The sequence below is a fragment of the Diadema setosum genome, chromosome 21 (assembly GCF_964275005.1).
Source record: "Diadema setosum chromosome 21, eeDiaSeto1, whole genome shotgun sequence".
Lineage (NCBI taxonomy): Eukaryota > Metazoa > Echinodermata > Echinoidea > Diadematoida > Diadematidae > Diadema > Diadema setosum.
The window spans coordinates 12,493,797-12,610,070 of NC_092705.1; the positions used below are offsets into that span (position 1 = coordinate 12,493,797).

General features: G+C 38.4%; 4 protein-coding genes across 5 annotated transcripts; 2 read left to right on the forward strand and 2 right to left on the reverse strand.

Annotated features, from left to right (window-relative positions):
* The first annotated feature begins 4,806 nt into the window (after positions 1–4,806).
* Positions 4,807–19,317, forward strand: LOC140244502 (renin receptor-like). The gene is made up of 9 exons (XM_072324130.1): positions 4,807–4,949; positions 7,676–7,806; positions 8,682–8,816; positions 9,473–9,574; positions 10,298–10,492; positions 11,235–11,384; positions 12,156–12,260; positions 15,076–15,165; positions 16,346–19,317. The coding sequence occupies exons 1-9, from the start codon at positions 4,889–4,891 to the stop codon at positions 16,559–16,561; spliced, it is 1,185 nt and encodes a 394-aa protein (XP_072180231.1). The 5' UTR covers positions 4,807–4,888; the 3' UTR covers positions 16,562–19,317.
* Positions 19,318–20,208: 891 nt separating this feature from the next.
* LOC140244295 (conserved oligomeric Golgi complex subunit 7-like) lies at positions 20,209–50,127 on the reverse strand. Its single transcript, XM_072323938.1, has 24 exons — positions 50,037–50,127; positions 46,525–46,617; positions 45,742–45,786; positions 44,659–44,799; positions 43,893–43,982; positions 42,996–43,064; positions 42,546–42,581; positions 41,744–41,864; positions 40,969–41,051; positions 39,334–39,444; positions 38,399–38,551; positions 36,908–36,959; positions 36,569–36,696; positions 35,735–35,809; positions 35,182–35,247; positions 34,074–34,242; positions 32,935–33,046; positions 27,191–27,291; positions 26,479–26,609; positions 25,092–25,169; positions 24,432–24,546; positions 23,256–23,393; positions 22,723–22,813; positions 20,209–22,182 (listed from the first exon to the last, which is right to left on the reverse strand). The coding sequence occupies exons 1-24, from the start codon at positions 50,037–50,039 to the stop codon at positions 22,104–22,106; spliced, it is 2,280 nt and encodes a 759-aa protein (XP_072180039.1). The 5' UTR covers positions 50,040–50,127; the 3' UTR covers positions 20,209–22,103.
* A 223-nt stretch (positions 50,128–50,350) lies between these two features.
* Positions 50,351–79,489, forward strand: LOC140244648 (uncharacterized). 2 transcript variants are annotated; one of them, XM_072324268.1, is made up of 8 exons: positions 50,351–50,856; positions 52,125–52,614; positions 52,967–53,157; positions 56,188–56,259; positions 57,707–57,826; positions 62,557–62,679; positions 65,721–65,841; positions 71,505–79,489. In XM_072324268.1, the coding sequence occupies exons 1-8, from the start codon at positions 50,414–50,416 to the stop codon at positions 76,260–76,262; spliced, it is 6,318 nt and encodes a 2,105-aa protein (XP_072180369.1). In that variant the 5' UTR covers positions 50,351–50,413; the 3' UTR covers positions 76,263–79,489. The 2 variants fall into 2 exon arrangements, with proteins under 2 accessions (XP_072180369.1, XP_072180370.1); XM_072324269.1 differs by having other exon boundaries at positions 71,508–79,489.
* Positions 79,490–99,420: 19,931 nt separating this feature from the next.
* Positions 99,421–100,365, reverse strand: LOC140244695 (uncharacterized). Its single transcript, XM_072324310.1, has one exon. It carries the CDS (start codon positions 100,249–100,251, stop codon positions 99,607–99,609), a length of 645 nt encoding a protein of 214 aa, XP_072180411.1. The 5' UTR covers positions 100,252–100,365; the 3' UTR covers positions 99,421–99,606.
* Between the last annotated feature and the right edge of the window lie 15,909 nt (positions 100,366–116,274).

A 116,274-nucleotide genomic window follows, 5' to 3' on the forward strand; every position in this document is an offset into this window, starting at 1 on the left:
GCGATTTTCAGCATGCATTAACATACGCATGGGTGGTAATCACTGCATGAGATATGGAAGAACAAGAAAACGATGGAAAATGAGGTGCTTGGCGGAGGTTTGCGCTCTCAGAGTGCTTCTCTAGTTGAAAATGATACGATTTGTATATAACTGAAAAAAAAATTCCTAGTGCATTTTTGAGTCCATCATTCAAAGTAAATTTGATAATGTTGAATTGGGTAGGCCCTCATTTACGAAAAACAGAGTCTGAGAAGTTGCACATTTATCTAAATAGAGTTTTGAAAATTGTCCTTTTGGTTCGGTTGAACAAACATATACTCGACTGCAATAAATGATCGGTTTGTCATAACTAGAGATACCTTGGAAAAAAAAGAAGACAAACATTTTTTCTAACTTTATGTTAAATAATGGAATGGCTCTCAGAATATGTACTGAAACATTTTTGGAAAAAAAAACAGCGATTTTTATAGAAACAGTATGAGGAAGATATTTGTTTTGTGTAACAGATTTCGGGAAAAGAACTCTCTCTCTTTTAGAGGCATCCAGAGTTGGAATCAGTTTAATAGCATGAATTGAAATGTATAGGCTCTCTCTCTCTATCCAGTTTCAAACGAGCTCTTGATATTTCTCTATTAAGCAAATGCCCGGGTATGACTGGTATTTTGTTCTTTTGTTTCTAATCTTGTTTAATGCTAAACCATATATTTTTCTTTTGTTTTCCCTTTTGGTTGTAGGTCCTATTTTTATTTTTTATTTTTTTGGCTAGTTTTGTCTTTGTTAGTTGAGTGATGTTACTTAACTCTATCATTGCATCCAATCTGTATAGTTATTTTGGTTTTTTTTTATGTTGTTGAAGAATATCAGCCTTGCTGAAACAAATTGCCTATAAATTGGGGGGGGGGGGGTCTCCCACGTCCCCCCGTGAATCACCGCCTGCTTGCGAGTGTATAGTAGAGTGTAGACATCACTTGTCTTTAAGAAGGGGAAGGCACTGTATCTCTTACATCAAATTGTTCGAAAATAATGTAACTATTTAGCAATGATGGTGGTAGGGCCCGTGGTAGGGTATTGTTGTTGAATCAGTAAGCCTCGATAAATTTATTATTCTAATCAATCCGTAAAGAGGAATAAACTTCTTATCTAATTTGCATGCACGTAATTAATACCACTGCTTGAAAGAAAAATCAAGGCAAGTTTCAAATTTTCCATCAGATTTCAACCTCTTTTGTCAGACTTCCTCAAAGCCTCCAGTAATAAAATCGATTCGTTTCATTTTATTTTTTTCTTTTGATTGTTTTGCTATAGGTCTGAACTTTCAAGCATTGAGTGTTGAACAATTCAATTCAATTCAATAGAACATCTATTTCCAGATCAATTCGTGTAACAACAGTAACAATTCAGGAATGACAAACTGGAGGTGACAACTCAGTAAGCACAGCTTGAAGTGAGTGCACCTTTAACATTTGAAAACGTAGTTGAATCTGATTGAAACATAGCTAAAAAGACATTGATATACATTAAAGACGAAATACAGATACACAAGAGACTAAAGCTAAGGATGCAGGAGGAAAACAGATAGGAAGAAGGAAAAAGAGAAAGAAAAGAAAGGAGAAGAAATTAAGAAAGAAAGAAAATACATTAAGTAGAGGTAAAGAGAACCCAAAAATATATACGCATGTAATACTAAAATGCATTTTAGTAAATCAAGAGAAATTTAGCAGCCCTCACTATAAACTATACCTTATATGGATGAATACAACTTTTTCTTGAGTGTTATCTCAAAACAATTTTGAGATGGTGCATTTCTTATGTCTTTAGATAAATACTGTAAATATTGTTCTATTTCTTGGGGCCCATAAAACGAATGTTATGTTGGTAAGACAAGGTTCTGGGTCTGGGCAAATGCATTAATGACGAGGAGCGTGTATTGTAATTATGCACATTCTGATTGATATCAAACAATTGAACAAAATGGTCAGGCATAAGTTTGTTGACACACTGATATACAAAAATACATTGCTGATAGGTGGTGATATTTTTCAAAGTAAGCAATTTTAGTTTTGAGTAAATAACGTGCCTGCTTTAGATTTCGGGTTCGCTCCATGTATAACTCTTACTATTTCATTTTGCTTTGAAGTCAATTTCTTTAGACTGGACTGAAAAGTAGTACTTCCCCACACCATGTTGCAATAAGACAAATAGGGCAAAACAAGAGTGGAGTATAACATCCGTAATACATCAGTAGGTAACATGTAGCTTAGTCTGGATATGATACCAATGTTCTTTGATATTTTTTTCTCTGTTTCTTGTATATGAGGCTTCAATTTTGAATCTAAAATAACACCAAGAAATTTTGTTTTCTCTATACCCTGGGAATTTGAACATCATTCAATTCCACTTTAACAAAATCAGTGTCATATGATTTGTTACGATTACTAAAAACAATAAAGTTACATTTGCGGGGGTTAACATATAATCGATTTGCCTGAAACCATGTACACAATTTTGAAAGGTTACAACTTACTTGATCTTGCAAAGAAGGAAGATCCTTACCACTGAACAATATATTAGTGTCATCAGCATATAATAATACGATGAGGTATCGGAATTAGAAACATTTACAATATCATTTATGTGTAATATAAACAACAGTGGTCCTAATAAGGACCCTATAGTGGAACTCCACATAATATTTTCTTTAAGTCTGATATACAACTGTTATATTTTGTACATTGATATCGATTGGAGAGGTAGCTTTTAAACCAACTGTTTATGCTACACCTCTAAAACCATAATGCTTTAATTTAGCTAACATAATGTTATGATTAATTGTGTCAAAGGCCTTTGACAAGTCAACAAAAACACCAATAAGAAAGGAATTTTCCTCAAACGTATCAACAATCTTATTCGCAATGTCAGTTAGGGCCATGGAAGTTGAATAATTGCTGCGAAAGCCGTACTGATAACTACCCACAATATTATTTTGATCAAGAAACTTAACGGCACGGTTGTAAACAATCCTTTCCAAAATTTTCGAAAAACAAGGAAGCACTGAAATTGGTCTGTAATTTGACAATTCACATTTGTCACCATTTTTAAACACAGGGGTTACACGAGCAATTTTCAATTTATCTGGAAAGACTCCTGATGATAAAGATAAATTGAATATATGACATAACGGTTTGCTAATTTCTTTTATTGTATGTTTGATTATACGAGGACTGAAATCATCACTTCCAGAGGCTGTATTATTCCGGAAAGAGTTGACAATGCTACATATTTCTGTTGCATGAAAATAAATGGTATTCAAACAAGGGTTCACTAGAAAACTCATAAAGTTAGAATTATTTTGTGGTATCAACTTATCAAGATTTGGACCAACCTGAGTAAAATATGAATTAAAAGCATTTGCAATTTTGTGAGAGTCAGTAGTTAGTTCACCATTACATTTCATTTGCATATCAGTAACACATTTACCACCTCTATTCAAGAGTGTATTTATGAGATTCCAAGTTGCTTTAATATTACTTCTATATACAACAAATTTCCTTTCAAAATATTGTTTCTTCACATTTCTTATTGTAGCATTCAGAGTATTCCTAAAGCGTTTATATCTTGACTCATTAAAGTTGCTTGGATTACGCATATATTTCTTATATAACAAATTATATTTGATAGAACGTAAAATACTGTCAGTCATCCAGGGATTAAGCTTTCTTGCACACCGACTTTTTTTCTTTAGGGGAAAGTGTTTATTATATAACCCTGACAGAACAGACTCAAAATAATCATAAGCTTCGTTAACATTTTCTATAGCATACAAATTATCCCAACAGTGTGAACCAAGTTCATTCCTGAAAGCGTCAATACTGTTGACTTTTGTTTACAGTTCTCACATAAATATCACTACTTGGTCTGTCACTTTTTATTTGATTTAGATCAGTAATATCACAATACAACAGTCCACTTAGAACAAGCTTATTGAACTGGTTGGTAATAATATTGTCCAACAGAGTCAGTAGTACCTAGTAGTGGCATTGGTATAATGCGTGTAGGCCTCGTTATAAGAGGGAGGCAATAATTACTAAAAAGTGTGTTAACAAAATCAGTTACATCATTATCTGTGCTATATTTTAATAAATCAATATTAAAATCACCCATGATATAAACCAATTTGTTTTCTTTCAGTATAGCGGTGAGATCTTTGAATCAAAAATAGCATTAAAGTTATGCGTATTTATACCTGGGGGCTTATACATAGTGCCTATCACAATATTTTTTCCTGCTGATTGACAAAATCTCAATAAAAACAGACTCACACATACCATCATCACTAACCAGCGGGTCTCTCAAAATAGGAGTATTCAAAGAGTCCTTTACAAACCGCTCCGCCACCTATATCATTATACAGTTTACTTGCAAATAAACCATCCAGTGTGAGCAATAGGGTAATTTTGAAGAGCCTGGTATGAAATTTCAAATGAAAGAGAAATAGGTTTGTGATATCGAAGGCCTAAAGAATGCAGTTCAAAACTCATAAATCCTATAAGTAGAAGACTGAATGAAAGTGAATCTGGATGATGCCAAATTCTTATGTAGAAAAGATCATCGGATGATCGTTGGGTCATTGTAGTTGGTCGTACGTGCGTGCACTACCCTAACGTCGCGCATCCGACTACGCACGCGTACTGTTCGCGCGCATATCTCGTGATCATCTACTAAATTAAGTAGTCACACATCACACAGTGCACACAGCTGACAAGTTGCGCTGAAGCCCCTCTCTCTCTGAGCTCTCTACCAATAGCACTGCACTATCGGCGACCGTGTCCGTACCATCCCAGTGCACAAGCAGTGCATTCGTGTGTATTCTGTATTTCAGTCGTGCAAGATGGCGACTTCCATGTCTTCACTCTTATCTCTGACTTTCTTATCAGTTTTGTACTCTTATGGTAAGTTTGTGATTTTTTTATTATTACTGAATTGTCATGGATAAGATAAATTGTTCTATGTGGAATTTTGTCTCGTCTTTTAGGAATGCATGCGAATGTTTGCCACTGACACCCACCGTCATAACGCGTCAGCTTAGACAGGCCGACTGATTCCAAAATGTCCATTTCATTCCTGCAAAGTTGTGTTGTGGAGTGTGGGGACGATGATCTGTAGATTTCTACAACCAACGAATACATTTTGGGGCTATAAAAATGGGGAATCCCTCTGTGCAGTGTTAGGTAGTTGATGTGTTGTCAGAAGTTGGAAAAGAAACATTGCCCGGACACAGAGGTTACATATTATCTGTAATGTGCAGTGCCAAGCGCAAGCCTCTGAAAATCTTATACCTGCTCCAGCTAGCTATGTAGCCTGAGGCTGAGTGTAAATACTTTTTGTCTGGGCACTGCTCTGTATAAAGTGAAAGCTGATCATATGATCTTGATTATCACTCATGACATGTGAATTGAAGCTCGTGCTGGTGTATTAAACAATAATTTAAATGTTGGGGGCTATATATTGTTGCCTTAGTATATTAAAAGGCAGGCTAATTAAGGTCACGGTCATGTTTGCTGTATTGTACAGAACTGGGTACCGGTACGACTATGGTCAATCTGATGGTAATCAAACATAATGTATAAATTTATCATTTCACATTAATTCAATTGATTTCATTTTAAAATACAAACACTCCTGAGTAAACATGTTACGAGAGTGGATCATATGACCTTTTTTTCGGTGGCTCTGAATTGACTGAATTCTGCACTCAGAGGATGAAGTTTTGGCCAAAAATAACACTAACATTAGTTAGAATCTAGCATTAACAAAGTCCTGAAAAATTACCAATTTTGCAAAATTATGTAAGTCATTCACTCCGATTCTGGGAAAATAGATTTCAAGTTAATTCCTCTTCAAAAAGTTATCTGTCAGCGCAGCGCAAAAATTGCATTAGATTATACAAATTGTAGTTCCAGACACGATTTTCGCAGTGGAATAATCGACGTCTTTCACATCTTGTTTATGCATTGGAATCTCATTCATAGAATCGTACCAACTGACGACAAAGAGAAAATACTATGTAGCAAGCAAAAATATTTGTGTGTCATTGTGTTTATAACCTCCCCCCCCCCCCCTTTCTGGTCATACAAAATGCACAAAAATATGCACACTACGAACATGTTCTCTTTTTACAGTATTTTCCCAATCAGGGAGGTGGATTTTGCTTTAAAAAAATAATCATAATAAAAAAGATTGGGTCATGGAGGTGTATCCAAAACAGGCAGTCCTAAAAAAATTGAAATATTAAATGAAATTGAAATCCTGGCACTAAATGCTAAAACTCAGTTTGTTGTCCATCCTGCAGACTTGTGATACTTGTAAGCAACCACTGAATACAGATCTACGATAATGTACAAGCACATCAGTATGCAAATACCAGAACTTATTCTCAAAACTAACCATGAAAGTTATTTTTCTTGACAGAAAATTGATTCATGGTTGTACCTTAAAGTATACGACTATAAAATCCACCATTAAAGAAAGAAAGAAAACAAGCATCATGGCTTTAGAGATGTTTTGATCCACTCAAAATTCTGTGATGGCATGCCATGTGCATTGTACTCATCGTAAACTTCCATTCAAAACCTGACCTATCTTGACTACTTACTAATATCCAGGTTCACCACTCATTCTGAAACCAAGCCACTTCCTGTATTAGGACAGTTCTTTGCCAGTGAACATGTGTCTATACATACACAATCATGTATTGTAGTGTGTGTCTGTGTCCTGTGTATCTGTTTGCAGCTGTTGTGTGGATTGTACCGTTCTGATGAATTATCGAAGAGAAACCAGAAATCCGTCATAACAGGAGGAAGTGACATAAAGCAAAAGATTGTTGCGTGGCTGTACTTCCTAAAATGAGCCACTCTTTAACCTGATAATTCTGTGATATTTTGGTTATGACACATTCATCATTACAAATGGCACATTTCGATTCCTCAGTACAAGTTCCATCCCTCCAATAATTCACTCTTTCATTCTGCAATTGAAAGGCTTGTTACTTACTAAATATTTTTGATTTACCTAACAACAGAGTTCAAGGTTATTGCATCCATGTTAAGTGAAATTCATGTGGTAGTTCTTTGACTGTTTTGTGCGTTATACATGTAACTCTTAGAATAAACTTGAGCATACTGTGATAAACAAATATGTACATATTTACATGAATTGATGTCATCATTTATGCATACTATTTTGAGATTAAACCCACTGAGAAACTATCCTTTATTTCATTGATACCTGGTACATATCCTTGTGGTTTTTCTTTTGTTCATATCATTATCTTGGGTTGCACATGTTTGAAGGAATGAAGTTCTTGAGTAAATTTGTAGGAAAGAAAAAAATGCATACAAATTAATTAATGAGATAATGAATTGTTTGGCAAGATACATGTACAGTGTAAACTCCATACAGAAATAGAAGGTTATGAAAAATGATTGTTTGAAATAAATGATATTGATACATGGTACAATTTAGGTAGATACAATGTATATGTACATGTACACAGTCATGTATGATTCCACAACTCATGTTTTGTGCATACATGTAGCCACTAATACAATTTGTACATGTTGGTGTACATGTACATATCTTATATATTGTGTCGATCTACCATATGATTTCTTCACAGTACTTGCTGATGGGAGATTTATGCTTGCCCATGTACCAGACTATGTGACAGTACACACAGATGTAGGGGCAATTGACGCCCATGAAATTCCAGATGTCTTTTCACTAGCGCTAGGATTTTCAAGTTCAAAGGTGAGTCCTTGCCTTGCCTAGTGTTGCACTTCCTTTACAGAGTAGCAATTGAAGATCTGTGTGATGATTTGGTGGCAGTGTACAATGTATTTTGTAAAATGAGATGACAGTGTTTGGTATTTACTTGTGTGTACATGATCCCTCTAACTTCTAAGTGTCAAAAATAATGAGCTTTGTCGATAGCTGTCCCTTGTCTAATCATCTTTGCACTCTGACTCTTGTTTATAAATTACATATGTACTTATACATGTCATAACTGTTCAGTTTTTGATACAGCTTTGCAATCATATGGATTGCCTGATGTAAATTCTTTTGCTACACTGTGTTGTCATGAGAAGATATAAACAGCAACTAATAGTTGACTGAGCAGCAGAGTGATTGTTCCACAGTTTTAGAATTTTTTTTTTTTTTTTTTGCGACAATATATTTTGATTTTAGGAAAGGATATCTCACATCGATAGTATTTAGAGCAAAATGACATAAAAGTGTAATGTTTCTCAGACAGAAAACTGTTGCAATCATTATTGCACATGGTAAATCTGATAAAAGTACTTGTAAGGTGTGGTTCACTTTGAACCAGTTATGTTTCATGACAATCATGAACAGTGTATGTATTAACCAACAAGCATGCAAGTGGTATGTTTACATGTGCACAGTAACTTTAATACAGTGTACATTCTTTTCAAAATATGTACAGATTGCATATTAGGTTGGCAAATCACACGCTGGAGATAATGAAGTGAAGCACGTAGTATGCCTTGTTTAGGACACACTTCCATAGTCAAATATCCAATGAGCTGAAAGAAAATCTGTTACATGTCAATGCTTTTTTACATGCCATATCAATTGTAACTTTGCATTTTCATTGGTTCCAGCCTGTGTCATGGCATGGCTTGACCAATGGTAATTTATTCAGGAGACCAAAGGCAGCTGTCTTGGTGACAATAGAAGAACTTGCAGGCAGCGATGCACTTGAGCCATCCTCACTCAAATCTGTTCCTGTGAAGCAGGTAACACATGAATCCTGTCTTTTACTGTGTATTGGATTTATGGTATTTTGCTATACAATTGAAGCCATCTCGTACCTGTGTATTTGGTTCCTGGGGTTGATGTGCTGCATTTGTGTACATAGTTGCTTTATCCTCCATGCTGTAGTATTAATGAAATGGAAAGATCAGGGGATTTGCTTGTTGAACAGTGAACATTTTGTGAATTCACTCTCTACTGTAAAGTGTTACGTGTTCAAGTTTCCATTTGAATCAGTTGTATGTTTTATGATGCATTGACTGAATGCTGCTCCTGTGACTGAGAGATGTAATAGCCAAGTATGATAATTTGTGAAGTGACTTCTTATGTGCAGTGTAATCTACACACCCAAATACTTTCTTTTGTTCTTGAATATGTTTTAGAATTAACACATTTCAGGTTGATTAGTTGCCATGTCTTGTCCCCCACATTTACCTTAACACTCAGACATTTATTGTGTATCAACATAGATGGATTCAAATATAGATACATGTAGATACAGATACAATTCATGAATATTTGAGTGAAGTTGTGAAGGAGAGCAGAGCCATCCTCATGATGGCAAATGGTTTTGTGATGATTTAGTTGGGGAAAATCTGTGAGAATGATTACCACACTGCTTTGATTGATTCTATGAAAGGTGAAGCCAGGCAGTCTCAATCTTGATGCAGTGAGGGATGCCATCAGCAGAACATACGGCAATGGCAAAAGAGTTGCTGTAGAGCTCAATGCAGGCATGGAGGTGAGAACCTGGGTTGTACCTTGTTTTCTTTGTACTGAGTGAAGGCACACATGATGCAAACGATGCCAGAAAGAAAAGTGTCTCTTTTAAGCATGACTGGCTCGACATGCCATTCCCATCAATAGCACCATATTTATAGCGATGGAACATGCATTTTTTTTCTGTTTCTTATTATTATTATATTTACATGTATATATATATATATTTTTTTTTTTTTTTGGGGGGGGGGGGATGGGTAGTTCAGAGGAGGTCTTGTGACAGTGCAGTGTTATTTTGGCTGCAAGAATTCTTTCACATGATTTCCTTGTTTCTGTGATTGAAAGTTAGAATAGTGTATCAGCTTTGTGTTGTTGGAGATATTCTGAGCCATTCTGCAATTAATTTCAAAGAATTCTATAGCATTCTTTGAAACTTTTGTACAGTTGATTAAAGGGAAAATCAATTACATTGCTTTGTATTGATGAAAACAGAAAATCAGAGAAGTAGATCAGTGAAAATTTAGCCCTGGGGAAAATTGGACACACACAAAAAAGTTATGAACTGAAAGTTTAGAGAGTAAAGCAAATTGGCAACTCTAGATCTGTGATGTAGTTGTTGAACAGCTCTCCATTTGTTCTGTACACAAAATTTCACTAATTTTCATTTTACTCCAATAATTTGACACAGACAGAAATTTTTATTAATGTTCTTCTTGTATGTGTGTGTATGTGTGTGTTCCCCTAGTTTGTCCAGTCACCAGAGGACTTCCCAGATCTCTTCCAGGGGCTTCCCCCTCTCAGGCTGGACAAGATGGTGCCCCTCCTGAAGGGCAGTACGTCAGTGACCCGCAACCTCTCACCCTACGCCCTCAACCTGACCCACCCGGCCGACCTCAGCTTCTTCAGCGAGCTGCAGGTCATGCAGGAGGTTCTCTTGAAGGTGAGGTTAAAGGGAAAACATAGTTCTTGTATACCTGCAGAACTTCTGATTATTGCTACAAAATTTTCTTGTATACATTAGAAATGTGTGAAATAACGCTGAAGTAACAAAATTTAAGTTGGGTAACAACGGAAAATGCGAAATATTAGCCAAAAAGGTTCACTAGAAGTTCTACAATCTCAGAGCTTACCTGATCATGGTAATGTGCTATGTAAATTTTCATAATTTATTTCTTACATCAGTTAACAGCAAATTGGGTTACAAGATTATCCCCCAATGTCCAGCACTAGAGTGAATCCCATGCAGCTTGTTTGGAAATATGACTGACTAGGACAGGATTGATCATCACATCCATGTAATGTTCTACCTATCCACAATGCTGAACAGAGAGGGCTTTTCCGGAATAAAAGTCATATGCATACAGGTAGAATTATTCTACACTCTTGATCTCAAAATTCTCCAGAACAACTCACCATCCTGTTCTTTATCAAGATAAAATGCAGATGAGAGATTCCCTTAGCTTCTCCAAATTATCATGGTCAGCATTAGAAGAAAAAAAAAAAAATCTTGAAATTGTTGTTGTTACAGTTGAGCATTACTGTCTATACACTGTGTGAACTTTCGACCTTTGAAAGCCCTGAGAAAGAATATCATTGACCTCATCAACAACTGTATTTCATGTTTCGTAGTGTTGGTTTCCCAGAAAATGTTTATGGGAATATTTTTTTTGGTGATCTTGCAGCTAAAAGAGAACCCCGCAGTTGTTGAGGACAATGTCCCAGATGTCTTCGCCTTTGAGCTGTCTGGCTTCAGGGCCCTGCAGAGCCAGTACGGAGCAGACTCTGCCCAAGTTATTGATGCACAGAACGTCCTCGCAGACTTCATCCAGAAGGTAAACGCAGCATGTGGAATGGACATGTATGGTATATATATTATGTGGGACTTAAACCCATTGAGGACGGGCTGACAGGCATTTCCCATAGACGCTTCTCCGAGTATACTCGGGGACTTCTTCAGCGGGTTAACATGTAGCTCACCACACTGCTTGATCACTTTGGCATACAATTTATCTCTCAGTGAATGGGCTTCAAGAATATGGCAGTGATGATGTATGTACAATGTATGTGGGTCTACATCCTTGAAAGAAGTGCACTTTCATGTGTATCAACAGCCTCAGGATAAGAATGAATCAAAAACAGGTACACTAGGTGCCTTCTGTTATGACAAAGTCCACGGGACTGGCAGTTTTCTTTTGTATATCCAAATTTTATTAGAGTGAAGAACAATAAAGTGTTTGAAAATATGAAGATGACAATTTTTGGGGCCTGAATTTTACCTCGTTGTGTCAAGATTTGCATTATAGTGTTCGCTATAACAGGAGTATACTGTAATTATCAATATTAAAGTAGTAGTTGTGAAATTTCCCTGAAATACATTCTCTTAACTTACATTTGATGTTACAAGATCAAGCAAGCTTTGTGATGTAAACTATGTTTGTTATCCAACATAAACCAGTGTGGAGGTCATGAGTATAACACGTGATTTTGGAGGAATGATGTAGGTGCGCAAATCTTCAAGAAATTGACATGCACCACAGAAATTTATATTCAGGTATTTCTAACTAGTCATATTTTAATTTTCTCCTTTTTTCACATGTCAACAGTGGGGTCAGGAAATGATTGATCTCTATGGAGGTGATTTGTTTATGGGTGTGGCCACGGTTCCCATGGAAGCATTCCTCCACAGGCAGGGACGCTCACTAATGCAGGTAAGGAGGAGAACAGTTGAATCAATTCCAATATTAATAATATGTGAGAGGTAAATTATATCAACACGTTCGTCTTACTGGATGGAGTTAAGTCTACCTTGTGTAGCAAGGCATTACATTTTGATAGCATAAGATCCTTGTTGGATGAGAAAGTGAAAAATTGACACCCTTGTGTTGCTTTAGACTGTAGATGTGAAGGAGAAGAAAAGGATGTGATAGAGGATCAATCATGTGAATCAAAATTGACAAAGAATTTTGAAATGTCTATGAAGAATAAACTTAAGAGGCTCATTGAAGATAGCATTTAAAGGATATGACCTGCCATTGCACACATTTACAGAAATGGTGTTACAATTAACTCGTTTTTCGAATGTGACTGAAATAAACAGGCTGAGCTCTTTTACCTAACCCTACCTATATTATAAGGTTTTTAATGCCATGGCCAGTCTCAAGGTTTTACAAATTCCAGAAAATGAAAGTTGGGTAAAGTTGTGTTGCTTATTGTGAGAATTTCCTGCAACTTGTTTCATCTATGTTCATGAAGGAACATGTAAATATGAGATCAGAATGTTATATTGAGTTTGACATTTATGTGACGGTGAAGAATATTTATTACTCTTACAGTACAAAAGAGGAATAAAAGCCACAGGTATTGTGGTCAGAATGTATTTGAAAATAACTGTTAAACAACTTTCAGCAAAACATTTTTATTGTCGTTTGGAGATTTAAAAGCAGAAACAAAACCCAGAACCTAAAAAATTGGATCTGTCAGTTCATTGCTTTGTTGAGATTGCCAAATTTATCATTCTGATACTAAGGTTGGATAGCTTTAAACTTCCTCCAGCTATTTCAATGTCTTTATGAAACTTTATGCATGTTGTGCAGTTAACTACAGATTCCAAGCATTCTCACAGTCACATTTATGCAGTAAAGTAATGCTGAAATGTATTCACCGCACATTCATTCACATTTTCGTGATATTTACATATGCTCATTTTTTAATCATGCCATATTCTAAAATGCATTTTTTTTTTTCCTGCCACAACCAGGACTCGCCTACAATGTCATTCCATACACATTGTAATTTTCAGTCAAAATATAAATCATTTTTATGTACATCACAGTTTGATGACCATTTTCTTCAGCATGTTTTCCATTTAGCATGGATTTTTTGGCGACTGCAGCAACAGATGTTCTCTTAACATTGTCTTGTTGATGCAGACATTCACTACCCATTCTCTCCTACGTTCAATATTATTGATTCCATCATAGTTACTTTCTTGCTCACATCATGCATTTCCAGCACTAAAATGTTTTAACAGAGAAAATGAAGACTGCTGCTGTGACATTTTGTTCCTTTTCACCTGATTTGTACCTCCTTATTATTACAGACAGAGACTCCAACTCTCCCATTTTCGACGGGAGATCTCCCGCCGAAAACCCATTTTTTGCAAAATCTCCCGTTCTCCCGCTTGAAATGTAATTTCTTCCGCCCTGGCTCTGTGTCTCCCGTTGGAAAGGATTTCTTACTTATTGCTATCGTATGTTGAAAAAATAAGCCTTAGATAGCACCAGAGAGCATCTAGAACCCTAGGAACTTCGCGCTTCGTACGCATCAACTTAGAGTCTCCCGTTTGCATGGGGTTTCGGGCAGGAGAATCTCCAGATCAGAAGGTGCTTGGGGTTGGAGTCTCTGTTACAGATTTAGCAAGGAGGAGTGATTTGTTGCTGACATGTTTTGTTGTGATTTTCATACTGCGATTTTCCCTTTGTCATGTGTACCCCACGGTGCAATCCATTTTTTATCAGTATGCATGATTTTATTGATATATAATCATAAATGTGTATGATCATGACTGCTTGCATGCCATGTTTATGCTTCTCTTTACCAGGCACACTATCTGACATTGACATTCTTATTGCTTACTTTGTTTGATTTGTGTTGGTTGAGTTTCCTGGCTCAATGCTGGCACCATTTCAGTGATACCATGACGGAAAATTGAGGACAGTGGTCGTCCTCATCCTCAAAGCTCTCTACATTACTGGCATGAGAAAAGACCATTGTGTCACAAGTATTTAATACACACCTCTTGCTAAAATGACAAGACAGTCCTGCAGATAAACAACCAGCTCTATGCTCACTGTGCTATATTTTCCAAACAGAGCATCTGCTGGCATATTCTTTTTGCCCATTGGCATAGAATCTGTAAACTCAACTATCAGTATTAAAAAGAATGGGAAATCTTGTAGATTTCATACTGTAATCTAGTAGGATAGTCTCCCCCTTCCACTCAATATGATTTACAAGTTTTCAGAGCCATAAAGCAAATGCCCCCACCCCCAAACTGCACCCCAAAACAACAGCAACAACAACGCAAAACAACAACAAGCAAACAAATGAGGAAAGGACAAAATAGAGAGATTGGTATTTTTATGGATATGTGCTCTAGCACATACATGTACAGGGTTAGCAAAACATGTCTATGTGAATCAATATTTCCATAGCATATTTCTATGTAACTAACAGGCTGACTTTTTTGTGTCATGCATTAATAACATTGATTACTCATATTTGATGCTGACACATCCTTTTTTTATGCATGATTTGCATATGTAATACTAAAAATAAAAAAAATCGGTGACAAAGAGCACTCCATCAACCAGAACACTATGCATGGAATTAACAGATGCATGTATAGCATGTCATTCTGCCCCTTTGCAAAAAAAAAAAGAAAAGAAAAAGAAAAAAAAAGTGTTTGGGGAGCAACTTTTTCTCGCCAAAATTTGCCATTGCCCATTGCCACTTTTGATACAGGCAACTGAACCCACAACTGAGTCTACTATGATGACCACCGGCGTTACAACAGTCGGCACAGAGGGCACTGTTACTGTTGTAACAAAATTAGTGAGTAAATTATTGGGGGCAATGTGGAGGCAAACGTATGCCTTTCCAGTAGAAATTGTGGTATTTCATGTGTAAATTATTGGAAATACATGCACGACCAGTTCTTCAAATGTTTTAGACAAACAAGCAAGCAAACAAACACAGGTCTACCCCACTGGAAACAATGTGGGGATTTCACATTATTGATGCATCAAAGATAAGGTTGATCGCACACTCTTGTGGTGTTTGTGTTTGTGCTTGTGTATACATACAAAGACCCCTACCTATAAAGACCGTATCTTCAGTCCCCTTCAGACAGTCTCATTGAAAAGGTTTTGCATTTCGTATATTCGTGATTTGAAAACATGAAGGAAAATGGATGTCAAGACATCCTACTATGTGTACCAATGATCTGCCAAGTACTATTACAATGTATGTGTACAGCATTGACATTGCTGCTCATTTAAGTCTCTTTGTTTTTGAAAGACTGTTTGTTCCATTTGAATACTTGTGGGGAAAAAATGAAGCAATGTCCCGTATTGCATGTACTAGTAGTTGTCAGGAAGTTGCGAAGTAAGAATAAATGAAAAATATATTTGTATGTTGGTTTGAGAAACAGATGAGGACTGTGTGATTGCATGGCTGGATAAATGAACAACATATTGCTGACCAGAAAGTATCAATTGGTTGCTCCCTCCCTTCCCCCCCCCCCCCCATGCATACTTACTCACTTCCTTTCATCCTTGTAGGTCACATACTATTTGTCTGTGTACATGTACATTATGCCATGTTGTTTTACAGGTCCTGTAACTGCAAGATGAGCAGAGTTACTGTTGAAATTATGATGTCTTTATTAATGCCTTTGAAATTTTTTTCACAGAAAAATACATTGAAGCAAAGAAATGTCAAATTCATGGATTATTAAGATGACGATGCTGTGAAATCTGAGTTCATTGTTATCTGATGAAGGGTCTTTAAAGCCATCATGATAAGTTCTTGATATTGCATAATTTCGTTGGAGATTTTGTAAACCCACCAAGCATTCTCCCAGAAGGTTTGTGAACCCTGCTGGTGTGATTACAACTAGCGGAGTTCACCCCAGAGTTTAGCGTCATCAAGAGAACAGCGTCATCGTCATGTCGACAGGTTGTGATCAAATATCTCCCTAACTCATCATTGTCTCCCGTATCTAATCCCGCAGACCCCGACAGAGGCGCCGTCATCAGAAGTGACCCCAGAGTCCCTGAACGTTGCGCCGTACTACGACGACACCTTCCCCGTCTTCTTCAACATCTTCCTCTGGCTGGGGATCGTCCTCGCCTTGGCGACCTTGGTCATTGCGTACATGCTCGGCAACATGGACCCCGGTGACTCCATCATCTATCGCATGACCAGCCAGCGAATCAAGATGGATTGAGGATTAATTTCATTTCAAATGGTGAAGCAGATCTGAGTATTTTTGTATACCGCAATTCATTGTCATTTAGGAGAATATCACAATGTGCTAAATGCCAACTTTGAGTCTGTCAGCTTCCAAAGTTGAGAGAGATGGGCATTGTTTTATGTACTATATTTCATATTGATTATGTCATTTTAGCAGTATATAGGGCAAAAGGTAAAACTGTCAGAAATATATAAGAATCTATCAGTAAAAAAAAAAAGTTCACAAAATGTACTTAGCTGCAACTATCGTCTTCTATGCATCATTGATGCATAGCTGTAATGAGTTTTTGACTCTGAATATTGACTAAAGACAAAAAGGTCATCCCGACAAAGTGGATGATTATCATGCACATACAGACAATCTAGCACTCATCCTCTGCCATCTGACTAGTGACATCATTTTAAAGCGTGACATTTTAAAAATTCCTCTCTTAGCTACAGTACATTTGTAATTGAATTTGTTCTAGGCACTGAATGAACATGAATGACACCTATAGAGCTTTCATAGAAGCCTGTCAACTGAGTATGCATTTTTCTCAGCACATACCATTCATGAGACCAAGTGTTGAAAAGGATTGAAGGTATGATTCATAACATTATAAACATCTACCTGCACTATGAAACTGATTTATCTTCACATTATGTGCAATTTTTCATACTACACACATAGTGATAATGTCTTTTAATTCATTTAGTGTTAGAATATTAGGTAGCATACTGTATGTGTAAATGTTTCATACATAGGAGGTTCGCTGTAAACATTTGTTTTGTTTACAGAGACTCTTCACTTTTTGTGTGCATGTCTTTGAGTATCGTCCTGAAAATGAAAAATGCTCAGATCTGCTTTTCTCTATTGTTATCATTTATATTTCAGCCAGGTCTTTGTGTATGTAAATTCCTTTCTTGTTATCATCGCATTTCGTCTATTGGTCATTCACAAGTTGGACTTCACAGTAACATGTCAATATAAATAACTGAATTTTTGTTTCTAGACACCTGTCAGCTTTCACAGATGCTTGCCTGTGAGTTTTTTTCTGACAAGTGTGCCAAATGTGATAGAAACATGAACTCATGTTTTCAGTTGTTTTGCAAAAACGGTGATTGTTATGTGAAATATTGTTTTGTTTTTGTGAATTCCATAAGTCATACTAAGTATTGATGTAATTCTATGTTGTTTAGGCTATGCATATTAAATCATTGTCCCCCCCCCCCCCCCCCCCCTTGAAATATGGTAATACTCTTTAGCTAAGTGGCACAGGCAGGTAATGTAAGCTATGGTTGACGATGTCGTCAGTTATCAATGAACTCTGCAAACTCTGCATTATTGGGCCTGATGATATTGTTCATTTGATAATGTGTATTCTTGCGCACATGCTTTTATCTGTTGTGAGTTCAGATGTCATTATGCAATTTACCATTCAACATTAATGTGTGTTATTCTGTCAGGGGCATGTAATTAGGTCTCAGTATCAGTCTGTTGTGAATATCTTTCAGCATATCATGCATCTTATCGTGATGACTGGGCGTGGGGTTTCTCGTTTTGAAGCCCGTCCACTTCTGATGTCCTTCACACACAGTTCCACTAATTATTAGTCACTTGTTGTATTATTAGCCATCACTAGCCATCAGTGACTGTAGATGTGCTGTTTTTGTTTACCTTCACATATCGCGGAAGAATAATTCGTTTGATTACAACTGCGCTCAAAGAATAAGTGCAGAAGAATTTGTTTGTATGTTTGTTTGTTTTTCATGTATCTATTCATTTTATTTTTTATTTTTTGTTCAATATTCATTTGTTAGTTATGTTGATATTCCTTTCTTCTTTATTCAGCATCTTTTGCAAGGAGAACTTTTGGTGAATGACTAGGTGATGTAGTACTCTAAAGACCTACATCTTAAAATCCTGTTTACGTTGTATGTGGGCATTTTGTCTACAGGACCGGAGGAGTTAATTAGTAGGGGTAGCTTTGAGGCGGTAAGACCCAAGGCATTTACGGGCAGAGTATCCACCAATGTGTTGTGTACATTAGGTGGACATTGAGCAAACCCAACCTCACATGTGCTTTTGCCTATTCAGCAAAATGAATATTTAGCTGTGCAAAGAATGCATCTGCATTGCACATGGTCAGTGTGTTTGCACCAGGTGTTAGAATATATTTGAAATGACAGTGTTTCCGGTGTGTTTTGTTTATATTTTTGTTGAGATATCTGTGAGGTACTATGTGTGTAGACATGTATCTAGAGAAATGGTCATCTATAGAAAGGTTATCTAGATGGAGTGGAAATGTATATCTATTTAGGATGAGACCCACATTGCCATCCCAGATTATTGAGATATCACATGTAAAGAAATCAGCAATATATTATGTGATGTCGCATTCCACATTCTGTCAGTGTTGTAGCTGTTAGTGGTCAAATGGTATGTAATTACAATGTGGTTGTAGTAGTCTGTTGTGCTTAATAGAACATCATAGAATTTTGTTGACAAAATGAAGTACTATATGTGAGTCGGTATTGATTTCTATTTAAAGTTATAAGGTGAATGAGGTTCATTGTAATTGATTTGTTCCTTTCAAATACTGCTTGTCACCATGCAGTTAAAATTATTATGAGAGCGATAAAAAAAAAAGAGAAATCTATACTGTGTATGTTTGTGAGGTATTATTGTATCATATTATGGAATAGTATATTAACTTGGTTTAAAAGAAAATGTGGAGATATATGACTCAATCATGTTATTTTGGGCTTTCCCTTCTTTTGTATCATGTTCTGTATTCTAACTACCTCTGGAGTGATGTGTGGTTGTCCAGGAGTGCATGTCAATGTAATAGCTGCATCCATCATGAAGACATACAGTAATTCTTACGAACAAAGACTCAATCCCCTCTCACTGGCATAACAATGATTGCTCTTTTTTTTTTTTTAAATCTCTTCTACATGTGTGGGGGAAGTGGGCAGGGTTGGCTCGTATGATGGGCAAATAATGTGTAATTGTATTTATAAATTCAAGACAGGTGAGTTATGAAATACAGTGTATGCCTTTATGATTTCATCTATCTCTAATAGAAGAATTTACTGTTTGATTTAGGTTTATACCATTTAGATTTTCACCCCTACTTTCCTCTCAACACACATACATACATACAGATACACAGACACACACACACACACACATACACACACTCATTTATTTTCTGCCTGCATGGACTGTGTTGGAAATTTGCTCTTTTACAATTAAAGTTTAATATCGAACACAAGTCTTGTTTACACACTTCATTCAGTTGTGCTGTGCAGGAGCTAAAATATTTGACCTTGTAACCACAGCAGGAGAACTCTTACCCTTTATCTATCTGTGTCAGTGCTGCATACAGTACTTCATCTTGAACATGTTACTACCTATGCAAAGGCATACAAATATGCCCTTGGTGAAAATAAAGACGGTACTTGCGGAAAATATAAAAATTAGGACGAAAGAGTGGGAATGTAAAGACAAGTTCCACAAGTACAGTTTAATTTTCCCTGGTAAGTTTTGCTGGTAACTTCTCAAGAAATTTGTGGTCCAACTGCCCAAACTACGCGAAGCAAAATACAAGGTAATGAAATCATGTGTGGTTCCGTGTAGTGTGACCATGCTCATCTTTCAAATCCTGCACAACTCTTTCGATTCAAGTATGTCGGCTGCAACAAATCATCAAACTCACTCATAGTTTTTCAAAATTTATTTGCAGTATTCTGATAGCAGAACTATATTTACATCAAAGGATAAAATGTACATTAATTTGTGTGGTGTCTGTACAAGGTATACACATGAACAGTTTTTCAATGCACACACATGTTGTGCATTCATTCAATGAATGAAAACCTCTTTAATATATGGCAACAAACATGTAATCTTTTTACTAATACTCTTCTCCAAAGCAAAAGTACATGTATCTCTAAAAGCAAACTTAAGTTGCATACATGTACAGTACATGTGATATCCATTATTATAAACAAACTTTCACATCCTTCTCTTTCCAAGAAGGATTTCTGACAGACTTGCTTTTTATTGATTTAAAGAAGAAGAAGAAGAAAAAAAAAAAAGTTTTGCCATGCTATCATTCTCTAGCAAAAATAAACTTGTATCTATGAGCTTTACACCTTGCTTTTTCATATCTGCAGGAACATGAGCATGATTAACATTGGAAAACGGATGGACTCCTTATTGTGGATAAATTCATATTACAGTAAAGAGTTTATTCATACCAAACATGACTGAAATTAAAAACAGCACTTTTGGCTAATCTTGTATTTGTTGTGTATATAATTCTAAACACTGTGGAATTGAGATTGTGCAATTTCAGGTACAACTGCACATTATTTGTAGAATGCTACGTACACCAGTTTCAATTTACTTGATCAGTGCAATTTCTTTTCAAGCCTGTTAAACAGGTGTTCTTTGCCCCCTTTCACATGATCACATTACAACATGATCACATGATCACAGAATCACAACTGCAGCAGCCTTTTTTTTTTCATGGTGCACAAACTGCATACCCCTTGTCTTCAATGTTGCACAAACTTGCAACAAAACTCATTAAAATGAAAGAACATTGCTTGAAGCTAATCACCACAAAATAAATTACTTAAAGCCAGATACACTTCTTGTGTTTCAATGCACTATTTTTTTTTCCCCATAGAATGTATAAACATGAAGCAAGGTGGGAGAGTCTACAAGAAACATGTTCATTGCATACCAATCTGAACACTAGAAGGATAAAACATTACATGCCTCCTTCATTCTTTAACTTACGTACTCACAAAAAGTTCTCCTTGAGTCCTTACAAAAGTTTGTCCTTTCCTCAGAAACTAACTTTCCGGACAGGTTATTACCGACTGCCATCCAAATTGTATTGCTCAAGCAAGTGAGAATGACACATTGTGATCCCATCACAGAGGACTGAACTTTAAATCACTGATGAATTATTATACAGTATTTTTGTGCTTATCTGTCATTTTCTTGAGGGACAATATGCTCAGTTAGAAGCAGTCTGTCCTGCGTTGAGAGAAGCAGAGGGTGTACCATGAGATGATGGTATTTCTTGATCGTTTCTGACTTGTTTGCCGTCATGTATCGGCATGTATCTTTACACTTTCTTCTCCTGCTCTCTCCTCTGAAACTACTGTATACGCCGAATATTTTGCGAGGTTTTTTATTTCCAAAATTTTGCGAGTTGAGTGCTATGCGCGAATTTAAAAATGCGCAAAGATATTAATGCTGATCCCTACATGAATGTGATGTGCACGCATACGTTTCTCTGTTCGGTTCCATGCTCCACAATCGCAAATTTAACCATTTGTGAAATTGTCGGGAGGTCCTGATTCGCAAAAATTTAGACTCGCTAAACATATGCCGTATATAATAATCGCATAATTCGCACCAGCTGCAGCAGTTATGCACATGAGGCCCTTTGCTTGACGCCATCCTGCCAGTCGAGAGGACGTCGTCATGGAAACCAAAGGGTGATTTGCACCGGCTATGATTCGTCCGCACTCCTCATGCTGGCCACTGCATGCATCAGCCTGTCGGATATCTTCCCCTTCACCTCACCATACCTGCAGGGCAATGACACAAGAATAAACGAAGAAGTAACACTGTTGAATAGAATGCCTTGTGGCAATACAGCAAAAACAACATAAAAATCAAAGTAACTGGAAAAGCACTCAGAAAATACAATGTACAGTAGAGGTATATGTAGCTTGAAGAAATCCTCGAACAAACAAACAAAAACTTAGATAAAATCGCCTGACTTGGTCTACTCACTGTTAGAGAGGTAGCTTGAGCAGATCCTCACACAAACAAACAAATTAACAAACAAACACTAAAGATAAAACTCCCGCCACTGGGATATTTATTATTTTACATCAAACATATATTCATCATTCATCTGAACACATATTACATCATGATATTTCAAATAAAATACTTTGAAAAACAACAATGAAATATTGTGACTCAGACTCGGACTACATGTGTAGGTCTTCTTACTGTGAGAGAGGTAGCTTGAGCAGATCCTCAAACAAAAAAAACCCCAACAAAACAAAACAAAAGAAAACAAAGACAAAAGATAAAACTGCCTGATAAGGTCTACTTACTGTGAGAGAGGTAGCTTGAGGAGGTCCTCAATGTGCCTGAGACTCTGGGAGGGCTGGATACCGAGGGCATCGACCACATTGCACAAGTAATCTGGATGGTTGGAAGAGGCAGAGAGGAGGAGGAGGAGGAGGAGGGAGGAAAGGATGGAGGGAGTGAGAGAAAAAAAGTTATTCTAATTTTTACTTTCATAATTTAGTTAAAACATTCATCTTTCTTCACAACAGCAACAAAGTCTTATCATCGTTTGTGACATCAGAGTCTACATCAAAAGAATGTTCTCCTAGTGGCCTGGAAAAGGAAATAGCAATATCTAACTATAGTGACCATCACATCTTTCCTTCCAACCAGCAGGAGCATTCTTTAGAATACATATTGTAAATTACTAAAATACCTATAACAATGTACCAAATATTGAATGAAAAACACTTGACAACTCAAATCACATAACACCCTCTCCACAACTAAACACTCTCTACAACAAAGCAAATGAACAAACTACAAGAATCAACTGAAGTCGTGTTAAAGTAATTACCTATATCCGTGGCCAACTGCCTGTTGGCGTGAGATGTCAGCTCTGGGATGCGGAGGATGGCTTCCACATAGGTGTGCATGGTTGCCCGGGCAACGGAGCCAATCCAGTAGTCTGCCAGATGATCAGCTTCAGTAGATCCTGGATCATAGACAAAGAGGACATCACACACCCTTCAATTAAAGACTGGCTGTAAATTCTCATCCCACTCTGGTTTTATGAGAGAAGAATTTTGTCAAGATATCAAACTTCCAAATGACCCTTCTTGTCAATCTTTGTGTAATTGAAGGTTGATGATGCTTGTAAAAGTGGAAATTTTCGCGGTGTGAAAATTTCCGTGCATTTTGTGCAACCAGACGCTAGCGCAAAATAAAAGCATGCAAATATTTTTCATGCCATATGTTCCAGTAATTAATGTCCTGATTCCACGTAATCAAAAACATGTGAAATCCATCTTACTCGGCCGAGCGGGAAAAATTATTCAATTACTCGTGCTAAAATATCCACTTTTACAGTACATTTTGGCTGACAGAATCATAACATTCTGGATTACTGGAATTTACGTGCAATTCAAAGTATTTGCAATTCATATTCATGTATAACAAAACTGTCTTACATAGAGCCAAAACTGCATAAACTGTCGGTCTTTCGTTTTTGTTCTAAATGTAATTAGTGAGTCTTTTTTGCAAATTGGGACCTCCAAACAATTTTGTAAGTGGTTAGTGGTTAAATTCTCGATCGTGGAATAAACTCATGAATGCAAAAATGTACACGTGCACGTCCCATTCATGTTGTTAAATTTGTGAATAGCACCAGACTCACAAAATATATAATGTATACAGTAAATAATGATGGAAAGGTAATATACAACAAATAACATACTATTGTCAATATAGTACTACACTTCAGTTACTAGCAAGAGTGTGTTGATATAGGGTGAGTGACCACAGGGCCTGTACTGGTCCTGTAAAACCAGAAATTTTCGTATGCATGAGGATCCAAGATTCATGAAAGTAAAATGCACGCAAAAGTTTCAGCGTGTGCAATGCAGTGAATGCAGTAGCAATTTGCGAAAGTTTCATGCTGCGAAAAAGGCCGTCAGATTCGCGAAAGTTTCATGCCATGAATGTTTCTGGTTTTTCTCATAAGACTACCAAAAATCTGTAAAGTGCTGCCTACCGGCCGATGGAGGGAACGGGAGGCGACTAGACTCGAGGGCCTTCTCCAGGGCGGGGTTCTCCTGGCTGGTGCAGGGCTCCAACTGCTGGGGGAGGGTCATCAGGTACTGGCCAATCTGTGAGTATTAGAACATTGTACCAATAGCCCATCAGATCAGATCACTGCAGCCACCATTTCAAAGCATTACAGACAGTGATATATGGAGAGTAAATATTCCCCGATATTCAGGCATGGTAACCTTAAGCTCAATCAGTTTTAAAGTTCTCACTTTCCTCTTATACCTACAATTTGTAATTATTCTTATTCGACCTAACACACCACGATCTCAAAGCACCAAATCCCACTTTTCCCAGGGAGTTCTTGAAATATATGCATCCTTTTGATAATAAGAACAAAACACTGAAACTTTATCCTACTTTCACTAAAAAAAAAAAAAAAAAAAAAAAAAATGCACTTAAAAGGCTACACTGATATAAAACAGAAGTGATTTGGCATGATTTGCTTGTGAAGCAGTAGCAGCTCACACATTATGATATGTGAGGAAAACCTTCTGTGTGAAAAGAAAATGTGAGTCTCCCAAAAAGGGAAACAAACTACACTGTCTGATCCCAGTAAGACACAGTTTCTTTTCCTACAAGGTGATGTATCATCTATGTGTACCTTGGTGATGTATTCTTGAGGTGAGAGACTGAATGTTGGCAGGTCGGCTGACAGCAAACCTCCCTGATTAGTCCACATCTGGTGGAAATGAAAATTTAAGTGCCACATAATTATGTGAGTCAGAAGTGACAAGAGTAGGTAGGAAAAAAATACGGACCATCACATGATGTCTGCAATGCATGCACACATTAGTGGTACCATGTCACATCATGCCTCAAAAAGGAAAGATACAGAGCATCAGAACACATAATCAAAGAAAAACATACAGAAACACACACAAGAAGTCAATGATGTGAGCCTGCATATGATAGAGGCTGAGAAATCTTATATCAGCTTGAAATTCCAAGAATTACTGTAAAACAAAGTTTCGCATGCATTTTAATTTTGCAAATTTCACAAGAGCCAAGATTCACAGAATTAAAACGCACTTGAAAGGTCTTGTCTACATTATAATGCATTGGATGCCAGTGGCAATTTCGATTTGTGAATTCACAAAAATTTCATGCTGCGAATATTTCTTGCTTTACAATAATCTGTGTGAAAAAGACAAGAACCTGACAGAGACTGAACGCCATGGACAAGTTTTCAGTTTACACTGTCAATGAAGAATAGCATTTGTGATGGTCAGATAGTCAAAACACAAGTCGTAGCATTAACTAAATATAATTCCTTAAATTCACTAAAAATCCACCAGGTAAAAACAAAACAGGCAATGAAACAACATTATATGTGCACTTGGAATGTAATGGTATACAAATAGTGAATGGTCACGAGTGCAATGGTACGAGATTTCGCACGAGGAGAAAGATAGAGGCGCTCTATTCAACGAGGCGAAGCCGAGTTGAATAGTGCGCCTCATCTTTCACCGAGTGCGAAATCTCGTTCCATTGCACGAGTAAAGACCGTCCACTATTTGATTTATACAACGTCCAAGTAGATCTTTTTGGTCTAAGTAGGCCTAGAAGTCTATAGGGCCTATATGTATGAAAAATATAGCCACACTTACATGTGGATCCACTGCGATTCTCTTTCTGGCTTGTGCAATCAGTGTCGATACAGGTCACAGCTATACTAGCACTCGTCATACACGTACACTAGCACTACATGTACGTAGGCCTACAAATGTACGTACGCGCATGCATGTACCGCACACGTACCTGTGCTAGCTGCATGCGATCCTCAATATGCAACACACAGTACACGCAGTACCGTACAATTTCTCGAACCGTGGAACAGAACGAAAAAATCGAACCAAGTTGCACGCAGAAATAGAACCAAAATTGCACGGCGCGTTGAATGGAGTGCTTATTTAATATCACGTAACCAACAATCCTCCAATCAAATTACAAGGATCTACTTGGACGTTGTATAATATCATTATCTGTACCTCCATAGTCGAGACCTGTGACAGCTGCAGCTGGAGTTGGAAGAAGACGATGCCGAATGCAAGCTTGAGGGCATGCTCTGTGACCTTTGACATGGCCTCCAGGGGCTCTTGAAGCAGGGACGAGCCTTCATCTATGGAAAGAGTAGCCACAGTTGGGCAATTTTGTAAGATGATGTAAAAGTAGAAGTTTTTGCGGAGTGGAAATTTTCAGGCATTTTGAGTAGCATAAAACTAGCAGAAGAATAAAAGCAGATGAATTGGTAATGCGGAGCAGATACCATTTACCATAGTATGTGCTGCCAATGCCCTCAACAGCCTTGGCAGAGATGAGCTGTTTTAAGCACTGGCTCAATTGTCAGGACTATCTGCAAAACTGAAAACATGCAAATAAATCTCACCCGGCCTAGTGCAAAAAGTCTGCTCTTTAGAGTACACAAAGCTTTAGGTTTTGAGCCTAAGACCAGCAAACAAACACTGATCAAGACATACCCTACGGGAGGAACCACCCCAACACAACTCTACATTTCTGGAAGTTATAACAGCATCTCACCTGTCGAAGAAAATACATTTCTCTTTACCGAAAAATGAAAACAACAAAAAGCAAACAAATAAATAGACACATAGGATGTGTGGGTGTACATATTCTCATACAAAGAGGGCAGGATTATTCATAGGACCCCATAGTGAATATTTTGGAAGCCACTGGACTAACCTTCCCTGAGTTTAACGATGAGTGCCTGGAATGCTTGATACTGGACTGGGTCCTCCTTCGCCAGGTAGTTGTATTCTTTGAATGGGTTGGAGTGCCCCTGACTGTGGATTGGAGGGGGGGAAAAAAAGAAGAAAACCTTCAGAGAAGAAAACCTTCAGAGTTATATCACACCACAGTGCAGAGCAATGCTGCTCAGCATGGGTAGTGTCTTGGCATTTATATGCCTTTGTTGGAAAGGAGGATTCTTAGTAATGAGGAGACATTGTTGAGCTGATGTAAACTGTATGAGTGCCTTTATTCAACTGGTTCTTCCAGTGTGTCCTTTGCACATGGGGCATATCATGTTACATCCAGCTACAGCTGGCAGGTTAGTCTTTGCTCAGACTCATCATTGCAAAGACTTTACAAACATAATACATGTATATCAACACATCTCCCTTTCTTTAAAAGGAGATAACATTGTTATCGACTATTTACATACGCATTCATGACAATTTTTCAGAGTTTACTTTAACTCTTTTGACTTTCATGCATGTGCGTTTCAAACATTCAAAAATCTTTGCTGTAGTTTCAAAACTGAGTTCTTTGAGTTCAATGATTAGAGTTCATATGCGACAACCGGGTTTCACTGCTTCTTAGTGCGCGTATTTAATCATTCGCGTATTTTAACTAAATCCTGTCTTTACATTATCATTAGAGTCCATCATGTTTCAACTATTAACTCTGACAAATTCGCGAAAAGTTCTTCTCGAGCGGTCTTAATAATTCGCGAAAAGTTCTTCATCTCTAGTTTCACTATTTACAAATCTAAGCGGATGGGAGGCTTCACGATGCGTCCACTTCGGGTAGATTTCACAGACGTCGCGTTTCGTGTAGTCTCGTCTACCATCGGGGCATTGACGTTGTCGTCGTCGTCATCGTACCTCTGCGCTGGTTGTCGCTCGTCTTGGCCTCGTCTAGGATCAGGTCGAAGATGACGCCTATTTCTGCGACGAATCTCGCCAGTCTCTGTCTGGACCAGGTACGACCGATGTGGTAGTGTTTTCTTGATGACACCACCTTGTGACCATCTGCCGGTATTCATGTCTTGGAGTTTGACATGATCTCCTACTTTCAGGTGGGGTAGGTCACGAGCATGTTTGTCGAAATGCTCCTTTTGCTTCTGTTTCTGCCTTTCTTTCCTTTCCTTCACCGAGCGAGCATTGATGTGCTGAGGGTCAAGTAGTTTTTCGGCCATAGGCAGATTTGTTCTGATTCGCCTGTTGAAGAGCAGTTCTGCTGGCGATTTTCCACATTCTAGTGGTGAGCTCCTGTAGACCTGTAGAGCTCGAAGGACTTCTTGTCCGCTGTGCTTGGACTTCCGCATCAGGTTTTTGACAATCTTGACGGCATTCTCTGCTTGTCCGTTCGACTGCGGGTGATATGGACTTGTGGTCGTATGGCGAAAGTCCCATTCTGCTGTGAATTGTTGGAACTCACGACTTGAGAACTGTGGTCCATTGTCTGTGATGAGTTCGCACGGAGTTCCGTGGCGGGCGAATACAGCTTTCATACTGTTGATCACTGCTCTACTTGTTGTGGTCGACAGTGAACACAGTTCTATGTACTGTGAAAAATAATCCACAATCACCAGGTACTCCTTGTTGTCCAGCGTAAGCAGATCTGCGGCCACCTTTTGCCATGGTCTATCGGGTACCATGTGAGGTTGAAGGCTCTCTTTCTGCTGTTTTGGCTGGTACATGAGGCAAGCATTGCAGTTTTGCACCATTTCTGCTACATCGTGGTTGATCCGGGGCCAGTACAGGACATCTCTTGCACGTCTCTTGCACTTTTCAATTCCCAAGTGCCCTTCGTGGATCTTTTGCAGCATCTCACGTCTCATTGTAGCTGGTACAACAATCTTACTTCCTTTGAAGATGATGCCTTGTGCCTCTGACAGTTCACTTCTGATGTTCCAGTACTCTCTGACTGAGACTGGACACTGTTGTTTTCTCTCTGGCCATCCATCTCTGATGACAGCTAGGAGTTCTTGTAGTGCTGTGTCTTTCTTTGTCTCATCTACAAACTGGCTTCGTTTGTTTGACGTGACTGGCATGTTCATCACGACAGCATCTACATAGACTTTGATGTCTTCCTCTCTCATGACATCTGGTTGTGACTCTGGGTCGACTGCTCTGGAGAGGGTATCCGCTGTGTACATGTACTTCCCTGGTGTGTATGACACTTTCAAGTCATACCTTTGAACTCTGATGAGGAGTCGCTGGATGCGAAGGGGACAGTCACACAGGGGCTTGACGAACAGGGGTATTAGCGGCTTGTGATCCGTCTCTACCTCAACCTGTCGTCCATATATGTACTGGTGAAATCTTTCACATGAGTACGTGATAGCTAGCAGTTCTTTCTCAATCTGCGCGTATCTTGTCTCTGCATCAGTCATGGCTCTAGATGCATACGCTATGGGGACCCAATCTTGGTCATGCTTCTGAAGCAACACTGCTCCGAGCCCATTCTTTGATGCATCAGCTGACAGCTTGGTTGGTTTTGCACAGTCGTAGAAATGCAGCACTGGCTCTGTTGTCAAGGCTTTTTTCAGCTCTTGCCATGCATGTTCCTGTGCATCGGTCCATACCCACTCATTCCTTTTCTCTAAAAGGCTCCTGAGGGGCTCTGATTTAGTTGACAAGTCAGCGATGAACTTTCCTTGGTAGTTGATCATGCCGAGGAATCTCTGGACATCCTGCTTGCACTGTGGTCTTTCCATGTTCTGTATGGCTGCCACTTTCTTGGGGTCAGGCTGAACTCCTTGATCACTGATGACATCTCCGATGAATGTCAGCTTGTTGACACAGAACTCACATTTTTCTCGGTTGAGTTTCGAGTTGTTCTTTCTCGCTGTCTCTAGAACTTCTTTCAGCCTGAGGTCATGCTCTTCCTTTGTAGCTCCCCATACAATGATATCGTCCATCATTGTGTTCACTCCTGGAATATGTGCGAAGAGCTGGTGCACTATCTTGTGATACACCTCTGGAGCACTGCATATTCCGAACGGAAGTCTCAGGAATCGGTACCTTCCGAAAGGCGTGATGAAGGTACACAACCTTGAGCTTTCATCATCCAGCTGAATCTGCCAGAATCCACTGGATGCATCCAGTTTACTGAAGTACTTCGCTCCGGCAAACTGCGCGGTTATTTCAGCTCTCGACGGTAGCTGAAAATGCTCTCGCTTTACAGCGCGGTTTAGATCTCGCGGATCTAAGCAAACTCGGAGTTGGCTGGTCTTTTTCTGTACGATCACGAGAGACGACACCCAGTCAGTAGGCGTATCTACGGGCTCAATGACGTTCATGCGTTCCATTTTGTCTAACTCTTCTTTGAGTTTTTCTCTCATCGGAAACGGTACTTTTCGGCATGCGTGTTGGACAGGTCTCGCATTTTCTGTCACTGTGATGTGGTGCTTACCGGGCACACATCCTAGACCTTCGAACACGTCTTCATAGTCTTCGACCGACATTTTTTCATCATGTGTGTTTTGTGCGACATTCAACACACGTTTCACTAGTTTCAACTTGTCACATGCTTGCAAACCTAGTAATGGTTGACGATTTCCGGGAGTCACTAGAAACGACATACTCTCCGTCAAATTCTTGTGCTTCACCTGTACAAAGCAACGACCTTTCACTGGAATTTCAACTCCACTGTACCCTGTCAACTTGACATTCACCGATGACAACTTTGGTTTTGGTTTCAACGTCTGATACACACTCTCTGGTAGTAGATTCGTTTGCGCACCTGTATCTAATTTGAACAGCACTTGACGTTCATTCACCACGAGATTCACTTTCCATTCGTCACATGACTCCTGTGACTTGACGACATCAACAAGAAAACTCTCATCCTTGGAATTACTCTGTAGTTCATTTACCTGAACACGACTTTTGCAACACTTTGCGAAGTGATTCATTTTTCTACATTTTTTACACACCTTTCCTTGTGCAGGGCATGAATTCATGGCATGTCGATTGCCACACCTGCCACAAGCCTGGGAATTCTGACCTTGACTTTGACTTTGACTTTTTTGCTTCCACCTTGGAGGTTCTGATCTTTTACCGGGATTGACTGCCTTTTTCTTTTTGTTCAAAGCATCAACAGGGACTGACACATCTGCCTTTGAACCAAGCTCTTGTGCCTGAGCTCTGGTAATTTCAGCAGCACGACAAATTTGCAATGCCTTTTGAAGTGTCAAATCATCCTCTCTGAGCAAACGCTCACGCAAACCACCATCTGTGATTCCACAAATTATCTGATCTCTGATCAGACCATCAGTCAACTCACCGAATTCACACGATTGTGCACGATTTCTCAATTCTGTGACATACTGATCAATGTTCTCACTCACACCCTGAGATCTGGTAAAGAATTTATGCCTCTCATACGTGACATTCTTCTTGGGAGTGCAATATTTCTCAAACTGTTCAAGCACTTTCTCCAACTTCATCTCATCACCCTCAGCAAATGTGAATGTGTTGTATATATCAAGGGCAGCATCACCTATCACATGCAACAACATTGATGTTTGTGCTTTATCATCTTTCCTTGACATTCCAGAAGCAACATTATACAGAGTGAATCTTTGCTTGAATCTCTTCCAATTCTCAGACAAATTACCCCTCAAATCTAGTGGTGCTGGTTGGGTTAAGTTTGCCATGTTCACTCTCTGAGCATTCACTCACATGAACAGTGTTAACAATTAGCAGAAAACTGTATCTTTTCAACAAGTTAACTTATGCTCAATCATCCAACACTTTCACGAGGTTAGTATGTTGCATCATATATGTGGCTAATCTAGGCTAAGGCCACGTCACTGGCTGTAGTGTTCCCAATACCTCATGCACTGTGCAGTCTGGTCCTTTGACCTCTAGAACTTTCTGTTCCTCACTACCACAGTGCTGATGCAGGTCATTGGACACACAATACAGTCATGCACATTCAGGTATGTCATACACACACACACACACACGCTGGGTTAGTGCATCTCAACACACTGCTGCTTGGCTACTGTACAGCATGCTAATGTACACATAGCTCCATGCATCCTCCACTCTTTCAAATGAAACGGTCTAGCCTGTTTCTTGCGTGGATTATTCCTTGTCCTAGTCCCTTCTGTACTTCAGAATGATGTAGACAGTTGACTGACACCATGACTTGGACAGCTGAACCACTCTGACACCATGTCTTGGCATTTATATGCCTTTGTTGGAAAGGAGGATTCTTAGTAATAAGGAGACATTGTTGAGCTGATGTAAACTGTATGAGTGCCTTTATTCAACTGGTTCTTCCAGTGTGTCCTTTGCACATGGGGCATATCATGTTACATCCAGCTACAGCTGGCAGGTTAGTCTTTGCTCAGACTCATCATTGCAAAGACTTTACAAACATAATACATGTATATCAACACAGGTACGTGACGTCATTGGAGTCTTGTCCATATCACTTCATCACAAAAATATACCAAGGGTGCATTAATGGTTATGTCTATCATTCAATCTGTGCTTCACTTTGAACAAAGAAAGGGATTCATCAAAATGAAATTGTACAACCACAACATCTCAATTTAAAGTGACGAATAGCACAAGTTAACTTTGCTGACTGAAGAATGCAATGCAAGCTGGTCTTCATCAGACAATATTAGATGGTCTGTACAACACGTAAAGATCTAACTTGATTAAAAAAGCATCAGTTTGTACCTGATCTTGGCTGGAGAGGATGATGAGACTTGGATGTTATGACTGCTGCATGTGTGGAGGAGGTTGCTACTCAGATGGAGCTCAAACTCCTCACTCTGCAGAAACAGCTCACCTGGGGGGGGGGGGGGACATACGGCATGAGAGGTAACAGTAAGAGTCGTCATCTAGAACTGACTTTAAACCATCTCAACCCATGAAGTCCTAGGAGAATTTTGCTGCAGAAATTATCCATCTTGTCATCATTGAATATTAAAAGCCAGTTCTGAGTTGCACTTTGTGCATGAGCAGAAAACGGTCATTTGCATCAACAGGGCATGTTGGTTTCTAAATTCACAGATATAAACATCTATGATGTCATGATTATTTAAGTAATCCTTATATATGGTGCTTGCTAGCACATCCACCTGACAGCAAAAGTCTGGCAATATCAATAGAAAAAGATTGTTAATACATTCAATGCAAAATAATGAAATGGATGCTTTCCCAAGTAATAATTGGCGGACCATTCTGGTCACCTGATCTATGCAAGTTCAGCTTTTGTTTGAACATGATTAATGAGTTCCATAAATTGTTACATCAGGTAAGTCTATCTATGTCACTTTGTAAAATGAGTGAAGTGCCTATATAACCAACTGTCCGAGAAAAAGGAAAGGTCATGTGTACCCATGTGCACATGAGCTATTCTACTCCGCACTGGTTTATAGGCATCATTGAATTGACACCTCTGAATTTTGATGCTTATCTTACATTGGAGAAAGTTTAGATGGAATTGGTTTCATTCATTAGATTTACACAAAATCAGTTAAAGAATTGACATGGAATTGCCAATTTCACATAGAAAAAGGAACTTTTCTCTTCTAAATGTGTTGCCAATCTTAAGAATCAGATATGAATTTAGCAATCAAGATGCTTCTAAAAAATTCTGCAATTAAATACAGAGCACTAAAGGGCACAAATAAAATTTTGTATACACTGTAGTTTTGTTCTTACTCTACCTTATGAGGAGGCACTAGCAATGAATAATTACAAAGTATAACAAAGATACACACAAATTACAATGGCATGCTTCTGAGTGATGTATGTACAAGCTGCCATAAAGTATGAAATACATTTTATGTGAAAAGGAAACTGACTCTCACCACATGTTTGCACAATCTTGAGTGAATGCTGGAACTTGCTCCAGTCCTCCCCTAGCTCTGACCCCGCGGAGGTCACCATGGCGTTACTGCTTCCTGGGTCAAGTCCGCAGGCTGCTCTCAGTGTTTCCAGGGCGTGGTCAAACTTTTGGCAGTAAGAGCTGAATGCGGCCTGTCGCATAAATGAACACGTGTAAGACTTTACTAGTAATGGTGTGGAATAAGTCTGTTCTTTAACCTGTTGAGAAGAAGCTGACTTTGCAATAACACGCATTTCCCACAGACACCTGCCTGAGTATACTGGGAACTAGTCTTCATTGGGTTAAACCACAATACTACAATTTCAATGATACTGAAGAGGAGGATAGAGAAGAGGTTGTCAATGGGCATACAGACTATAGTCAGGGCTCAACTTTAGCGGTGGCCCAGTGGCCCGGGGGCACTAAAAATTGGTGTTGGGCCACCAAATGTCAAAAGAAGCTATTCTCCGGTGGCCATATCAATCGAATTTCAAAATGGATTGTTATGTTTCTGTTCATTTTGGGCCATCAAAATTTCAGATTTACAGAATTTAGTGGCCGCATAGGCCACCTGAGGAAAAAGAAAAAGAACTTAGCGCCGAGTCCTGCTATACTTGTGACTTCAATTCAGTTTACCATTCATAATGTGCCCATTAGATGAATTTCAAGGAAGGAAGCTGAAATTGTCCTCCCAAAGTAGATGCACTTTACAGCTTTCATATGAAATGGAGGAGATATTGATAAATTTGTCATATCTGCAGATCAAATTTGAAGATGCCTAAATTTGATGAGGCATCCTGGTATGTACAGATGAAGTTTAAAAAGAAATTTTGCGGGATGGTGTAGACAAGATCATTTTTTAAATCATTATACTCCAATTTTAAGGAAACTAAAGAGGCCACTAAATAATTTCAAAGAAGGAAGGAAGCTGTAACTGTTCTCATGAAGTAGATGAATTTGACAGCTATCATATAAAATGGAGGAGAAATTGTTAACTGTGTCATTACTCCAGATCAAACTGGCAGATGACTAAATTTGATAAGTCATGATGTACAAATGATGTTGAAAAAGAAATTTTAAGGAATGCTTACCTTTAGTGCTGACTGCAGTCCTGTCATGCCAAATCCTTCGGTAAAGGCAGTGCAGCGGTCTGCTGCCTGTTGATAAACAATAAGAGATTGGGGGCAAGAGTGTTTATATCTGCTGAGATATTGTCATAGAGATACACTCTAAGTGTACCACACAGCCCCGGTGTATCTTTTCACATTCCAAAAGGTTGACGGTTCTTTAAGTATCAGGAGCCGCGAAATCAGGGGGCTGCAATGGGGGTACCATTGACATCCTGCAACCCCCTTCCCCAAGAAAAATGTTAAGCTGCCCTTGTGTATCACCCCAGAAATGAATGGGAAATAATTCAGGAAAACACTTGAAATCAATGTGAAAACTTTTTAAAATATAGTCTTTAATACTACAATCAAAGGAGGACAGAAATAGAGAATGTGAACATCTCAAATAAAATAAAAAAATATTCAAGACCTACACATAATTTTTTTCAAACATATTCTTTCCCAGTTTGCACGCATTTGAAAAGTAGAATGACTATGGATGCACTATTCTGCAATTGACTAGTTTCTGCCATCTCACCTCATTGGTCAGTTTGAAGAGTTTGTTGACAGACTCTGACAGTAGCTGCGCACAGTCTATAAGGTCTCTCCTTTCCTATGACGAAAAATGAAACAACACGGAAGGGAGTTAATGGTTTAAAAAGTTCAGTGACAATGATTAAGATGCACTTGCTTCACCTAACATCCCTTCAATATACAGAATAAAATTGGACAAACAGAATGGTAGAGGTCTCATTGCAATTGGACCTAAAACAGGAAAATTTCAAATTTCCACCATGTTTTAACAAATCAATGATTTTAGCTGCATCCACTTTATGAAGTGGCTTTAGCTCATGCACCAAGGGTTACCTACATACCTGTATAAGGTAAATGTGGCATAAGAGGCATAAGATTTGTCACCATGGGTCATAAAAATGTTTTATGGATGGTATACAATATTAGGTGCAGTTAGATAGGGCTATACAGGCCCACAGTCATAGTTAGACCCATGGCTACATATACGACATAGGCATTATCTCCTCGACCTATAAGCTAGATGTACGATGAAAATGTTAGGTAAAGCTACAAATAGCTCTTTGACCTGTGGGGTAGATACTTTGGTACTCCTCATGTATCAACCCATTGAGGACGGGCTGATTTGCAACAACATGCATTTCTCATAGACACTTGCCCGAGTATATTCCAGACTCGTCCTCAATGAGTTAATAGTTGTGTAGGCAGAAGTTGTGGGACCCATAGCTTATTCACCTGCATTACTGCAAAATGGTAGGAGTGAGATATGTGTGTGTGCTCCACACACCATATTGTACCATGCTGTGGAGGGGGGTTATACGCCTGGACCTCTGGGACTCACCATTGGTATGGAGGCAAGTTCCTGTAAGAGATGCTCCTCCTCATAGCGCCCATACTGCAGCAGGTAGGGCATGTAGGGAGCGTGGATTGCCTGGACCAGGTCCTCAAAGTGGCGCCCAACCACTTGGTCTGGGAAGTAACAGGTGCAGAATTATTGTGTTGACTTGAGGTATAGAGACATGAACCTTAACGTTAGAACAATACATTAATACAATATTAGTACTCATATGTGTATAACTGTCCTACAAAATGTATATGTATTACAAGAAATCAACCAAGACCTCATGATATGACAATAGAATTGTTCCAGAAATAAAAGCAAATTCTGAGAAATTGATACCTGTGACAGCCTGGATAGCACCTTCAAGGCTCTTGAGAAATCGCAGAGTGATCTAGAATGATGACAAAAGAGAAGGAATACAGACAGAGATGGAGACAGACAGAAACAGAGACAGAGAGAAGAGAGATACATGTCAACAAGTTAAAGGGATAGTACAGTATTGGTGGGGATGAGAATTTGGCTTTTAACTTTTTGCGAGATAACAAGGAAACACTTATGAAATAGTACAGAGCATACCATTTTAAGAGGAATTCAGAGTTTGTTTGATGAAAATTGGGTTTGGCATTACTGAAACATCCAAAAACAAAGTAAAACAAAGCGATCGTAAAAAAGTGTGGGTCCCACACTTATTAGAATCGCTCTGTTGAGGACATCTCGGCGATTTCAAAACCAATTTTCATCAAATAAATGTTGAATTGCTCATAGAATTACGTGCTCTTTCATATTTCATAAGAGGTTTCTCATTATCTCACCAAAAAATGTCAGAAATCCGAAATTGGGTCTCAACCAAAACTATACGATCCCTTTAAACTATGCATGAGCAAAATTGTTCGTTCCACCTGATGCTCAATTTGAAGTGTCATTCAACACCGTTCTAGCTGGCTTTAAACCCTTGCTAAAATTTGCAGATAAAAAAAGCAGCTTTAGTGCTTCAAAATAGTTGTAAAATGTGAGTTAGGGATAAAAATAGCCAACATGAAAATTTAATCAGTATAATTGATGTTAAGTATTGTTCAATACAAAAAATGATAACAATAGTTTTATGAAAAACCATTTCTGGAATAAACAGTCACCATGATGATTTATTGAAAAATTAGAGAAACCTCCTAATATTTAAGGCTTCATTGCAAAATTTTTGCATAGCTAATAATCAGATTAGATGATAATGTCATGGCCTCATAAGCCTCCGACTAACTGGGAAAAAATATCACTGCGTTTCCCACTTTGACGTGAAATTAAACACTAAGACACATGTATTCTTAATATTTAATTATTATTTTGTTGTAACAACCTTAAGATTGTGATTATTATCATTATCATTATTATCACTATCATTTTTTTTTTTTTTTTGGGGGGGGGGGGAGGGAGGCCCAGGTATACCAGTAATACCTTAGCTCATCAAAGACATGATTTTATAAAAATTCTGTGTACAAGGCTATGGGAGAGTCGTTGGGTGAAGACATAAACCTCATCCAGTTTGTTCATGTGACTGTAAACAACATTGCTCTTCAGTGAATACACATGAAAATGAAAATTGCAGAACTTGTTTAATTTCCAGATCTCTGATTTGGATGAAACTAAAACTATTCCATTGGTTTGATACTACTCAGTCTATGAGTATAAACTTGAACACTGAGTGGAACTTGTAGTTTACAGCGCAATGTTTTACCACATGGACGTAACCTCAAAATGTCTGTGACCTCCTCACTTGCGAAAATAGCTGTACGAGAAAATGACGGCTTCTACAGCGAGCAAAAAAAATCCATCTACCTGTCTGAGTTCAATGACATTCAGCAAGGTGTTGTCCTGGAGAGCCGAGTCCATGCAGGCCGGCAGGGAGGGCTGGAGGTTGGACAGAGTCTGGGTGAGGAGCTCACACACCATGGCGACCGCATCCGGGAAGACCTGGTCGCACCACTGGACCTGTGTTTCGGGCATGGACCGGAAGAGTTGGGATGACTTAAAGGGTGAAAGGAGAGAGATGCACTCTGCAACCATTCTGTATGCAGACCATCAATATCTTTATTCCAGCCCATTTTAGACATGCCCACCTCCTGATAACAGCTTTTTGTAGAATTGGTAGCAAAACTCCTGTGATCTCAATGGTTGAGAGCTGTGTGTCAATTTTGACTGGCCACATGCTGCCTCACAGTGGCCAGCCACGGTAAACATGTTGTAGCAAGAGTATGCGCACTTGTACATGTAGCAAAGGTTCGCGCACTCAGCTAGAGATGCCTATTAGCTAGAAGACCCTACATCCTGTAATTTTGCTATGCATGCAGTAATTACTGGACATATGATCTTCACTATACCAAGCCAACAGGAAATGCATCCACTAAATTTGCCATCTGCAGATAATGTGATGCAAAAAAGTTGATTTCTGGCAAGAGAATTGTCCCCCTTTCTATAAAACAGACGGTGCACATTTCTTTTCGTGCATCAGGCGGAATAGTGTGCATGCGTTAACGAAGGAATTTAGCCTAAACCCACCTGGCTTCGCCCCATGATCCTTTGGTTTACAGGATAAAAGGGGAGATGAATAGACTGAATCTTAATTGCGAATATGTGCATGTATGAAATTTAGTGCAATATACCAATAATGCTGGTTTTACTATTAAAGTATTTATACAGAGACTGCTCAGTACTCCTCTTCCAAAACTACAAAAACAATGCAAACGAAATAAAAGATGTCATGTCTTTCTTACCTCTCGATGCCATGTTGTCAGCAAGGTTTCATAGAAAGATGGCAGCCACTCTACAAGAGATTTCTCCCTGTTTGTTTCCTGCAGTTGTTGCCACTGAAGCAACAGGGAGCTCTGCATTGCAACAACAATTGGATTGTAATGATTGCCAAATTTCACATCTCCAGTTCTTAACCCATTGAGGACGAGTCCCGAGTATACTCGGGCAAGTGTCTATGGGAAATGCGTGTTGTAGCAAATTCAGTCCGTCCTCAACGGGTTAATGATCTACTGTTTCCCCCCAAAAAGGAAAAAAGAAGCATTTTTCTTTCACAATATAGATCACATATCGTCGCTGGGGTGACAAGACCTTGTATCTGCAAATTTGGTGAAAATGACTTTTTTGGATTAATGGTCAAATAATGGGTTAAGTGATGTCCTGTCCAAGTCTCAACTGTCTTACTCCAAAAATGAAGCCACCACGGCATGTCAAAGGAAAGGCTATCCCATTCGCCACAGAGCTTTGGCCGCCATGTTTTATGGCTCTCTTGCACATTTGAAATTTCGTATATACAAGGTCTTGTTGCCCCAGCGACGATATGTGATCTATATTGTGAAAGAAAAAATGCTTCTTTTCTGTAGGGGCCTATATACAGTGCTCTAAAGCCAGCCTTTAAGCAGGGCTCAACACTAATGGTGGCCCGGGGCCACTAAAAACGCACGTCGGGCCACCAAAATTTCAGAAATGAAGAATTTGGTGGCCTGATCGGGCCACCAAAAAGGTCGGATGTTTGCCTTTGGGCCACCAAAAATAAAAGTTAGTGTGGAGCCCTGCTTTAAGTGTATGTAGACTTACATGTTGTACTGTAAATATGTGGAAAGTTAAGAGATTAGAGAAAAATGTGCAATGAATGATATATACTTGATAAAGTCACAAACATGGCTACAACAAGGTGATATGCACATATGCACATGTTCACATGGAGATGTATTGTTTTATGATTTGTTTCACTTGGCTGCTATTTAAAAAGTAAAGAATGCTTGCAAGCAAGAAACCACAGGACCACAGGCTTTCAAGTCCCCTCCAAAGCACTATGTTATGAATATGCATGATATGCTAATTCTTGTATTCATTAATTGGTTCTAACAAACCCAGGTGGTGAGAAGTTTATGGAGAAAGAGATGGAACACAAGGTGCTCCAGGAATACAGAGTTCTTGTGGTTTCCTCATAATTGTTTGGTGGCGATGTGGCTTTATAATTGTGCGTATCACAGAAAGGATGTGAGTGTTGCTGAGTGCCACCATCTCCTCATCGAGGTCGTAACAATTAGGTAATGAGGATACAGCACCTTGCCTATGGGTGCAACCACTGTAGCCAGGGGACTTGAACCAGGGACATTGCAACTGATATGCCAAGGCTTTAACCACTGAGCCTCGATGGCTCCTCTGCCCATCAAAGAGACTGAGTATCATCATCATAACGATTTCTTTTGAAACAAGGGCAGAGTTTTGTTTGCTGCATGAAAATCTAATCGTTCTAACATCAAGAGATGAACCCAACTTTTCATCTACATTATAATCTTCTCCCGTGTCCACAACAGGTGTACAGACAACCCACAGAAACAAACAAACCGTTAAAAGTTGCGCTGAAATTGTACCTTGTGACATTTGTGGTAGTAGTTCCTCAGCTGGGATAGTCTCTCCATGTCTCTGAAAATGTTGACAAACCTCTGGGCCGATTCTGTGTACACACAGCGAGATATACATTACACTTGAATCTCAGCAATGCAAACTGAGTCCTCCTTTGATGGATTTTAGCACACAACATAGAGAGGACAAATATGAAAATGCGCAATGCAAATCTATACAGCTCCCAAACACAATCACACTTCTTTAGCTTCTTCCACACAGATCTGTCTCAGCTGCTATCCTGAAAAGGGCCCTATTACTGATGTAAGTCCTAGCGTGTAGTCTCATAAATACTAGGGATTAAATGAAAATGCAATTCAGTTTGGCTGCAGGTGAAAATCAATAAGGAGTGTCTAAACAAGAAAAAAAAAGAGTGATCTATTTGCTGCAGATGAGTCTGAGATGAATATTGTATCGAAGTATTGTTATAATAACATATTCTTCTACAGTTGGAATACACACTGTAAATGTGGAAATTTTTGCGGTGTGGAAATTTTCATGCAAAACAACAACAACTAACTAACTAAAACAGAAATACTGTAAAAGCACAAACCATGGGAACTTTAGCTTACCTTGCTGAGAACGAAAAATTAATAGTGCAAAAATGTATATCTTGTATGTATGAATGTATGCATGTGTGTGTGTCTGCTTGTATGTATGTATGTATGTCCATTTGTTTGTTTGCCTATATGTATGACTGTGTATGGTGAAAGATCACAACTTGTAATGGAAAAGAAGTCCCACCTAATGAGTGTGAATTGAAGGCGCTGACAAGCTGGGGGCTGAGAAGGGCTTCCAGTCTGTTCTTCAGGACCTCTAGGCTCTGGCAACGCTCATCATAGTCCCCACAGTGGGCCAACATGCTCTGAGGGGGAGAAGCCAGGTCAGAGCTACAAATATAGCTTTAAGTGCACATTGGCACATATGACCTTTTTCTTTTTTTTCACTTGGTTAGGCACTCCACTCATTTTCAAAGCAATATACATGCAATGCACAAGCTTACCCATAATTCAACTATTTATGGAATGAATCAATGATGGGAAAGCAAAGAATGACCAGAATGGGCCATCAATTAACACCTGGGGAAGCATCCATTTCATTTTTTTTTTCATTGAATGTATCAACAGACTTTTTTTTCTATTAACATTGCAAAATATCACTTTTGCTGTCAGGTGGATGTGCTGGCAAGCATTATTATTTGATTACTTGAATAATCATTACACCAGAGATGCTTATTTCAGCGAATATAAAAATTAACGTGCCCTGCTGGTTATCATGTTATTATGGTAATCAAGATTAAGACTCTGAACACAGAAGCAAATAGAGTCTCTGTGGAATACATAAACTGCACACAAGTGAAACATATTCACTTTACCGATATGACATACATGTAAAATGCTGTATGTAAAAGTAGCCATAAGGTACTGGCAGAAACAACAACAATACCAGGTACTCATTATGAAAATATACACTCACTCTGAGTCAAATATTGAGCTTTAGTACCACACTGCAAAAATATGATACATGTTGACCATTGCTGACTTACCAAGCTACGCTGCATAGCAAGAAGCTTGTTGGCTATCTGTTGAGAGTGGGAAGGGAAACCAAATAGTTTCAAGTTGACAAGTATATTCCTTTTGAAAGAGTTCAATGATAGCATGTAGCTTCTACAGAACAGCCACCATGGTGGTTTACAGTTACATCATTTTGTTCATAGAGGTGAGTAGTGCACATAAGGAAGAAAATGTAACTGCACTTTCTTCACTTGATGTCTCCTTGAGTCACAGAACTTGTATACTGCATATTACTGAAATGAAGATGACAACATTACAAAAATCAATATTTTCTTTCCTTACAACCCTATTTGAGAAATATCCACTAAGTATTCATAAGCTTTCCTAAATCACAGTCCCCTGATACTGAAAACTCATGTAGACGTGCATATGATTGTTAACAATGATCTACTAAAGCTTGACAGTTGTGACACTGTACATACCAGCTGAACATCCTGGCTGGCAAACACTTCGTCCACATCCGCCATCAGTGTAGTCCAGTTATCTGCCTCCTGCAATAGCATCAATACAGATTATGATAGCATGAATGATTCATCTTGTATTCTGCATCTCAGACTCTTTAACCCAATGAAGACTAGTCCCAAGTATACTTGGGCAGGCGTCTATGGGAAATGTGTGTTATAGCAAAATCTGCTCATCCTCAAACAGGTCAAGGGACTCAAGAGCTAACTTTATTCTATGTACCATAGTACTTTTTTCTTTCCTCACTCCCTTCACACATACTCCCATTGGTACAGGTAGTATGATCCAGTCATTGATAAATCTAAAGTCACTTCCATCTAGTTCTATCATCAAGGAAAAACAAAAACTGCTGAACACTCGTTACAATTAGACACCTCAAAATATTTTCAACAAAAATGTGTTCAATGAAAGCAAGAGAATATTTATGAAGAGGGGCGAAGGTGTGCTATGACAGACGTTTTTCCATCAATGGTCACCTTCTGTAATGTATTTGAAAGGTCAAAATTGCTGATATACATTTTGATGAAAATGTCTGAAAAAGGAACAAGTGGGAATTGAACCAGTCATCTACTAAGATCTACGATCTTACATATTTATTTGTCCAGAGGATGACAACTGATAAAAAAAGGAAGAAAAAAAATCTGTCAAAGCAAAAACTCGTCTTGTACAGCAACTTTTTTTTGTTTGCTGCTGAGATCTTTTATAACATCACCATGAGATCTTTACAATTTGGACTTTGCGTAAGGAGAATGTATTCCACACAAACAGTGTAAAAACTGTAGGACAACACAGGCACAAACAAGTATGAATCATGCAAAGATTCGATGAAGTTCTTTCCTGTCGAGACATCCTCCTACCTGCAGGGCGTCTGATGCTGCCTTCATACGTGACTTGATGGTATCAATCTCCAGCAGCATCTTCATCGACTGGGAAGTGTCCTCCTCAACCTGGGGAGACAGAAGGCAATCTCGCATCAAAGACAACTAGAACAAGACTAATCTCAAGAAGCACTTGCCATATTGTCAATTTCTTACTTAAAAAGAATCAATATATTAATCAATCAATCAATCAAGAGATAAATAATAAATAAATAAATAAATAAATACACATAAATACATACATACATACATACAAACCTAAACAAATTAATCAAAAAATAAATAAATAGATTAAGCAAAATTATATTTGGAAGGGTCAAATCATCACTACCATTCTTCCTGTCTTATGTATGAACTTTTTTTTGGTTCTTCTACAAAATATTTTGAGTCTGAGTTTTGAGTGATGTCACATGAAGAGAAAAACAAAGCTATAGATGTGTATTACATTTCCATTATCTATTACAATCCTTTTTTGTGTGCATGGATGTAAAGATTAAGGTCAATCTAAATTTGATGACCCACTAGGTTTTGGTCAAAATCTCTGACTCTGCATGTTTTCACTACTTCATATCAAATTTTCCACTAAACATTTGTTGTTGTTTTTTTATTGATATGACAATCTTGAGCTACTCTGAAATTTAGATGCACACTATCAAATTACCATTACAGTACTGAAGTGTAAATCATAAACAAATGAATCAAGAATCCTGGAAGAAAGACTAGCCATGCATGACTTTGAGCATACCTTCTTGATGTCTTCTTTCACCAGCTGCATCTGATCCTTGAGGAAGCCAGCCTCCTGCCTGACAGCCTCCACATCCCGGAGGACTCTGGGAAGGTTCTGCAGGGCTTGCTGACTAGTCTCTTCCAAGGAGTTATTAACCTCCTGATAGAAAGATGATATTTTCATTCATTCATTTTTTTTTCCATTCGAAAGGCATGATGACATTTGCAAAATTCAAAATACATTATTGTCATGCTATATGTCCTAATTTGTGGGATCATACATTGTACAAAGAACACATCAGGCTTGTTGGAAATGATCCTTTACAAACAATCATTATTCTATTTTAACCAGGGCAATCATCACAGAAATTTGCATGATAAAACAAAGGTGGAAGATACAATGAAAAGAGAAAAGAAAAGAAAAAGGAAGAGCAATGAAACATTGCATACTCATACATGTAACTTTGGGTCATTTCATCAAAGGGAATTTTTAATAAAGTCTTTTAAATTGACTCAAAGTCTTATTGCTTTTGAGTGATGGGGGAAGGGTATTCCAAAAACAGGGTCATTGTAACACACAGATCCTGTTTAATGGGGTACAAATATTTTGAGCATTCCTTGTGTTATAATCATAAATAGAATTATGAAATAGTTCAGGAAGAATATTGTTAGAAAATTTTATAAAAAAGTACACTTATATGGGGAATAAATCCTTGAATACATAGTTCAATGTAGTCAGTTCAGAAAGGACATGTTTGTAATGTAGAAACAGTGATTCAGTAATGATAAAGGAAAATTGTAGGAGGACTGCAAAAAGGTTTATATGCAGCCAGGCATCTACATCATTTCTGCAGATACTTTCCCACTGTGTACATCATAGACTGAAATTCCTCTTAGATGATAAATATATGATTTACAGACATATCACCACACATACTGTACACTTATGAATGAAGTTCATCTCGTCTTGCTGTCTTGTAAAAGAGGACATCAAGACATATACAGTGATAACAAAATGTAGGTTAAGTTACTTTGCAATAACTTTGCAGTTATTTTGCCTGATAAAGAGATAAATACAGTATGATGTAGAATATTACATCACCTGGATAAACAACTGCAGTTTCATCACAAGGGTTGCTGCATGAGCCTGCATTAAGAGAGAAAGAGAGAAAAAAAAAAAAAGGAGGGGGGGGGGGGAAATAAGTGATAACTATCTCATCACGGTTTCCACTCCTAAAATTCATTCCATTACAAAATTCACTAATGGTGTTATGACAGTTTACTCAGAATATCATTTTGTCTTTGATTTTGCAATCTGCCTGTTTTTAATAGACGTTACTCTGGTATTTTGACAATTAGAATTCCACTACAATGAAATACATTCACTGCATATTTAGTCTTTTTCCTTACCCTGTCCATTACCTTTACCAGCACAATAATGATTGGTGACACTTAACATTGGGGATTTCATGTTAGTACCTACCCTCAAGCAAGATACACAATAACTAACCCTTATGAATACTCCTATATTTGAAACAGCCCATCTACTTTCTTCTTCTTTTCCTCCATTCTTTGTTTTCTACAACCAAAGCATCATTGCAGGGGAGCTGAACAGGAGAGAAAGAATGAGTATTTTTTTTTTTTTTTGATCAAACTTAATTTTATAAAAACCACACTGCCTGGATAAGCCTTTGCTTCTCTTCTAGGGAGATGGTCCCGTATGGAAATGAATCAGTTCACTCAGGTTTTTAGCACTTCTTCAAGTGAATTATTAACAAATATTATCATTGACTGCTATACAGGCCATGCGAGTCTGATGGCCTGTTATTCATTAGCATTAATTAGATCACACTGTAAAAGAGGTGAAGCTACAAGTGTGACTTACATCCTTTTGCTCTGGAGAGTCCTTCTGAGCACGGAATGCTGCGTTCACCCATTCCTTCACATCAAAGTTAGAATCTAGAAACTTGGAAAAGTCCTGCAGATGGAAAGAGAAGGAAAATACACACAATCACACAGTCAATAGCAGACAAGAGACATGCCCTGGCCTGCAGGAGGTTGATTGCTGGTCATTGGCAAAGTTAGGATTACATGTACCTTGTACGCCTGGGGCCCATTTCATAAAACTTGTCATCAGTGACAACTGCCATATTTCTGTGACATATTTGCTCTCAGCCAATCAGATGCAAGGATTTCAGTAGCTTGTCACATCTACGACAAGTTGTCACTGATGACAAGTCTTATGAAACAGGCCCCAGGCTGGTACATTCTGTTCAGTTCAGAGAATGTCTACATTCTTATGAATACAATTGTATTCATAAGAAGGCAGGTTGAAGACATTTTCTTGTTTGTCATAGTAAATTTAAGTTGAGTTTGCTGTCTCTGACTTTATAAATTCAGACAGAAGACAGGAAAAATGAAAAAAAAAACCAACAACAACATGTTGAATTTTACCAAAATATCACAATATGATAGAATACTGATTGCATTATGTTGTGGCAATGCAATCTGAGGGAACACAGATTAGAACATGCCAGACAGAACACCTTGAGCGTCAAATTAGTCAATATGACTGGAGCTCTCTGCCTGCAGACATACAGTGGAGGTACATGTAGTCATGTCTCCATCAGTCAACAGCTTTACGACAAGGAGACAAGTTCTGGTCTGCATTATTGCATTTATGTCCAACCATGGCAGTAGAGTTTCAACCCATCAGCACAGCACACACACACAAAGAACCAACCCAACCTAACCAAAGATCTAGCTAGAGAGAGATACATGTGGAAACTTGACTGCAGAAGAGACTCCATATTTCAAGCAGTTCTGGTAATAAATAATTAGACCTAATGCAGAAATAGATAGTGGTTCACATCAATGTGTAGATTTACTTTTTCGTATTTTTATTGTCCTGCTCTGATGTTTTTGTTGTTGTTTTAATTACAAAAGATTAAAACTTCCATTATGCCCCACTATTGAAAAAATTTTGACCATGGCTGCTAAAAACTTAAATGCCACAACTACCATTAGTAATAAAAGACATAGGTCCATATATAGCTACTTGTAATTTACACTTTCCAGAAATAAACAACTGCAGATGTTCTCAAAGTAAAATGGAAAGAGTTCCTTTTGGGACAGCCACCCCAGTTACAATGTACAGCACTACCAGTACTAAAGTGGATCAGTGCAGATCTAGGGCCTATATACCACTCTACCTAGCCTAACCTTGCTTGCAATACACACGGATGCACGCACTCGCGTGCTTTTGGGTGGCTGTCCCAAAAGGAACTCTTGCCAGTAAAATCTGCACAGAACGCACAGGACCAAACACGTGATGATACGATAGTCTTAGATAATGAAATCAAGTTATAATTTTTATCATAAAATCAATCCACACTTCTAAGTTCTACTTCTATATCCAATTTAGTTTTACATTTTATAGATACTTGGAAATGCTCGGGGAGTATTTACTTTATTTCCTTTTTTTATTGGCAGTGTATACAACCACACGCGTGTGTCTTTACCATCCAGCCACACGAGTGTGATTGTAGCCATGGCCCGAGTCGCTGGATACAGCCACACTCGTGTGTAATGTACATACCCACACACGCGGAGAAGCTTTATGCGTAGGTCCTATCGCCTATCGGGGAACATGCTGTGGGTGGCCACATCAACACGCGATGTCAAAAGCGATGAAATATTAATAACCTACCTCCTAGACTAACCTCATTTAATGTTATCTCAACATTGAGACAAATTCACTTTTTTCATTTTTAACTCTATTCTCATTTTCTTTATGTGATAAGATGAATTTAAAATCAATAGCATAATTACAATTGATTTGGGACTTTGATTAACGATTGATCATCCATCGTGTCGCTGGCCTGTATTGAGACTTCGCCTTCGTTCGGCTTGTAGCTAGCTAGCTAGCTGTGCTATGCTTGTGAACAGGTACTCGCAAATCGTGCAGCTAGCTAACAGCGCATTTTCTCTACCGCGCACACACACAGGCAGCTGGAGCGCGGGTCCGTGCTGGGGCGGGCGGCACGACTGCGCTGGCGTGCTACAGCTAGCTGCGCTGAGCGATCGCTTTGCTAGCACCCGAAGTCACGATGAAGCCCTACCACCAGCTGCAGTCTAGCGATGTCAATCCAAAGTCCCCCAATTTAGCAGCAGTTGTAACTTTGCTATTAAAGGGAAGATAAACCCCAAGAGCAATGTGGATTGAGTGAAAGCAGCAACATTAGTAGAACACATCAGTGAAAGTTTGAGGAAAATCGGACAATCGATGCAAAAGTTATGAATTTTTAAAGTTTTGGTGTTGGAACCGCTGGATGAGGAGACTACTAGAGGATATGACGTATGAGTGGACAACAATACAAAGAAAATATAAAGGAAATTCAACAAAAATTCACTTTTCTAGAATCATGAAAGAGCAATGGACCAACCTCTTTCAGAAAGCAGGGGGAATAATTGCTACCCTTAACATATGTCAATATCAAGTTGATGGAATTTGTAATTTTCATGAAAAATGGATTTTTGTAGAATTTTCTTTATATTTTCTTGGTATTGTTGTCCACTCATACGTCATAATCTCCAGTAGTCTCCTCATCCAGCGGTTCCAACACCAAAACATTAAAAATTCATAACTTTTGCATCGATTGTCCGATTTTCTTCAAACTTTCACTGATGTGTTCTACTAATGTTGCTGCTTTCACTCAATCCACATTGCTCTTGGGGTTTATCTTCCCTTTAATTCTAAACTCATCATATCAAGCAAATACGATGAAAATGGAGCAGAAAAAAATATTTGTAAGAAAATAATATGAAAACTAATAAAAGGTATGAAAATGAGTTTACTTTCATCGCTTTGCACGCAAGCTGCTTGTGTGGTGTTCACGTGCTTGACACGCACGGCGATCAGCTTCTCCGTGTGTGTGGGTGTGTATACATGTACATTACACACGAGTGTGGCTGTATCCAGTGACTCTCGCCATGGCTACAATCACACTCGTGTGGCTGGATGGTAAAGACACATGCGTGTGGTTGTACTTCTACTTGTCTACACTGCCTTTTTTTTTATTAGGCCTACTGCTTTAAATTATTTTGAAATCGAACACCGATAAGATGAAGCTGTGGTAAGATTTACAAACCTACATCATCACAGCTAGGCTATACAACCATGACCACACACCATCCATCCAACTGAATTAGACTCTCTAGGCTAGTTCTAGGAGGGTTTATTTATCTGCTCTCTTCAAACACTACACATATTTCTACATTTGGGACTGAGAGTCTAAATGTACTAGAAGGTACAGAGGCAGACGGCAATAAGCCTACTCTACCCTACATGAATGAGCTACTTTGTTACAATAAGAGTGAATTGTACATGTGGCTTACCATTACTGACTGAAAAGGGCGTAATTAAACCTCATGGCACGCACAGCAAGTGATAATAAAATTATGTTTTTAGCTTGTCACCACCCGACGTGTCAACAAGAGCAAAAGATTAGGGTTATTTCAGTTTAAAATTATCTTATAAATTCTACACAGGAACTTCATTGTCGTGTTTGAAAATTATAGGTAAACTGATATATAATTATGTGAAATTAAATTATCCATTTTGGGTGGAAAAGTCATCGTTTATTTATTTTAATACTAAATAGTTATAACGATCTCCAGTATGACAAGTTTCGCAAATGGCGACACCCACGCGAGCACGATAAGTCAACGCCATATGATTGATTTCAAGCGTATTAGCTCGCCTTATAGCTAAAATGCATCGGAATCTGTATCAACAAGCCGTGCGTATGCATGGCTCTGATTTTGCAGCTTTAGTAGAGGAACACCAGGGGGAAAATGTTACTTTTATTTCTGGCATAAACGCGGAACCGAGTAATGGAGAGACTGCGGGGGACGGCGAACAGCGGGAATCTGTTGCAAGCAACGCCGAGCCTGTCCCGTCGGCAATACAGCGTGGGGGCGCTAGGCTCACTGGTACTCTTCGGGACCTTGTTCAACCCCACATGAACATTGATTCCAGTGCTGAGGAAGGATCATCAAAATCAGACACTTCTCCTGAAATATTGCCGCTTGGTGTGCCAAGGGAGTTGCACGAGCCTTTCAACGAATCCAGCAAAAGTTCAGAGAAGCATAATAGAACAGGAGAAAATCACACTCATACTAGCCACCACAACAGCAAAATCGAAGAAAAAACAAGGTAAATTTTAAAGGGACTGTACAGTACTGGTTGAGGTGGGGATTCATGTTTTGAACATTCCTAAGTGAGATAATGAAAAGCTTCTTATGAAATATGAAAGAGCATGTAATTTTAAGAAGGATTCAACATTTATTTGATGAAAATTGGTTTTCAAATGGCTGAGATATCCAAAAAAAGTGCTATAAACTTTACTGCTAATAAACTGCCACAACTTTATTAGGATCTCTTTGTTTCATCTTGTATTTGGATATCTCGGCCATTTCAAAACCGATTTTCATCGAATAAACTTTTGATACCCCTTAGAACTGCATGCTCGTGACATCTCATAGAATGGTTTCTGAATATCTCACAAAACGTTAAAATCCTCACCTCTACCAGAACTGTACACACCCTTTAAAGTTAGCTGTACCCTGTAGCCTGTAGTGTAGGGCCTAGTGTGTAGTGAGTGTAGTGTAAACCTACCAGAATTCAGTTGCTTAAGGTTTTCTGCAATATTTTTTCAACTAAAATAATGCATACAAAATCCTATCTACAACACAACAATGAATGTTAAAGGACAAGTTCACCTTCATAGACATGTGGATTGAGTGAATGCAGCAATATTAGTAGAACACATCAGTAAGAGTTTGAGGAAAATCGGACAATCCGTTGAAAAGTTATGAATTTTTGAAGTTTTGAATTTTTGAAGTTTCTGCTCACCTCAGTCACTGCTGGATGACAAGACTACTAGGTATTCTACAGCTGATGATGTCACATGCATACAACGATATAAAGGAAATATAAAGGAAATTCAACATATTTTCACTTTTCTCACATAATAAGAGAATGCTTGACTTCCCTCTTTCAGAAGACAGGGAGAATGTATTACCCTTAATGTACGTCAGTGACAAGTCGAGGATATGTGCCTCTTTTTTTTTTTGTCAACCCTCATTCTTAACACTGGACTTAATTCCCACATGCTTTGGAAAAGTTGTGCCAATTTTGTATTTTTGATGGTGAAATTTGGGATTTTTGGAAGTGACTGAGGGACTTTCCAGTTGTGAATGACAGTGCCACTATGCCAGTCTGTGAAATTATGTGATATAATGCGTATGTTGTGACAAAAGAATTTGCTGGCTTGTGATTAGTTATAAGTGACTAAAAGATCAGAGTATTATATGTACAAGTAAGGCTGTTAAAGGGAAAAAAACCCACATATTTACAATCCTGAAATGGTCACTGTGCACAAGTGTTTGCAAAGAATATCTGTGTATTCTGTCTTATTTCAGCAACACCTTTGCGTCAAGATTGCGCACCTTCATTGCCAAGAAAGCAGATATCCTCTTTCAGCCTGCTGCAACCCAAGAACATGACCAGTCACCTTGTGTCGAGGACAGCGAAGATTTGGACTACTATGCCATCCTTCCGCCAGCGGAGCAATTCATGGAGGTGCCTCCGGACGACGCCCGGAAACGGCTCTTCGAGATCCTCAAGGCGGGGGACATCATTGGCGGATCAATCATCGCCATCAAAGACTTTGGGATGTTCATCCGCGTGCTCTGCCTGTGTGGGCAGGGCTCCCGCTACATCCAGAATTGTGACGTGGTAGGGCTGCTGCCAAAGGGCGAGCTTGGCGACCGGTTCTCGCAGAAGGCCGAGCTGGAAGACTTCAGGGTCATGGATGTCGTGAGATGTCTGGTGGTCAAGGCGGACCCAGTCAATGAGAAGATCATCTTGACAATGAAGAATGACAAGGAAGATAATGAAGCTTATCCACTGGTATGTAGTACACCCCAATCCTTTTGATTCTCCATTCTCTGATGATAACCATTGTAAGAAATAACTTAGATTAGCTAATAAAGTAATTTTTTCTGATGACTGTGCATGTATACAAATTGTAGCGATATCGTTCACACAATCTTGTATTTATGGCAGATGTATGAAAGTAGTGTATTAGTTACCAACATTATGTCTTCTATCAGTCCATCACAGTTTGTTTAGAATCACATTAAGCACTTGCCAGTGACAGAGATGGAATGTATAGACTGTATGTAGTAGCATGGCTCAAACAAACTGAGAGTCATTTGGCCGAAGTTATGTACAGGCACTGCTGCATGTCTGCTTCTCACAGGGCATCGTCAACGAGGGCGCACTTCCCGTCCACTATCGCCGCTCTCAGACCCAGCTGGACACAAGAGAGTCATATGACGAGATGCTGGACAACACACTGGGCTTTGACAACCCATCAAATGTTGCGTATCTTGCTGACATCTTACACATTGATGACAAGGATCCTCCTTCCCTCATGACAAGTCTGCAAAGGTAATTGTCCCCGCCGAACGAGTTCGAGCAGGGGACTATGAAACGGGCTCCGTACGTGTGTGTCCGTCTGTCCGTGTGTGTGCGTCCGTGTGAGATCAAAATCTTCAATTTGCTACTTCTCTGTCATTTATGAGCCAATTTTGATTCTGTTTGCTTTATATGATAGCACTACATAGGAGCTTTGAAACTTGTACACAGAATTTCAGTTGTGAACTTTGACCTTGACCTTTGACCTATATTGTACATTTTGCTACAAAATGCTACTCCTTCACCATTTCTAACCCGATTTCGATTCCGTTTGCTTTATGTGATGGCACTAGGTGAGGGCTTCAAAACTTCTACACAGAATTTTTGACCTTTGACTTCTTTGACCTTTCACCTTGATTTCTGACCTATATTGTACATTTTGCTACAAAATGCTACTCCTTTGCCATTTCTAACCCGATTTCGATTCCGTTTGCTTTATGTGATGGCACTAGGTGAGGGCTTCAAAACTTCTACACAGAATTTTGACCTTTGACTTCTTTGACCTTTGACCTTGATTTTTTACCTATATTGTACATTGGCTACAAAATGCTACTCCTCAGGCGCGGCGCTAGGGTGCAATTAACTCGCCAAAAGCTTATGACCTCGAAGCCTCAGTTGCAAAAAGTAGACAGCTTGTGTGCGTAAAACCGCTGGGGAAGTGTTGCAGGACAATCGCAATATCTCACCTCAAAGCCATCAAATGATTAAATCTATACAGCAAACTGAAGAAGAAACTATTCTCTAACTCGTAATGTTAGTTATTTGGGGTTTTATTGAGGATAAACGTGTGAAAATAATGTCGAAACTTAGCTTCCAAAACAGAAAATTTGGTCTCAAAACAAGTGTTATTTTCTCACATTTTCCTTCATTGCACAAAAATGAAACTTCGGTATATGACTTATGGTAGTATATCCATGCTGCTCTCCAAATATCTTTTCTGTATCATTTGGCGCACAGCTATGTCTGGAAAAAATCGAGATCACTGTCACTTGTGACCCACGTAAAATCCATGGCGTAAGGAATACGCAGTCCGATGTATTGGTTTTTGTGCTGCTTGAAACAGTTGAAGCACAAAGCAGGGTTCCTCTCTTGCCCACTCACCACCCTGCTGACCGAAAATCGACCTCTGTCGCATTGCGCCGAGCCTGACACCGCTGATTGGCTAAGCGTGCACTCACCAGTAGAAAACGCATGCGCAGGAGGATGATCTAGTTGTGCATGTCCAGTATCTTCTCTTAAAGTTGGTTGTCTTTTTGCTCTTATTTTTACCTAACTACTAATTGCACAAACACGAGACTTCGCAGGTAGTGAGTCTGGTGTATACAGACTAGTAATATGTTGATCAAATGCATATTCATGCAGGCGCAGACTTGTGTCGGGAAAAAATCGTAACCCTTTCCCACAGTCGACTCAAGCAGAAAAATACACATATCTCGAAAGATACATCAGCGTTTTCGCCCAAAAATCATATGAAGGAGGATATATTCATATTTGATATATGTGTGAAGTTTCAAGGGATTTGGTGGTAAAATAAGGGAGATATGAGGAGGTGAACTTTCGAGATTTTTTGTCCTTCCCTCCGCACAGCGATTCGATGACCGTTAAGAATTCAAAAGCTTTGGCCTCTTATCAGTGAGTTAATTGCACCGTAGCACCGGGGCTGCTCCTTCGCCATTTCTAACCCGATTTCAATTCCGTTTGTTTATGTGATGGCACTAGGTGAGGGCTTCAAAACTTCTACACAGAATTTTGACCTTTGACTTCTTTGACCTTTGACCTTGATTTTTGACCTATATTGTACATTTTGCTACAAAATGCTACTTCCGGCGGGGACATATATTACGCACCTTGACTTCTTTGACCTTTGACCTTGATTTTTGACCTATATTGTACATTTTGCTACAAAATGCTACTCCTTTGCCATTTCTAACCCAATTTCGATTCCGTTTGCTTTATGTGATGGCACTAGGTGAGGGCTTCAAAACTTCTACACAGAATTTTGACCTTTGACTTCTTTGACCTTTGACCTTGATTTTTGACCTATATTGTACATTGGCTACAAAATGCTACTCCTTCGCCATTTCTAACCCGATTTTGATTCTGTTTGCTTTATGTGATGGCACTAGGTGAGGGCTTCAAAACTTCTACACAGAATTTTGACCTTTGACTTCTTTGACCTTTGACCTTGATTTTTGACCTATATTGTACATTTTGCTACAAAATGCTACTTCCGGCGGGGACATATATTACGCACCGCGTAATTTCTACTTTTCCTTGTTATTCTTCGTTCATACACAGCTCTGTACTACTGTATATGCTATATATTTCGCGAGTCTCAATTTTCACGAATCGGGAATTCCCAATGATTTCGCGAGTAGTTAAATTTGTGATTGTAGAGTCCTATACTGAACGGAGAAGTGTACACGCGTGCGTCACATTCACATCAGGATCAGAGTCAATATTTTCGCTTGTCTTTAATTTCGCGAATAGCACCTGACTCTCGAAATTCGTGAAAATACCTTGCGAAATATTCTGCATGTACAGTATCTGAGAGTTCTACGGAAAGTATGGTTTATTTTGGGGTCATCCAGCCAGGCTGGTGTGTTGCTGCCACGACAACACATATGTCTCCGATTATCTTCATAGCACTTGAACCTATGATATCAGAAAAGTGATGAGTCCAAAAAGTATCTAAATGTCAAGGGTATTTTTCAATGACCTGTTTCAGGTCTGTAAAGATCATTTTGATCCCATCTCACCTTCTACCTTCTGAGGAAATTTGTTTTTTCTTTTGTTTTTTGTTTTTTCTTGAGCATCACTTGCTGCTGCATTCTGTAGACTCTATAACTTTGGTAGCTTTCAGAGGCTGTTTGCTGACTGAGGGTTTCCATCTCGATGGAACTAAATTGAAATTGAAATTGAAATGGAAATTGATGTTCCCACCAAACAGTGTAATCTTCTTACTTTCTTGGTGTCTTGATTTCTGTAACTTTATACTTCCAGCTCAAAGTTTCCAGTGGAGGAGCATGCAGAGGCCCTGAGGAAGTGGCAGTCTCACAAGTGGTCCATGGAAAGGTAAGAAGATAGCAGACCAAAGCATGAAGGCTTCAGTTAAAGGGATGGTATAGTTTGGGTTGAGTTGGGGCTTCAGGTTTCCAGCTGTTTTGTGAGATAGTGAGAAATCACTTATGAAATATTACAGAGCATACAATTCTAAGAGGAATTCAAAGTTAATATGATGAAAATTGGTTTTGAAATAGCCGAGACATCCAAAACAAAGGAATCGGGTAATAAAAGGTGGGATCCACCTTTTATTAGAATCACTTTATTTTATTTTTTTGGATATCTCAGCAATGGGAAATGTGTGTTGTAGCAAAATCAAACTGTCCTCAATGGTTTAACATTTTATAAAGTAGTTTTTATTGATCTCTCGAAACAGTTAAAAGCTGAATCCTCACCTCAACCAGCGCTTTACCATCCCTTTAAAAAAAATATATTTCTGCAGACATGTTCACTACTGTTTACTAACCTCAGAAACTGAAGACAAATTTTGTGTGATGCTGTAAGCATGTGTACTCCAATTAGTAATGGGTATATGTCGATCCGATAAATGGCTCAGAGGTTAATGAAGTGATTAGGAAGTTTGCTCAGACTAAACAGTTTTGACAAAGTGATCATCCATCAAAGGTCTATCGCAATTCAGTTTTAGGGCAGTAGTCTTTATTTGCTAATCATCTAGTCTGGACAGCCCAAAAGTTTATAATTGTGAAAAGGACATGTGCAGCAGAAGTGTTTGTGTTCTGCTGTATCTCATGTACTTACACTTTCAGCAGTCAATATATTTCTGAGCTTCTGTTTATATTCAGTGGGCATTCTATATTCTGTCCTGTTCTAAAAGCATTTAGTTGTCTTCATATTCATCAAATATCAAACTAGAGATGATTAGCTGAATGTGTAAATGTATACATACACCTCCTGCAGTGTCATGAATCATAGATGAACCTTAACTGTGAGCTACAGTAATCTGAAATTCCTGCGCAATTATATGAGGTGCGACTATGATACAGCTTCATAAGTCAATGTTGCATCTGCCATTGGTTGGCACAGCCCCTGTCCTACCTGCACCTGCACCCTCATCTTGCTTGCAGAAAGATGTAGACAAAATGACAGTCTTGCACTTACATTTTGAGTGCCCATGCATCAAATACTTAATCATTTCATGATGTACAAATTTCCAAAAGTTGTTAAATGTCACAATTGAGATATTGGAATATGTTTGGGCTGTACCTATGTAACTATGTTTCACATACAACAGTTTTGAATGATATGTAGAGATTGCAGGACTGTATTGCTTTGAGCATAGCGCTTTCATTCTGACCGTGTATCCACAGGAAAAGACGACCCAATTTCTCCCTGATTTAATTTTGAAACATCACACCAGCATGACAGCGTCCGGTTCTGGATGGTGAGCGGCTTTGATTGCATTGTTTTTATATGCGTGTTTCTTTTTACTCTGCTACAGTGTTGCCAGAGGTGTGGAGCATTTTAAGGCCAGCAGACACATTGAAGCCATGCAGCAGCTGAACCGAGCCCTCGAGATTGACCCTGAAAATGTGGAGGGACTCGTCGCTAGAGGAGCTCTGTAAGAATTTCTTGCCTATTGATTTGGTCTTCTACATATTCTAGACTCTTGGGGCGCATTTAAGCACTCGGGAGCGAACCAATGTATATCAGAAGCAAACTAATCCAATGTATACCATACCATGCCAGATTTAAAGCGTTTGAGCACTTTGTGTAGAAAGCATACCCCATGAGTTTTTAGCTCACCTGAATGGAAGGCTCAAGTGAGCTATTGTAATCGCTCTTCTTCCGGCGTCCGTCGTGCATCATGCGTCATCCAATGTGCGTCGTGCGTAAACTTTTTATGCCTCCGCCACAAAGTGGTGCCGGAGGCATTATGTTTTCGGGTTGTCCGTCCGTCCGTCCGCATTCATTTACGGGATAACTTGAGTAATATTGACTGGAATTTTACCAAACTTGGTCCAAGTATAAAGTATGATGGGGCAATTACTTGATTAGATTTTGGGTGAAATCGGCCGAAGGCCAAAGGTCAAAGGTCAAGGTCAAATCATGAAATTGTATCCATTTACGCGATAACTCAAGATTGGATCAAGCAAATTTCACCGACTTTGTCAGAGGATGATGTATGATGGGACAATTACTTGATTAGTTTTTTAGTAAAATTGGACAGAGGTCAAAGGTCAAAGATCAAGGTCAAATCCTAAAATTTATCTGTTTACATGATAACTCAAAACTGGATGAAGCAGCTTTCACCAAACTTGGTCCAAGGATGATGTATGATGGGGCAATTAGTTGAGTAGATTTTAGTGACATTGGCAAGAGGTCAAAGGTCAAAAGGTCAAGGTCAAATGCTAAAAATGTTGCTATTTCCCCCATATCTATGCAATGCCCGAAGGTATTATCTTGAAACTTAGTGTAGACATGTACTACTGCATAAAGATTCTCCAGAGAGAGTTTCATGTCATAAGGTCAAAGGTCAAAAGGTCAAAGGTTAATAGGTGAAAATGTTGCAATATCACTTTTCTCGCAAATGGTTCAATGTATCTTCATGGAACTTGGTATATATGGACTGGCAGGGATTATCTAGGGAATTAAGGGGTCATGGGTCAATAGTCGGGGGTCAAAGGTCAAGGTCAACTCCTCAAAATTTTACTATTTCCCTCATATACTAGTATATGCAATGCTTGCATTATTAGTTTTAAAACTTAATATATACATGTATTACCTAATGGAGATTCTCTGGGAAATTTCCAGCCAGAAGGTCAAAGGTCAAAGGTTAAGGGTCAAAGGCCAGGTTTAGATGCAAAGAAAAAAAATCTACTAGTAGTTTGTACTGTAATTACACTCTTTCTTCGTACCTTGAAAATTACTCAGTGCATAAACTTATAAAAGGGTCGGTCAGAAGTCAAGTAAAAATTCTCAATTCCCCAAATATGTGTACCTGCACTCTTAGACAATTGTAGCAAACCCAGTTGAAGGAAAGTGAACATTCATGATATTTGTGACAAACGTGTCATTTCAATATTTTGCCAGTTATGTGAAACTGTCATCACACATTGTGAAGACATTGTACTATACACCTATTAGGAGAATCATGCATTATGGCGGAGGCATCAGTCGCCATAGCGACATTTCTATTTACATTAGCACTAGCACTAGTTACATGCAAAGTTAATACCATGAGTTTGTACATTGATGACTTTATTTCCAAGTTTGTTCATTGCAGATCCAGGGCTCCCCCCCCCCCTCCCCCCCCCCCCCCCCCCCCCCCCCCCCCCGGATTCCAAAGAGGGGGGGGGGGGAAGGGTCCAAATGCTGACCTAAATTGTACATTTTCATCTTCTTGCTGAAAACTACATACATGTAATGGATTTTCACCAAACTTGACAAGTAGCATTCCTGGGAGGATAGGATCTCAAAGTGTTTGAATGGGCACTATGCTTCCCTTGGGGGCCTCAGGGGGCCCAAACCTCCTAAATTAAGAAATGTTCAATAATATTCTTGTCTAGAATCAGAAGTGATAGAGCTCTAAGTCTTTTTTCCCAAACTGCACAGTCTAACCCTGTATAATGTACAATATGTACTTGGCAGGTACACATTGTATTTTTACCAGTGTGATGGAATATGCAAATGGACACCATGCCCCTAGCTCTAAAAGCTGCCCCGCCCCAAGTTTCCAATGTTCTCAGGTAAGAGTCTGCATGGAAGGTGAACTTGCGATACTCAGGTGAACGTGAGACCCCCGGGTCTCTTTTTTTCAGAGGCGGTCACATATGTTCATGATGTTGTAGCAACAAGGTCATGCAACTGGCACGCTGCTGCTACTTACAGGTGTCCAGAACGAAGAGAATCGACTCTTTGCATCCTGATGTATGTGCGTGTTACATGCATTCTTCTCATGCCAACTTCTCGTACGGTGATTGTACGCTTTTGAAACACATCGGGAAGTGGTCCGCTTTTGGCTTAGTATAATATGGAACGATACACTGTGAGAGCATATGAGCACTCCTCTGGTGTGGGTATGGTATGGTAAGGTACATTTTAGGAGAGTGCTCAAATCCACCCAAGGTCTTCCTCTATTCTTGTGTAGCTGTCATCACTTTTTCTTCTTAGGAGCAAAAAAATATACTGTTTATGCCATGTATTTAGCGAGTCTAAATTTTCGCCAATCGGTACTTCCGGACACTTTTGCGAGTGGGTAAATTTCCGATCCTGGAGTAGTGAACCGAACGGAGAAATGTATATGTGTACGTCATATTCATATTGGGATCAGAATCAATATTTTTGTGTGTCTTTAATTTTGCAAATAGCACCTGATTTGCGAAATTCACGGAAATAAAAACCTCGCGAAATATTTGGCGTATACAGTATTCTTCTGATGCATCTTGGTTGTTTGATTCATTGCACTGACTGCAAACTTAAATATCAATCAACTAATGTTGTCTTTGGAATAAATTGTTGCTGTTTTAAAGTTTCTCAATGCCATAGAACAATAAGCAACAAATTTGTACTCAAAACAAGAATTCATGGTGTCACACAATAGGTAATGATGCATACTGTAAAAGTGGAAATTTTCGCGGTGAGATAATTTTCGCGCAATTTGCGCAACCAGACGCTAGCGTGAAAATAAAAGCACGCGAATATTTTTGCATGCTATATGTTCCAGTAGTTAGTGTCCTGATTCCACGGAATTAAAAGCACGCAAAATCCATTTTACCCAACCGAGCGCGAAAAATTACTCGTGCAAAAATATCCACTTTTACAGTAAGTACATTTCCTGAACAGGTTTGACAGACTTGTGCCATGCCAGAGTAGTACTCACCGATGCCAGGAAGATGTGAAGCATAAAATCGCAGATTGAACACAAATCATGTAATGACAAGTTTTGAAAGCACCTGGCAAACACGGTGTAGTAAAAGTAATCTCTGTGTATGTTGCAGTGTATCACAGTGTTGATGTGATTTTTTATGACAACTCTCTTAAAACCTAACATGAAATGTCACTTCCTCAAAGCACCAATAAAGTATTTTTATGCCTTCGCCAATGAAGTGGCCGGAGGCATTATGTTTTCGGGTCGTCCGTCCGTCCGTCCGTCCGTCTGTCCGTACGTCCGTCCCGTTTTGTTTTTGTCGATATCTCAAAGAACCGTGAGGTGGTTTTGCATCAAACTTGGCATGAGGGTATATCCTGGGGGGAATGATACTTTGTTTGGATTTTAGGGTCACAGGGTCAAAGGTCAAAGGTCACAGGTTATTTTGTGAAAAAAAGGTTGAAATTTCATGTTTTTCTCCATATCTCGCAAATGGTTCAAGGTATCTTCATGGAACTTAGTATATATGCATGTACCGATGGGCAATGATTATCTAGGGAAGTTGGGGGTCATGGGTCAAAGGTCAGGGGGTCAAAGGTCAAGGTCAACTCCTCAAAATATCACTACTTTCCTTATATTTATGCAGTGCCTGAAGGATTTTTTTAAAACTTGATGTATGCATGTATAACCCAATATATATTCTGTGGGAAGTTTCTTGCCAAAAGGTCAAAGGTCAAGTGAAAGTGATATCTCAAAAGTAACTCAAGATATCATCATGAAACTTACATATTTATGCATGTTCTACCTAACAGTGATTCTCTTTGGAACTGTGAGGTCAAAGGTCAAAGGCCAGGTTTAGATAATACTATTTTACCATTTGATACTGAAATTATACTTTTTCTCAATACTCTGAAAATTACTCAATGCATAAACTTATAAAAGGGTCAAAAGTCAAGTAAAAATCATCAGTTCCCCCAAATACCTGCACTCTGACGTTTTAATCATTCATCCAATTGAACCTAGTTCTAGGAAAGTGAACATTCAGCAAATTTGTGGCAAACCTGTCATTTTAATATTTTGCCAATTGTGTGAAACTGTCATCACACATTGTCAAGACATTGTACTATAGACCTATTAGGAGAACCATGCATTATGGCGGAGGCATACACCAGTCGCCGTAGCGACATTTCTAGTTTGTTTTGTTTTGTGTAAGTACAAAATAACATTTTTGCTTTATTGAGTGGAATAAACTTTCCAAAACACCTTTAGTTCTGTAATTTTTATTCAGTTTGTACTGGTAACAGTTTTCTCTGGTCTTGCTATGTCAAACCTAAGCATGCAGAAAACAATATAATACATTGTTCATTTTACTAATTTGATAGATTGATGTAGTATAATCCTTAATCTGAATTCATTATATCACTCTTAGTGTTTCATGCTCTTCTCTCTTTATCTTTCTTGTTTGTTTTTTTCACTTTTAGATATGCTAATCAGGATAACCTGTCCAAGGCTATCAAGGATTTTGCCGAGGCCCTCAGGTTGAAACCGTCCCACAAGAATGCCAACAAATACATGTGTGAAACACTATTTGAGAAGGGGAAGCAGTAAGTATCTTAAAGGCTGATCTGGGTACTTAATGAGGTTGATTTAAAGGACAAGTCCACCTTCGTATACATGTTGATAGAGAAACTGCAGCAATATTTGTAGAACACATCCGTGAAAGTTTGGGGAAAATCAGACAAACTGTTCAAAAGTTATGAATTTTTAAAGTATCTGCGCAGTCACTGCTCAATGAGAAGACTAGTACAGTGTATGATGTCACATGCATAGAACGATATATTATATTAAGGAAAATAGAAAATGCCACAAAATTGCATATTTTTTAAAAAGTGCACATTCCCTCGACTTGCTACTGACTTGTATTAAAGGGTAATATTATTCCCCCTGTGTTGTGAAAGAGGAAAGTCAGGTGCTTTTTTATTATGTGAGAAAAGTGAAAATATCTTGTATTTTCCTTATACTTTTGTTACATCATTCTACGCATGTGATATCAAAAGCTGCTATAGTCTTCTCATCTAGCAATGGCGTCATTGAAACTTCAAAAATTCATAACTTTTTAATAGATTTTCCAATTTTTCTCAAACTTTCACCGATGTGTTCTATTGATATTGCTGCATTCTCTCAGTCCTTATGTGTATGAAGGTGAACTTGCCCTTTAGCTGAAAAGCAATCCTGATGATCCTAGTGACTCTAAATGTGGTAGATCCTTCCATCCTTGCTGGATTTTGTCGCAGGAGGCACGCTGACAAGTTTTCACTTTTTCACTTTACTTCTTTCCTCCCTCACCCAATATTCTCACTTTGTTTATTCCATTAAGTTAAGCACAAAACAAGTTTTAATTGCAAGTGGCCCATTTCATTGTGAGCATGTGTGTATATGTGCATTCATGCATGCATGTGTGTGTGTTTTAGCCTGCCATCAATTATGGAGCACCTGCTCAGGATGACAGAGGCCTGCATTTATATTTATTTTCATCTTCAATTGAAATAGATTTTATTGCTGACTTCTTTGATTTCAATGTATTTGTTCAAACATTTTGAAAATTATCATGACTTATATACTACATATTTTGTGATCTTTGAAGGTGGAGGTTTGCATGGTGGTGTTGATAACGAAGATTGGGTTTACGGTTCACCATGTGGTAGTCCTGAAAAGAACTGCTGGAAGTAGGAGATAGTAGATAATTGAAAAAGGAGAAGTGAGAAGGAGAAGTGAGATGGAGAGTTAGAGGTATTCTTTCTTGAAAATGTGTGAGTCCTGAAAAGGACTGTGAATCAGAAGAGGGCAAGGAGAGCAGAGAGAGAAGGCTCAACGTTCCGGACGCCTTGACTGTTCAGCCTCAGGAGTGGATGGGTGCTGGGAGTGCCGGGTATAAGTAGACGAGATGCGGATGTACATGTAGTGCGTGGTTGGCGGTAGAATTGGGCGTGGTTGTGAGCTGGGTCGTAGTGTGGGATGCAGACCTGGGTGTAGACAAGGTAGGGGTTGTAGGTGCTTCATGGGCGTCGTGTGAGTGGGCGGAGGTTGTAGCGGGAAGTAGTGATGTGTGTCGCGGGCGTGGCAGGCCAAGTCTTGGGTGAATTGGCGGTGATGGGGGTGTTGTTGGTAGTGGGTAGAGTGAAGTGGTCTCGTGAAGAATTGGGAACCAGATGTTGTTGATGTGGAGGCCAGTGTCTTAAGGTATGGTGTTGTGTCTGTGAATTTCGATAGCTTCTCTGATTTTCCTAGAGTTTCAGTGTTGAATGGATGTGATGAGGTGGCTGCGGTCCCAGTCATTGCGGTGGTCTTCTTGTTGTGCGTGTTTGACGATGGCTGATTTCCCCCAGTCGCTGAGTTGTAGGCAGGTCTTGTGTTATTTGTGTCTTGTGTCAAAATTGCGGCCTGTTTCCTAGATGTAAACTTTGCTGCATTCGCATGGTATCCTGTATATGCCTGGTTGTTTGTTGGGTGGGTTCTTGACTTTGTGGGAGTGAAGAATGGAGTGTAGCTTGGGCAACCTTGAGTCGGATGTTGTCGGCAGCTGCCTTGGTGAGGAATCAAAGTTTAGGTTCTACTTGTTGGATGATCTCAGAGAAAGGGACTTTCTTTGGAGCTCCGGCAAAGTTGAGGCCCAGGGATAGAGCGTTGCATACGGGATTGGTGAGCTGATGTTGGCTGAGGTTGATGACTGTGTCCTTGGGTGGTGGGAAGGCAGGTCGGTTGTTGGTTGGGGGGAGTCTCTGGTTATGAAGTTTGTCGAATTTCCTGATCTGCTTGAGTCGGGTGGATTGAAAAACTTTGCGTTTGGTGTCGGAGCTGAAGGTCTGTACCTTCTGTAGGTGGTCTGGTGTGGTCTCTTCATTACTGGTTTGAGTCGTTGGGTGAGCTGGGATTGAGTCGATGACACGGGTGAGGGCTGTTACGGCTTGGTGTAGGATGTGCTGGGGTTTAGGTGTGTCAATGCAGGACTCGAGTTAAATGCCTGGGGGAATGATGTTGGAGTCCCGGCAGCATTTGAGGAAGGCAAGATGGTTGTTGAGTTTAGCGGCTTTAGCTTGGTTGCGTTGGAGAAGTCTGGCGGTGCATTGAGTAGGCTCCCTGTACCAAACCCAAACCCAATCTTCATTACTTCATATTCATTATGTAGATTTCTGTTCAAATATATGTATTGTTATGTTATGTACAATTTTCGTGGAAACATGCAGAAGTAAGATCAGACTGAACCTGAAACTGAAGTTCCCTACCTCCTCTCCTAAAACTTGTAATACTGTGGATGTGTTAACCTGTCAAGGACGAGATAATTTTGCTATAATGTGCATTTCCCACAGACACCTACCTGAGTGTACTCAGGACAAGTCTTTAGTGGGTTTTAAAGCCTTACAATCATGGCGAGTGGTTTATGCGGCACGGAGATGAACGCAACACGCTGCCTCCCCCCATTCTGTATCAAATGTCGTGACACGTTTATGGATAGCACTGCAGTCTGGCATTGCGTAATTGCATGCACAAATTTCGTTCGTTCGGAGGAGTTACACAAATAACGTACCATTAGGGGTTAGGATCGTACGACTTTAACAAGCCATGACTATTTGTTTCTTGCTACCAGATGTGAGGAGGAAACTGACCGGGAGAAGGCCATAGACTGCTACCAGAGTGCCCTGGACCTGAATCCGGACTTTGAGGAGGCCCGGGCGTGTCTTCAGAAGCTCACCAAAGTGTCACGACGGGTGAGTTCTATAGGAAGGATTACACAGAGAGAGAGAAAGAGAGAACGAACAAACAAAGAATGATGAAAGTTTTTCATGTACAGTCCGACCTCGATTATCCTGCCATCTCTAATTGGGACATCTCTATCATCCAGATGTTTTTATGCAGTGAAGATGGAAAAACAAAGTGTTTTCAAACTTTATCAAAACAAAGAATGATGAAAGTTTTTCATGTACAGTCCTACCTCGATTATCCTGCCATCTCTAATTGGGACATCTCTATCATCCAGATGTTTTTATGCAGTGAAGATGGAAAAACAAAGTGTTTTCAAACTTTATCAAAACTCCTACAAAACTCACACGATTTCCAACAGAGTTAAAAGGATGGTATAGTTTTGGTTGAGACCTAACGTCAGGTTTCTAATACTTTGGGGTGAGATACAGAAAAACTTTTAATTAAATATGAAAGAGCATGTAATTCGAAGAGAAATTCAACAGTTTTTTGATGAAAATTGGTTTTCAAATGGCCAAGACACCCAAAACAGAGCAATCCTAATAAAAGGTGGGACCTGCCTTTTATTAGGATCACTATGTTTTACTTTGTTTTGGATGTCCTAGCCATTCCAAAACTGATTTTCATCAAATCAAGTTTGAATTCCTCTTAGAATGGTATGCTCTGTACTATTTCATAAGTGGTTTCTTGGTATCTCGCAAAAAGTTAAAGCCCAATCCTCATTTCCACCAATACTATACCATCCCTTTGATATAAATTCACACTAACTTATCTCCAGTGAGGGGTCATGATCAGAAATGTATATATTTGCAAACTAAATATTCACGATGAGAACTGAAAACTAATTTTAAGTTGACTGGCATAGATTACTACACTGTTGCCATGTATGCTACCAACCTACAAACTTGTAGCTACCACTGGGTTGGCAGCTACATGTATACATAAACATTGGTTATTTTGTATGTGGCCAAATCGCTTATCCAGATGGATGCTGGTCCTGACATGGCTGGAAAACAGAGGTCGGACTGTATATATCTTCATCATGTGCCACATTGTTATCTACCTTTATTTTTTGTTTACATGTTACCATTTGCTGTGTATTTCTACCTTGTAGACAGTTTTGTTTCATGCTTTAGGTTCCTTTTGTTGTCTTTCTTTGTGTTGGTATCCTGACCTCTTTGTCTTGTGTCACTTAGAAATACTATAATTTAGTATCATTTTGAGCTTATCAGTTTCCTCTACTTAGTCTGCTCATTCTTTGTTTCCATTTTTTTATGCCTCCGCCAACGAAGTGGCCAGAGGCATTATGTTTTCGGGTCGTCTGTCCGTCCGTACGTCCGTCCCGTTTTGTTTTTGTCGATATCTCAAGAACCGTGTGGTGGTTTTACATCAAACTTGGTATGAGGGTATATCCTGGGGGGATAATACTTTGTTTGGATTTTAGGGTCACGGGATCAAAGGTCAAAGGTCACAGGTTATTTTGTGAAAAAAAAGGTTGAAATTTCATGTTTTTCTCCATATCTCGCAAATGGTTCAAGGTATCTTCATGGAACTTAGTGTATATGTATGTACCGATGGGCAGTGATTATCTAGAGAAGTTGGGGGTCATGGGTCAAAGGTCAAGGGTCAAAGGTCAAGGTCAACTCCTCAAAATATCACTACTTTCCTTATATTTATGCAATTTTTTAAAAACTTGATGTATGCATGTATTACCCAATATATATTCTGTGGGAAGTTTCTTGCCAAAAGGTCAAAGGTCAATGGTCAGGTGAAAGAGCTAAATTGCACTTTTTCCTCCATATCTCGAAAGTAACTCAAGGTATCATCATGAAACTTACATATTTATGCATGTTCTACCTAACAGTGATTCTCTTTGGAACTGTGAGGTTAAAGGTCAAAGGCCTGGTTTAGATAATACTATTTTACCATTTGATACTGAAATTATACTTTTTCTCAATACCTTGAAAATTACTTAATGCATAAACTTATAAAAGGGTCAAAAGTCAAGTAAAAATCACCAGTTCCCCAAATACCTGCACTCTGACGTTTTAATCATTCATCCAATTGAAATTAGTTCTAGGAAGGTGAACATTTGTATCACCCCTAAATGTAATATCAACGCTAAATGTAATATCGACCCTAAATGTAATACACCTTAACCCTAAATGTAATAACAACCCTAAATGTAATACATTTTAACGCTAAATGTAATAATCGAGTCAACCCTAAATGTAATACATTTTAACCCTAAATGTAATAACCGGAGACAACCCTAAATGTAATACATATCAACCCTAAATGTAATATCGACCCTAAATGTAATACATGTCAACCCTAAATGTAATATCGACCCTAAATGTAATACTTTTTAACCCTTAATGTAATATCGACCCTAAATGTAATACATCTTAACCCTAAATGTAATATCGACCCTAAATGTAATACACCTCAACTCTAAATGTAATAACAACCCTAAATGTAATACATTTCAACCCTAAATGTAATATCGACCCTAAATGTAATACATCTTAACGCTAAATGTAATATCGACCCTAAATGTAATACATCTTAACGCTAAATGTAATAACAACCCTAAATGTAATACATTTTAATGCTAAATGTAATAACAATCCTAAATGTAATTCATGTCAACTCTTAATGTGATACATCTTGACGCTTAATGTAATTACCACCCTAAATGTAAAAACCTCATTATAGAGAGTGTAACCAACGCAGAATATCGGGCAAAAGGTCAGGGGGTATATCAAAGGGATATGACGCAACTTCTTATAGCACTCTTGAAAGAGCAGCAATAGCTGCTTAGATTTGTTTTTGTTGCTTACTCAGGTAAAGATCACACAGTCTTAATAATTCCTTTGTTTGCTGCAAAGTTAATTAGGTACATTCGACATAGTTTTTCTTTTTAATCTATACCTTTATCATGCAATCACATAAACATTTTGTATTCCAATCTTCATTCAGTGTTCACGTTTGTTTAAAGTTTTGATGAAAAAGAAAAAAAAAATGGGCAAAAATTCTTTGCAAGGAAATTCTGAATATGAATGATATTGCTAGAAAAACAAAACAAAACACATACCTACTGATGAAACGGGATGATAAAGCGAGTAGATTGAGAAAATTAGAAATTAGAAAGATTTAGAAAGATTTCGCAAATTTTTTTACGAACCATCATTATCTATGTAATGTTTTCAATGACGAAATATCTGTCACACATTGACATCGCAGCAAATCACTGTCCGAAATATTAGCCTCATGACATTGTTCACGACTCCTGGTAATCACGACTATACTTACACGAAACTGGGACAATAATTGGTCTTGGGGAGGGTACACGAAATAAATTTAAAAATGCCAGTAAAGCAAAAAGAAATAGATGTCTTTTTTATCATCTTTGAGTCACCATTTATATATTGACTTTTCTATGATATATGAATGTATGAGTAAGGCAAACTGACTTAACTTTTGCCCATTTTTTTTTCTTTTTCAACAAAATTCTAAGCAATAATGAACACTGAATAAAGATTGGAATACAAAATGTTTATGTGATAGCATGATAAAGCTAATAGATTTAAGAACTATGTAACATGGACCTAATTAACTTTGCAGCAAACGATAGATTTAATAAGACTGTGTGATTTTTACCTGGGTAAACAACAAAAACAAGTCTAACCAACAATTATCGTTCTTTCAAGAGTGCGAGAGAAAGTTGCGTCATATCTCCTTCGTATACCCCCTGACAATTTGCCCGATATTCTGCGTTGCTTACCCTCTCTATAATCAGGTGTATACATTTAAGGTCGTAATTACATTAAGCGTTGAATATATTATATTTGATAGGGTTGACATGAATTACATTAAGGATTGTTATTACATTTAGCGTTAAAATGTATTAATTTAGGGTTGTTATTACATTTAGCGTTAAGATGTATTACATTTAGGGTCGATATTACATTTAGGGTTGAAATGTATTACATTTAGGGTTGTTATTACATTTAGGGTTGAGGTGTATTACATTTAGGGTCGATATTACATTTAGGGTTAAGATGTATTACATTTAGGGTCGATATTACATTTAGGGTTAAAAAGTATTACATTTAGGGTCGATATTACATTTAGGGTTGACATGTATTACATTTAGGGTCGATATTGCATTTAGGGTTGACATGTATTACATTTAGGGTTGTCTCCGGTTATTACATTTAGGGTTAAAATGTATTACATTTAGGGTTGACTCGATTATTACATTTAGCGTTAAAATGTATTACATTTAGGGTTGTTATTACATTTAGGGTTAAGGTGTATTACATTTAGGGTCGATATTACATTTAGCGTTGATATTACATTTAGGGGTGATACAACATTCAGCACATTTGTGGCAAACCTGTTATTTTAATATTTTGCCAATAAAATTGTGTGAAACTGTCATCACACATTGTCAAGACATTGTACTATACACCTATTAGGAGAACCATGCATTATGGCGGAGGCATACCAGTCGCCGTAGCGACATTTCTAGTTTTTTTTTGCATATGATTTGTCTCTCTCTTTCAAACTTTTCATTCTATTTTATTCTGTCCCTCATATATTCTAGATCTACATATTATCTCTCTGTCTGTTGATCTAAGGTAATATGCAGCCAGCTCTCTGTACTGCATTCTTTTAATGTTCCATACCTAAAGATGTTTTCCTCAAGTATCTTTTGGTGTCCAAAAACTTTCAGCATTGCTTTTAGTTTTTCCTTTCTCATGGACATGATTGGGGGGGGGGGGGGGGGGGGCGAAATAGACACATCATCTGTGATTCCAATATTTTTCCAAAAACCCAAAGTGATTCTGTAAATTGTGTTCTGTGTACCAACCACAAAGTCTTTTTTGCATGTCACTGGAAGGCAGTATAATTATTCTCTATAATTTTGGTCCCCCTAAAAAAGAAACATAGTGGCTTGAAATGATAGGACACATTTATATTCATTGGGAATTCTAGCTGCCCAATCAGGCCAAAGCATAGCCTTTTTGGGGAATTTGGTGGCCGTTCACCATTTTTTACTGGCCCTTGGCCACCAGGCAGGCTATCGCTAATGTCAAGTCCTATCATCTTGTGTAAGGAAGATTTGTCAATCATTCATGTGTATTTTTTTTTTATTTAACAACAAAAAAATCTTAAGTGGATGATACAATGTAAAACTTTTACTGAAAGATGGTTTCCTTGTTCCTTTTCTGCGCGTTGTGAACTCCAACGACATTTGGCATCTGAAACATCCTGCCCTCTGCCGCCTCCTGACCATACTGTAACAACAACAACCTCCATTTGATCTGTGTGGACATCACCAACAAAATGCAAATGATCAACCTGTTGCATGTCTGATTCATGGGCAATTGCCTTCCTGTAAGTATGATTCTTTGATGTATTTTTTTCTTATTTTAATCCAAACTTTTTTTCTTGCAATGTTTTTTGGTCTGTCCATCCCTTTCAAACATGGGTGCAATGAATCTTTCCATCACTTTCTATGTTTTCTACCTTCTCTGATATGATATTCTGCATAAAAATGAATCTTGTTAATTGTGTATTTGTATTCATTTTTTGCCACTGTCGTGACTTGTCATACCATTTGATTGAAATTTTTCTCACCTACATGGAAACATTTGACTAGAAGAAAGCACAAAGTGATGATGAGGATGATGATAATGATGATGTTGAGGTTTCAAGCTCTTCTGAGGAATCCCCAGAGGAGCATATGTCTGCTAAGCAACTCCGAGATATGTTAGATGCTGATGATGGTAAGGCATTGGCAAAGAAGAAGAAAAAGAAGAGCAAGGGCATGAAAGAGGTAGATGGAAAAGGAGACAAAAAAATTCGAAAAGAGAAAAAGAAGACAAAGAAGAGGAAGAAGCAGGTTGAAAGTGTTTCTCCACGTGGTAAAGTTGCACCCAGGAAAAAGGAAGTGTCAAGAACTGAGTCCAGTGACTCTGACAGTGCTTCCTCATATGCAAGTCCTGAGCAGCAGGACAAAAAGACCCCCAAGTCCAGCAAAGTCAGTAAGTCTGAAGAGCTAAAGAGGACGGAGAAGACGAGAGTGGCTAGTAGGAAGCGTTCAAGGCAGGAGACCGCTTCGCCAGTGAGGAAAAGCCGTAGCAAGACCAGGAGAGCTGACCTTGTCCGCAGAAGTGTGTCTGATTCTTCCACGATGTCATCAACGGATGACGAGAAGGTCAGTACAAAAGAGTCGAAAAAGAGGAAAGGCAGAGAAAAGAGATCTCTGAACAAACATAACTCCAAGAGAAACAGAGATGAGTCAGATACGTTTTCAAGTGGCTCCTCGTCTTCCCCTGAAAATGCCAAAAGTGCAAACAAGAAGCATCAGAAGAAAAAAGGGTCAACCAAAGATGCGTCAGTAGAGAAAAGGAGGAAAGCAAAGGACACGGATGTGTCCTCATCTTCAAACTCAAACGAAACATCTGAATCACTCTCGCCATCTCCCAAGCGAAAAAAGACAAAACATTCTAAACAGACCAAGAAAAAGGTCAAGAAAAATTTGAAGAGCTTGAAGAAGAGAAACGAAAGTGCCTCAGAAACATCCTCTGGACAAGACACTGATGCAGAAGAGGTGTCAGTAAAACGAAAAGGTCACAAGAAAAAGAAAAAGAACAAGAAAAAGAAGAAACAGGCAAGGTCTCCTTCTGTATCTGTTGCATCTGGTGAAAGCTCAGAGTCTCTTGAGAGAAAAACATCTGTGGACACAAGAACACAGAAAAGAAGAGAAAAACATAAATCAAGAGATTTAACAGATGAATCACTGTCACCACCCTCTGATAGTTCTATGTCACCCCAAAAGGTTAAGCACAGCAAAGAGGGGAAACGGAAGTCAAAGAGGGCTGAACAGTCATCACCAATTAGTGAAAAATCTAAGAGAAGATCAAGATCTGTTTCTTCAGGTAACCAAGACGTATCATATGAAAAGATCCAAGAATATAGTATGAGTGAAGTCAAACTAGGCAAGAAGCGTTCCAAATCCAGTGATATGTATGCACTGAGTCTGCAAGAGCACTCCAAAAGAAAGTCATCACCAGATCCCGAAACTAAATCACTCAAAGGGCAGAAGAAAAAACATTCCAAGCATTCCAAGCATTCTTCTGATTCCGGGTCAGAGAAGCAGGATGGTAAAGTTGACAAGATCACAGAATATCAGCAATCACTCTCACCAGGCAAAGACAAGTCCAAAAACAAAGAAAAGAAGAGCAAATCCAAAGAGGATGAAGTGAAACATGAATATAAGAGAAGTGGCAGCAGGAGTGAACATTTGGAAAACAAATCAGATAGGTCACACCACTCAACAGAGAGGCATTCACCGAAGGATAAAGCAGAGGACAAAAAGAAGCGGAAATCTGGGAGTGTTTCATCAAGATCGAAATCATCTTCTCCGGTTAGGAAGGTTGACAAGACAAACAAAGGTGTTGAATCAGAGAGTGTACATAAAAGCAGGGATGGCATCCATGAAAGCAAACAAAAAAGGTCCAGGGTGTCTAGGTCTAAATCTCCCAAATCTAAAGAGCAGGAGTCCCCGAATCATGAAACACCGGCCAGGGACAGAAAAAGGAAACGGGATGAGTCTTCCAAAATGCCACCAGTGTCCCCAGGACGGACGAGGTCTGAAAGAACATCAAAGGACTCAGGAGAGACAGAGGTATCTGAAAAACAGCACAGAAGAGATTCCAGAGAGAAAGCAGAAATTAAGGAGAGATCAGCATCATCAGAGAAAAGTAGAAGCCGATCACAATCTGCTGATAAAAAGGCATCACATTCACCACGCGACAGGAAGAGAAGGGACAGTAGGCGTAGTCCATCTCCCGTCGGTGAGAGCAGCCGTCCGAGTTCACGGGAAGAGAGGGGTGTCAGTAGAAGGTCTAGAAATTCTAGGAGCTCTTCAGTTGATCAAGCAGAGAGGCGTCGGCAGTCAAGAGCAGATGACAGAAGAGAGTCAGAAAGGAAGAGGTCAATAGGCAGTGAAAGGAGTAAAAGTCGAGAGCGTGACAGGGATGCGGCAAAGGGAGAAGCCAACAGGGGAAGTGCTAAAGAGAGACGTTATTCTGACGAAAGGAATCGTGGAAGATCTGAAGATAGGGACAGGCGGAGATCAAATGATAGCAAAGGTAGAGACTTCGATGAAGGACGAAGGTCGTTGGATGATATGTCCAATGACAGGGACAAAGTGAGAGATGAAAGGGATAGGGATAGGAAGAAATCAGATCAGGAAAGGCACAAAACAGAGAGATCCAATGAAAGAAGAGGGCAGTCTAGAGACGGGGAAGTGAAGTCAAAGGACACCACAGAATCAAAGAAAAGAGAGAAGCCTGAGGAAAGAGACTCCAAAACTACTGAAAAGAGTGCAGACAAGAAAAGCAGTGGGAGCAGAGGAACGTCACTTGAGAAACAAACTTCGAAAGAAGGTACAGCAGTGGCGGTTTCTGAAATTCCAGTTCCTCCCGATAATGAAGTGAAACATCCCACCAAGAAAGATCTGACACCAATACAATATGTTACTTCAGGCTCGTGTAAGGATGAAATCATTAAGGTGAAGAGCAAGTGGGACACTGACAGTGAAGATGACGACGATGCTTCTGGAAATGTCCAGGGCAGAAAAAGAGGGGGTGGGGGAGGAAGAGGAGGAGCCCTAAGTAGTCATGGATCCCAGAATCAATCCTCTCAATTCACAGGTCTTGCCAGTAATTATGGCCAGGGTTCAGGAGGGTATCGGAGACATGACAATTACCATTGTGATCAAAAGGGGACACCTCCCACAATAATCAGCAACCTGTTTCAAGTAGGAGAAATCGGTGAAAGTCTACGCTGCATGGGATGTTTCTGTTCCCACTTTTACAATGCTCCTCTTCGACTAAGAGGGGGTTCTGCAGCTTCTCCACCCAAACTGGAGCCAGACCAGATGGATTCAGACTTGTCATGCAGCTCAAACGGTGCAGCTGATTCGGACAACGAATTGACGGCAGATCATATTGAGGGGCAGGCTAAGGGAGAGAATTACAGGTCACTATCTTCGTCAAGTGACAGAAGTTCAGTTAGCAAGAAGCGACTCAGACGTTCATCTAGGAGTCGCAGCAGGGAATCATCCAGAAGTCATAGTGACAAATCTGAGAGGAGTTCTGATGACACTTCTTCATCATCAAGAAGCAGTTCAAGATCTTCATCAAGGTCTTCATTCTCTGATGATTCTTCGAGTAGGAGCAGCAGCAGTAGCAGAAGTTCCGGGAGCCATTCTTCAACGACGTCATCACGCGCTTCATCCCCACATGTTGAGGCAAGCTGTGATTCCATGCCAAGTCGAAAAGAAATGTCTGATTCTCACTCCTCCAACTCAGATTCCGGCAGTGACGGTGCCTATGCACTGTTTGATAGTTGGGAGGATTACATGGATAGTAAGGGACATTACGTTGCTAAAGAGTTGTCACGTGAGCAAAGTCATGACTCACAATTGCATGACAAGGGGAAAACAAAAACAGCACCTCGAGAAACAAATGCAGGGAAGCAAGGAAGGGAGGGATCTGGTCAAGAAACACTAGACAGCAGTAGCCCAAAGGAACTACATCAACAAGAAAAGCAGAACACTGCCAGAGGTACTAAACACATACACAACAGGAGAGATGACCATGAGGAATCACGTTTGAGTGAAGGAGAGCCCATGAAACATTCAACTGATGATAGAGAAAGACCCACCAGTCGTACCTCAACCGTTGCTGATAATGATAAAAGGGGTAGAAATGTTCCTGCAAACCCCTTAAAGCGGTGCCATGAAGACACCAGGGCTTTTCATCACACATCCTCTCGTGCTAGGAGGAAAGATGACAGCGACTATAACCCAGAGAAAAGTGGTTACAGTGACAGATACATGGCTAGAACTGAAAGAGAGAGAGAATTCTATCAGGAACAGCGCCCTGGGCATTATCCACAGTACCCATCCACAGAAGATCGAAGCAGCAAGGGTAGGAGTGAAGGAGAGTATCACTCAGAGAGAAGTTATCACAGAGACAGATACATGGGCAGAACTGAAAGAGAGAGTGAATACCATCGAGAACGCAGCTCTGGGCGCCATTCAGAGTATCACTCCAGAGAAGACCGAGGCTACTACAGACACTCCAGGTATCATGGAGGCAGTCATGACACAACAAGGCACAGGAGGTACTATGAGAGCCAGAGGGGAGGGAGGAGGGAGCGGTTTTGGAAGAGGGCTGACGATGACTGGGGCAGAGGGGTCAAAGAGGTCAAGGAGAGTTGTGTGTTTTTTGGTCTCGTTACTCAGTCAAGAGACAGCCTCATCTCACAGCTGTACGATTTATCCCCCAAGAACTCGGAACCACTGTCTCAAAGTTGTCACAAGTGTCGCCAGTGGTGGCTTTGACGCAAAATCAATAATAGAAGTTCAATTTGACACTATGAATGTTTGCTTGTTATCGACTTCATAATTTGGTTGTACATGTATTCTTTTATGGATTTCCCACTTGCATGAAATATAAGCTTATTATTATCAGAGCTCTGCAAAGGACTTTAACACACTCTACAAGGTCCAGAGAATTGAACTCCCACTGATACTTTATCAGTCATGTGTTTTGCCCCAAACAGTAAGTTGTTATGTCTGTTCATTCTGGGAAAAACAAGTTCGGGTGATTTGCATGCATCAAAGGTTTTTCACGTAGCTCACAACCTGCATGCAAGAAAATGCATTGGAACAGTCACCACATGCCTTGGGTTATATGGGCCATTTGGAGTACCCAGTGGATACTGTGCAAAGTCATCTGGTGTAAGGCAATACCTTATGCAGGGCTTGACATTAGCAGTAGTGCCGTGACCCCGGGCCACTAAGAATTGATGTTGGGCCACCAAATTTTCCAAAAGTTTATTTTTGGGTGTCCTGGTCTGGCATCTAAGATTCAAAATGAATTGTTATATTTCCTTTTATTTGGGGTTAATACATTTCTTTTTCGGGCGACCAACATTTGGTATTAGAAGATTCAAGTCCGGAACGGGCCACCAGGGAAAAAACGGTAGTGTCATGCCCTGCCTTGTATCAGTAGAAACTCTTTTCTGCAGCCCTGCTATTAAAGGCAATTTCCTCTGTCTCTATTTGCTGTTGGTTGCTGATGTTATAGAATACTGTAGAAATTAACGAAGGACTTTTTTTTAACCAAGTTCCCACTGAATCAAGAAAGAAGTAAAGTTTCACTGGCAACATTCCATGATTGTTTCTAGAAGCCTAGTTTGTCAGGAAGTGAAATACCTTTTTACGACCTTTGGGCACATGACTGACATATGTACTTGAACTTTTTTGATACTGTATATGGTAGAAAAAAGTGAGTAATGTGCAGAATACCTTATCATGCTCAATAGAAATCCAAATGATATCTGGGATTGCTGTTGGTTGTACCTATTGGATGCAATGTTGTTATTTTATTTCATACAGATAGAGGTTGTTTGTGCAAGGTAATCATGTTTCTGTGAGCAATAATTTACTGTCTTTTTCTATGTTTATTCTTTATATTGAGATAACTCACTATGTTACATATTAAAAATATGTAAATGTGAAGTCCATGTCTGCACAAATTCATTTTGAAGATTTGCCAACTAGCTGTATTTGTTTTTTGTAAGGCTGGCATGAATGCAGAGTTTGCTAAGGTGTGAACACAATACAATGGTTGTGACATTGGTCCATTGTGTCTATATCTGCCAGAGGTTTCATGTCATTGCATTGTGAATGTGTCAAATAATAAGCAAATATGTTGGTGCCACCAGTCATATGCTGTGTATCTCAGCTAAAATAAGTAATATGTGATACATGTAGTAATAATTTGGTGTTTTCATATCTTTACCTTTTAAGTGGTACCTTAGGAACTTTGATTTGTAATTCTTGTACAATGTACTGACTCTATAGTCACAGTTGAAAACTGTGTCTCTCGACTGTCTTTAATCTTTATTTTTTAGGCGTCTGTATCTCCATTAACATTTTCTTGTATGTTTGAGGCATTATGAAGGGCATGTATTGATGCTCATTACATTGTCATTTGACCACTGATGCAACCTTTGTAAAATTGTACTTTATTTTCAGACACCTGTCAGAGAGATTTGTTTGTCTGTCACCCATTTGTTTTCAATGTACCAGGTATGCGTTTTTCCTACAGCCATATTTGAATAGCACAGAAGCTCTTTCAAGGAGCTTACCTAGTGTCTGATAGACACCGTCAGAAACACTCATGGCGGAATAATTATGTTGGTGTTCACTGCCGCAGGAGAAGGCTGTAATGTCTTCATGCATAATGCCGATGTACACTGTAGATTTTACTTCCAATCCACAGAGGCATATATTATGAGGGACTTCAAGGCTTTTAGCCTGAGATCAACTGTAAATCAGTTCCATGGTTGTTCTTGCAAGCTTAGCACATGATTAATGTACACTTTAGCCATTTCAAAGAATATGATTATAATGACTTTCATGTCAAGTGCACAACCTTCAATTATTATGGTCATGGAATTTTGCCCTCTCTTGTTATTCACTTCACGTTCTTGATACTTCAACAAACTCACATGCCTGTATTTCTCTCATCAGACTTCAAGCAAACTTTCAAGCTTTCAGAAAAGTAGCAAAATCTGTGTGATAGAATTTCTCCTCATGGTTCATTTTTTTTTTGACCTGGCAAAGGTATTTTAAAGAAACAGGTTGAAGAATTTTTCCCAAAAAATGTCATTACATGATCTTGCTCATATTACACATTGAAGTGAATAAATGCTACTCTCAAGTGAAAGTCAAGTATATTTCAAAGTATGGTTGGTAGTGTAAATGATGTGTCATATACTCAGTACACTTTGTATTCAAAAACAAGCCATCTGTCTGCTATCTTGGTCATTACAATGAGGCCTGATCCTGCCATGAAGCACTACAGTAAGATCCCCTGGCATTCATAGAGTTAAAGCACCGAATTGAATTACAGTGAATTCAACAGAGTTAAGCTCCAAAGTACTGCTGCTAGAGCATGATTTGCGAGTTTGTGACAACTTTTGATTTTCAGTTTTTATTTTTGTTTCTTTTATGACGTCATTTCAACATTTCTTGTCGCACTTCCATGCCTTCACTTCAGTATGTTCTAAAGTTGCAAGCTTGTCAGCTGTCCTTCTCATTTTCTTTCCTTTTCAGAATGTAAATTTGCAGATAAAAATTATTCCATTTGACTTACTTTGGTGAGAAGTATGTAGCAAGGATTTCTGATTTCATCACAAAGTGACAATCTTATAATTCAATTCAATGACCAATTCAAATGAAATTTTATTTTCAATTAACGCATGTTTGTTATCGACACAGAATCAAACGAAATTTATGCTCCTGCTAAGTCTGTCTTAATAAATTACATGTATGCTACTTTAATCAATGCTATGTCAAATCGACAGTCCTGTATCTCACACTAGACAGTGGAAAAGGAAATATAAATGTAAATATACCAGTTTTGTTTATGTCTGTCAGTTGTTCACGCTAAGGTTGGGTTGACAGACGTATGCCAATGTGTCCTGTGGATCTATTGTACAAATAACGAGTGTTACAGTAATGGCGAGGTATTAAATGACTTAATTTCTTAACTCAAACTCGCCGTTTAGCAAGTGTTTTCATTGTCTGTCTTTGCGAGATGTCTTTCTGGTATTTCAAATCCTGGAAAGCTAGCTGTGTTGGCATGATGTTTTATGTTGAGAAAGCTGAAGAACAAGACACATTTTGAGTATCGCGTATTGATAAACAGAGAGTACATGTACGTTAACTCGTGTGTGTGTGTGTGTGTGTGTGTGTGTGTTTGTCTGTGTGTGTGTTACATGTGTGTGTGTGTGTGCAGGGAGGTGAGTCGTCTCACCTTTCTGGTGTGTGACAGAAAGAGAAAGAACAATAAAGAGGGAAAATGAACGTACTCTTGACTATTCCTCAAATTAATGCACCACACAATGAAGCTGTAAAATCATACTGTCAGAGCGGTGCAATTTTTTTATTTCAATCAGGTATCAAGTAAGGAAGTTATTGAACTTATTAGGAGTGCTGCGGACTCCCGTTATAACGAAGTCCTCGGGACCGGCAGTTTTCGTCCGTTATATCGAAGAAATCTCGTTATAACCGAACAAATACACAATTAAGATACACAGAGCGGATAATGTCAGAATTTTTACTTCGTTGTAACCGGCATTTCGTTATAACCATGTTCGTTGTATCGGGAGTGCACTGTCATTACGTAACCTCAATCACTGGTTTGCGCAGATTGGACCTCCGAATGTACCTGGATGATAGAAAGGGGTTAAGGTTGGCAAACGGTTCTGCCTCCCTATTTCTCAGGACCTCGTTCTTGAAGATATCATGAGTGCTTCCGTGAGTGTGTATTCCCTTTCCCCTGGCGCCTCGACGTTGGGGGAGAAGCGAAGCGTTGAGTTCCTCTCGCGGCCAGAGAGCCCTCATCCACGGACGGTTGCACAAGGCTATTGACGCCATTGATTGGTTGGACTTGCTTGCACCCATTTACTCCACTGATCTCTACTCCGACGGGTATGTAGAGAGTAGGGTAGAGGGTCTAGAGCAGAGATGAGTGTTTTTTTTTTGTGTGTTTTTTTTTTTGCTTCCCCACCTCCACACGTTCAAACAAAATAGTCGTCTAAAATATAGCTGCCAAGGAGAATGGTGTATACTTTCCAATGCTTGCAGGTGTTATTTTGCTCTCCATGTCCATTAAACGCAAATACATGTCATATATATATATATATATATATATATATATATATACATGTATAATATTTTTGTATACATACATACTCATATCATATGTATATGGGCATTTCCGTGAGTTGTGCGACATGACCACCAAAATTTTACCCACATATTTCAGGACAACTGATGATCTTACTTTGTTAGCCATAGTTTGAAGTGTGTGAAACCAACTTTACATTTAAGAAAAGTTCTCTTTTGTGCATTTTCATACCTTTTGAAACCAGAAAGCATTTTTTGACCTAAAAATCCCTAAAAATGCATTTTTGTTGCTCTTTGCAATTATTTTTTATATTTGAGGCTCAAATCAAACTTTGTTTGGTTTTACAAATCAAAAATATATTAATCTAGCAGTAAATAAAGTGGAGACCTCGATATAAGATATTACTTCGGACACCAGCGTGCTCTTACATAGCTCGAGAAGCTGCTGTAACGTGAGTTACCGAAACATGAACTTTTTAACCTAGCAATTTTACTATGCCCAACTGAGACATGGTATTTTGGATTATCAAATGACTATGCAGCACACATCCAAGAAATATGATGGGACTTATAGTCTTTGCTTCAAATTCTCATAACAGAGGTCTTAAAATTGTAACGTGAGTTACCATGTAACGTGAGTTACCACAATGTAATGTGAGTTACCGACATGATTTTTCTTTAATACCAAGAAATGATATGAAGGTTGTAAGTAACCAATGAGTACATGATTACTGAACTCTTGTGGTCTATTTCCAGTAGATTGTTATTCTCTTGGTCTCTCTCTCTGTCACCAAACCAACTGGTCTACATGTACAATGTATTAATTACACATCACTTGTTCATCACATGTTAACTTCCGAAAGAAACTGTTCCATATTTACTATTTAATATTACAGTGCATGTATACTGATCTGTTACAAAAGTTGTTAAAAGACAATTCCAGGCTTTCAAGCAGGATAACGTAAAAAAGTAGGAATAAAGTAGGAACAAAATCTTTCAAAAAGTAGGAAAAAGTAGGACATGAGAGGAAAAAAGTAGGGCATTAAAGAAAAAAAGTAGGAATAAATGAGGACATGTGCAGGCTTTTTGGAGTAGTTTTCGTCAATACTCACCAGAACTCTTGATGTTACATGTAAATCTTAATTTGTACTCACAACCCTGCTGCCTCAGCCTCACTATTGCTCCTGGGAGAGCCTGAAAAATACAACAAAGGCTGACGTTCGTTAGAACAATGTCAGGTAACAAGCACAAATGCATGTTCAACCGTACAGTCAGTATGAATCTTGATCACTTATTACAATACTTACATAGAAAAGACATAATTTTGTGATTGACATGAACACCTACCATATATGTGATCCTGCATCGCAACACCAACAAAAAGTTGCCAAACATGGATTTTTAATTAAGAGCAGATTCTGAAAGAACAAACTTAAAGATGAAAATGATGTATATCTCGATTCAAATGGACTCTCCTAACCGATCCTAATATTGGAATGAAAGCACACACTCCGGAAAATGTGAACTGAGAAAAGGGGCTCCTGAAGTATAGCGTTTATTCAAGCGCTCAATCTTTATCAAGCCGTGCTAGCTGTGCAATGAATGGAACAAATAACAGAATGTTAACCACTGGAGCTACAACAATGAAGAGATTATCAGATTAAGCTGTGCATGCTTTATTAACACATTCTGTAGGTGATCAATGCCAACTTTCAAAGCAGAAGCATCGTCCTTTCTAAAGTTATTGGAGTTGAAAGTTAAAAGTATGGACAGGGTTTTTAAAGGGGAAGGCTAGTAACTGATCAGTGGGAATCAGTGGAAATGCTGGGAGATGATTGTTCCAATCCTTATGGGATTCATTCAAGAGTCCATTGTATATCTATTGTTGGGTGAAAATTATTTGCTTCAGAACGGTCTCATATTCAAGTAATGTGCAGATTAATGCTCCGTCACTGACCAGGGACGCTAACCTGGAAGCATTAAACTGCACATTACTTGAATATGAGACCATTCTGAAGCAAATCATTTTCACACAACATTAGATATACAATGAACTCTTGAATGAATCCCATAAGGATTGGAACAATCATCTCCCATCATTTCCACTGATTCCCACTGATCAGTTACTAGCCTTCCCCTTTAAGAAATGAAAAGATGACTATGAGAAACACCTAATCACATTATTCTACCAAAAAGTGCATGTTCCAGAAAAAAAAAACTGCTAAAAAACACAATTTCCTTTTCGTTTTATGATCCCAAACTTTATTATGATATATAAGAAGACTTGCCCTTTCAGAAAATATGAAAAACTCAAGACTGGCTGGATTGTCCCATATCATCTATTTTCAGTCCTAATACAAAATCAGTGCATGCGACTTTTTGTTGGTTTTGTGATGGACGGTCACATATCATCCCACAAAATATGACATAAACATTCCATGATGTGTAAGTTATACATTTATGCCAAAGATATGTTATACACTTCCATAATTAAAAGATGGCATCTTTTATCTACATTCATTTGAATGTTTTGAAGTTGTGAAGATACAGTGTTTCATTCCAAAATGTAAAAAAGATTGGAAATAAGGATATTTGACAAAAGCAATTTTAAAAAAGATGACACTTTTATCTACATTCATTTGAAGTTGTGGAGATATGTTTCCTTTAAAAGTGTGGATATAATGGATATAAGGATATAAGGATGTTTGACAAAGCTATTAAGTGATGCTCACAACAACTTAGTATGCTTTCAAGTTCCAGCTGAATGACCATGAGATAAGAAATATACTTACTTTCCAAGAGACTTTCAATTTCAAATACATGTAAGCACTTAACATGTGTTCAAACATTTCAAAATAACAGGATAATGTAAACTACTTATATGTAGCACTCAGTATTAGTCTCTGAGAGCATGGAGCTACTAACAGTAGCTCCATGCTGAGAGCATGTGTTATCATATTACATTTCTAGCAAGACATGCATGAAGAATGGGTTGTTTCATGACAGTGAGGCCTTATGAAGTGAAATTATATCTTTCCAAGAGACTTTCAATTTCAAATACATGTAAGCACTTAACATGTGTTCAAACAATTCAAAATAACAGGATAATTTAAACTGCTTATATGTAGCACTCAGTATTAGTCTCTGAGAGCATGTGTTATCATATTACATTTCTAGCAAGACATGCATGAAGAATGGGTTGTCTCATGACAGTGAGGCCTTACGAAGTGAAAGATCTACCAATGCATTGACATCTTTATTTTGCAAATCCTGGCCCACTACAAATCTACACACTCAGATACTGTGAGTTTATGGCACAGTGTCCACAACTGAATTTCAAGTGATATAGATTATCTTCATAATCATATGATATAGATGGAAACACAAGGCAAGCTCAATTTAAAACACTTAAACCAATAGAACACAAAATATCCAAAGAGAGAGAGAGAGAAAAAAAGTAAATACTTTACATTTCAGCATCAGGGAAATGTAGTATTCTTGCATGTAGAGTAACATAACACTGCAATATAACCAAATGACTCCACTTTACAAGATGTGAGGAGCATACATGTACATACTGCTTTTTGTTTCTCACTATCTGTAGTCTTACCGACTTTATAGGGAGCAAAAATGACTCTATTTTTTGATAATTTTCTGTAGATAACAAATAAATATGTTTTCATTTCTTTGGTGTTCTGTTGATGCTAGATTCCATCAATTCTTGAATTAGCTTACATTTGTTAATTTAGAAAGAGGTGTAGAAAATAATCATTCTGTACTTTCCAATGACTTACTACTGTTTGCAATATTTGCCACATTTACTGGAGATAGTTAATAGTTCTTTACATTCAACTGTTTTTTCAGCTCATCATGACCCTTTTTGTTGAATACACATACAGCTATTTGACCTTTTCAAGAAGATTCTCCATTTTGCAATCATTCCAGGCACTTTTAAGTTCATTCAACATTGTTGAAATCAAACTTCTTCATATATTTTGAGAATATTACATCCTTCCGCCTTTGAAATTTTGCATGATTGAGATTCTGCTTTTCATTCTCCAGATATTTTGCTGGCTTAGTATTTCAGCATGTTAATCTTATAAACTACTCTTTGCAAGATCTGGAGAATAAATAAACAGTGACTGTCATTATTATTTTAGTCCTTGCTAGCTTCTCTGATTTCTCTGGTTGTTTGAGAGCAAATACACTCTAGAAAATCTGTATATTTACCATGCAGTTCCCATTCCCCCCCCCCCTTAAATACAGTGTATTTGTGCCCTTTCAATTTTGATACTCTCCACTGTTCTGTTGGTTTTCACCTTCAACTTACAGTTTTGTATGTTGACACAATTGGCATACACATCCATCCATTCACTTTTTTCTTCTTTAAAAAGTTTCCCTGTCTCACATTTTACCAAGACTCTTTCAGACGGTTCAATATTTTGGATATGTCACTTCAAATGACTCATCACACTTTGACTACTTTCATTACGAGATTTCTGTTCTACCATTTTCTCACATCTTGTTCAAACTAGCTGGGTAATAAAAAGATGTTCAGCGTTAACTAAAATTTGCAAGATCTGTGGAATAAAAAGACATCATGGCTTTTACTTTTTCTGCAAGTTGTTTCCTCCAAACTTAACAAACTGTTCTTGGCGATTCAACTTAAAACATCCACACACTTGCTCTTATTTGTGGAATATGCATTCATTATCTTTCCTAAATGCTCTAGATGGTTTTTCTCTCTACATATTCCTGATAGTTTGTAAGTGTCGTCAGGAAGTGAACTTCAAAGTCTCATGGTTTAAACTTCAATCAATCTTTAAACGTTACTGAATTATTATTTTTGTGTTCGTTTTCTGTGAAGTTCCTCCATTTCCTACTTTCTTTTAAGTTCTTCGAGGTAATGTATATGTCTTACCTATGATGCAATTCAACCTCTTAAACAATACTTGCAAGATGTATACACGCCATCAACTTTTAAGATTGTCCATAAAGAGGTTTCTGCTCTATTAGTCTTTATCTTTCACGATGGCTAAGTAATTACTGTTGTTCTCACTCCTTGTTAACAATTTGTGGGATCTGTTAATTAAACATTTCTTTTTTGTTCATCTGATTTTTCAGCAACTAACTTTCCTCAGCTGTTTACCTTCAGATGAATTAAGGTTTTTAGTAGTCATATCTACCATCTGCCCATGATTCAAATAGATATCACAAGTCATATGTCTCATGTTAAAGGTCCAGTTTACCTTTGGGAGCAGTGCTTTTGATTTAGCCTCAGTAATATGCAAGTTTCATACAAATGGGTCCCTACCAATCCATGCTTTCTTGGGAATAACTCATCCTCACATCAACCAGATCTAGTTTCTGTGGTGAAACACTTACTTTTATATTAAGTTTTTCATATTGCAATCACTGTTAATTATTATCAAAACATATATTATTGAAGGATTTCAGGCAAAGGGGATCTGAAGGTGTCATTTCTTGTTTTGACATGACCTTTATGATTTACGTAGTAAACCATATTTTAGCAAAGGAAATTTCTGGTTTCTGAGGATTTGCATTCCAGCACATGCATTAGACATGATATGTTGAACTCTACATCCATTAAAACTGGCTGTAGGCAGCATTTTTCCCTCAGTTGTATTCTTTGGAAGTCACATGTCAAATTCTACTTTTAAGTATATGGCAAGCTTACCTGGTAATTTTGAGCGATGATGAGAGCTTATTGAGCGCTGCTCCAAGTCCTAGGCTGCAATATAAGTGGGATCAATCACATCTGCACAGGAGCAAAAAGTGAGGCTGGCAGCAGTCTTGTGGTTGATTGGTTTGTGTTATCCCTCTTTCATGCTGAAGAGGCTCTCCCCACCAGTAAGAATCTGCAACTAGAGTCTACTCATCATTTCTGAATATAAACTATTCAAGTACCGGGGAGCCTTGCACATTTTTTTTTTTTTTTTTTTGGCGGGATTTTTCACCAAAAAAGTAGGAAAAAGTAGGAAAAAGTAGGATTTTGAGCAAAAAAGTAGGAAAAGTAGGGACAGCAGTAAAAAAGTAGGAAAAAGTAGGAAAAGTAGGGCCACTTGAAAGCCTGCAATTCTTCTAAAGCTGCGTGGACCTTGTTCCAGCAAATTATCAAAATTTTGTGATAACTATTAATAGCCTCCTGATTGGGATAATCACTGCATGATTATTCTTGAAAAGTTTTTGTAATTCAAGTGATTACTATTTGACATTTCATAGTTTATACCTACCTATATAGACCAAAGCCATTGTTTATGAGGCTGAAACATTTACATGTATGAACAGAATTTTAAGATTGGAGCTCGCTTCCTGCTGTTTTTTCTGAGATTTTTGAGAACTGAACATTGTGAATTTGACACGCTTTTAAATGTGTTTTATACTATTCTACTCTGAGGTTTTAGCTATATTGTTGCAAAATCCTACAATGAAACTTTTCCATGTTTACTGTAATTTACTTTACATGCTGATCTATTACCAAAAACTTGTTGAATGTGAACCTCATTATCAGACATTTTCTTTAAGAGCTGGACAGTCATGTACAAAAATGTACCTTAAAGCAAACTATCAACATTTTGTGATATTAATAGTTAGCCTCCTGATCACAAAATATTTACTATTGATTCATGTTTTTCATTGGGATTTACTGCTTCAGTCTGCTTGATTACTCTAGAAGATACTGGTATACTTTTTACATATATGTACAATTTAAATAATGGGTACTTGACATTTCATAGACCAAAACCATTGTTTTTTAAGGCTTAAACATTAACTTATTATGAACATGTTTTATTAAACTGATCAATACTGGTAGCAGATAACTAAAATTTATCTGCAGTTTCTGTAATTCAATTCTAATTTCTGTACCAGTTTATTATAAGAATTTGTAAACAAATCAAACATACAAACAATTGATTATTGAGTAATTCAAACAATTATCAAATAATTGGAATATAAATTGCATTGTTTAAAAGTTAAAAGATTTATTGAAATATTCATTTCTGAACCTTTAAACTCTCCACAGACTACATGTACAGGTCTCTAGTCTCGTGACTCAGTGTATTAAATGGAATAGTTTATGGATGACTTGTTTTATCTAGATAGCCTGAAATCCATTTAGTAAAAAAAAACAAAAAAACAATCAAATCAAATTCTCAATCAAATCTTCAATTTCTGATGCATTTGTTAACTGGAAAAGAGTGTAATTTAATGAAATAGACTCTGTTTCATATCATTTTGTTGAATACAATTTTTGTCTCAGTACAAATGAAAGCTTGGAACACGACTCAATTAAAAATGAAATTTATCTTCAAGTTGGTATTCTAAACGTAAAGTTTCCTGGCTTTTGGTAATCTCATGGATAAAATGGGATTAATTACTGTCAGATCAATGTTCAAATCAATTTAGATTCTTTATTCATGGAGTTTGTTTGTGAAAAAAAGTTGTCTTGGTAAGTTTTCTTTGGATTATTAAGACAAAAAATCGTCTTGTGATCATGTGGACAAAGTGTAACGTGAGTTACCGTAACGTGAGTTACCGCTTCACATGACGATACCTGGAGAATGTAAGACAATTTGAATTTTTACCATACTCGGTGATGTATGTTGTTAGTCCATGACTTTGACACAATAGACTTTAAAGTCTCTCTGTTTCTTGTTTGAGGAAACTTTTGAATATAAGACATGCCAAATTTTTGCATGTCTAAATTATGTAACGTGAGTTACCAACATTTGTAGTGTTTTTTCTCATAGTTCTCATAAGAGTCTGTGGATGTAATGTTGCTGTGAGGTAGGATGGAGGTGCATGATACTCATTCACATATAGTAACTCATATCACTAATTAGGTTTTAAGGATATTGATCTCAACGACCTAATTTTGAGTTCAAAATGTAACGTGAGTTACCGTGGAAATGCCCATATACAAATATGTGTATATGTATAAATATATGAATATACACACACATATATATATATATATATATATATATATAGATTGATAAGATATAGATATGTGTGTGTGTTCACTCTGGAAGCATATACATGTACATGTATGAATAGATGGCTATATTATAATGTCCAACATCAATTTAATATACCTCGATACTTCGATATTCCCTGTACATTCCGATCACGCCGAGAGCCTTAATACAATGTATGAAGTGATTATTAGAGTGATAAGTGCATTAAGGAGATGGATGCTATTTTGCTACAGTTTATGGCAGTGTTGAAAGCAAAGTATACTGTAATATGCAAATCATTTAGTTTCATCGTCCAGGCCCAACACACAAATCGTTTTGGACACTTTGATGACCTAGCCAATGGTATACGGTACATGTCCTTTCTCGAAAGATGCGGCAACTTCACACGTTTGGATGGGCTAGGAAGACGGCTATAAATTAACAAAGATATTGCTTGTACATAGAAGTCAGTTACCGATGCTAATTATGCCTCCGCCACGAAGTGGTGCCGGAGGCATTATGTTTTCGGGTTGTCCGTCCGTCCGTCCGTCCGTCCGTCCTTCCGTCCGTCCGTAATGAATTTTGTGGACAAGGTAACTATCAAAACCTGTTGAGGTATCCTAATGAAACTTGGCATGTATGTGTATTAGGGGGTGAAGTTGTGCCTATCAACTTTTGGGTGCACATGCTCAAGGTCAAAGGTCAAAAGGTCAAGGTCAAATACATAAAATTTCACTTTTTCCACCATATCTATTGAATGCCTGAAGATATTTTCTTGAAACTTAGTGTATACATGTATTACCCAATTAATATTCTCTGGTGAAAGTTTGCGTCATGAGGTCAAAGGTCAAAGGTCAAAAGGTCAGGGTCAAATACATGAAATTTCACTATTTTCGCCATATCTATTGAATGCCTGAAGATATTTTCTTGAAACTTAGTGTATACATGTATTACCCAATTAAGATTCTCTGGTGAAAGTTTGGGTCTTGAGGTCAAAGGTCAAGTAATATCAAAACTTTTTTTTTTTCTCCGTGCCTTGGAAAATTGTTCAAGGTATCTTCATGGAACATAGTATGTACATGTACTGACTGGAAGTGATTATCTAGAGAATGTAGGGTTCATGGGGTCAAAGGTCAGGGGTCAAAGGTCAAGTGCAACACTTCAAAATTTTACTATTTCCCTCATATTTATGCAATGCCAGCAGGGTTATTAGTTTTTTACACTTGGTGTATGCATGTGTAACCTAATAGAATTTCTCTGGAAAGTTTTTTTTTCTTCTTTTTTTGCCTCAAAGGTCAAAAGGTCAAAGATAAAGTGAAAGTGCTGAACTAACTTTTTCCTCCATATCTCGAAGTGGCTCAAATTATCTTGAAACTTAGTACATATTATGCATGTTCTACCTGAAAGTGATTATCTTATGAATTTTAGGGTCAAGGGCCAGATGAAAATGGTAACAATTTACTATTCAATTCAGAAATTGCACTTTTTCTCCACACCTGTACCTTGAAAATTACTCAATGCCTAAATGTATGAATGGGTCAAAGTCAAGTTAAAGTCCTTAAATCCCTAGATACATGCTCTCCTATTCATCCAATTAAACCTAGGTCAAGGAAGGTGAACATTCAACACATTTGTGACAAACATGTCATTTCAATATTTTGCCAAGTTTGTGAAAATGTAATCACACATTGTCCACATGTACTATCTAGACCTATTGGGAAAATCATGCATTATGGCGGAGGCATACCAGTCGCCAAAGCGACATTTCTAGTTTACTTTTAGATTCATGCAACTTTTATTGAAAACTTGTCGAAGACACGTATTTTTTTTTTTTTTGCTTGCTTGTTTTTGTTATTTGTGGGTTGTTGTTATGCCTCCGCCACGAAGTGGTGCCGGAGGCATTATGTTTTCGGGTTGTCCGTCCGTCCGTCCGTCCGTCCGTCCTTCCGTCCGTCCGTCCGTCCGTCCTTCCGTCCGTCCGTCCTTCCGTCCGTCTGTAATGAATTTTGTGGACAAGGTAACTATCGAAACCTGTTGAGGTATCCTAATGAAACTTGGCATGTATGTGTATTAGGGGGTGATTGTGCCTATCAACTTTTGGGTGCACATGCTCAAGGTCAAAGGTCAAAAGGTCAAGGTCAAATACATAAAATTTCACTATTTCCACCATATCTATTGAATGCCTGAAGATATTTTCTTGAAACTTAGTGTATACATGTTTTACCCAATTAAGATTCTCTGGTGAAAGTTTGGGTCATGAGGTCAAAGGTCAAAGGTCAAAAGGTCAGGGTCAAATACATAAGATTTCACTATTTCCACCATATCTATTGAATGCCTGAAGAGATTTTCTTGAAACTTAGTGTATACATGTATTACCCAATTAAGATTCTCTGGTGAAAGTTTGGGTCATGAGGTCAAAGGTCAAAGGTCAAAAGGTCAAGTAAAAATATTAAAACTTCTTTTTTTTCTCCGTACCTTGGAAAATTGTTCAAGGTATCTTCATGGAACATAGCATATGCATGTACTGACTGGAAGTGATTATCTAGAGAATGTAGGGTTCATGGGGTCAAAGGTCAGGTGTCAAAGGTCAAGTGCAAGACTTCAAAATGTTACTATTACCATCATATTTATGCAATGCCAGCAGGGTTATTTTTTTACACTTGGTGTATGCGTGTGTAACCTAATAGAAATTCTCTGGAAAGTTTTTTTTTCTCTTTTTGCCTCAAAGGTCAAAAGGTCAAAGATCAAGTGAAAGTGCTGAACTAACTTTTTCCTCCATATCTCGGAAGTGGCTCAAGTTACCTTGAAACTTAGTACATATTATGCATGTTCTACCTGAAAGTAATTATCTTATGAATTTTAGGGTCAAGGGCCAGATGAAAATGGAAACAATTTACTATTCAATTCAGAAATTGCACTTTTTCTCCACACCTGTACCTTGAAAATTACTCAATGCCTAAATGTATGAGTGGGTCAAAGTCAAGTTAAAGTCCTTAAATCCCTAGATACATGCTCTCCTATTCATCCAATTAAACCTACGTCAAGGAAGGTGAACATTCAACACATTTGTGACAAAAACTTGTCATTCCAATATTTTGCCAATTTTGTGAAAATGTAATCACACATTGTCCACATGTACTATCTAGACCTATTGGGAAAATCATGCATTATGGCGGAGGCATACCAGTCGCCAAAGCGACATTTCTAGTTTTTTTTAGTTCTCCAAGCAACATGTTATTCCTGTTGCTTTCCACGTTATTAGGGCCTGAATGTTACTTAAGTACATAACTAAGCATTGCATGCACCCGGAGTTTTAGTTTCACGCTGATATCAATTTGGTTGCCACCTTCTGCCGTGTGTGTGTGTGTGTGTGTGTGTGTGTATGTGTGTGTGCGTGTGTGTGTGTGTGTGTGTGTGTGTATGTGTGTGTGTGTTTCTTTATTAGATTAGAGGCGATTGCCAGAATCTTCACATGTATGTAGGCCCACGCTATTTAACTTTTATTGCGCACGTGAGATTGTAGTATACGTTTGGACACCATGCCCACGTTTACTGGCTCTTCAAAATGACGGCTTTGCATACCTTCCAAAGAACTGCATTTCAAGTACAAGTACAAGTCAACAAGTAACATAGTATATTGTAGCACAAGAAGTTTGATGGCTCGTATCTTTGTACAATGACCAACTTAGAAATGCTATGTCGGTATCTTTTGGAAAGCTATTTGGAAATTCTCATTTTTACACAATACGTTGTATTGCTATATCGTCTAACTCTTGTCGATTCAGAATACAATGTAGCTGGTGTCGCTTCGGACTAATGACATCAAGCGTGAAAGTAAAGCGAGCAAAAGGTGATACATGTACTGCACATCCATCGATCACTAGTTTATCAAGTCACACAATATTGGAGTCACGCTTTGGGATCATGAATTCGTTGATGAATTGTATCGCATTATAACGAAATGGGGGCCACACGTCCAATTGATATCCTCACGGGACAAATTAGGACAATCATTTTCCCTTCGAAAGAAAAAAAGTCGTAGGAATGACGCATTTTCTATTACAACAGTTATCATCGTGGTTATTACGGATAGTGAAAATAGGCAAGGCGTCATATATAGACACACACAATATAGCCACTTTCTCCTGTCAGAGTAATAACAAATGATGATAATGATGATAATAGTAATAATAATAATAATCATCATCATCATCATAATCATAATCGTAATAATGTTTGGCAAAAAAAAAGGGGGCACACAGACCAAGAAGCAACCTTTTTACTGAAATGGCCGATGAAAGTTCCATATTCTAAGTGCATTTGTCAACAATGCATCTCTTGATGTGTTCCAAAGTGAGTGAAACAAAAAAATAGTCTGAAATTTCTCTCTCCATTTCCCCTTTCTCTTTTTTCGTTTATTTGCCATGAAATGGCAACAGCACATCTTACACACACACACACACACACACACACACACACATATATATATATATATATATATATATATATATATATATATATACTAGATATATACTAGGTGTTACAAAAAAAATTTCCCACTTTTGATGCTTAATAGCTCGAAAACTATATTATCAGATAAAACTGTCATTGTTATGAGTAATAGATGAATAGTGTACAATTTAGTTGGAGGTGATTTGAATATGAAAACCTATATCAGTTTCATGAAATCCATGATTAATTTCAAAGTTAATTTCCAGATTTTGGTCAAATTTTAACCCTCTGTACAAAACCTGAACTTTACACAGAAACTACTGATGTGTATGTGAGTGTGTACTTACAATGACCCTGAACAATGGGCCTGGATACCACCTGTTCAGAGCTCTGCTCCAAGGCATATGAATGCTTTATTAATTATTCATGATGGATTGCCTGGGCACTGCTAGTCTGAATTCCTAGCAAAGGGTGAAATGCATGCACATTAGGCGTTTTCACATCAGCCCGATGTCTCCAAATAGCGCGCTATTTTCTGACTTGGGAAATTTTCCCGATAGCGAAATAGCGCGCTATTTGATAATGTGAACACAAATTACCGCGCTAATTGTATCGCTCTGATCGAGAAAATTTCTCGACTCCAACTCTGGAAATTTCTGAAATAGCGGGATAGTAGCGCGCTACTTGATAATGTGAAAACGACTCGAGAAATTAGCGCGATGAATCCATTATGCCCAGCGTGTGTGACCCGATCAATCGAGGCAAACTGCACACAAGTCATGAGGAATTTTTGAGAGGACACACACAATCATTACTGATGCTGTTTGCACATACTCAGCTGTCGAATTAGCTATTTAAAAAATTTTAACTATTCGGGCTACCCCCTCTTCGGGCTGATGTAAATAAAAAATGAAATAGCGCTCTAATTCGCAATCGCGGAAAATATTTCTAGCTTGGATTTTTATCGGGCTGATGTGAAAACGCCTATTAAAAAAGTAAGCGCATGTTTCCACAAGCTTGCATACACCAAATTTCAGAATGAATAAAGACTAGCTGTGAAAGTGGAATTTCCCATGAATAAATAATGGGCATTCAAATCTTGGTCATTGTCCAGGACCATTGTCTGGGTGTCAACTACACACTCCCATACACACCAATTGACTTAGACTGTACAAAGTTAAAGTTTTGTACAGAGGGTTTAAAATAGAGCAAAATGTGAAACCTAACTGAAAAATTAATGTTTAATTTAATAAAACTGAATTATGCTCTCATTTTGAAATTACCTGTAACAAAATTGTTCACTATTCAGCTCTTGCTCATATCAATGTCGGTGTTATCTCATATATAGTTTTTGAAATAATATAGTTTTTGGGAAATGTTTTTTGTAACACCTAGTATATATATACTCTCTCTCTCTCTCTCTCTCTCTCTCTCTCTCTCTCTCTATATATATATATATATATATATATATATATATGATATCTATGTGAAGAGCTTGCTTCCAAAAGGCGCTAAATCCACCATTTTTCATTTGATTTAGCGCCTTTTGGAAGCAAGCTCTTCATATATACTGTATATGTAATGTATGAATATATAAGTATACATACACATAATTATACCAAGGAGACACCTCCTTGATTATACACACATACATACATTATACATGTACACAGATACTCGTGATTTGTACCCGAATTACCGGAAATGATTCACAATGGAATCATCGAAACTGAAACATCTTGAATTTCATGAGAATTTGGCATGTAATTAATTTGGTAAATAAACTTACTGCAGGTTTCATATCTGACGTGAGTGAACAATTTCCTCATTCGGCCAAATGATCTAGACATGGTAAAACTCGAAGTTCTTAGCAAACAAAATTCTGATTCAAATCGAGCAGTGTGCAAGGTGGTGTATAGCATGTAATACAATATAGTGCATACTGAATTTTGCATTCTTCATTAACGCAAATGAAACGATGTTCTTTAAACACTCACCGGTTCGCCATTTTAAGAATATTGAAGAAATTACACAACATACAACATTAGATTCTTTGTATACGTGTCCTTGAAGTTGTATAAAGAGTGCCCTATTATTTATTGCATCAAATTTTCAGTAATGACAAGTATTGGACATCTCTCATATAGATAAAATTTGTAAAATAAATGATTGCAAAAACGAAGTACGATTTTGGCGTGCGATTAATTCAAACTATGGACTTTAAGTGAGCCAATGTATTTAAAATTGACTGTTTATTCCAAATTTTCCTGAATTCACGTTGTAAAGATAACGACAATGAAGTGTGACGTGAACAGTTTGTAATCATAGGATAAAATCAACCCGCTTTCCCCTATTTGCATAGTGTAATTCACGTCAGTCGTAATTGCATTTTCAGGACATTATAATCTACTCGTGCATGATGTTATGAAAGCCTTCGGGAGATTGAGGCTTTGATTGAACAGCTATTATTATGTTTGGCCAGTAATCAAACGCCTCAAAGCGACCCTTCTGGGATTGACTCGCTCCTACTTCACACTAAAGGATATGAACCTTTTTTTAATTATTATTATTGTTAATCTCCGGTATATACGGGTTGCTCCGGGCATGTTGTTTGTCAGAACCATATAGGCACATGATAGCATCTTATGAATCGGTTTGATTTGTCTGTTTGTCTGTCTGTCTGTCTGTCTCATCCTCTCTCTCTCTCTCGTTCTCAATTTCATTCTTTATTGTACTTTCGTTGGAAACCGGAAGCGCTGAATCATAACTAGCAGCGCTCAAATTTGAATAAATATTTATTGTATCAATATGGAGAAAGTAGAAAATGATATTGTTATTATGTGTTCAATTCATATTGACCTTCATCGCGTCATTTTACGTCTGTTGCTTACACCGTATATCACAAGATATTACATATCATATACTTTCTTGCTATACATGAATCAAAATTTAGCCAGCGAATACTGTATTAGCGTCCGCTGGTACATGCAATATTATAGTACTTTGGAATATCTCACCTCTCTCTCTCTCTCTCTCTTTCCTTATCTGTCTCAAGATGATAATAGTGTAATATAATATATATATATATATATATATATATATATATATATATATATATATATATATATATATATGTATATATATACACCTGTATATATATGTATTTAATTGCGTAATATAATCATACATGTATATGTTTGTGGTTTTATTCTACATAGAATTCCATGAATCCTGCTATCATCTACATCACTGAATTAATTATCACGATCATGACTGTGAACTACACTGACTTCTGAATTTGTATTGATTAGTAGTAATGTGCTAACTTTATGCAGGGAATCGTAACTCGGAACCTATCTAGGCCAGTAAGCGCTTGATCATTGGGAGAACGTACTCCCCTGTGGCTAATTAAGTTTGAGTTTTCAAATCATTAGTAATTCGTTCCTTTCATTCTGTTTGCTTGTATCAATCAAGGCACGCGATTTCCATGTACCCTCCAACAAAATACAAACAAAAGACTCAAGCCAAAAGTCATACGCATGATTTTATGCAGTAGGGCATACAACATTTTAATAAGTTATCGTCATAACGAATTGATATGAATTCTTGGAGAGAATACATTATTTCAATCCCATCATACACACATTAAACGCTGTTAATGCAAACATTGATACAAATCGACTGAGATGTCCAATATGAGGTTTTGTGAGATGTGAAGGAGAAAGGCTGGAATTTCGTTTTCGTCGGTGAAATGCAATGAAAGCGACTCTTATTCAGTCAAAAGCAGATCACTGGCGTATTTAAAACTGACAAAAGAAAAAAAAATCGTTCTCTGTAATGGATGATGAAGGCGAACAGGATTTTAGCGTCATATAGGCCTACATATTATGTATTGTCTGCAAAGATATGGACATAGCGCTTTGAAAACAAAACCGTATCAACAAAACATTGTTCCTAAATACACATCGCTGATATTTGATATTCTTCCCTCTTGTTGGGCCACGATTGCAGACGAGGAAGTGCATCAGGGTATACACACAATTAATAGTTATTGCACCTAATTATATAAACTTCATGAACTTGCGCAGTGTGTTACAACAGGAAACGTACGTCAACCGGAAGAGTATCGAAATGAATTCAATATGACCAGGCTCATCATCATTATTTTTGTCACTTGGAGTGAAGAGGAGAAATTTCTTCGAACCTGAATGAGTCGATTAACTGATCATTTCCACAATACCGTATAATGGGTCTCTACTGTAGCTCCTGATATTTGGGAGTCTCTGGTATAAGCCAGTATGCATTTAAACTGTACATGCATAATACATTGTACCTGTTTTTTTTTAAAGTGGTTTTATGTTGTTAAGTTACGACCATGCGGACTTAGAAGTGAACTTGTTCGAGTGTACCTCGAAAAGTCAGTCTCACATATTCTTCCATACACAATGATTCGTACACTTTGAAGATTGAAACCATACGCATGATACTTGACTGAAGATCTATAAAAAGCACAATACAAACAATACAAACCACTCCAGTTTCTTGTACATTGAGAGTTCACAGATACAAGTGTAGTGTTCGTTCGAGTGCGTGATGTCAAGAATTACAGCCACATGATAACGAAAGACACCTGTGAATTCTGAGTACATCAATTAGTAGAATCAATCAGAAGACCAGTGCACACAGAAACAAGTTTGATCAGGAAATCTACCTTGTATACTTTTTGAAGATAGGTTGCTCCTAGCAACCGAAAAAGTAAGCTGAAGTTTGCCAGATACGTTGACAATTAATAAAATGAATGTAGACTTGATCCCAGACATTGCAATACATTTCTTGCGAACAGGTGAATTGAAGAATTCGATCATTTCGTCATTACACATTGCAGTACACGTCATAAATCACTACTAAATTTCGATTGAATAATCACTTGTGACTTGATCTGTATGAGGAAAATAATAATCAGAGATATGAATACATTAAGCAGTTTTCTGTTCACAGACTAAATCATGATAATCATCACGTAATACCTGTCGCCACTTTTTACAGCACACATCAATAGGCCCTACATACAACTGTATTACAATTAACATAAATCACCATCTAATTTCAGACGGGAGTGTTTTAAAATTAAATTTTGATTACAAATATGATTTGCTTAATTCAGCAAGACTGCCTGCGAGCAAGCAGCCAAGCCACCCTCCGAATCACAAAGCAATTTGCATATACATGTATACATGTAAGGACGCCAATTAGAGAAGGGATTTTAATCCGAGGCCTGACGATAAATTTTCGGTCTTATCAACTGAGCACGGCAGTTTTTGTAAGTACAATTACAAGGCATTGCTAGTGAAATTCATACAAATTTCTGCTCAACGTGCAGCTTGGGTGATTTCCATCGAGGAAAAAACAAACAAACACACACATGAAGCTTACAACACACAAAATGTGACGCATACATAGACTACAATGCACTCAACTTTACCTTGAGTGATTACAAAGCTGTGTACCTTAGTGATTTTACACAAACTGACATTCACCGTGATTGTAAATTGAACGTTCATATACCCCGTTGTTATTATTCTTCCTCCCAATAACATTAGGATCTTATTCATTTTAGCTAACCGGACACAAGTTCAGACCGGTTCAAACCTCCTGGATTTTGTTTTTCTTTGAAATGAATGTGATTTTCAGACGTAGTCACGCAGACGTTTCGGAGGAAATAAAACTACCATAATCATATTGAAATGTGAATAGACCACATCATCGACAAAATATGCGTGGAATGAGCATTTACTATTCTTGTTAATACCATGTGGCAAGAATCGGCAGAACACAAAGTTCAGAGTCCATTATCATTTAATTCGAGTGTCTGTGTTTGTGAGTGCTTTCTGAGAGTCTCATCAGATAAGGTTATCGTATAGAGGTACTGGATTAAATCCTGCCAAGTATAATCAAAGAAGAGACGCGTTGACCAATTAGAATACCATTGTTTGTAGCATCCTCTGTTATCTGAGCTGAATATACTTAAAAAAAAAAGACAAAGAAAAAAAAAAACAGCACGATAACACGGATGGCGCCTAATCAAGCAGACTTACATGTATCCAAACGTGTTTTGACGCGTGCAATCAAACGGGTGAGGGGATCGAATGAGGAAAAAGCTGGAATGGTTTGACTTACTTTGTCATGAGTAAACGACTTTTCAGTGTAGTTACACTTACTAAATGTAGAAGACCTACATACTACTGTACCTACTGAGAAACGAATACGGTACCTTCGTGGGACTACACGTCATTATGATGAGGTCTACGTTCACACATAATCTCATAATATAACCACATGAGTATCATTCGTATGAATACACTGTACTGTACATTCTATATACAAACATTTAAAATAAAATCTTATTATTCATGTCTAATGCGTGGCAAAATTCTCTGCGATTTCGCAAACAGATGGAAAGATTATTCCTCACTGCAGTCTGTAGTCTCGCAGTACTTGATCTTGACAAAGTCCTTTAGTAATACAAAACTGTCATTTTCCTTGCCTTGAGTTCAGAGAGGCACGTGGCTAGGAGGGGAAGGCTTCCTACTCCTCTCCCGGGGATCCTCCCCGTCTGGATGACACCGTTTCCAGTCGGTCCAAGCTGCTTCAAAAGCCCTCCTGATGTAATTTACAATTTCTGTGGCTTTATCCCTCGTCGCACATTCGAAGACGTGGCAGTGCACCGATTCCCGCGTCTTACACGTCAACGCCACAGCGCGTGGATGCCGCAGGTCCGTCGCGCAATACGCGATGCAGAACAGCGGTAACGATTCTAGAACGTCGCGCGTAACGTCCTCGAACGTGATGGTACTCTTGTCGACGCGAAGCGAACATGACGTTTGGATAGGTTGCTGCGGTTGATGGTGGTGTAAGTTTGACAGTGGCGCCACTTTCTCGACGGCTGTTACCGCGTCGCGAACACGAAGCGACCGTACAGGTACGCGGCCGCCATACCTCACATGGAAGCACCGTTCTTTCGTTGCCGACGCTTCGCCGCACAAATCGCTGTCCGAGTTCATAAACTTCTTTCGCAGCAACGACGGCGAGTTTTTGAGGGTTTGCAGGAACTTGTTCTGCTGCTTCGGGCTTGTTGGGCTCTGTGGTGATCCCATCGTTTTGACGCGTTTAATCACACCTGTCCAGTGTCTTCCCATGCAGGCGAAGTCGGGTAAGCAGACGGCTAGAAGTCTCTTGTGAGATTGGTCCCTTCTCACGAAATGGCCTTCTTCTCGCTACAGAGGCTGTCCGTGGACTGTCGTCTGACGGATAATCTGAAAGATACACAAGAGGGAGACGATACCGAAGACAATCAGTATTCAGGCCTTTTTTTTTAGATATGGGACTACAAGGGTTGCAGAGCGTTAAAAGCATTAATAATGGTTCGAAGTCTTTGAACACAATGATATGATCGTTCATGCGATAAGTTTTCTTTTACTCGACACAATACACGAGACAACGAGAGCGGTGAAAGAAAAACGTTATACAATACGTTCATACTACAGTGTACTACGGGCAGTGAGTGCTCTTTCAGGGCACAAAAAACACCCACAAGTTATACCAACCTGTGCTATATACAGTGCTATATATGTCGCTGCAACTGGAAATGTGCCACTCGCTGAAATAAAATGTCAGTAAATCACACGAAGGAGCAAAAATGACATTGTTCCAAGAAGAAAGATCCGCATTCTAATACTTCTATGCGATATGTAAACAAGAATGATTGACCATGAAGAAATAGATCTATTGTGAAGTGGGAGCTCTACCAGTAAACAAATACGAGAGATCGAAGAGGATCCGTCGAGCGTTGTGGTCCTGAGCACATGTGCTGTAAATTGGATTCGATCGCGGGGACTTTATAACCAAGACAACAAACGGACGTAATCGCTAACGCAGCGAGCCCTGATTGGCAGACTATGTCATACTGTAGACACGCCTCCCAAATGAATACCGTTCAGTTGGTTAGGAAATAATTCAGACACGATTATCTTAGAATCACCTGCACATCCCGCTCAGAATGTATGAACGTATGACACCACGACACATACTAAATATCAGTTTTGTTTGATTAAATCTTCATCTTACAAAGACTTCGAGTTTCACAATAAAGCCAAAGGCACTGCTGTTGCAAAAACAAAGCTCTTATTTCTATCCCGGTATTAAATTCCTGCATCGGTAAACATGTCTGCGCATAGAAGGCTACCAAACATCAATGTGTTGGCCTTATAAATGCAGGACCATACGAGGCAGGCACAGATCGATGTCGTATACCAATTGTGACGTCATCGCTCAGGATGGTATTCCTTGGCCAACTGCTGTACATAACTCTCGTAGCAGGTCTGGCAGCCTGTTTGGGTCTGGTTAAAGGAGGAATGGGGGGGGGGTGGTTTAGACGGCAGGACAGAATTGAGGTCAAGGATCTGATGGAACATTCCTGGGGACCACATTGCAATGGGGGCTTGATGAACGCATAACATGCATAATATCGAGTTAAGTGGTGATATGAGCTTAACAACACTCCCATTCGTGTACCCATAATGATAGCTCATGTTTTGGGTCCATCTAACTCGTCCTTATCCCCCTCTCGAAGGGGAAAGGGGTAGAGAAAGAACGGTTTGGGAGGAGAAGTGAATGTGAAGTAATATAATGATAATGATAATAATGATGATAATATTGATAATAATAATGATAATTAGAAGTAGTAGTATTAGTATTATACGTAGAAGTATCATTATCATTGTTGTTGCTGTTGTTGTTATCATCATTTTATCTATTGAGTTCAATAGCCATGGAATTTGAGGGCAGTGGTTTTGTTAGGGTTAATGGCGTTATGAGATACATTCAATCAACACCAGGCAGCTTGCCCCGTTCAGGGCGTAATAACACGTCGCAGACGGTCCACAGACCGTGGCGTAATGAGGCGCGCCCGTTTGACACGACATAAAATTATGACGTCATTGTGTTATGTGCATTTGGTTATGTGTACTATACATTGATGAGCACGCAGCAGCACCGATCGAGGCCTTGGTGAAATCCTTTCCACGTCTTTTCCATTTACTGCATATTACTAGTAATCCATTTTGGGTTTCCTATCTCTTCTGGGGAGTCTTTTTTTTTTTTTTCCACATACATTCCCACTTACGCGGCTCATGCACTAATACTGTCTTTCGAGAGTGAGATCTTATCAGCGCATGACATATTGGTCCACGTCTTTTGGTACAATAGCAGTGACACATTGAGACGGTATACGTTGAACTTCGAAAGGTTCAAGTTCAATCATCTCCCAGGCACATTTCCAAAGCGCACTACAGAGATACCAGTACATGTATCTATATGAATCAACCTGCCGTATGTTCAGGCATTCGGCATGGTTTGGCCTTCTCCCTGGTATAGGTATATGTTCACCCCGGTAGGCAGTATAGTCATATTATGTACGGTATTTAAAAAAACACAAAAGGGGGTGTGACTGCCTCTGGAAGATGGTATACGATGGTGATGATATGACAAATCACGATGATACTGGTGAATTAACATGTAAATAAAAAGTTGTGATGAGCTTCACATCAGCTACGACCAGATGACTTTGACTAGGCCCTTTAAAGGGATGGTGTAGTTTTTAGGTACCCGACTTATTTTGTGAGATAATGAGAAACCTCTCTCATGAAACATGAAAAGGCATACAATATCTAAGAGGAATTCAAAGTTTATTTGATGAAAATTGGTTTTGAAATTACTGAGAGATTCAAAAAACAAAGAGATTCAGCAAAAAAAAAACTTAAATGACGAACATTTTTTAAATAAAAAGTAGAAAATAAATACCATCATTACCTAAAATGGAAGCCGAGGTGTGTCACTTCACTTCAAGGTAATCGCTCTGATAAGAGCATCCAAAACGGACCTGTGTATTTCCTTTTAGCAGGCTAGGGAAGTACGTGTACGGATGATTTTCTGGGGTATAGACGTAGGTTAACTGTTATTTTATTGTTGTTACAGACATTCGGCTACTCTAGCTTGTCGGAAATGACTGAACGTGTAGCTACCTGTCCTCTGCTAGCGGTGAGGTGGGAATGGTGGACGAAACTTTTGCCATGCATTTCAGCACTGACAACGATTTGCTACAAAGGTCTCTATTACCAGTTTACACAATCGTCATTTTAGACTTTTTCAAATAAAGAAAGAATTATTTGAAACAAGAAATCACAAGATAACATATAGTCCCACCTCAACCAACTTTTTTTTTTTCTACAAAATGGACGATTAAGGTAAATTTGCATCAACCAATACATTGTATCTATTAGCAGAAAAATTGCTTTTGCACTTCGCCCAAAAGGGTTTCAGGGTCCATTTTGATGCGGTACTTACATTAAACGGATGGTACAGTATTGGTGGAGATGAGAATTTGGCTTTTAACTTTTTGCGAGATACCAAGAAAACACTTATGATATAGTACAGAGCATACCATTTCACGAGGAATTCAAAGTTTGTTTGATGAAAATCGGGTTTGGAATGACTGAAACATCAAAAAACAAAGTAAAACAAAGCGATCATAATAAAGTGTGAGTCCCACACTTTATTAGAATCGCTCTATTTTGGATATCTCGGTCATTTCAAAACCAATTTTGATCAAATAAACGTTGAATTCCTCATAGAATTACATGCTCTTTCATATTTCATAAGAGGTTTCTCATTATCTCGCAAAAAAAAAAAAAATGTTAGAAACCTGAAATTAGGTCTCAACCAAAACTGTACGATCCCTTTAGGCCCATGCATTTTAGATGAATATATAGATCGAGGACACATGTTTACGCGAATGCTTTACCTAAAACTCAATAAAAGAGTTCTTAGGCAGTTGATGACTGCATCACCAAATGTTATTCACATTTTTTTTTTAAATCAAAACAGGCAAGTGCTACACACGAAATTGATATTTTTCGTGTTCTACGTGTTGACTCCATGAAAACTTTAACCGTTCTGTTTTGTAATGAGTTTGCGCTAGTGATTAAACTTGCCCTGAATCTGTACGGGGAGGACGAAACCTGCTTTCTATCGTACAGCGCCCCAAGCCCCGCCCCACCAGCATCCCGACCTCTGAGAATGTGCAGCATTACTTCCATTTCCCTTATTCTTCAACGAACGGTCACGTTCCCTGCGCCATATATAGTTGACGGAAATACCGGGAAATTCACCGAGATGACAGGAAATATTGTGTATCGTTATGATATACCAGTATGTGTTTAAGAGCACAGTTTCACTTCCGGTTTCAAAAATAGCGTATAAAACATCACGTCACGACAGGTTAGACATGACTCCTCGTTTCAGCACTTCTAATGTTTCTTATGCGGATGCGAATCCATGACTTCAGGCGTATCATTAACGTGTAGCGCATAAATCATGATTGTCATTTTGGTCAATCCATCATAAGACTATTAATAGATCGCCATGGAAGGACTTGAACACCTCCCCCCCCCCCCACCCCCGAGCTACAACAGCCCCATGTTGTAGCCAGTGCTTGATGATGAAAAGATCATCTCAAAATCTTCGTTTTACGAGTAAACTTAAGACAACACTCTTGCGTTCACATCGGTAAATATCTAAGGCCAATAAGATGAGGATTTTCAATGCATTGGGACATCCATATACTTTCAATATTCTTCAAAATTATCAATTTTTTATTATACAATTTGATGTAAGTTATGCATTCCAATTTTGTAAAATGTTCATGTGTCTCTGCCTGAAATGGAAATACTTAATGAATGAATGAATGAATAAATGAGTGAATGAATGAATGAATGTATGAATGAATGAATGAATGAATGAATGAATGAATGAATGAATTCGTTAATTTCAATATACCATCATTGTGAAACTTGAGGACACGTGATGTTTCATAGACCGCACACGGTGGAGGGGGGGGGGGGGGGAGCATAGACAAGCAGCAAAGCGGACGTTCTGGTCATTCTACGCCTGCACATAGCTCCATCCACCACAAGAAGAATGAACAATGTTAGATGAATAAACTAATGTTATTACTCAAGGTGCAGTATACATTTCCACCGGAGTAGACTTTGTCTTGGACTGAATCCCGGACTGAATCGAATAACAACTGTCTATATAATATGAATGACAAACTATGCAGGCAATAAGAATTTCCTAGTGGCGTACTGGAACACCTGTCAAAACATAAATACAACATTATTACAATGAGTATTCTGAAGAATATAACTTTCAGCGGTCATATTGACACGGATGTATTTGTTCTCAAGTGTCGCGTGAAAGAAACAGCTTTTTGTTCAACTGTCATAATTTGTCTTCCCGCACAGCGATTTTTGTCGAAAGATATCTTCACGGTAAAGGTATATATACAGACAATGCCACTGAAGCGATTTTTACCATAATAAACCCCGATTGCTGCTGGAGAATATAAGTGTTCTATTCCCGCTCCATTTAAGTTTCTGATTGAATCTGAGCATGTTACTATTATTATCATTATTATCATTATTATTATTATTATTATTATTATTATTTTTATTATCATTATCATTATTATTATTGTTATCATTTTTTAGTATCATAAACACAATTTCATGGGTGGTTACATGTATGCGATTGAAATAATCAATCTTTTTTGATTTAATGATAAGACAGGTTTTCTTTCCAACTCATTGCCATGTTGTGTCGTGAAGTTTAGTATCTAGGTTTATGGACTCTTGAAATACTTCCGCTTGGTTTAATACTTTAATTATTTTGGTTTTGTTTATCTCACCCCCCCCCCCCCATACTAGAAGGAAAGTTACACTGCTCATCAGTTCAGCATTGCTTGCTACCCCAGAACTTCACATCGTGTTGTTTTCATAAACAAAACAAGCAAAAAAAAAAAAAAAAGAAAAAAAAAAGCTTTTTAAAGGACTGCGTATGTTCTGTTTCGCAGTGGGGGATCTGTTTTCTTCGTTAGAAAAATAGTATGATTCCGGACATGCCCTTATCTTGTCGCATTCCACCCGAATTGTATTTTCAGTGTTATAATAATCTTAATAACAATTATCATAAATAATCATTGTCAATAATCAATTATTCACAGGTGTGTTTCAACGAATGATTTGTTAAAATATTTACACGTGAGAGGTTGGCTTCCTATCATACGCCCATTGGTAAAATTTCACTATTTGTAAGTACATTATGAACACATTTTATGAAAATGGAAATCCGAGAAGATTTTCCTCGTAATCTGATGCGACGCTCGGGTGTGATTAAAAATCAGGTGCGATATTCACAACATGGAGGTTTAATGACGATGTGACTACATCCCATGCAAACACACATCAAAGGAGATGTCTGTGTGGGTGTGTGCGTGTGTGTGTGTGTGCATATGTGTGTGTGTGTATGTATGTGTGTGTGTGTATGTGTGTGTGTGTGCGCACGCGCGCGGAGGGGGTGTTCATTAAAGTAATTACAATGCCTAGACTTCATCAGGGAAAAAAAAAGGTTTATTGGAGATCGGTTCGACACGTTCGAGAGCACAGACTAATAATATTATAAAGTATCTACACACAGTAGCTAAAAAGACCAGATCGAGAAGCTTTTTCTCAGCACCGTCGACTCCGATGAAACAGCAAGGCGCCATGCAGGGATGGCCTTCAGACCTTGTAGGCCTCCTGGTTATGAACTACACGATGAACTCAATAAATCATATTCCAAATGTGGCTTGCCAGAGGAGATCATGAGATTAAGCGAGGGAAAGAGAGAAAGTTGAAACAACATAAAACTATCCTTAAACATAGGATATTTGTGCATGTACCACAAACAATTCAGGCATTCATTTCCCACTGAGTGTTCCCTGACGTGTACTCCTACACGTATATCCGACGCCGATCGTAAATATCGTTTTCTATTCCGCTCTATCTGACAGCGGCCCGGATGTAATTCCCAGAAGAATCTATCAGTCAGAAAAACAAATCGTTTCCATTATAGTCACCACGGTTGGCCTGATGTGTTTGTAGCTGTATGTTTGTAACACGGATTTCGCATCAGACAAGAAAAAAAAAAAAATCAATACATGAACTTTACTATATACTATACATTTTGAGCTCTATATTTGGGGCTCAGGCTAGGGAATCGTATAGATCATTGTTTAAATCGAAGTTATCAATTTTCTCGGAATGGACTACATTTTTTGACAGTTGCATAACGCTGTCGTTGTACAACAACCTCTAATTAAAATGGTCGATTTGAAAAGGTACCTACAATCCAAATGTTTGTTAACATCTGTCGATGCCTTTTTGTCTGTTACTAAAGGCCTACATAACCAAATCACCTAAAAAACTCTTTATCTCGAGACATTCGAGACTCTTCCCATAAGAATCATTAAACTTTGCTGCAATAATGATAGTCCCCCATCATCAAATTGGCACCTTTGAATATCACTTGATCTTATACTGGAGACAGATTAGCTAGGAAATTTTTAAATCCACTTTAAGAGTGCCAAAGATGCTTAAATCTTTAAAAATGTGTTGTCACTTTAAGAATCAGTTGTAAATTGCAGACTTTTAGAAAATTCTGCTTCTGAAACGAACACTGTCATAGTGAACATCATAGCTCAAATGAAAAAAACAAAACAAATGTGGGCCGTATGAAACCCTGGCACGTACTAGGATCATAATTTGCACGCTCTCTGCAAGACCTTCCAACCAATTAACACCAACAGGAACCGTTAGGTTATTAGGCATATCATTTAAACACGAAAGGACATCGAGCTGATCAATAATACCTCGCCTGCTCATTAAACCAAATTTTAGACATTACCATGATTACGTTTCTGGGTACGGGCCCAGGGATACGGGGCAGCTAGCTGAGCAGGCGAAATCGAATCAGCGATTTTTAGGAATGGTTATACCATGGAGCTACCATTGGTAGCTCCATGGTTATACGTGCGACATAGGATTAATCACATGAGAGCCATTATATTAATGGGTTTCTCGTGGTGTCAGACCCGTAGCCTACTAGAATGGGGGTATGGAGCGAAGGGAGAGAGGAGGGAGAGATGAGGGGGATATGAAGGGGATGAGAGCGGGAGGAAGGATGGGAGAGGGAGAAAGGGAGGTAAGAAATTGAGACAGCAGTAGGGGTGGAGAGTTAAAGGTGATGGCTAGTAACTGATCAGTGGGAATCAGTGGGAATGGTGGGGGATGATTGTTCCAATCCTTATGTGGGATTCATTTAAGAGTATATTATATATCTATTGTTGTATGAACATTATTTGCTTCAGAATGGTCTCATATTCAAGTAATGTGCAGTTTAATATTTCCAGGTTAGCATGCCTGTACAGTGACGGGGCATTAAACTGCACATTACTTGAATATGAGACCATTCTGAAGCAATTAATTTTCACACAATAGATATATAATGTACTCTTAAATGAATCCCACAAGAATTTTAACAATCATCCCCCAGCATTCCCACTGATTCCCACTGATCAGTTACTAGCCATCCCCTTTAAGAGAAGGGCAAAATTGAACGTTTTTACATTTCCCGGCGAGACGTTTTAATATTTCCCGTTCATGCAATTTTCGAGATTTTATACATTTCCCGGCGTTTTTACAAATCCCGGCGGGACGTTTTTACAAATCCCAGCGAGACGCTTTTACAAATCTTGGCTCCACAGGGGAAGGAGGGGATATGGAGGAAGAAAGGGTAGGGGAAAACGCTGAGGAGGAAGAGAAAGAAGAGACGTTGGTGGGGGTAGGACGCAGAGGATCAACAGAGTAACGTTCCCTGCTACTATATCACCCTATTTCATGTATACAAAACTTATAAAGGGATGATATATTTTAGTTGACACGGGGATTTAGATTTTAACTTTTTGCGAGATAGTTAGAAACCACTTACGAATCATTGAAGAACATGAGGAGGAATTTAAAGTCTATTTGACGAAAATCGCTTTTGACATGGCTGAGACATTAAAAAAAAAACAAAAAAACAAAAACAAAGTGGTCCTAATAAAAGATGGGTCCCACCCTTTAAAGCCCTTTGTTTTTGGATATCTCAGCCATTTTAAAACCAATTTTCATCAAATGAACTTTGAATTCCTGTTAGAATTGTATGTTCTTTAACATTTTCATAAGAGGTTTCTCATTATCTCACAAAAAGTTGGAAACCTGAAGTCCCATCTCAACCACACAATAACATCAAGCCTGAGTAGAATTATGAATGAAGGCTTTTGAGGATTGAAGGACAGCGGTACATTATTAAATAGGACCTAAACGTCATTACCCCAAGGTTAGTGATCATGATAGAACAATCATATCAGGTTGACAACTTGATATCATTAGTGACTAACCACTATCCTCGGAAACATACCATCCCTACGGCTTGCTTCTTTTCACTCGAGGCTCCGATGAGCCGTTGCTTTTCTTTTATCGCGTTTATGATATCATTTGATTTGAATTCCTCGTAAACGTGTAATTCCTTGTAATCATAAAGGGTCGGAATACAAAGGGGAAAAGGGGGGTCGCCCTGCGCTATGGAATAAACAAACAAACGAATAAACACACATGACACACGATCGCATTAACCCTGAAATCGCGATCCATTTTATACTCTTACGACCATTACTTTCTGAATTCAGACGGGAAATGCCCGTTTTTGAGGGAGAGGAAAAAAAAAAAAAACGTGCATCGACTCTTTTATCCTTTAAAACAAGCATCTACCAGGAGATCCCATGCGACGTCACAACAAGGTCGCTCATAGACCGAGAGAGGGTAGGAGATGATAATGCTTCAAAACAGTCGCAATATGTGCTGGTTGTTGCAGTGACGCAAACAGCCAAAAATAAGCATGGTGTCATATGGGAGACAGCTTCCATAATGATAACGAAATTAATGTTCAGTGCGTGAACACCTGGAATCTCATTCGTCATCTGCTTCACATTTCGGTCGTATGTTATATTTTAACGCAGTTCTTTGCCATTTTGTAAATGGCGCTTTAATGGAGAATTCGGCATTCAGGAAAGTCGGGTTGAGAAAACAATTAGTGTCAAGTAAAGACAGAATTTCAATTACAAGGTTTAAATGAAACTGACGAAAATTATCGAGAAAGACATGAACATGTAGCAGCATGAGTACAGGCTATCTAGCATGACGCTCGGTTTCATCTGTATATCATTACTTGTACTGTACCGAGCGTTTTTGTTATATTACCATTTCACTCTGGCATTAGCCTATATTTGCCATTATCAATAATTTTGTTTGGTTGTTATAGCTATAAACCAATGTGTAAATGCGTGTATGTCTGTATGTGTGTCAACGTGTGCATGTGTGTGTGTGTGTGTGTATGTATGTGTGTGTACAAATAAAATCAAGGACTAATTGAAAGAAAAAGTATGAATGCGAAAGTTTTATGGCGGATATAGCAAGGATGTTCTGTTCTTACAAGTCCTTCCACACCGAGGCAATACATTCATTAAAATACACAAATAAAACCATCGCATTTTCTCCCCTGTCCTCGCATGAAGAAAATGACAGCGAATGAGATGAGTAAAGATCGAAAGTTGTGTAACCCTCCACAAGCCTTTCCTTTTTACTGTACATACAACTATCTTCCACTGTTACTTTCACTGCTTTCAACACTGTCACCTACTATAGTGACACGTCGCTCACCCATCCAAGTTTATCTTTATGGACAAGTTGTTATCGGGACAATGTCTTCAAAGTTCAAGGTTCAAGCCAACGTGAAATGAACTGCAATGACGCACACACAATTACAGCAATGTGATTGACTTGTTTCAAAACAAACGACAGTCCAAGACGTAAACAGACAGGGAAACCGTTGCCGAAAATTAGGGCTAAAGGCGACGAACGCTGAAGTGAAAATTCCACTCCATTATCATGAACTTGATGTATCGCTGAACAGACTACAGTGAAACAAACGAGACACTGACAGTTTCATAGACATTGAACAACGCAGAAGAAAGTTGTCAAATACAAGTTTCACGCGCAGGGTTCGACACTAAATTGTTTAAAACAGTGTGTTCACGTTCTTCTTCTCACTTCTGACGAACCAGACTGACTGAGATTTGTCTGTATTCAGTTACGTTGACGCAGAAGCTTTTATCTCCTTGTCAAAAAGGGTTTGACATAACTTTCCCCGACGCAATGGTACAACTCACAAAGGACATGCAGACGATTTTGCAAAGTAACTAAATTGGGAGAGAGAGAGAGAGAAAGGTGAGTTTATCCGCATATGAATTGGATTCTTTGAGCTATTGCAAGGGAAAGTCCCTGGAGATCTTAGAGGTAAATAGAGAATTAGAACAAGAATAGAATTTTGCTGACGTGCACTAGGTACTCGGGGTAGTGAAAAACCTGTTGAGAAACATCCGATATCTTTTTTTTTTTAAGAAGAGGTACATACACCAACAGAACAACCTGAATCGATCTGCCTAAAAAGGAGAATGTTAACACTTTAGGAGGATAAACGTAATGATGGCAAATAGTTTTCTAATAATGATGATCATCATACTGATGATGATGATGATAATAATAATAATAATAATAATATTGATAATAATAATAATAATAATAATATTATTATTATTATTATTATTATTATTATTATTATCAACATCATTATCATTATTACAATATTGATACTATCATTATGATGATAACAAGAAGAAGAGGAAGAAGAAAAAGAGAAGGAATGAAATAAAAAGACATGAGTGAAATGCCACAAAGACCACTATCCGTTTGAAGACATTTGCCAAGAATATATGAACAAAACACGTCTTGGCAAATTATGCAGTTGTAATCAGTATCGATCAACTGTTTCAGTGAGCCCCAACCAGAATCCTTTCCTGTGTGTGCCCTGTATCAGTGAATGACGTCATTGATTATTTCTACTCTAATGTCTGTAATCTAAAAGTCAGTCTTCTTAATTTACACACTCCGTATACAGAAAATAAAAAGTAGTCCTCGAGTTTAAAGGGATGGTGTAGTTTCGGTTGAGATGGGGCTACAGGTTTTCAACGTTTTTGATGATGATTTTGTGAGCTAACGAGAGACCTCTTATGAAATATGAAAGAGAATATATTTCTAAGAGGAATTCAAAGTTTATTTAATGACAATCACTTTTAAAGATTAAATGGCTGAGATATCCAAAACAAAGCGATCCTTATAATAGGTGGGACCCACCTTTTATTACAATCTTTTTGTTTTACTTTGTTTTTGTTATGTCACCAATTTCAAAACAGCTTTTCATCATATGAACTTCGAATTCCTCTAGAATTGCATGCTCTCTAACATTTCATATAAGTGGTTTCTAAGTATCTCGCAAAAAGCCAAAGGCTGAATCATCACCTCAAAAAATACTGTACTCTCCCTTTGAGCGTCCTGTTCACGTCTTAATTTCAAGATTCTAAAGGCATTCATTTTTTCCAACTTTCATGCAATGCCCATACCTCATCGATACCACAGAGACAACGAGGTACCTCTGGCGTCGACGGGCCTACTCCCGGGGAAATATATCTATGAAAGAGTAATCCAGGCGCCAGACTTGATAATATTCCACCGCCCCTCATAACAGATTCCCATGCATGGTTGACTGCGAAAGGTATAAAATATGGATACATCACGCCTTCTAACGTTCTGTATTACAAATGAATATATAGGTTCTCACACCGTGTCTAACTACATTGATTTATTTTTCATGCCTTCATTATTTTTTTTTATCTGAATGTGATACTAGAAGACTGCTTTTTACGATTGGCTCTCCTCAAATCCCCATCAGTGCACTACATGAATCTGAGAGTATAGTAGCCCCCGCCAGACAAGTAATCAACATTAATGGTTAATTTAGAACCAAATATGGTAGCATTCAAGTGGAACTGTATAGGTCTAATTACAGTGATGGAGATAACCTCATGCCAGTACTCAAAATACATACGTTACTGCCGAACATTCACACATCCTTGATTTGATTTTCAAGAGAAACTTCGCAACTCATTCAAGGTGACTATAAAGTATAATAGGAGGAATAAGGTCAAACAAACAGAAAAAAATAGTTTTATCGAATTCATCCCAGCAAAAGATAATAAAAAATATGGGAAAGTTGTAGGAGTGGATCTTTCCTTCGATTGTTACCTTTCTGTCTATAGAATACATTATTTCCATTTATTGAAATACACACCTACTGCCGAATTACATTAAGATGATTCTTCCATTCCCGTATTTGTAGTTTTTCTTTTGTCACCATAACTAGGGGCCTACATCCAGCTCTAAAGTTATGACTCTTTACAAATTTCGACATAGTCTGCGCTTTGAGGCATATTGCCTTGATTGTTAGTAGACTAGTAAAGGACGACAGAATCGACACTTCTTATTGGTCAAATATCTGTCGCTGGTAATACACTAGATGTCATGGATGTTACTTTTGTTTTATACTGTGAGACGGGATGGGGAAAGGTTGCCATTTCGGGAGGCGTTATGTGCCGTCAACCCCCTCATCATCAACAACAAACATGGTGAGCCCTTTGTGTCACATCTATACAAAACAATATTATTCAGGAGTCTAGAAAGTTGAAACAACTATACAATAATGCAACATTGGTGCTGTCCTGTCCCTCAGTGCCAAAGACTACCAATTCGATTTCCTTTCTGGACAACCCCTAAAAAGTAACAACCCATACATCCTCCTCACCACATCCACCAAAAGCAAAGCAAAACAAAAATAATAATAATAATGATAATAATAATAATAATACTAATAATAATAATAACGACAACATACACTTCTTCAGGGTGGGGCACGGAGAGTCTTCTTTTGTCTAGATACTCCTTGTTCGACAGGACGCGGCGCAGAGAGGAATAGTAAGAAATACAGTAATCAAAGGAATTATCAAGACCACGCAAAGCAGAAGAAATCCTCGCCTTGCATATCTAGAGCTTCGGGAGGGCAATTAATCAATGGAGAGCACGAATGGATGCTCATAGAGCTTTAATGGATTCCCTGCCATGGAGGAACGTCTAATCATTCACCTTCGTCTCATTTAACCCTCACAACACCAGTGACTCAAAACGTCATTGCTATTGTACACAGTATTTCTGTCTTTAGGCGGTGATAAGGTTAAACACAGGATACTTGTACCTGATAGCTCTTTCTTCTGCAGTGATTATTACTACATAATACTATCTTTTCTATAATAGGCCTACACGTTTGGGCGGCTACTGTACGTCTTCATAGGTATAGCAATTAATCATACTATACAATCAGATAGGTGAGTCCGTAATACAATCTACATATTTTTAGGTGTTGAAAATAATATTTTCCAGTTACACAAAGAAAACAAACATGTTTCCTGCATATTATATGGAGTTTATGTTACAAATACTCGTATGATATATTCGATTTCGAGGTTTCTTTGGTCTGCAAGCAAGAGACGACGAAACTGAAAGGCTACATGCGTTATCTCTCATTAGCCTCATGACTGTCTTGTATTAACCTATGGGATATTTCCTCTACAGAAACCAAGTTTTCTTGTTGATGAAGTCACAGTGGGTGCTCTCTCCTGTTTTTAGCCAGCCTTTGTCTGTTGGCACGTGACAAATATAAACGCAGCACTAACGTTCTCGAAATAGAGAGGCGAAACCGCGAAGTGCTATTAAATCATAAAAGTCGATCGGCACATTAATTTGCTTTAATTAGTAACTCCTAATCACGTTCACATAGTATAGTCACAACTTACTCAGGAGGCAGAAGAGTTCATCAGGGTTGCTAAGGTGGCATGATTCCAGCCTCTGATGAACAGTCTCACCATGGAGCTACTAAACAACTCCATGGTATCCCATCGAAGATGCAAACTTTACTATCTATCTTTCTGTACGAAGCTGAGACATCTCACAAGGCACTGACGCGTTGCCCAGCTCTCGGCAATCAACAAGCGTGGCTTACTGACCCTTGAGCGGCTCAGATGACTCCTCACGTCATAAACTGCAAGATCTTAGGTAGTGCAATCCGAGATACAAGCATCTGCACCGTCTCCATGGCAACACGCGCCTCCTCCATCGACGAACCTTCCCGCCTATTTTCAGGCGCTGACAAAAACGCACGAGGAAACTAAACTCTGGGAAAAACATATCTTCTCTCCCAACGTTCAAACGGGAACCATCACAACCAAAAAAGTGATAATAACAATGATTGAAAGAGCGAGATGGGGCGAAGTATAATGAGGAAAGCCAATCCTACCCGTCCCCAGGGGAGTTAAGGGTACATGGTGATGGTGATGATGGTGATGATGATGATGATGATGATGATGATGATGATGATGATGATGATGATGATGGTGGTGGTGGTGGTGGTGATGATGGGATGGCACCTAGCTGATTAATCCATAATGACAATACACTAGACCGTGATGGATTGGAATACTCTCATGGGAGATCGGATATGGTGTAAAACACTTCGAAGCCAGAAGTCTTACTGTCGTCCAATATTCATTGCACCAGAAAGAAAAAGTATAGTAGTAGTAGTAGTAGTAGTAGTAGTAGTAGTAGTAGTAGTAGTAGTAGTAGTAGTAGTAGTAAAAACAGATCAGCCCTTTGGTATTATTGTAATAACATTATGCTAATCACCAGGATGAAAGATTTAAAAAGAGCCTATAGCGCTCATTATAAGTGACCAAAACTTCAGCAAATCATATCTTATCATCTCAAATTGGAAACAAGATCAAAATCCTCAGAATCGGAAGGACCGGGAGGAGAAGGGTTAAAGATCTTGCTAATAGTAAGGGTAGTAGTGATGTAAAGATATAAGCCTCTGCCTTTATGAAGAAGACAAATCAAACAAACGGAGGGTTGTAGGTTTTACTACAATTGGACAGGACATAAGAATGTGAATTTCACGGTTGCACATGTTTCCGCCAAGCAACGAAATCGATCGAGTCCAAAATATCATCGCTGGATCATAAGAGGATTTGCTAAAAGCACTAAAATGCTTCCTTTGTGGCTACGTCAAATACAGCCAATCAAAAAGACAGACAGACAGACAGACAGACAGACAGACAGAAATCATTTGAAAACAGCGATGATTGGGTCTCAAAGAAGCATCTTTAGTGAAGGTTTGTGTGCAGATCAGTATGAGACTGCAAGGGCAATAGCATCACCATCTCAAAATATTTGATATTAATAAGAAGT

What these genes read in the sequence shown, in the direction of transcription:
- LOC140244502 (XM_072324130.1), top strand. Translation starts at nt 4,889, where the DNA reads ATGGCGACTTCCATGTCTTCACTCTTATCTCTGACTTTCTTATCAGTT. An exon ending in TAGGATTTTCAAGTTCAAAG is followed by an intron (nt 7,807 to 8,681) that starts GTGAGTCCTTGC and finishes CATTGGTTCCAG; the next exon opens with CCTGTGTCATGGCATGGCTT. An exon ending in TCGCAGACTTCATCCAGAAG is followed by an intron (nt 11,385 to 12,155) that starts GTAAACGCAGCA and finishes ACATGTCAACAG; the next exon opens with TGGGGTCAGGAAATGATTGA.
- LOC140244295 (XM_072323938.1), bottom strand. An exon ending in TCTTCAAACTGACCAATGAG is followed by an intron (nt 35,248 to 35,734) that starts GTGAGATGGCAG and finishes GTTTATCAACAG; the next exon opens with GCAGCAGACCGCTGCACTGC. An exon ending in GCAGTTGGCCACGGATATAG is followed by an intron (nt 22,814 to 23,255) that starts GTAATTACTTTA and finishes CCAACCATCCAG; the next exon opens with ATTACTTGTGCAATGTGGTC.
- LOC140244648 (XM_072324268.1), top strand. Translation starts at nt 50,414, where the DNA reads ATGCATCGGAATCTGTATCAACAAGCCGTGCGTATGCATGGCTCTGAT. An exon ending in AAAATCGAAGAAAAAACAAG is followed by an intron (nt 50,857 to 52,124) that starts GTAAATTTTAAA and finishes GTCTTATTTCAG; the next exon opens with CAACACCTTTGCGTCAAGAT. An exon ending in CTCGTCGCTAGAGGAGCTCT is followed by an intron (nt 57,827 to 62,556) that starts GTAAGAATTTCT and finishes TTTCACTTTTAG; the next exon opens with ATATGCTAATCAGGATAACC.
- LOC140244695 (XM_072324310.1), bottom strand. Translation starts at nt 100,251, where the DNA reads ATGGGAAGACACTGGACAGGTGTGATTAAACGCGTCAAAACGATGGGA.